Source organism: Akebia trifoliata, chromosome 11 (genome assembly GCF_017979445.1).
Source record: "Akebia trifoliata isolate Shusen 1 chromosome 11, ASM1797944v1, whole genome shotgun sequence".
In the NCBI taxonomy this organism is placed as follows: Eukaryota; Viridiplantae; Streptophyta; class Magnoliopsida; order Ranunculales; family Lardizabalaceae; genus Akebia; species Akebia trifoliata.
The window spans coordinates 2,828,644-2,971,951 of record NC_141385.1 but is presented as its reverse complement, the minus strand read 5'-3'; the positions used below and the strand labels follow the sequence as shown (position 1 = coordinate 2,971,951).

Sequence of the window (143,308 nt, the reverse complement as noted above, 5' to 3'; positions counted from 1 at the left end):
CGAGATCTCATCCTTCACCATTTTCCCATTCAGGGGGTCAAAGTCAGTCAAATCAATGTCTGTCAAGGTGAGAAATCAAAAAAATCAAAGACTAGTCATTGATCAAAAAACTTCACACATCTTAAAAAATTGTAAGCCCTAAAAAGCATCCACATTTTCTATTTGTCTTTTTGGAAATCCAAGTAAAACAAGAATAAGGGGTTTATCATCAATTTGAAAGCACAAGGTATCTCAAATATTCACGAAAAGGTGAAGGGGTATATAATTATCAAAAACAAAAATTCAAGACTCCATTCGACAGAAATTTTTATATAGACAAAGGGTCAACAGAAATTTTTATATAAACAAAGGGGTATTTACGGTAGTTTCGCAATCTAACGAAGTCAAAAGCCGTCTCGTGCACCTCAAGACCTCATCCTCTCACAGAGACGAAGCTCATTAAACGCCACCTCTCTCTCTCTCGCGCTCTCGCTCTCGCTCTGTGATTCGGAGACTAACAGAGAAGGAACTCAGTAAACTCTACAGCTAGAGAAATATACTGAAGAAGAGACTTAACGAGTTGAAAATGGCGACTCAGTTTCCTGATGATTTCAAGTGTCCGATTTCATTAGAGATAATGTCAGACCCGGTCATCTTATCCTCCGGTCACACCTTCGACCGTTCTTCAATCCAACGGTGGCTCGACTCCGGCAATCGTACCTGTCCAATTACCAAGCTACCCCTCTCTCAGTACCCATCTCTCATCCCTAATCTCGCTCTCAGAAGCCTCATCTCCCATTTCACATCCGATTTTCCTCCAAAACCCCCGTCTCATACAGACCCCAAAACCCTAATCTCCACTCTCACCTCTCCATCTTCTCCAATTCAATCCAAACTCTACTCTCTCGACCAACTCAATCTCCTCTCTAAACGGAACCCCGTTTTCCGTCAACGATTAACGGAGTCTGGTGCCGTTTCCGCCGTTCTCAACTGTGTTAACTCAGATGATCCTAGTCTCCAAGAATCGGCACTTTTACTTCTGTTAAATCTCAGTTTGGATGACCACAACAAAGTGGGTTTAGTTGCAGAAGGCGCAATTGGGCGTATTGTTGATGCTTTGCGAAGTCAGACGTCGAATTGCCGCGCTTATGGGGCGACGATGTTGACGAGTTTGGCTATGGTGGAGGTGAATAAGGGAACGATTGGATCGTACCCTTCTGTGATTCGATTGCTGGTTTCGCTTCTGCGAGATGGGAACGGGAGGGAGAAGAAAGAAGCGGCGACAGCGCTTTACGTGCTCTGTTCGTTCCCTGATAATAAGAAGAGAGTGGTGCAGTGTGGGGCGGTGCCAATTTTGATTGAAATGGCAGATTCGGGGGTCGAGAGAGCGATAGAGGTTTTGGGTTTATTGGTTAAATGTAGAGAAGGGAGAGAAGAGATGGGGAAGATTAATGGGTGTGTGAATATTTTAGTTCGGGTTTTGCAGAATGGTAGCTCAAGGAGTATAGTTTGTGTTCTTGCTGTGTTGAATTTGATTTGTTCTCATAGTGAAGAAATTGGTTTGGAGATGAGAAAAGAGGTTTTAGAGATTTGTTTGAGATTGGTGGAAGATGAGAATGAAAAAATTAGTAAAAATGCTTTTAGTTTGGTTCAAGCTTTGCAGAGGTGCCAGCCGAGGTGTTGATTTGAGGGTGAGTGTGATTCCCCTGTTTTTTAGTTCTCCTCTGTTTGATATTTCATGTAAAAAAAAAAAAAAAAAGTTTAGGTTTTGGTTGGATGGGGGTTTCTTGTCTTGTAGATTTCAAGTAAACTGATAGGAGTTCTCAGTTTTTGTTGTATATATGTGAAATCTTGAAATGGGTTCTCTGATATGTAAACAAAATGTGTCAAAATTTTCAATATTTTGATAAAGTTTAATCTTTTAAGAGTTGTTTTTATTCAATCTTGCTTATCAATTAATTAGAACTGCTTGCCATAGACACTCTTGGTGGTTTTAATTCTTTATGTGCTCATAATTGTCGTCATCTACTCATCCAAATAATGTTGCTATGATGATGCACTAATATTTCTTCTACTGTTACTAGTTTATGTTGTTTTTGCAAAGCGAGTGGATAGTCCGTAAACCATCTATTCATTCATTGTATGTGAGAAGAAATATGGGCTCATTTTCTTTCTCTTCCATGTTTTCTGACGTTTTCCCGACTTGGTTATGTCTATTCCAATGTTGGATGTCCAAGGCTCTTTATTAGAAAGAAATGATTCTATGGTCTGTTACCCCTTCACTATTTGTTGTGGGATTTGGAAAGAAAGAAACAATCGAACATGTAAAGGAAAGGAATGCTTGATTTAATAAGTGTTGATTGATATTGTGGTTCTATGTTTTTTTTATTGCGTGGTAAGATTGATAAGGTACGAAGATTAAAACGAAGAAAACAAAGAACAGAAAGAACACAAGAGATTTACGTGGTTCGGCAAAATTGCCTATGTCTTCAGGCGGCAATGATAATTCTTTATTGATGAAAACTGTGAAAATACAATACAACTTTTAGGGTTTTGAACTTGGAATATATATATCATCTTAGGGCAAAACATATATTTTTAATTACGAAAATACTTCTAGAAGTTGTACGTAAAAGCTCCCTAAACCCCTGTCGTGGGCCCGTAGGGTTACGGCCCACACCCCCCGGCTACAAGATGACCCCAAAAAACTCAAGTTAGGACCATAAACCAAAAATCAAACATTTTTGGTGTAAAGTTTTCCTTGAATTTAGGGTGCTATTTGAAGATTTTCTTTTTGGATGAGATGGTTTGTAAATCGTAAGAAGGGTTTTCACTTTAATTTTTTATTTTGATTTTTCCTGATTTTCTCTTCCATTTGTTGGTTATTTACTTGTTTGTTTTGTGGGTAGGTGTCTTGACTTCTTTGCCTTGCCTTTGTTTTTAATAAATGTTTGGCATATTTGTGGAAAGGTTCAAAATAATTAGGCAACATAAAGAAAACAAGGTCATTTTATTTATGCAAACCTTCCAATAGATTGGTCATGGTCATACAACATTTTGATTAATTTGACCTTCCTTTCGGATGATCAGTCACATTCGTTTGGTTAGAAGTGGTCAAGAATATTTTCTACCACTTTTACTATTTTCAAAAAAGGTAATGTGATTAAATTCTTCTCAATTGAGATGGATTTGATGTTTTCCTCAGTAAGGTGACACCATCATGGCCTATAACAAATAATGTTTGGGTTGGATAGATCTCATCAGTTACCATGTAAAATAGTCGTAGTTGATCAACTTTAGCTTCAAGTTGATTTAGTGATTGCTTACAACTCTTAAGATTTGTGATATTTCAGACTTCAGATCACATAGTTTGAGCCTTAGACACATAATCTTGTTGGGTACTACTCTCAACAGTTGAACTGTTCGCCAAGAAATATCCACAAGTATCATAATCTGACTTTAGACAGTTTATATATTTATATGTTTTGATTACATGACGATTTAATCACTATAATTACCTTAGTTTAGTACACATCTCTACTACATTTTTGTGATTATGTTGTACAGTAGGTCTCTTATTGGAGTAAGTAATCAAACTTGAATAACTCATGTTACATTCTTGAAATGTAATTTTTGCATGTCAACTCAAAATTCTGATAGATTTGAAGAAAATTTGTTAAGATCATCTTAGGTAGAAATGCATTGAAGTTTTTCTCTTAGTATCAATTATTGTTACGTCAAAGCCTTTTCCCGAAGAATTTGGGTGGGTTTAATTAAATCCAGTTCCTCTATTAAATTCTGTCTAAGGCCGTGTGATTTGTTAATTCAAGTGCGTTCAGCTCTCACTATTTTGATCCATATATTTTCAGTCTCGCACTATTATTTTCAAACCTTCAATTTGCATATTTTTCAATCTGGAACTGTTGATGCTCAGTGAAGTTCTTTTCAGGATCTAGAAGTCTGGTAGGGACCCCGCCTTTGATGAAAAATATTTTTTGTGGGCGTTTTGGTTACACTTTTTTCTTTTTTTTCTGGATTCGCACAAAAAACTAGAATTCACCAAGCAATAATTTAATCCTAAATATTGCTTCCAAGGGCCTAAAAGGGAAGGAATCTGCCCAAAGAAGTTGCACTATATGCTACCTTATTAGGCTATCACATTACTTCGCATAGTCTGACAATGAGAATCGTATTCATGGTGAGGTATGCAATGGGCATTTTATTCCTTTGTGGTTCTTTCGCTTTAATTATTCTTCACAGCTACTTTTTAGTCTTCTTTCCAATGTGGAGCAAATTCCTTTCTTCTTCGGTTGTCTTATATGGAACCAACTCTCATTTCTCTGTTGAGATCAAACTTCAAAGAATGTTTGAACATAAATCATTGAGATCAAGATTCAAATTGTTGGATTGATTTCATCGTTTCATAGGGGTGAAGGGGAATTAAGAAAGAAAGGTTTTACTAATTGGGTTGTTAAGACACCGCCCCAAAACTCAAGGTGCACTTAGAAACACACCCCAAACATAGCATCTAACAAGTACTTTTTCCTTGTCAAAACATTATTATTTTTTCATTAGGTGGGACCTTCTCCGACAATTGATTGTTAGAGCTATCAACAGATTTTAATCGAATCGATTTTAGGAGTATCTGGATCCATAAAATATTTCCTGATATTTGGATTTGAAATCTGAATACCTATTAAGTTGAACAAGACAGGGAGTGGTCTTTTTCTCTATTAGAGCACAACATGACATGGCTTTCACCCCACCTATTATAGACCACATCTAAAATATTTTGTTAATGAAAAATCCAAGGGACCAAGTTCCCAGTTGCACTCCAATATGAAAAATATATATATGGGAGCGGTTCAGCAGCCCCTCATAGTGCCACACATGGTGCCATGCATTTTTTGTAAATTACTTTTGATGGAGTTACAAGTTTTCGAATAGGCTGATTTTTTGTGAGGATGATCTCTACGGTGAAGAGATCGTCCTCACCAAAAATCAGCTCATTTTGAAACTTCTAACCCAAGTTTACAAGTTGAAGAATTGTGGACCATCGAATTTTTGTAAATCACTTTTGATGGGGTTAGAAGTCTTGGAATAGGCTGATTTTTGGTGAGGATGATCTCCTCATCATAGAGATCATCCTCACAAAAAATCAGCTCATTCCAAAGCTTGTAACCCATGTTTTGAAAAATGTGGGGCACCATGTGGGGCACCATAATGAGGCTGCTGTATATATATATATATATATATATGGGAAATGTTCAGCAACAAACATTTTGGCAAAACATTGTTCAAAATATGGGTTAGAGGTCTTGGAATGGGCTGATTTTTGGTGAGGATGATCTCTACGGTGAGGAGATCATCATCACCAAAAATCAGCCCATTCCAAAACTTCTAATCCCATCAAAAATGGTTTACAAAAAATGGACGGTCCACGATTTTTCAACTTGTAAACTGGGGCTAGAAGTTTTGGAATGGGCTGATTTTTGGTGAGGATGATCTCCTCACCGTAGAGATCATCCTCACCAAAAATCAGCCCATTCCAAAACCTCTAACCCAGGTTTTGAAAAATGTTTTGCCACAATGTTTGTCAAAATGTTTGTTGCTGAACGGGACCCAATATATATTATTTTTTATTTTGATGTTTGGTTTTAAAATTTTTATCTTAACCCTACTAATTGCACGTCACAAAAGGATTAATTCTTGTGATTTTCATCCTAGTTCAAATTTTCCTACTCATACTCTCTTCACATTGTGGTCGATCATTGTTCTAGGCTCCTCCTCTTGATGTTGTAATCATATATACTAAGTGCAATCTGTTGAAGAAGAAGAAAATGTTGATGTAGAAGGATCGTGCAATCTTTTATTTCTTATTGACGATGAAAAAGAAGAAGGGCACCGTCACAACAAATCATAGATTTTGGTTGGTTAAGAAGATGATGATGGTGCCAAGAGGGAATGTAACCTTTCTTCTTCTTCTTCTTTTGGAGTGCAATCATACATATGAAATGTAAGAAATGTTTTTTTAGTGATGAAGTGGAATTGGTATTAGTTTATCTTCAAGGAGGGTTTTTTTTCTTCTATTTTTTTTTAGTACAAATAATGCAAGGAAGAATTTTTGAGTGATGGAGTGAAATTGGTTTTAGTTGGTCTGCAACTAGTCGGTTCAAAAATCTAAGCCTCATTACACAACCCAAAGCACTGGGTCTTTTTAAACACTTCTATATATATGGTAGGGATTGATAATAAACCCATGATAAAGGAGCTCATACATTACACACAATCCCAACCATATAAATGAAATTATACTTATAATAATAATAATAATAATATTTTATATAAATTTAACACATTTAAATAATTTATTTATATTAAAAATACTAAAATTGATTGACTCGACTATTTAGATCTAAGATTAAAATTTTAAGGCCAAAACATGTGCAACTAATGTCCAAATTTGGTTTTGGTACACTGTTCATTTTGATTCCCAAACATGCATTTTGAGGGAATTCGTCATTTTTATAATCAATGAATTCGATGATATATCTATGAATTCGTAGATATTAAAAGTGACTTAACTCACGATTTCGTAGATTATAAAAATGACGAATGCATATTTTGAAAATTAAAATGAACATTGTACTGAACTCGGAATTTTTTCATATTCAGTGCATGAAATGGAGATTCACCTTACTGATAAAAAGAGATAGATTCCATTGCCATGCCAAATTTTGCTAACACCAACTTAATTCATATGTAAATACTAAAGAATTAGCACACATTTTGAGGTGTTGATAGTAAAAGTTGGTGTGGCAATAGAAGCTCTCTAAAAATCAATGAGTAAATTTTATTAATAGCCTGTGATTGATTATAGGTTTCTGTGAGAATATTCCATAAAAATTTGTTATGCGTGGATGAGGAGGTTCCATTGCTATAGAACCAATTTCAGTAGAATTGTTGTAAGTTTCCAATAGACATGGACATGCATTTAACATGATTAAATGTATGTCAAAGGCAAAGCATGTCAACCAATGCAATAAGATCTATGGTTGTATCTAATCCAATACTAATTATCATTGAGACATGTTAAAATAATCAAACATGATTAGGCGCTTAACCATTCGACCATGGATGGGTAAAGGAGAAATTAAGATAGGAGAGATCCATGTGATTGAATGGGGAATTGAGAAAGAAAGTTAAGAAGAGATCAAGAGAGTTTTGTATTTTGTGACTAAGAAAGAAAATCTAATAATGAAATTTATTGTCAGGAGGGATCTTTCAAGAAGATAGAGAAATAATGAGATTTTTCCTTGAAAGAGAAACAACATGAGGAGGGAGAGATGTTTGGGGAAAGTCTATGCCGTGGATAGAACATTTGAGGGAAAATGTAAGGAGATGTGGAGGAATGGGGACAGATTTGTGAAAAATAAAAAAAAAATCTTCAAAAGACAATATTTTAGGGAGGAAAGATCTTTCAATAAAGAGGAGATTAGTTATGATAGGAGAGATTTATTAAAAAAGAAAAAAGAAAACATCTAAAAAGAGATAAAACTCTTCTTAGATTTGAGAGTACGAAAATTTAATGAGTGTTTTATGAAAAACTTTTTGCTCTCAAGAAAGAATTCCAAATCAACTAACACTCTTAATTTATAAAAAATTACCCACGTTAAATTTCGTGAGATTGGTCAATTCAGATTTTGTAAAATTTTGAACTAACTTTTCCTAATAAGAAGTAAAAAATTTGTAATTGTTTTCGGCTCACAACCTAACAACTATTTGACATGTGGTGCAAATGACATAAGCATTAAGAGAGGAACTTTTGTAGGAAGTGGGCATTATTCACCATTGAAAAACCCTAATCAACTAATCATTGGCCCGTAGTATATATAGGTGTAGCTTTCTTTGAAAAGCGCACACACACACATGCAAGTAAAATCATCCTAAATGGTTTAATCTAAAATGCTCGGGACGCACTTTGTCATTTTTCATGCACCACTTACATTCATTGTATTTGTTATAATTGTTCCCTAGAATTTCTCAACCACCAAAATGTTAATTATTAGTAGAATCGTGATGATATGACTCACCAGATGACATATTCAATCGACTTCCTGATGTGGACAAGTTAGGGAATCGAAGATCTGTACGTCTCGGGATACAAAACTCCATTGGAATACGATTTTTATATGGAGAAATGCAATCGTGTATCCCGAGACATATAGATCTTCAATTCTCGAAGTTGACCACGACAGAGAGTTAATTGAATTTACCACCTGGCAAGTCATATTATCACGACTCTTATTAGTAATGTGTTGTATGATTAAGTCCCCTAATAAAAAGGATGCGACTTACCACATGTGATAGCTACTAGCTTTGGTCCAATACCATATATAGCATATCAAACTAGAAACACCATTACCCTTCTCTTGGATGAAATTGTAATCCCAACGTTAAGGAGTTAATATATTAGCATAAGCCTCATTGTGAATGTATCATATTTATTTCTCTATTAGTTTTTAACTTTGTGTTGTTTAAGGTTAATCTGTAGCAATATCCACTCGTCCCAAATCCCAATCACAAACTTTACTGGATTAGATGGTCATCAAACGGACACCTGTTGTGGACAATTTCACACCTATTACTATTGATATTTGCTCTAATAGATCAATTTTTTTGTCAAAAAAGAATAGACCATCATATTAGCTCAAATGTGGAACTCAAATCCAAACAAGTCTGATGTGCTTGCACATATATGGTCCTTATCCTACCTTAAATTTATTTGATGATACCCAAATTGAAATTTGCAATCATAATATATTTCATTATTTACTTGATTTATGTCACACAATATATTTAAAGAAAAGATTAAAGTCTAAACATGTATAATGAAATTTTTTTGGATTTCAATTTCTTAATCTTTGAGATGGTCTTTAATCGAACAATTACATCTCATTTCCTCGCTTCATAGTGGCTCAAGTCCTAGGTTAGAATAAATTAACCCCACAACCAATTCAAAAGTAGATCTCAACATGCTCTGACTTACCATTGCTACATAGAAAATAAAAAGAGGACAAAATACTTGATCTCCCACTAATAAGGGAGAAATCTTGAGTTCAAGTTTTCTTGTCGGTCACTCATATGGATTTATCCCAGCTTACTTGCTATGTATTGAGATATTGCAAGTACCCGAAGATTTGAATGAGATATGGTACTCTAAAATAAATGGAATTTAGAACCATAATCATTATATTAGTTCGATTCCAGGTTTAGTTCCAAAATAAGAATCTCCAAAAATCACGAGTACTCATCTGTTCCAATTCTCTATAATCGAATGAGAAAAAAAGTATTTTAAATCATTATAAAAAAAATTAACATATTATCAATAAAATTATTAACTTAGTTATAATTTATTATACTTAAGAAACAAATTAATTATTTTTTTCAAAAATAAAAATGTATCTTTATTAAAAGTAATAATTTTTTTAGAAGAGTAACTTATTTGAAATTTCAATCAATAATTTATATGAAAAATTGAAGAATTTTAAATAATATATTTTTATTTTTTAAATAAAAAATATTTTAAATCATCTATAATATAGAAAGAAATAACAAAATAAATCGATTCCAGATACTTATTGGATAGAGTCTAACAGTTCTTATCCCTTTGATTCTATTTTCGATAATTTGTTTCAATAAAAAGGGATTTGAAATTGAGGTATTCGATTCTGGTTTGGATTCGATTTGGGTTAAACGGGTACCATTGCATCCGTACCCTTTTGGAGGAAATGACGTTAATTTACAGTCATGCTATCGTCATTAAGACCATTTCTTATTATCTTTTAGTGGCCAAGTCTTTAATTAATAATAGAGTGTGAATTGAAGACTGAAACGTAATTCAACCCTGCCCCGATCTTTTCTGACCCGTAATTCATTGGTCAACTTTATGAGCCATCGACGGCTCTGATTTTTAAAATCATATAGAAGTAGGCGAAGGAGAAAAGTATCTTAAAAACGAAAGTATTAGAAAAGCCGTACATGATGCATTACTATTCTTTAATGATGTAATAATCCGAATTAGCAGTCAAAATAAATAATATAATATTTGTGATATTTTAAGGCGATGAGTCTGCCATGAAAGTGATGATGGCCTGACATCAAAATTACAATAACATAAAATAAAACACCAAGAATTTCTATTCACACCCCAAAATTTTTTCTTCTAAAATGCCAATTATTATTTTTATTATGCTAACTTTGTGCAGTCCAAGAATGGAGTCCAACACTTGAAATTTTGAAGGAACCCTCTTTGTTACAAGACACGTGACATTTTGAATTTATTTCACATCTCTACAGTTCCAACAAAATTTTAAATATCTTCTTGGAATCCAATGGAAAGTGTTTCTTCAAATTTTTGAGATGTATTGTCTGTTTCAAAGTTTTTTTCCCCAAGAACGTAGAGGATATTCAATGTGAATCATCCTATGTGTCTCATTTGACAAATAAGATGACTTGGGTTATATTTTGAAAATGTGTAATGATTTTCTAACAAAACTTTGAGAGAATAACTAAAAAACTCATTGACGTGACATGTGCAAGAATCATAGATTTTTCCATTTTTCCCTTAAGATACACAGTTACACACCCCCATAAACATGTACAACTGTGTATCCTGAAGGAAAAAAATCTACAATTCTTGCACATACCACATCATTGAGTTATTCTTTCACATTAAATTGTAAAGTTACCACTCTTTGAAAATAGAAAATTAAGAAAGGAGTGATGATAATCTGACACCCTCACGTGCCATACTCTCTTGATGTGAGATGTGCAAGAATCATAGATTTTCTTTCATTGGGATACACAATTGCATAGATTTATGGGGATGTATAGTTATTTATCATGAGAGCATTTTTAGTATGCCATGGGGGGAGCCAGTTTATTACAACTCTTAAGAAAGAGTTTATGTGCACTTTTAACAACTTAAGGAATGGAGTGTTATAAGAAAAAGTTGGGGTGCCAATAAAAGTTTTCTTAAATAAATATCTTTTAAGTAGATAATATGTTCTTCATCAAACATGAGGTTGAGACGGTTGGGTGTCCCTAGGCAAAAGCAATCCCAAGTAAGTTGGCCGTCATATTTAACTTAACAGTAGTAAAAGTCCAAAAAATATTTGTATAAATAGGCCCCAACTCTTTCATTTTAATCACAACGTTTGTGCTTGAAAGCAAAGAGAACGATAGATAGGAAAAAAACAGAGGAAGACTGCAAGAGTCCAGAAACACAAAGACCTTCGAAGATTACTTTAATGGCGACAAAAGTATATATCGTGTAAGCATTAGTGAAATCTCTACCATTCTCTTTGATTTCTGATCTCTGTTTCTCTCTTTGTATTTATTTATTTATTATCTCTGCAGTTCTTCAATGTTCACTTGGGCAGTTGAATGTATTTAGTTTAATTAGATTTCGATAGTTTAACCTCTCTTCGATCCATTTGTTTACTAGAATTTTTCTTTTTTTACTTAAAGGTTTCATATTTTTGGAGTTTTGAGATTGGAAGCGTGGACAAATTTTGTCAGTTGTTTTGCTTTCTCATTAAAAAAATTTCTCCAGTGCGCACCACGTCAGGCCTAGCAAGTGTAGATTGTAAATTGGGACGTCATTCAGGACACGTGGGCTCATGTGATTAGTGAATTTCGATTATGTGAAAAACATAAAAAAGAGTAATCATAATATGACTAGGCATGTGGCATACTCAATCGACTCCTTGACATGATAAGTTCAGGAATCGTAGATCGGTACGTCTCTGGGGTATACGATTGCACTTCCCCGTTAAAGGTGTATCTCGAGAGAGCCATGTATCCCGAAACTTACAGATCTACAGTTTCCAAACTTGTCCACGTTAGGGAGTGGATTGAGTGTGTCACCTGGTGAGTCATATCATCGAGACTCAGAAAAGAATAAAGCTCAAGTGATTTCAAAGATTGACCTCATTTGGCACTTTTCATGACGTGGAGTTGTGTATGAATCATAGTTGTTCTTTTAGAGTTGTGCTGGAGTGATCTCAAGCTTGTACCTCATATCACACATCTTAATGTAAAAGTGGATAGGAATCGTAGATGCTTTTCACTCGCCTCTTGAGAAAAACATTTATAATTCCCATACACTTTCACGTCAGGATGTGCTATGTGAGGTAAAGTCTTGAGGTTACTTTAGCATTATACATTTTTTATCGAGATACGGGTGAAAGGCATCTATGATTCTATGCGTACCTCCACATTAGGAAAGTGTGAAATAAGGTCCATTCTGAGGTCACTCCATCACATCACATTACGACTCAATTTTTTTTTTTTTTAGTCAATGAGGTTAATCTATATCCCTACCTTATTCAAAACATGATGAAGAAGAAGTTAATTATAACTTGAAAGCATCAAAAGTTTGATACATAATACAACACATTCTCATCTTTCTTGCTTGGAAAAATTCAATGAACGCTGTCCTGAATCCTGATTTCTTTTCAACTTTCTATTTATAAATTCTTTGAAAGAAATAGACACCAAATTAGCTGATCCTTGCTTCTATTATTGAAGTAATATGTTGAACAACAACAATTGTTTGACCAGAAGAGTAAAAAAATTCAAATTCTTTTGCAGGTATTATTCTATGTATGGACATGTAGAGAAGCTGGCAGAGGAGATCAAGAAAGGGGCTGCATCCGTGGAAGGTGTTGAAGCCAAACTATGGCAGGTGTGTGCTTCTCTAACAAATCTCAAGGTTTTGTTTGGACGTTGGATTAGCCTTGGTAAGGCCTTTTTTCGTTACTAAGTTTGTCAGGCTAGCCCTACTCTAACTCATGGTTTTTAAACTCCGTATTTCGTCTCGCTCAGCTTTGATACCGAGTTGACTCGGACGATATGTCTTATCTCGTTTGATACTGATACTATGGTTTTTAACCATTTAAAAAATCTGAAAAAAATTCAGAAATAATTCCTATAAAAAAATGAATAAAAAAAAAATGTAAAATTAAAAAAAAAAAATTGATTTGGGAGTGAAAGAATTGAGGGTTGAGGCTTTAACTCGTTTGTATCGATTAACTCGGATATGTCTCGTTTAACACGTGAGTTAAATCATTACTGCGCTGTCTCATTTGTATTGCCCGAGATAATCGAAAATATCGTTCGAGACGACTCGCTTATCTCATGATACGCGGTTGTCTCATAACACTATATGAGTTGGTCTCCGATACCGACTTAACTCAGGCAATACGACTCGGTCTTGGACGAGTTTAAAAACCATGCTCTAACTTGAAAATGAAATTTGGAAAGAATTTTCTTCCTTGTTAGTATAATGTTCCAATTGACAAACTTTTATGTTGACATCCGACACAATCTCCTTGGCCTTTGTGATCAATGGTTTTAAATTTTTAGGAAATTAAAAGATATAAAGTTGGGGAAAGTACCACACATCTTCCAACCTCATTTTTTTAATATCTTGAACCCTAGAGTGGTACAAACATATACTTGGAGACCATTGAAAGTGTGATCTTCAATTTCCTCTTTTAAGATCTTGGTTTTAAATGTTTGTGAGATATGAACTCTCTTATATTTTTATTTTGAGGTGATATGTTCAGAGGATGGTAGGGTACAATAGTAAGTAACCTCTTCAATAAGTTTAAGGATAAAACGATGCGTTGACACATACACAGTCTATAGGCGGCTGACATGGCAAGGGCACAGAACAGTAGATATTTTTCCTTGTGTATACCAAAGGAAAAGCTCTATGATTATGTGCTTTGCCGTGTCAGTCGTGCACAAACCACATACGTTTTAGTGCATGCATTTATCACAACTCCTTCAATAAAGGTAGATCAAGGTACTGTTAGAGTATATAGTGCAACATAAAATGATACATGAGATACATTGAATCATCAATAACATTAAAATTAAAAATTGTAGAAAATATGTGCAGATTTGGTGCCATAGATATGATTTTTTATAATATTATATATATATATATATATATATATATATATATAGTAATTTATCCTAATCCTAATAGAAACATGACATGGTGCATCGCAGTACATCTTATTACAATGCTTCATATCTCATCTACCATATTATTTTGCATCATACACGTAACACATGTCAAAAATTATCTCAGTTTAGAAAGACACTTAACTATTATCACCTATGAGCAGCTTCAATGGGTGAAATTACGAGCGAGTAGGCTAAAGACGATTTGAGTATGTTCAACAAAGGTCATAGAGATCATCCTCACAAAAAATCAGCTCATCCAAAATTTCTAACCCATATTTTAAAATTTTATTTACCGTCGAAAGTTTTCTTAGACGGTTTCTAGACGGCCCTTGAACCTGACCCAATATATATATATATATATATATATGGGTCACGTTCCGTATACCCCTATTACGACTCACATTGCGACACACCGTTTTGTCTTATATGGGAAAAAATGTTTGGAATGGGCTGATTTTCTGTGAGGATGATCTTTATGGTGAGGAGATCATCCTTGCCAAAAATCAGCTCATTATGAAACTTCTAGACCGTCCAATTTTTGTTGAAAAATTATAGACCGTCCAATTTTTGTAAATCAATTTTGATGGGGTTAGAAGTTTTGGAATGGGATGATTTTTTGCCAGGATGATCCCCTCATCACAGAGATCATCCTCACAAAAAATCAGCCTATTCCAAATATTTTTGCCCATATAAGACAAAACGGTGTGTCGCAATGTGAGTCGTAATAGGGGTCGTAATAACGCTGTCATATATATATATATATATATATGTTCAAACGACAACCATTTCAACACACATATAGACAACGTGTTTTGTCTTATATGGGCAAAAATGTTTGGAATGGGCTGATTTTTTGTGAGGATGATCTCTGTGGTGAGGAGATCATCCTTGCCAAAAATCAGCTCATTATGAAACTTCTAGACCGTCCAATTTTTGTTGAAAAATTATAGACCGTCCAATTTTTGTAAATCAATTTTGATGGGGTTAAAGTTTTGGAATGGGATGATTTTTTGCCAGGATGATCCTCTCATCACAGAGATCATCCTCACAAAAAATCAGCCCATTCCAAATATTTTTTCCCATATAAGACAAACACGTTGTCTATATGTGTGTCGCAATGGTTGTCGCATGAACCCGACCTTTTATATATATATATATCAAGTTGAGTGTCCTAAAAGAATGAGGGGAAGACCCAAAAGAACAATACTGGAACAGAGGAACGACATTAATTTACCTGACCCAAATCTTTGGGAATTTTTTTTTGTTACATTGTTTTCAAATATGTATCTAATTACCAGGCAACCACACCATAAAAGGTCGTTAGTAACTCAATTTTTTATATTTTTTTTTTGGTTTTGGTCATGTTTACAATTTTCTCTATGAGAGCTAATCTGCTTGAATTGACTGAACTCATGTATGGAATAATAGGTCCCTGAGATACTCTCAGAAGAGGTTCTTGGAAAGATGAGTGCACCACCAAAGAGTGATATACCGATAATTACACCCAGAGAGCTTGTTGATGCCGATGGGTTTATCTTTGGATTCCCAACTAGATTTGGTATGATGGCAGCTCAATTCAAAGCATTCATGGATGCTACAGGGAGTCTATGGACTAAACAATCGTTGGCAGGCAAGCCCGCGGGGATCTTCTATAGTACTGGTTCCCAAGGCGGCGGGCAAGAGACAACACCGTAGGTTCCTTCATTGCAAATTAATACAGAATTGAACTAACTTTAAATTCATATTAATTAAAAATCAAGAGAACTAATATTGCTTTTATGAATTTTTGATAATTAATTTTTCATATGTAGGTTGACAGCCATCACTCAGTTGGTGCACCATGGAATGATGTTTGTGCCAATTGGATACACATTTGGTGCTGGCATGTTTGAGATGGAGAAGGTGAAAGGTGGTAGCCCTTATGGTGCTGGAACTTATGCTGGGGATGGCTCGAGACAGCCATCAGAGATTGAACTGGAGCAAGCCTTCCACCAAGGGAAGTACATAGCTGGCATCACAAAGAAGCTCAAAGGCGTTGCCTGAGTTATATATATACACTACAAAACTTTACTGTTTGCCATTTTATACTAGTAGAGTACTGTTCTTTAGAATTCAATTTCATGCTTCTCTCTACTCATGAAAATAATAAGGGTAATATTGAATAAATTTGCAGTCAAGAGTTTTAATATATGTATACTTTCTTCTTTATAATGGTTTCAAATATGATTACTGTGTTGATAATATCTATCTATCTATATATATGGGTGGCCTTCCGCAGAGCCAATTTAGACCTATATGACTTAAAAGTTTTGGATTGAACTGATTTTTTGTGAGGACGATATCTAGGGTGAGGAGATGATCTTCACAAAAAATCAGCCCAATCTAAAACTTCTAAATTCATCAAAATGGTTTATAAATTATCGATAAAAAATTGATGATCCACACTTTTGATGGGGTTAGAATGTTCAGATTGGACTGATTTTTTGTGAGGATGATATCCGAATCATCCTAAAATCAACTCAATTTGAAACTTTTAAGTCATAAAAGACAAATTGTTGGTTCCTTAACATTGGCTGCCGAACTTATCCCTATATATATATGGGGGCGGTTCATGAGACAATAATTGTGATAACATCTATGAAAATAGTTTTTGTGTTATATGGGGTATGAAGTTTTGGAATTGGCTGATTTTTGGTGAGGATGATCTCTTCACCATAGAGATTATCCTCATAAAAAATCAGCTCATTCTGAAACCTAACCTCATCAAAAGTGGTTTACAAAAACATTGCCAATCCACGATTCTTCAACTTGTAAATTAGAGTAACTAGTTTTAGAATGGGATAATTTTTTTTTTGGTGAGGATGACCTCCTCACCAAAGAGATCATCCTTGCCAAAAAACAGTCCATTCTTAAACTTTTAATCCCATCAAAAGTGGTTTACAAAAAACCATTCTCATGGATGTTGTCACAATTGTTGCACACACACACACACACACACACACACACATATATATATTCGGTACCTATGCTTTACCGTGTGTTGTCTTACATGGGTTAGAAGTTTTGGAATGGGCTGATTTTTAGTGAGGATGATCTCTATGGTTAGAAGATCCTCCTCACCAAAAAATCAGCCCATTCCGAAATTTTTAGCCCCATGTTTACAAGTTGAAAAATCATGGACCGCCCATTTTTTATAAACCATTTTTGATAGGGTTAGAAGTTTTGGAAGGAGCTGATTTTTGGTGAGGATGATCTCTATGGTGAGGAGATCATCCTCACCAAAAATCATCATATTCCAAAACTTCTAACTCATGTAGGACAAAACACGTAGGGTAAAGTGTAGGGTGCCGAAATATATATATATATAGGATCCGTATAGACAGAAAGCTACTCATAAAGCTACAACGCGTTTTGTCTTATATGGACAAAAATGTTTGGAATGGGCTGATTTTTTGTGAGGATGATTTCTATGGTGAGGAGATCATCCTCATAAAAAACCAGCCCATTATGAAACTTCTAGCCGGATGTTTACAAGTTGCAAAATTTTAGACCGTCCAATTTTTGTAAACCAATTTTGATGGGGTAAGAAGTTTTGGAATCGGATGATTTTTTGTAAGGATGATTCTCTCACCATAGAGATCATCCTCACAAAAAATCAGCCGAATTTGAACCTTATTAACCATATAAGACAAAAACGTTGTAGCTTTATGAGTAATTTTATATATAAACAAATCTATTAAAGAGACTAACTAGTTGCACACCACCCATGACCAATTGCACCCAATCACTTAAAAATTTCCCTTTGTACTCCATTTGAATGATTATACCCCAAAAATAATCTTAGAAAGTGTTGTACTCCTTTAAAAGAAAAAAAAAATTCTCTTCCTCAACTATGCCCACATAAATTATTGTTGGTTCAGTAACTTTTGAAAGAAATACTTTATCATTTTGAAATTATATTTAAAGAGAACACCAGCAAAATCAATCTCAAAGCACAAGCAAAGTAGTGTACAAGCAAAGAATACAAAACTACACAATTAAAAATAAAGGTTACACCCTAAACAGTTATATGTTGGAGTGCAAGTAGTTGGTTAAAATAGAGTTTAGCGGTGTGCAACTACTCGGCCCTTTATCAAAATGGTAGAGAAATAGTGGTAATTACCAGCCATTCTTGGTTTCAAACGTCTGTTGACCCATACTGGTTGATGCTTCCTTGGATAATTTTTTGACCAATATATATTCACCCAATGGAGGCCTATCCGAAAATTTCTTTCATTGATAAGTTTGGGAACTGTAGATCTGCGCTCCTCAAGATGCACAGTTCCCTTGAGATACACATTGTATGGGGAAGTGTAGCCATGTATCCTAAGGAGCACAGATCTATGGTTTCCGAACTTGTCCTGTCAGATAGTCGAATGAGTATGCCACATGGGGTAGTCAGATTATCACAACTCTTAATTAATCTTGAATTCTGCTAGATCGAGTCTCCAAGATTGAATCATACGGGATAATATGTAATTAGCTAGGAATATTTACAAAAATGTGACCAACTTGACAAATCTACTATTCCAGCTCATTGTTCATTTTAATCACCAAAACGTGAATGGTAAAGAATTCGGAGGTTTTAACTTGACTATTTCACAGGTTTAAAGTGACTATCTAGCAGGTTTCGTTATTTTTACTGAGATAGTAGTCACTTTAAAACTATCAAATTCAGCTCATAAAATGGTAATTCACCCAATTAGCTATTGTATTTTGTTGATTGTGTGCTTGTCTGCGAAATGGTGTTGTAGATAACAAATTTCATGATTTACCTCGAGATGTCACTAACAAGATGGACAGACAAATCAAACATATTGAATGAGATTTAAAATCATATATATTTTTCTCATTTTTGAATGCGACAACCCAAACGTATCAAAAAACTCATCGGACACAATTTGATCTCATTCATATACATGAGGAGACGTCAAAAAAGAGTTTTAAAATCATGTGTGTGTCAACTCACTTTAAGGAGACATTCCAATGCAACTTTAAGGGGATAGGTTCAAGCCAACTTCCATGACTTAAAAAATAGGTGTACTCTCTTTATTAGTTAGGTAGGGCTGCTAAAGTGCCAGCCCTAGATTTCCCTTCATAGGCGAAGCATGTTTTGTGACAAGAAAACCAAACCTCCCTATTGGGGGCAAAGCATCACTTTTTTATTAACGAAAATACCCTTTAGATAATAATTCAAATTAAAAATCAAGATAAACATAAGCACTATATAATAGTGTAAACTAGCCAAAAATCATTAGAGCCCATGATCCAATAATGCACTAAGCTCCATATAAAGATATTTGGATGATTATGATATTTATTTATTATAAAAAAAGATAAGAAAAATACATTGAGAAGACCATGTCGAAACATCGACATGGTTTGGATCCCTTGGTTCACCTAAGTTTCTTAGCGACGTGGCTTTGAATTCGTTCAATTTCCAAAAATCAAAACAAATTAATAATATATATTTCATAAAAAATGTCTCCAAACTAAAACAAAAACAAAAAACAAAAAATTAATCAAGAGAGTTACTAATACCACGTCAATTCTTATATAAATCATGCAATAGCAACTCTCTTAATCAAACTTAATTATTTACCGTAAGAAACAAAGAACATATATAGGGTTACCTACCCAAGTGGGTGCATTAGCAGATTAGCCATCCCACCCAATATGTGCCACGTGTTTAACATCTGTTGGGTATCCAATCTCCATCTCACGCTCCTTAACAACTAGAAAACAAACACATTTATGTCCATCAGAGCCAAAACACAAAACCAGGAAAATAGAGAGAAATGGATCAAAAGAAAGAAGTTAAAAGTATTACCAAAGATTTGAGAGATGAATTTGAATCCTTTGTATCCCTTTGATCTTGGTTGTCATTGTAGGACACTCCAAATGTCCAATTCAATACTCCCTTTTATATAACAATAACAAAGATGATTTTACCAAATAGAATATTTTTTGTTTGGTTTTTTGGGTGGGTAATTTAGAAAAATCCTTCATCTTTTGATCAATGTTTGAAATAACTCCTTTATTTTAAAACTGATGACAAACCCTTGACTGTGATCTTCTATGAGAGACTAACAGAATATGATTGAAATATCCTCCTTTTCAACTTATTGCCAAAAGCCTAGATTTTTTTTCCCCAAAAAATACATCTTCACTATAAAAAAAAAAAAAAATGGGAATTAGAACGGTTTGAAATGGTTGAATAACTGTCTCTCATCGAGGGGGTCATTAAGCTGTTGGAGATCTCAAATTATTTGGAACGGCTAAAAACCGTTCCAAATATCATATTTTAAAAAAACAAAACACAATACTACAAAAAAAAAAAAAAAAAAAACCCCTTAGACATCGATTTAAAATCCGATGTCTTTGAGTCTAAGACTTTAGGCATCGGTTACAAACTGATATCTAAAGTTTTTTTTTTTTTTTAATTTTAATTTTTTTTTTCTACACACTTACTACCTGCAGGCAAAATAAATGCAAATAGAAAACATTGAGGTTCTTTATCACATTAATTTATACACAAAAAGAATTGCAATGATTCATAATTTATAAAATTACGGAGTACTTCACCATTAATACTCTTAAGTAACCGTGCTTACAAATAAAAACCCTATTACTAAGATGTCATAGCCCGCTTCACTTGCTCATCTTGTTCTATATCAACAATGAGTATCTATGCAATCTCTAAGTCTACCATGTTTAAGCCCATCGTGACAATCATGAACATCAAGGCCAACTTCATAAGGTTCTTCATCCATGGATGCTTTTATCTCTGCCAGCAAAAACTCAAGTTGTATAAATACACAAAGACAATTAACAAAGCATTTGAATCTTTAATGCCAATTAAATGGTCAATTCTTGTCATAAAAGATTAAACACACAATTTTGACATAAGAACGACATATTTAGTCACCCCTTATTGTTCCATCTTTTAGTTTCTGAATTGGGATTGGTTGGTGTAGCTACAGTATTACACATGTTTAGAAAAGCTAATGAAACAGAATATATCTGTCCACTAGAAATATCAGGATATAAAGGTTTGATGAAAAATACACGCAACAATGACCAAGATCAAGTCCATGACATGAAAAATGCTGATCGTTGGATATATATATATATATAAACTATTATAACACAACAAGTGGGAGGTACAGGTACAAGAAGAAAAAAGAGCTTACAGTCAATTTTAGGGTTGCATTACATCATTTCTCAACCCTCAAAATGTTAATTATTAGTAGAATCGTGATGATATGACTCACTAGGTGGCATACTCAATTGACTCCTTTATGTGGATAAGTTTGGGAACTGTAGATCTATGCGTCTCGGGATACACAACTCCACGGGGACACACTTTTTTATTGAGAAGTGCAATCGTGTATCTCGAGACATACAGATCTACGATTCCCAAACTTGGCCACGTCAGGGAGTCGATTGAGTTTGCCACCTGGCAAGTCATATTATCACGACTCTTATTAGTAATGTGTAAAATGATTAAGTCCCCTGATAAAAAGGATGCGACTTAATTACCACATGTGACAGCTACTAGCTTCAGTCCACTACCATATATAGCATATCAAACTAGAAACACCATTACCCTTCTATTGGATGAAATTGCAATCCCAACGTTAATGAGTTCATATATCAACATTAACCTCATTACAAATGTATCATATTTATTTCTCCATTAGTTTTAACTTTGTGTTGTTTAAGGTTCACCTGTAGCATTATTCACTCCTCCCAATCACAAACTTTACTGGACTAGAAGATCATCAAGCGGATACCTGATGTGGACAAGTTCACACCTCTTACTATCGATATTTGCTCCATGGATAAATAAGGATATAAGGGGAATTTGAAATATTAGCCAATTTTTTTGTCAATAAAGAACAAACCATCATATTAGCTCAAATGTGGACTCATGGCCTACAATTGCATCTTGAAACTCAAATCCAGCCAAGTCTGATGTACTTGCAGATATGTGTGATTTTCATGGTCTTTGTCCTACTTCAGATTTATTTAATATTACTTATATTGAAATTTGTAATTATAATTTCATTTTTTTACTTGCTTTATGTGACATAATATATTTAAAGAAAAGATTAAAGTCAAAACATGTATAACGAAAAAAATTTGGACTTCAATTTCTTAGTCTTTGGGATGGTATTTAATCGAACAATTACATCTCATTTCCTCACTTCATAGTTGCCCAAGACCTAGGTTAGAATAAATTAATCCCACAACCTACTCAAAGTAGATCTCAACATCCTTTGACTTACCATTACTATAAAGAAAATAAAACGAGGACAAAATACTTGATCTCCCTCTAAAAAAAGGAGATCATGAGTCCACATTTGAGTTCAAGTCCCCTTGTTGGCCACTCACATAGATTTATCCCAATTTATTTGCGATGTATTATTTAAGATATATTGCAAGTAACCGAGGATTTGAGTGAAATATGGTGCTCTAAGAGGTTGGTTGCCCCGCCCTGCTCAGGCCTACAGGTTTGGACACATTGTCATAAAGAAAAAAAAAAAGCTCAATCTTTTGAGATTTATGTGGATTAAGTTTGCAACTAATAAAAAGTGGGTGAGATTAGCTGCAAATCGCTGTTTTCCAAATTCACTCCACCACTTAAAATTTTTGTCTTACAATCCGTTTATGTGATTGCACTCCAAAAAAAAAAAGTTGCTCTCAATTTTTTTTCCATTTTCTTTTAACATGCCATAGAAAGATGCAAGTCTCTCTAGCTATTCCTTTCTTCTTTTTTTTTTTCTTTTTGGTACTATCTCATTATTAATGGATCAATCATCCATACTTTCAAAAAAAAAAACCATCAATCATCTATTAAAAAAGTTGGTAAAGCACTTTATACTAAAATGTTGATTATGCCAACTAAATACCGCTAGTAGGTTAAGACAAAGATTATTAATAAAAAAAACAATTGGGGTGCAACTGGTAACTTGTAGTTTGTAAGTGTAACTAATTGGTCCTTAAAAAATAATGGGACCGACTAGTTGCACATCACTAATGGCTGATTGCACACCAATCTTAAAAAATCCTTTAATTTTTATAACCTCTATTTTAACCTACTACTTGCACTCCATTACGTAATCTTTTAGGGTTCAACATTTATTTTAATTTGTAGCTTTGTATTCTTAGTTCGTTCTTTGTGATTGATTTTACCCGTGTTCTCTTTGGCTTCAACTCAAGGTATTGATTTTCTAATCTCTATTTAGAAAAATAATATGAACTTATAGACATAGTTGAGGAAGACGGGGAAAAAAAAAGGAGTGCAAGACTTTTTTTTATAACTATTTTTGGTGTGTAATCATCTAAATGAAGTACAAAAGGGAATTTTTACGTGATGGAGTGCAATTAGTAATGGGTGGTGTGCAATTCGTTTGTCCCAAAAATAATGCAACTTCTTTGTAAACAAAATAACACGACTCTATTTTAGGGGTGTCAATGGGTCGATTATGGTTTGATTCCTAAGGAATTTAGAACCATAATCATTATATTAGTTCAACTCCAAAATAAATGCAATCGAAAAAGGAGTGTCTAAAAATCACGGGTACCCATCAATTCAAATTCTCTATAATTGAATGAGAAAAAAAGTATTTCACGTCATTATAAAAAAAAAAAACTTGACATATTATCAATAAAATTGTTAACATAGTTATAATTTATTATTACTTAAGATATAAATTAATTATTTTTTCAAAAAGAAAAATATATTTTTAGTATAAGTAATAATTTTTTAGAAGACTAACGCATTTGAAATTTCAATCAATAATTTATATGAAAAATTGAAGAATTTTATATAACATATTTTTATTTTTTAAATAAAAAATACCTTAAATCATTTATAGTATAGAAAGAAATAACAAAATAAATTGGTTCCGATTACCCATTGGATAGAACCTAACAATTCTGGTTCCTATCGATTCGATTCCATTTTAGACCCGATTCTAATCTATTCCGATAAAAAGGGATCTGAAATTGAGGTATTCGATTCCCGTTTGGGTTCGCTTCGGTTAAATGGGTATCCATCGCACCCGCGCCCTTTTGCAGGAAATGACGTTAATTTACAATCATGTTGTCGTTATTAAGACCATTTCTTATTAGGGGTGTCAATGGGTACCCAATTACTCGGAATCAAAATCGAAAATTCCGATTTCGGTTTCCTTTTTATTGGAACCGATTAGATTCGGGTCTAATATGGAACCGAACCGATCGGAACCAGAACCATTAGGTTTATCCGATGGGTACCCATAGGTACTTGGAACCGATTTATTTTGTCATTTATTTTTACATTATACACTATTCAAGGTAATCCTATATTTTAAAATTAACATATATGATATAAAATTCTTCAAATTTCATATAAACTAAATATTTGAGTTTAAGATAAGTCATTTCTTTTTAAATTTATTACTTGTAAAGGAAATACATTTTATTATTTAAAAATAAAAATCATTAAATCATTATTTTAGTGGAAAAAATTGTTATTAAGTTGATATTTTACAAATAATATATTATTTAAATTTTATTATTATTATAATAATTTTTCTCATTCAATTATTGAGAATCGGAACCGACGGGTACCTATGATTATTAATGATTCCAATTCCAATTCCACTTATTTTAAAATTGGAATCGGAACCGATAAGAATCAAAATCGATAAAATATAAAGGTTATGATTCCAAATATCATAGGAACCGAACCGAAACCAACCCATAATTCATTGGTCAACTTTATGAGCCGTGGACGGCTCTGATTTTTAAAATCATATAGTAAGTAGGCTAAGGAGAAAATATCAGAAAAGCCGTCACCGAGTCTGCCGAAATAAAATAAAATAATATTTGTGATATTAGAGTAAGTAGGCTAAGGTATTATAAAGACGAAAATATTGGAACAGCTGTCCATGAGTCTATCATGATATAATATAATAATCCGAATAGCAATCAAAATAATATAATATAATATTTGTGATATTATAGTGAGTAGGCTAAGGTATTATTAAGACGAAATAATTAGAAAAGCCGTCCATGAGTCTGCCATGATAAAATATAATAATCCGAATAGCAATCAAAATAATATAATATAATATTTGTGATTTTTTAAGGTGATGAGTCTGCCATGAAAGTGATGATGGCCTGACATCAAAATTACAATAACATAAAATAAAACACCTACGTAGATAGAGATTAATTAAAAGAATTTCTATTCACACCCCAAAATTTTCTCTTATAAAATTTCAATTATTTATTTTATTAACCAACTTTGTGTAGTCCAACAATGGAGTCCGGCACTTGAAATTTTGAAAGATCACTCTTTGTTATAAGACATGTGTTATTTGAATTTATTTCACATCTCTACAGTTCCATCAAAATTTTAAATACCTTCTTGGAATCCAATGGAGAGGATTTCTTCAAAATTTTGAAACAGGCTTTCCGCTTCAAAGTTTTTTCTCTAAGAATATAGAGGATATTCAATGTGAATCTTCCAATGTGTCTCATTTGACAAATAAGATGACTTGGGTTATGTTTTGAAAATGTGTGATTATTTTCTAATTAAATTTGAGGAGAATAACTAAAAAACTCATTGACGTGGTATGTGTAAGAACAGGGGTGGAACTAGTAAGGAGTTGGTGAGGGCAATTGCCCCCATAGAACTTTGAGACACCCCTATATTTTCAACTAATTACATGTCCCTTTTGTCCCCACTCCCTCACCTCTCTCTCCATTTGCCCCCACACCCCTCATTTCCCTCTAATTTTTACCCCCACACCCTCATCTCCCTCCATTCAAATTCTTCAATTATACAGTTAATGATAATTTGCCCCCATTACAAGAAAATCCTGACTCCGCCCCTGTGTAAGAACCATAGATTTTTTCATTTTTCCCTTAAGATACACAGTTACACATCCTCATAAACTTGTGTAATTGTGTATCCTGAAGAAAAAATCTATAATTTTTGCACATACCACATCATTGAGTTATTCCTTCCGATTAAATTATAAAATCACCACTCTTTGAAAATAGAAAATTAAGAAAGGAGTGATGATAATCTGACACCCCCACGTGCCATACTCTCTTGATGTGAGATGTGCAAGAACCATAGATTTTCTTTCATTGGATACACAGCTGCATAAATTTATGGGGATGTATAATTATTTATCTTGAGGCATAAAGTCTATGGTTCTAGCACATACTACGTCATGAGAATATTTTGAGTATGATTACAACTCTTAAGCAAGAGGTTATGTGCACCTTTAACAACTTAAGGAATGGAGTGTTATAAGAAAAAGTTGGGGTGCCAAAAAAAGTTTTCTTAAATAAATATCTTTTTAAGTAAATAATATGTTCTTCATCAAACATCAGGACGCTTGGGTGTCCCTAGGCAAAAGCAATCCCAAGAAAGTTGGCCTTCATATTAAACCTAACAGTAGTAAAGTTCAAAATATATTTGTATAAATAGGCCTCAACTCTTTCATTTCAATCACAACGTTTGTGCTTAAAAGCAAAGAGAACGACAGAAAGGAAAATAACAGAGGAAGACTGCAAGAGTCGAGAAACACAAAGACCTTCGAAGATTGCTTTAATGGCGACAAAAGTATATATCGTGTAAGCATTACTGAAATCTCTACCATTCTCTTTGATTTCTGATCTCTGTTTCTCTCCTTATATTTATTTATTTACTGTCTCTGCAGTTCTTCAATGTTCATTTGAGCAGTTGAATGTATTTAGTTTAATTAGATTTCAATAGTTTAACTTCTCTTCGATGCATTTGTTTACTAGAATTCTTTTTTTTTTTCTTAAAGGTTTCATATTTTTGGAGTTTTGAGATCTGAAGCGTGAACAATTTTTGTCCAGTTGTTTTGTTTTCTCATTAAAAAAAATTTCTCCAGTGCGCCCACGTCAGGCCTAGCTAGTGTAGTTTGTAAATTGGGCTGTCATTCAGTACATGTGGGCTCATGTGATAAGTGGATTTTGATTCCGAGAAAAAAATAAAAAAGAATAATCGTAATATGACTCACCATGTGGCATACTCAATCGACTCTCTGACGTGACAAATTCACGAATCGTAGATTGGAATGTCTATGAGATACATGATTGCACTTCCCCATTAAAAGGTGTCTCCTAAGGGAGTCATGCATCTCGAGACGTACAGATCTACAGTCCCCAAACTTGTCCACGTTAGGGAGTCGATTGAGTATGCCACCTGGTGAGTCATATTATCAAGACTCAAAAAAGAATAATGTTGAAGTGACATCAAAGATTGACCTCATTTCACACTTTTCATGATGTGGAGTTGTGTATGAACCATAGCTGATTTTTTTAGGGTCATGCTGGAGTGATCTCAAGCTTGTACCTCATATCGCACATCTTGATGTAAAAGTGGATAAGAGCCATAAATGCTTTTTCACTTGTATATCAAGAAAAGCATCTATGATTTTCATGCACTTTCAGGATGTGCTATGTGAGGTAAAATCTTGAGCTACTGTAACATTATTCATTTTTTTTTATCGAGATACGAGTGAAAGGCATCTATGATTCTACACACGCCTCCACGTTAGGAAAGTGTGAAATAAGGTCTATTCTGAGGTCACTGCATCACATCACGATTCAATTTTTTTTTTTTTTTATGTTTTAAGTCAGTGGGGTTAGTATATATTGCTACCTCGTCCAAAACATGATGAAGAAGCAGAAGAAGTTAATTATAACTTGAAAGCATCAAAAGTTTGATACATAATGCAACATATTCTCATCTTCCTTGCTTGGAAAAATTCAATGAAAGGTGTTCTGAATCCTGATTTCTTTTCAACTTTCTATTTATAAATTCTTTGAAAGAAATAGACACCAAATTAGCTGATCCTTGATTCTATTATTGAAGTAATATGTTGAACAACAACAATTGTTTGACCAAAAGAGTAAAAAAATTCAAATCCTTTTGCAGGTATTATTCTATGTATGGACATGTAGAGAAGCTAGCAGAGGAGATCAAGAAAGGTGCTGAATCCGTGGAAGGTGTTGAAGCCAAACTATGGCAGGTGTGTTCTTCTCTAACAAATCTCGAGGTTTTGTTTTGACGTTGGATGAACCTTGGTAAGGCATTTTTTCCTTGCTAAGTTAGTCAGGCTAGCCCTACTCTATCTTGAAAATGAAATTTGGAAATAATTTTCTTCCTTGCTATTAATTATTATAATGTTTCAATTGGCAAGCTTTTATCTTGACATCCGACAAAATCTCCTTGGCCTTTGTGATCAATGGTTTTAAATTTTTAGGAAATTATTAAAAAATATAAAGTTGGGGAAAGTACCACACATCTTCCAACCTCATTTTTTTAATATCTGGAACCCTAAGGTACTACAAACATATACTTCGAAACCATTGAAAGTATGATCATTAATTTCCTCTTTTAAGATATTGATTTCAAATGTTTGTCAGATATGAACTCTCTTATATTTTTATTTTGAGGTGATATGTTCAGAGGATGGTGGGGGTACAATAGTATGTAATCTCTTCAATAAGATTAATGAAAAAACGATGCGACACATACACAGTCTATAGGCGGCTGACATGGCAAGGGCATAGAACCGTAGATCTTTTTCTTTGTGTATACCGAAGAAAAAGCACTATTATTCCGTGCTTTGCCATGTCAGTTATGTACAAACCACGTATGTTTTAGTGCATGCATTTATCATGACTCCTTCAATAAAAGTAGATCAAGTTGCTGTTAGAGTATATAGTGTAATATAATATGATACATGAGATACATTAAATCATCAATAATATTGAAATTAAAAATTATATATCATATGTGCAGATTTGGTACCATAGATCGGATTTTTTATTATATATATGTATTAAACTATCCTAATCCTAACAGTAACATGAAATGATGCATTGCAGTACACCTTATTACAATGCTCTGTATCTCACCTACTATATTATGTTGCATCATACACGTACCATATGTCAAAAACATATCTCAGTTTAGAAAGACACTAAACTATTATCACTTAAGAACAACTTCAATAGGAGAAATTACGAGTGAGTAGGCTAAGACTATTTGAGTATGTTCAACAAAGGTCGATTAAGATCAATCACAAATAAAAAATATATATACATTCAAGTTGAGTGTCCTAAAAGGACGAGAGGAAGACCCAGTACTGGAACGGAGGAACAACATTAATTTAACTGACCCAAATCTTTGGTTTTTTTTTTGTTACATTGTTTTCAAATATTTATCTAATTACCAGGCAATCACACCATAAAGGTCGTTAGTAACTCAAATAAATTTTTTTTTTTTTTTTGGTTTTGGTCACACAATGTAAAAAAAGCCCAAATTTGACGGACCAAGACGTCGAATTTTTCGTTGTAATTTTTTTTTTTTCGATGGTTAAAATTATGTCAAATTAATGAAGAATGAGAGAAATTGGACAACTCTAAACCGTCAAATCTGGGAACATCAAGAATTTCAACGGTCCTAGACCTTCAAAATTCAATTTCTAAAATTTGTTGGCCTTGGCTCTTCAATTTTTTCTGTCGAATTTTTCAATTTTCACGTAGTGTCATGTTTACAATTTTCTCTATGAGAGCTAATCTGCTTGAATTGAATGAACTCATGTATGGATTAATAGGTCCCTGAGATACTCTCAGAAGAGGTTCTTGGAAAGATGAGTGCACCACCAAAGAGTGATGTACCGATAATTAAACCCAAAGAGCTTGTTGAGGCCGATGGGTTTATCTTCGGATTCCCAACTAAATTTGGTATGATGACAGCGCAATTCAAAGCATTTATGGATGCTACAGGGAGTCTATGGAATAAACAATCGTTGGCAGGCAAGCCCGCGGGGTTCTTCTTTTGTTGTAGTTCCCAAGGCGGTGGGCAAGAGGAAACACCGTAGGTTCCTTCATCGTAAATTAATACAGAATTGAACTAACTTTAAATTCATATTAATTAAAAATCAAGAGAACTAATATTGTTTTTATGAATTTTTGATAATTAATTTTTCAAATATAGGTTGACAGCCATCACTCAGTTGGTGCACCATGGAATGATTTTTGTGCCAATTGGATACACATTTGGTGCTGGCATGTTTGAGATGGAGAAGGTGAAAGGTGGTAGCCCTTATGGTGCTGGAACTTATGATGGGGATGGCTCGAGACAGCCATCGGAGCTCGAACTGGGGCAAGCCTTCCACCAAGGGAAGTACATAGCTGGCATCACAAAGAAGCTCAAAGGCGTTGCTTGATTTATATATACACTACAAAACTTTACTGTTTGCCATTTTATACTAGTAGAGTATTGTTCTTCTTTAGAATCTCATTTCATGGTTCTCTCTACCCATGAAAATAATAAGGGTTATATTGAATAAATTTGCGGAGCTTTTATGTATGTATACTTTCTTCTTTGTATTAATGGTTTGAAATATGATTACTGTGTTGATAATATCTATCTATATGTCTATGGGGGGTGTATTGCAGCCAACCTTAAGAGAGCCAATTTAGACTTATATGACTTAAAAAGTTTAGGATTGAGCTGATTTTTTTTTTAAGGATGATCTCTTGGGTGAGGAGATAATCCTCACAAAAAATCAGCCCAATCTGAAACTTTTAAATCTATCAAAAGTGATTTATAAATTATCAATAAAAAATCGATGATCCACACTTTTGATGGGGTTAGAAGGTTCAGATTGGACTGAATTTTTTGTGAGGATGATATTCTCATCATAGAGATCATCCTAACAAAAAATCAGCTCAATTTAAAATTTTAAGCTATATAAGACAAATTGTTGGCTCCCTAACGTTGGCTGCCGAACCTGACCCTGTATATGGGGCTGTTCATTAGACAACATCGATTGCAATGGTTTTTGTCTTATATGAGTCAAAAGTTTCGAAATTGGCTGATTTTTTATGAGGATGATCTCGTCACCATAGAGATCATCCTCATAAAAAAGTCCATTCTAAAATTTCTAACCTCATCAAAAGTGGTTTACAAAAATATTGACAATCCACGATTCTTCAACTTGTAAATTAGAGTTACAAGTTTCAGAGTGGGCTAATTTTTTGGTGAGGATGATCTCCTCACCATGGAGATCATTCTCACCAAAAAGCAGTACATTCCTAAACTTCTAACCCCATCAAAAGTGGTTTACAAAAAAATGGTCTCATGGATGTTGTCACAATTGTTGTCTTATGAACTGTCCCTATATATATAAACAAAACTATTAACGAGACTGACTAGTTGGACACCACTCATGACCAATTGCACTCCACTTAAAAATTCCCCTTTGTACTCCATTTGGATGATTATACCCTAAAAATAATTTAAAAAGGTGTTGTACTCCTTTAAAAATAAAAATTCTCTTCCTCAACTATGCCCACATAAATTATTGTTGGTTCAGTAACTTTTGCAAGAAATACTTTGTCATCTCGAAACCATATTTATAAAATTACGTTCCTTTGAAATACGCAGATTTATTTTATTTCTAAACAAAGATTAAAAAAATCAGTACTTTAAGTTGGAGTCAAAGAGAACACCGTCAAAATCAATCACAAAGCACAAGTAAAGAATGTAAAACTATACAATTAAAAATAAAGGTTGTATATTGGAGTGCAAGCAGTCGGTTAAAATAGAGATTAGTGGTGTGCAATTAATCAGTCCCTTTATCAAAATGGTAGAGAAATAGTGGTAATTACCTGCCATTATTGTTTTCAAATGTCTCTTGACCCATACTGGTTGATGGTTCCTTGGATAATTTTTTACCAATATATATTCACACTATGGAGGCCTATCCAGAAATTTCTTCCCTTTATATGACTAAATAAGATATTTGCATATTTTCTTATGAGAGAGGGTATAAAAGGAAGTTACCAAAAAAAAAAAAATCTGTAGAAAAGTTACCATTTGGAAAATTAAGTTGGTAATCAAAACTGATTTTAACCATTTTGATAAATATTTAATTTGAAACCTGACTGGTGCGGTAATTTGCCAATCTTTCTTTATCATTTTGGTTTTATGCCCTGTCTAGAGAAATGAAATGTTTAACTGGAGTGAGTAGTTGGAAAAGTATAGACCCAATTGTATGAGAGCGAAACAAGTGAAGCTAAAACTGTTCATTAATTAATGAATCGTGATAATTTGACTACCCCTTGTGGCAAACTCAATCGACTGCCCTGACATGATAAGTTTGGAAACTGTAGATCTGCACTCCTCGAGATGCATGGTTCCCTTAAGATACACATTTTATGGGGTAGTGCAGCCATGTATCCCAAAGAGCGCAGATCTATGGTTTCCAAACTTATCATGTTAGGTAGTCGATTGAGTGTGCCACGTGGGGTAGTCAATTTTATCATGACTCTTAATTAATCTTGAATTCCAAGTCTCCAAGATTGAATCGTATGGGATGACATGTAATTAGCTAGGAATATTTACGAAAACGTGATCAACTTGACAAATCTACGATTCCGGCTCACTGTTCATTTTAATTACCAAAACATGAACGGAAAAGAATTGGAGGTTTTAAGTTGACTATTTCACAGGTTTAAAGTGACTATCTAGCAGGTTTCGCTATTTTTAGCGAGATAGTCACTTTATACCTACGAAATAGTCATCTTTAAAACTGTCAAATTCAGCTTACGAAATGGTAATTCACCCAATTAGCTATTGTATTTTGTTGATTGTGTGGTCGTCTGCAAAAATGGTGTTGTGGACAACAAATTTCGTGATCTACCTCGAGATATTTGAAGAAGGAGAAAACTTAGAAGAAAGATATTTAGGAGAGATCCTTTTGATTGAATGGAAAAAATGAGAAAAAATTTAAGCAAATATGAATGGAAAATAATAATAATAATAATTGCTATTGGGATTTTTTGGGAGCATATCTTTTAATCACAACAGAGATTCAAACCTTGAGTCGTGTCACATTGAGTCCATCACTAGAGATCGAAAATCCAAATTTCCGTTACATCGACGCTTCTAGAGTAGTCACTTTTTTTCATGCCTTAAACCCTAAGGTCTTTTGATAGAAACCTAGAAAACTGCCTACTTAGAGAGAAAAAAAATATTGAGAGAATCTGATATTCTGATGTTGTGTTTCACATCCCTCCTTCTTATCTATTTATAGAAATAAATATAAGAAATAAGATTGTAATCTCTTATTATCATAGGGACTTAATCTTATTAGGACTCTGATTCCAAAAAGAGTCCTAATACGTGACAATCATGGGTTGGGTCCTCATGGACGCCTAAAACAACCAATAGCTACTAAAAAGGTCAATCTAGGTTTCCATAGAAGAGTTGTGCTCGAGTGACCTCAAGCTTGCAGGACCTCACATCACACATTCTGACGTGAAAGTGGATAGGAACCATAAATGCATTTTTACTCGTATCTCAAGGAAAGCATCTATGGTTCCCATACACTTTCATGTCAGATGGTACGATGTGAGGTCCAATCTTGAGGCCACTTGAGCATTATTCTTCATAGAATCCTAGATTGACCAATCACATGAGCCCACATGTCTTGTTCGGGAAAGTTGGAGTGGTGTGAATTTTGTAACTACTATCTTGGCACATTGAATAAAGTTCCTCCCCACAAGATCAAAACCAAAGAATCTGGAGTGAAAGTAAGAGAACAAATTTGAAGGATCATCAGCACAATAGTCATATACAATAGCAATGATAACTATACATGGGAAGAAGGTAATTAATATGAGATCGATAATCAGCTCCTTCAGGGAATTTTTTCTTGAAAAACATTTTTGAAGGAATTCCTCGTCCCGTACTATGTTTAATCCAGGCGTATGTTTCTTCGAATACGATACACACACATACACATGCACACATAACTGTCCTCCAAGTGACAAACGTTACTGTTCATTGTCTATCATAGCTAATCTCACAAATGACAAAGGAACTTCATTCTGAATGTACACAAGGTTTTCTTTTTTCAAAGAACATCCCAATCACAAAAGGGATTTCACCCTTTTCTTTGCACATTAAAAGTTTCTTCCTTCGAACATTTTTGCTCCATCCCAAAGTTAATTATATTAGAGCATGTCTATGGTAATAACTCCTTGTATTTTGGTGTTATTTCCATTTTTGCATCCAGTGTAGTAGCGAGTGAAGTTTTTGATTTTGCTGCTCTCGAACTTCTTGATGATGAGGATGATGACTTGGGAGAAGAGGACGACTTGGTCTTTTTCCGTTTGTGCTTCTTAGGAGCCTTTGGAAGGTCTGTAGGTGGAGGAGCGTCTTTGAAGATCTCAGCAGTTGGTTGGTGTGCCATGGATTGTTCAAAATCTGTGGATAATTCAATTTCTAATTAACAAGTTGTAGTTATACATGGAAGGCTAGGTGTGCCAAAAAAAAGATGATTGAAATGACAACTTTTGAAGTCAAAACATGAAAATTTGAAGAGATTCTCTCGATCAAAACATGATGATCTTAGAAATCTATAATTGATAATTGGCAATAATGTTATTTGGCAGACGACAAATATTAGATTGATCTTTTTGTTACAAACAATCTTAGTGCAATAGTAATTAGACCACGGTGCATGGATCGGATACTTATGGCTCGTTAAGATGGCCTGGTGTTATAAATAGAGTTGAGTAGAAAAATAAGATTCACGTTGCCAATTCTAGTACTTGGGATTATGAATTGCAATTAGACTAATATGTTTAATTGCAGTTAAATACGAAGGAGCATTTTGGTCAATATCCAACCACGGGTCGACTGTAGGGATGTAATAATTCACACGACTCGAGTTGAGGTCCAATCCGTTCCAACACATGTTATTCGTTCCAAACCATAGGTCAATCGGGTTATGTTGCTTCGGTTTAGTCAGATCATGTAAAGTAATAGGAGCTTACATTGGTGAAGATGACTACGACTATTTTACAGATGAAGCAAATGAGGATGATATTGAATTTTGAAAATTTTTGGTTGATTGATGAATCCTAGCTTGGATTTATTTTTTATATTTCAAATATACGAACCTTGAACGTGTTAAGGACCTATGATTACATTTTGTGGATGTATGATGATATCAATATGAGATTTGTAACTAATTATTGTAGCTTAATATGGGATTTGTTGATATAATACGAGAACACCACTTGAGAATAATTACATAGTTCTAATCCTAATTTGATTTTTTTCTTTATTTATCAATTTTTCTGAATTTCCTCCTGTCAATTTATTCCCAAATCCCAACTTGGTGACTATGTTATTTGTGACCTACACCCAATGTTTCTTCATGTAATAAGGGTTTGGTTCAAAATGGGTCGGTTCACTAAGACTTCAACCAGAGTCCGACATGATGGTTAACCAATCTTTGAGTTAATTTTTTTCTCAAGCCTGGTCCAATATCAAATTAATCCTATCCAAATAGCAACCCTGCAAATCACCCTATATAATAGTGGAAGGGTCTACCACTTGACCATTCAAATTGATATTTACAAAAATACCATTAAATTAAGATAATAAAATCCTTATTTTTTTTTTTTTATTTTATTTTGTATTAATAGCTAAAATATTATCCATACATATGTACATAGTACACAATAGAGATACTCCATGTTCCTACTCTTTATATTCATGTCTGTAGTGAAATGTCCGTGCCTTAAACACACTACCCTCACAAAATTTCAATTCGTTTTGACATATTTTACTTCACTAAACCTGAATCGAAGTTTAATAATTATCATACGTGTTTGAGTGTGTGTCATGCTTTTAAATCTCGTCCGGACGAGATTAAGACGACTCATTTGGTACACCTCGGTATCATCCACCATCGAGATGGATAGACAAGTCAAACGTATCGAATGAGATTTAAAATCATGTACATTTTTCTCATTTTTGAACGAGACGACTCATCAAAAAACTCATCCGAGACGACTTGGTCTCATTCATGAATGAGACGAGACATCAAAAAGAGTTTTAAAAACGTGTGTGTGTGCGTGTGTTAGTTACAACTCACTTTTAAGGATACATTCCAATGCAACTTTAAGGGGATAGTTTCAAGCCAACCTCCACAACTAAAAATAGGTGTACTCTCTTTATTAGGTAGGTAGGACTGCTAAAGTGCCAGCCCTAGATTCCCCTGTTTCATAGGCGAAGCATGTCTTGTGACAAAGAAGAACCAAACCTCCCTGTTGGGGGCAAAGCATCTTGCACTTTTTATTTACGAAAATACCCCTTGGGTAATAATTCAAATTAGAAATCAAGATCAACATAAACACTAAATAATACTGCAAACTCGCCAAAATCATTAGAGCCCATAATCCAATAATGCACTAAGCTTCATATCAAGATATTTGGAATAAAACAGATGATTATGATATTTATTTATTATAAAAAAATAAGAAAAATACCTTGAGAAGACCATGTCGAAACATCGACATGGTTTGGATCCCTTGGTTCACCTAAGTTTCTTAGCGACGTGGCTTTGAACTCGTTCATCTAAATTTTCAAAAATCAAAACAAATTAAAGATATATATTTCATAAAAGATGTCTCCAAATTAAAAGAAAAAAAAACAAAGGATTAATCAAGAGAGTACTAATGCCACACCAATTCCTATATAAATCACGCAAAGAATTGCACACAATTAGTGTGGCAATCGCAACTCTCTTAATCAAACTTAATTATTTACCATAAGAAACAAAAAACATATGTAGGGTCACCTACCCAAGTGGGTGCATTAGCAGATTGGCCATCCCACCCAATATGTGCCACGTGTTTAACATCTGTTGGGTATCCAATCTCCATCTCACGCTCCTTAACAACTAGAAAACAAACACATTTATGTCCATCAGAGCCAAAACACAAAACCAGGAAAATAGAGAGAAATGGACCAAAAGAAAAGAAGTAAAAAGTATTACCAAAGATTTGAGAGATGAATTTGAATCCTTTGTATATCCCTTTGATCTTGGTTGCCATTGTAGACAGACACTCCAAATGTCCAATTCAATACTCCCTTTAACAACAAGAAAGATGATTGTATTAAATAGAATTTTTTTTGTTTGGTTTTTTGGTTGGGTAATTTAGAAAAATCCTTCCTCTTTTGATTAATGTTTGAAATATCTCTATATTTTAAAATTGACGACAAACCATTGACGGTGATCTTCTACGAGAGACTAACAGAATATGACTGAAGTATCCTCTTTTTCAACTTATTGCCAAAAGCCTAGATTTTTTTCCCCAAAAAATACATCTTGTTCATCCTCTTGGGAAAAAAACAAAATATTTTATAAGACCCCACTATGTCGTTCATTTGTTTGGCAAATTCATGAAAGATAATCAAATCACGAGGAGAACAAGAGGCAGTCTTTTTCATCAAAGGGTATGTCTTTCATTTTTCATTAGTCTCTCTCAAAAGATCACAGTCAAAGGGTATGTCATTGTTTTGAAAACACAAGGATAACTCAAATATTCACCAAAACATAGATGGATGTATCTAAATTACCCATTTTTTGAACTTTTGTGGATTAGAATTTAGAAAGAAAGTACAATAAATCTGGTTAAAAATCATTTATATGAAATATATATAATGCAATAAAATGATTTGGGATCTCTACAATAAATACCTTCAAAGAAAACGTTTATGTGTTGGTACAAGATGAAGAATGGAGACCTCCTCCTCTTCTCACCAATCTCCATACTCCATCTTCTTTCATCTTTCTCTGATTGGTATTAAAGAAGATAACAACAGGAACAAAAGAAAAGAATAACAACAAGACCCAAAGTGAGGAAAAAAAAATCACAGAAAATAAAAGATGGTTTTAAAAGAGGGAGAAAGAGAGGAGAGGGAGAAGAAGAGAAGAGAAGAGAGGAAGCAAAGGTTGACAACCATGAAAGCTCCCAAAAAGAGGGTGAGAGAAGGTTTTAAAGAGTTAAAAAGACATCTATTATGTGTCTCCAACAACGAATTTTGTTAGAGATTGAATATGTGGTGGTTGGTAGGTGATATGGTTTTGTTGTCTCTCTCGAAAATAACAAAGACAAATCTTAAAATGCGGGTTTTTAATAGAAAATAAAATTCGTAATAATAGAGGAGAGTTTGGGCTTTTAATGTGGACGGATTTCTAGAACGACAATCTAGACTTCTTCACAGGTGTGGCATGGTTCGCAGTACACGTCAAAGCTGACACGGCTATACTTTTTTTTATATATATTTTATTTTAAACGAGTCTTGGTGGAAAATCATATTTAGTTATGGTTACTCATTTATGAAATTTTGTATTAATAATGTAGTTAATTATTAAGAAAATGTTAAGTTATTCGAAATTTTAAATTTATTATATGTTCTTTTTTTTTAAACATGGTATCCCCATTGGTAGGGGATCAGGTCCTCGAATCACGACCTGGTCCATCAGGCAGTCCATAGGACAGGTCTAACCTAGGTTTCCCGATCATACCTGACTCAACGCATGTTGTATTTTAATCAAGAAATAGTCCTTAGTTTCGAACTCACAACCTAGAAGAGCAAACTCTAATTATTGTTCTATACTATTTTAGAACATAATAATTCAATTATTTGATAAACACATGTTTTAATATCCTTGTATTTTTGGTTTGTACATGGGAAGTGACTTCAATTGTTCTCTTGAGTTCATGTTCAAACAAATTTTATTCATGGTACACATCTCATCTGTGCGTGAACAATATTGAACAACATTTGAAGTTGTATCAACAAATAGGAGAAATACATTGACCCAATATTTATTAGAGGGCTTGGTCTATCTATGAATGAATTCGAAGATGAAATTATGGTGAATTTGAGAATAGAGACAAAAATTAATGAAACTTAAGTAGATTACCAAGTTTTCTAAATATGTTGATGAAAATCATGAAGAATTTGATTATTTTTATTAACAATTTCTTGTATTTATCAAAATACAAAGATTCCTCTCTCTCTCTCTCTCTCTCTCTCTCTCTCTCTCTCTCTCTTTCACTTGTTTGCTTATCAAGGTTATCCTCACAACATTAAAAAATCCCATATTTAACAGTCCATGGCCATTAAATTTCATAAAATTTGACAAATCAAGACGTTGAATTTTTCATTATAAAATTTTAATTTTTGACAAGTCGAAACTATCAAATTAATGGAAGATAGGAGAAATTCGACAATTCTAAGTTGTCGATTTGGAAAAAAATAAAAAATTTCAACTACCTTAAATCGTTAAAATTCGATTTTAAAATTCATGAGCCATGACCTATTGAATTTACTATTTTTCACGTAGTACCTCACCCTTCAAGTGAGACTAATCCCATGGTGATCACATGCACCACCCCCTTGGAAAGTACTAGCTACATGGAACTAGTTGAGTCAAGGTTCAATAAAATCCTAGAGGGAGGCGAATAACCCCAAGAAATTCATTGTTTCATGGGGTTTCGAATCCTGACCTACCCTTCTTGGAGAGCTTATCAAGGCTCAGCTTACCACTAAGGCTAACTCTTTTAGATTAAATTCAAAGGTTCCTTAGAAAATTGTTCCCTCAAATCAACATTAGTATATTAATAAAAGTTCATGTATTTCAGCTCAAGTATTTTTCAAAAATTATTTTTGAAAACCTTAAAGGGCTTGTATGGAAGGAGTCGGCAATAAAAAGAAAATTCTAACAAATCTCGAAGACCATCCAATGGGATTGAGTGTAGGACAATAACCAGAGATGATAATAAAGGGTTGTTTTTGTCTATTTTGCTGAAGCTCATTTGCTTCCCTGGCAGATACGTGTCACATAGAAATCTAAAGTGATTCTCTAGTAAATAAACATGCAACTTGATCTTATATAAAAAAAAGAAAATAATTATGTGGAGCACTCTTTTATTGGTCGGTGTCACGTTTGATGTGGTTGGTTCAATGGTTCTTGACAAGAGGTACATCTCACTAGCTGACCTTTTTTAGGGAACAACGCTACTAACTTTAGGAAGAGATCTTAGGAATTTTTATATACTGTTATTAGAACATATAAGGTTGTCTAATATGAAAGAGAATGTTTTCTTCAGAAAATTAATTTTCTATAAAAATATTCTTGAAAAAAATAATTGCTAGACGTTTGATTTCATCTGGGAAAATGACAAAAAGAGAGTTAACACTGAGAGAATAACATTAGGATTTTTCTTTCTTGACAAGAAAATCATTTTCCTTAGGAGTCATTTCAGGGCAAGAATATTTTTATTAGGATTGAAAAGTTTGTTTTCTCAAAAAAGATTATTCCCCATAAAAAAAAATTTAAAAAAAAAAAAAAAAATTCAATTTTCTATAATCTGCACATACAAAACCTAAATCTCTGTTAGGCCTTATCTAAAAGTTTAGGGGAAAAAAAAATCCTAAAATATATTTCTTAAAAATAAAAATTTTAAATTCCAAACCACTAATAATTAAAAATTATTATAGGTTGATTATAAATATTTAATGTTTGACATATTTAAGAAGCGATGTGACGGTTGAACTATTGAAACTAAAAATTAGTCATTTTGATCAAGGTCAAGGGTATACTATATATGTTAACATTATAACCAATTAACTAAAAAAAAATTGCAATTCGAAAGTTGTTATTAATTAGTGATAATGTCAGTTGAATAATTGGGTCATTTACATATAGTATGATTTGCTCATCATCCCATTAGAATGATTAGTGAAGTTGGAATAAAATTTTAATATGGTTCTAGTTTTGGGTGTCAATGGGTACCCATTTAATCAAAAACCAAATCGAAATCAGAATTGAAAACTCCTATTCTGATTCCCTTTTTATTGGAATCGATTAGAGGCGAGTCTAAGATAAAATCGAACTGATAAGAATTAAAATCATTAGATTCTATTTTACGGGTGCCAAAACTGATTTATTTTATCATTTCTTTTTATATTACAAATGATTTAAAGTACTCTTTTATTTCAAAAATAATGTACGTTAGATAAAGTTCTTCTATTTTTCATTTAAACTATGAATTGGAGCTTAAAAGGAGCAATCTCTTCAAAAAATTAATAACTTTAAAAGAATATTACTTTTTATTTTTGAAAAAATCATTAACTTATATTTTTAATATAACAAATTATAACTAAGTTAATACTTTTGTATATATGTTAATTTCTTGAAAGGAAAAATATTTTATATTTATTAGAAATATTATTTTCTCCTTCGATTCTTGAGAATCGAAATTGATGGGTACTCGTGCTTTTTTGGGGGGTTCTAGTTCTATTTATTTTAAATCTGGAACCAGAATCGAAAAAAATATAATGGTTATGATTCTAAGTGACTTAGAAACCAAATTAGAACTGACCCATTTGAGAACATCAATACTAGAACGATAGGAAATAATCCATGAATAAGAATAATTTGGATTCATATCAAAGAACTGATTCAAGACTGCGTGATAAGTATCTCTAAAATGTGTATTATCAAGATACGTATAAATCCCAACCATTGGATTTTTTGTTTGAATGGTTGGGATTGCGGGTTCTTTTCATGAGTCGTCACTGGAACCTTACCCAATAATTAATTTTTTTTCATTTTCATTACTCATTTACCAAAAATTATATGGTTTACTAGAATATTAACTATTCCATTCCAATAATAACAATAATAAGATTTAAAACTATACATCAAATCAGATGTAAAAGAATGTGAAAAATCAATTTTAACAATGAATTAACATCTGAAACACCTGATCATCGAGAATTCAAATCGCAACTAGAATTGATCTCAGATTGATATTTCCATTTTAATAAAATTATTTATCTCTCTCCTTTAATGCATAAACGGAATCAACCTAAGTGTAGAACAATCCATTGCATTTGAAACTTCTATAAAGGAAACAGATATAGGTTGATTGGTGCATGATCTTGAAGGATTGATAGGTTTATTCATGAATTATCATCACAATTTCTTGAGAAAATAAATGTTGAATCAAGTCAAGTATTATAGTGTTTGATAGAAACATAAAAGTCATCAAACCTATTAACAGTGGAGGATGGAGGACCGTGAAAGCAAATCAAGAACACTAATAATGGCTACAAGATGACCGATGAAGTTATGAATACCATTGGACTGCAAGATTTTTACATAGCATTTATTTAATTAATTCAGTACCTGAATTATGTGTTAGACTTCATTAGTTAGCAAAAAGAAATTTTGCAAATTGCTGAATCGAACACTTGAATAGAAATTTTTTGTAATTATTCATTCACTCGATAATTTACCATGACTTTTAGATGTAAGCAGCTAAATAACCCTTTCCCGCATGTTTTAAAATTTGTTTTGACATCTCATCTTGTCCATGAACGAGACCAAGCCATCTTGGACGAGATATCCAATTTATATGAATCATCTCAGACGAGATTTAAAGAAATGTCTTAAAATTAGAACAAACCATGTCTTTGAGACGACTTGTCAACTTGTCTCGTTGGTGGATGATACCGAGACAACTCAAACGAGATTTAAAATCATGTTTCTCAGGCCAACTATGCTGAGTTTTGTCTCATATCATATACAAATTACCTTGTCTCTCTCCTTATAAGCTCCTGGGCTACTTCATTCATTGCTAATTGGTTTTGAGTTGAACCCCTAAATTTATCAATGATGGAAGGCAGTGCGGAGAACACTTTAATGGATCAGATCCATAATACATGAGTGCAACCTAACATTATACGTTTGCCTAATTGATAAATTTATTGAATTTGAAGCAAAGAAAATAAAATCTATAAATTTTCCAATTAAGTAATAATTAATAAATGATAAAAGATTTAAATGACATTGATTCTTTCTTTTTCTTGGTGGGGTTAGTGATTAACAAGTAGCATTTTAGTATAAGAAGGGGTTCAAGGGGTTTGAACCTGAGACCTTGGTAACAACCTCCAAAAGTCTTAGTACTTAGTTAGTCGTCCTTAAATAACACTGAGTCTACTACTGCATAGAGAAGATCGTTCAGATTGAGGTTAATCAAGATGCGACCCTTATAGGATCTTGATTTCTGGGTCCATACCTAACCTATTATCATTGTTGCAAGATGGATTTCAAACTATTCAATTAAATTGATTAGTTTTGACCTAACTCTACATTTTAGTGAGTATTTGAGATGCCTCCTATGTTTTCAAACTGACAAATAGGACTGCAACCTGGGTTGGTTGGGTGGTTTGAAGGGTTGACCCAGAGCCCTCAACTTGAGCTTGAGCTTCTGAATTTGGGTTGATCTCGGGTTAGTCCAAGTGGGCTTGCTGAACATTGTATTGCCTTATGTTAGGGTTGAGCTAGCTTAAACAAGAAATAATTAAAAGACACTTTAAAACTATGTAATTAATTTTAAAATATTTATATATTTTTTATTGCCTCTAGTTCGGTTTGAGCTGTCTTGATACTTGAATTAAGATCATATTGAGTTAATCTAATCTAGGCTCAGCTCATGTTCTATATAACTTGGCCTAGGTAGGCTCGCTCATCAATCGACTTGAACTCGAGCAAGAACGCCTAGTTTGAGAAGCAACCTTTGCCTTCTTTGAGATATCAATGTAAATGACTAAAATGCCCCCTTTTTCAACCTCTAGCAAAAAAACTCTTGATATTTCCCCTCAAATTGTTTCGACCCAAGAACAAAAGATTCTATATCCTTCGACCTTCAAAACTCAAGAAGAATATAGCATTTTTAGGAAACCAGTAGATGATGAAGGATTTTGTGTAGAAAAATCAATGGTTCTCTAAAAAATGGTGGATGAAGGACAATAAAAAGAATCGTGTTGGAGTGACCTCAAGATTGGACCTCATATCCCACATCCTAAAGTGAAAGTGGATAGGAACTATAGATAGTACTTTTTCACTCGTATATCAAGAAAAAACATCTATGGTTCACGAACAGTTTCTCGTGAGAGTGTGCGATGTGAGATCCAATAATAAGGTCACTTCAACATCAGTCCAATGAAAATTCAAAGGTTAGGTGGAAGATTAGTACATGTAAGTCATTTTCTATGAATATTGACCATCAATTTGAAAAGATAAAGGGGTATCTCAATTATTCTCCAAAACATGAGAGGGTCATACATTTCTACCCATTAAATTTCGATATCATCCTCCAACTCCTTTTTTCTTACTCCAACCAATATCTCATTTATTTTCTTTCCAAGAAAATAAGATTATGTAATTAAGACTAACGCGTATACTCTTCTAACAAGATTCCAATTAAAACCACAATATAAATGCTTCCACATCACAATCTCCTCAAATTACCATATATGGAAAATATAAATCATTTTAAGATTTCTCAAAGTTTTTATTTCTAATACGGCATAGCTGTCATGATCCACATTCCAAAAAGGCCACTTCGTTCGTTCCCACTGATCCCATGAACTTAAGGTGTACCATTTACTATATCTAAAACACAAGAAAACACAAGGATCAGTGATTTCTAGCCGTTGGATTTGATCATCCTCCATCCTAGACTTCAACACATGGGACGAACTTTAGGACTTAAAACCAATAATAAGAAACTGAGTCAAACCCAACAGTTAGAAATCATTAATCATTCTGACCCACTGAATGGGTCAGTGTGTAAGATTCCGACGTGGCGTTTTGTGTCTTCTCTAACAATCAGAAGAGGTTAGACCCCTCTTCCTGCTAATGCATCAAGAGCTTAAAAATCTCAATTTTTTATAAGAAAAAAAAATCACAAACTTTAACCAACTAAACCAAAACAATTGTAAAAAATACAAAGTAGAAGTACATGAATCCTTAAATTTTATTATTACTGTTCAAAAGCAAATTCAAACTTTTGGTCTCCAGCAAGAATCTTCTTAGGCATCTCCTCTATGAGAAAACTTCCATCCAAATTCAAGAATTTCAAATTCCCAAGATTGCCAACTTCACTTCTTAACCTTCTAGAGAACGAATTACCACTCAAATCAAGGTGTCGTAAATTTTTGAGTCTAAACAAATGAGAAGGAATTGTGCCACTGAAATTATTATAGCTCATGTCAAGGTAAACTAATTGGCTTAAATTAGTGACCATGTTTAATGGAATTTCACCTTGTAAGAAATTCTTCGACAAATCGAGCTTCTTCAGACTTCTAATGTTGAAAACTGGAATCAGAATTACGAAGGTCTCGATATACAATTTGGAGAGATCGAGTTCGACGATATTTGAATGTGGAGTTGAACTATAATCACAGATAATTCGATCCCATTGGCAACAATCTGAATTTGAATCCCAAGATGCTAAGTCGAAGATTATTTCATCGTTGGATGAGGAGTTTTGGATTAGGGAGAGCTTGAATTGAAGGAGGATTTGTTTGTGAGATTCTAAGCAACATAGAGAAAGGTTGAAGATTGAAGAGAAGAGGGAGAGGTAGAGCACCATTACCATTATATTGGACATGTTTCTCTTACTTGAACGTTTGGTCTTATATCCATATTTATACACAGATATAGAGATGACTCGCCTCCCCCTTTTTTTTATTCCTTTTTTTTTTTCAATTGTGCCCTCGCTCTATCAGGGAAATTACACTTGTAATCATGTATAATTTTAGGTATATAGAAAGGGTAAAATAGTCCTTTGATATCTTTTATTAGAAATAAAGATAAAATCAGTGCGTCCTCTTTTTTAACAAGTTTTAAAAGCTATAATAAGAAAGTAATTTATTATAGGTACCCCTCAAGGAGAAAATTAGAAATTTAACCACCCCCCCCCCTTCAAAAAAATAAAAATAAAAATTAATGCCCAAACCCATCATATTTAGTTATTAACCCCTATGAAAAAAAAAAATTAACACCATTTTCAACCTCAAGATTTTCTCATTCAACTTTCAAAGATAAGAATAAGATGATAGAATTTTAGATGGAAAAATCAATGAAACTGGTGACTCATTATTTTGCTAAACATTTCTTCAAACAGAAGAAGATTATGTAAATACTTACTTGAAATTTCACTTATCAAATTTCATTGTGGAAGAATGTCCATAATTTTTAAATTTTTTTTTTACTGTTACTTAATATCGACAACATGTTTGAAAAAGTATCTAATAGGGTTAAATTTAGATATTTACAACTTATGAAGTAAGGAATCATAGCATATATGTTTGGAACACATTTCAATTTGAGAGATTTGAAAAGACATTAATTCATTAAAAGGTTCTACATTTAGTTATTAACCCCCTATATATATATAAAATAAAATAAAAATAGTCCCATCCTCAACCTCAAGATTTTCTCATTCAACTTTCAAAGATAAGAACAGGGGTGGGGTATTTTAGATGGAAAAATCAAGGATTTGTGGCAAATAAGTACAGGTTGACTAGGTCAAAAGAAATATGTTCTATGAACTTGCCAAGGGCTTTTGGGCAAAAGTCATGGTCTCATGGATTGCCGTAGACGAGGGTTTTTATTTATTTATTTATCAAACTCACCAACCCCAGTCTTTTGTTTTTTCCTTGTTAATCTCCTAGGGAAGACAGAAGTCAAGGGTACATGTCACGAATTTGAAAACCCATGTCAATTGAAAACGAAGACTCACTTCTTTCATTTTCCAGCCAGACATTAGGATATTATTATTAAAGTAGGGGAAAAATTCACTGTTTTATAAAACAAAACTTTTTTTTAGGTACATTTTGGATGATGGATGATTTACAAAAACATGCAATAATTGTTCATTTTAATTCCGAATTTAACATTTTCAAAACCAAAATATTATTATTAAAGTAGGGGAAAAATTCACTGTTTTATAAAACAATAACTTTTTTTTTATTTTTATATTTACTGTTTTATAGAATAGGAAAAAAAAAAATTCAACTTTAATGAAAACATTTTAATTCAAAAAAGATTAATAAAAAGTGTTCTTGTTTTGGAATTTTACAATTTTTGTCTACCTTCTTGGGAATTTTCCCACAAAGTACCACTTGTCTCAATTGGAAGAAGAATTTAGAGTCTCCACAACATTCCCAAAATATTCAGTGTTTAGGTCAATATTCCAAAGGATCTAATCGACATATCTTGGAAAACAACATTTAAAAATGGCACAAAACTTTAAACCACATTGTAGTTTGAGCTAGAATGTCACAAGCAAAGATGATGGAAATAAGATCGACTGTACCAAAAAATTTTAGCAGTTTTCAACCAAACTTTTCAGAATTGCTCCATCAAAGAGAGAATCTAACTGTTAAATCTTAATGTCAGTGATGAATATAACTAGGCTTTTGTCAATTCAAATCATTCTTTCGAGGTCCATAATAATACCCAAAACAGAAATGAAATCAAGAAACAACAAAACTATAATCCCATATCGAAACCCAAATCATTCAAATCTGTACATACATCAACTAATTGGATGACAAGTTATATGCAAATAAATATCATGGAAGTTGTGGAATATTGAATACTAAGTTGGATACTATATCGGAAAAGAAAGACACCTTTAGAAGTAGAAAACAATGTTTATAGTTGCATGCTTCGAGAGCTATGAGAACAGATGTAAGAAGTTCTTGTTGTAATGATGGAATTGTTCTTTGTTACAAGTAACAAGACAGGATTAAGCAAATTTACATCAGTCAAGAGCCGACAAAGAGAAGATAATAATGTCTGATTTGCATCAAACATTGCTTTGCTTGTACAACTTGGTGTCGATTACTTGCTTACCGCACATTGCGCAGACTCCTACACATACAAAAACAATTCAGAAACTTCTCCCAAAGTAATGAATGTGATTAAAACTCACAATTTAGTAAACACAGGTCATTTTAAGGCGTTCAATTTCATTACCTTTGGTATAAGCACAGGTGTGACAATATTTGCCATCTTGGTGGACTTGTTGCTTGCAAATGATGCACTTCGTTGTTCCATATGGAGTCCATCTGCGAGGAAAAAAATAATAATAATCAGAACAAATACACCCATCAAAGTGAGAAGTCAAATGGAAGATGAAATCACAATGAAAAACTCTGTACAAAAAATATGTTTAATATTAACACAAGGAAAACTAGTAATCCAGGATTTACAGTGGCACATTTGAGGATTTGGTCTTCCCTCCTCAACTTTCTAATTGATTCATAGACATCTATAATACTATTGGGTCATTAGAGGCATGTAGTGAGTCAGAAAAGCTGACGATAATAAAACAATTTATTATTATTAAAGTATTAAAATGAAGGGATTTTATATGAAAAGTGTACATAAATGAATAAGTGGACAGATTATTTAATCATCATCATCTTGGTAGCCTTATCCAGCTAAACAAATTTCGTTCCTCCATTCAATTTTGTCCAGAACCATGTCTTATCTTATTGAAAGTGTGTTCATACCCACTTGCACCGTATCAATCCACATTCTTTTAGTTCTTCCTCTATCCCTTCCAGCACCTTCTAATGGGGATGTAAGCAGCCTTCGTTGAACATGCCCAAACCATCTCAATCGACTTTCTACAACTCAAAGTACTCACAAATATCTGAGTGGTAAATTAAGATCCTGTTCGGGCATTACCATCAGTCCTTTCTAAATGAACATTGGAATGATTAAAATTTTAAAACTGGGACAATAATCACTACAAGAGATATTCATTAAAATCTACTTGATTAGTTCTGGAATTCACATGATTAGTAATTAAACAAGTGGAATTATTCTTCTAATCAAAATTCAAGTACTTCATTACAAATAGGATAGGGTTTCTCTTTTTAAGCATAAGCTATGTGACAAGGAGACACCATCACCTAAGAATTTTCCATGTCAGGCATAGTATTGTACCCATGTGTAACTACATGCCAGCACATTTGTCGAAGAAATCGATAAGATGCTTTTTCTCAGCTTTGCAGAATCCCTCTCAACCTAGTTACCATTTTTCAGCCTTGATCATTTGGGGCTCAAAGGTGTCTTTTTTTCATTTGGTTAGCTTCTCAAGACAAATTCCTAACAATCAACCATCTCATTTAAACAGACGTCTTGATGCCTAACTTTTGCTTCCTTTGCAAGTCTAATGGAGAATCGGTGGATCACATCTTGTTGCACTGCCCTCTCACCTCATCTCTTTGGTCCCATTTCCTAGCCCTCTTCAACCTCAGTTGGGCAGTTCCAAAATCAGTCTTGTCTCTCTTTCAATGTTTGGGATCAATCTTTGTTCTTTGGAAGAAAAAAAATACTTTAGAGTCTTCTTCCATTTGCACTGTGCTAGGGGACTTGGTTGGAGAGGAACAAGAGAGTTTTCCATAGAAAAGAATCCTCAACTCGGGAGCTTATTATTAATATTTTAGGGTTGCTTTTATTTTGGTGTAAGTTGTTCATAGATTTTAAAGGAGTTTTTTTTTTTTTCCATAAGAGCTTGTATTTAGGTGGGACTTTGTGTGTTCAAGTTAGCTTTTTGTTCTTTGTTGCAAGGCTGGTCATCTCGACTGCCTTTTATACATATTTGTTCTTATTCAATAAAGTTATACTTATAAAAAATTTAATTTATTGAAATATTTTTTTTTGAACTATTACTTTTGTATCGTTAATATGATTTACTAAATCATAGTAGTTTATCTATATACAATCTTAATACACTTCTTAATAAAAGTGTTGTTATCATATTGTGCGCTTAATACAAAACAAAAGCAATCCACAAATATGGCCCTGAACATAAAACAAAAAATATCACTGCACAGAGGTATCAGAGCATAGGGGTTTTGCAGGTCCCTATGTATGTAAGCTCTGTAAAAAGTGTGATGAGTCGGTTGATCACATCCTTATCCATTGTGGTTTTGATTAAGAGATTTGCTAGCACTTCTTGTCTCTCTTCGGAATGTTCGGGTGCTTCCCTAAGTGGGTCAACTCCTCACTCCTCTCTTGGTTGTGGTAGTCTAGTTTTTCTTCTTCTAAAAAGATTTTATGGAATCTTATTTGAAGCAAATTTGTTGGGGATTTCGAAAGGAAAGGTATAGTAGGTATTTTGAAAACACGGTGCATTTGGACCATGACACTGTTTTATCTATTTTGGGGTTGCTATTTGTTTGGGTGTAAGGCATTTAAGGAGTTTAGGGGAGTGTTCTTTGCTGATTTTATTGGGAGGTGGGAGTCGGTCTGTAATCTCTCTCTAATGTAGTATGTGTTGGTTGAAAGTTGCTTCACTTTGGGTTGGTCACCTTGACCGTCCTCCTTTTTAAATATATCTTCCCTTTTATCTATCAACAAAAATAAAAAAAAAAAAGAGTAAAGGGTCAGTGGAGGTCATTCAATTTTATACTTCGTACCCATATCAGACGCCAACACACGTGCATAAGCCATTTGTTCAACGTCCTCTGACTCCAATGAAATTCTTCCCTCTCAGTCCTGTAGTGAGTGCATGCTAGCAACTAGCAAGGACTCATTAATGTGGTGCACTTCAAATCTCGTATAGTAATGTCAACAAATCCTACCATATCTGATGTCCCATTTTGTGTTTTCTACGGATACTTGCGCTATTTCAATTTGTGGAAGACAGAAGAATTTTGAAATTATGAAATGAGTAGGCATGTAGTTCACTGAATACAGAAGGTATTATAATAAGAACACTAAAGATGGTGCTCCACCCAAAGAGACCTCCACTTATAAACAACGTTAATAAATGGTTTTATAGTTTAAACATATCCAACACACCCTTCTGATAACCAACTACAAAAATCAACCCTGCTGGAAACCAGCCCTTTGATGTGCTTGTCCGTGATCAAATCCCATCTGAATATTAATTGCTCAAAAAATATTCCCAGGAGTTCTGGGAAGAGATTGGCCCATTAGAATATATAGTCCTTAACAGCCAGTATAATGTCCAGTGGGTGGCTTAAATACCCTCAAAGGTCCTTTTGTTTCTTCTCTATCCAAACATTCCAACATATTGCAAATGGAAGCATTCTCCAAAGGATCCCCGCTTCTAGCATTAAACAAACTATTCTACCATGATTGAAAAGTGATAGTACCAACTGGGAGTCTTGCACATAAAGAATATCTAGAAGAAATAGGACCAAATCTTCCTAGCCAAGGAGATCCATGAGTCAATGAATCAATAGGTAACTAAGCCGTTCACTGTAAATCATATAGAAGTCAATAGTAATTTGTCTCTAGAGTAGCAAACCAAAGAAATGCCACTCTAGACGAAATGTGTGAATCCCAAATTAATGGACCCAGAAAAGACAATACTGATATCTCTCATTTGAGAACAAGAACAGGTTAGAGAACTGGAACTTTATGGGACGAGAACAGGTTGGAGTTTGTTTTTATTTTTTGGGAATTGCTACCCATTTATGGGATGGTACTGGAGACACTCTAAATGGGTAGCAATTTCAAAAAATAGAATGAACTCCAATGAATGTCCTTCAACATGAATGCCAAATGGACTCTCTTAGGAGTAAGATATTTTTCGATCTCACTAAGTAATGTTTGTATAATTCCTCCCTACAATCCCAAAAGAACTTTTCCAAGGTCGTTTCAATGAATTTCTCAACATTCCTTCTATAAATATAAGTTACTCTCTAGATTCATTTTTTGAAGCTCCAAAAACAGTTTCTTTTGAGACAACGTTGGAGGTGTTCTAAAGTGCAAAAAATGTCACATTTGACATACTGCACTGCAATGTTTCATTTTTTAAAAAAAGTAATTGAGTATCATTTACATAAATAAATATTCATCTCAGTGCCGTTGGTGGCATTTTAATAAATTAAAATTTATAAAAGTTTGACTTCTTCAAATTTTAATATATTGGATGAGATTTTGATAAATAAGAACTCCCACATCATCCACCCTAACAAATTTTGAGATATACTAGAATCAATTCCTAACCTAGAATCGATTTTAGTATATTCCAAATTTGAGAGCCTATTTGAGACTTGCACGTTGGAGTGCACTTATTGGAGTTCGTTCCTTATTTGGAATTGCTACCAATTTAGAGCATCTCCAACGTCGTCTCATAAATGGAAAATTTAGCATTGCTATTGGAGTTGCTCTAACATTCTTCCTAAGGCTTGAACTCTTTAATCCGTAACCATTCCTAGGAGAGCCCTATTTATAACACTTAAACTTCTAATCTCAACCCTCCTTTCCTTTTAGGAGTAAGATATTTTTCGATCTACTAAGCAAAAAAAAATGATATTTTCCAATCTCACTTAGTAAAATTTCCTCCCTATCACCTCAAAAGAACTTTTCCAAGTTAACATGGGTGGGGCAAAAAAATCACAGTTAACACTGCCATTGGGGGGTAATATGGGCAAAGAGGATCTAAATTTGAAGGTCAAGAGAAGAGATTATCAAAAATAGCAAGATTGCACATTTTGCATATATCATCTAAGATAAAAGAGGATTCTAGGGCAAATTATAGGTAGAGATCAGTTTTCTACCCTAATCTTTATCCCCCTTTCCTCACAAGGGGACCCTCTGTTCCCTTCCCTTCCCTCCAACTAAAGAAACCCTAATTTTTTTTTACCGATAAAAAAAAAAAGACCTTATCTTCATTCACAATTACATTCTTAAGATTTTGCTAAATTTGTGATGGTCTAATGTTTTTTTCCCAATCAAAATCCCGCAATTTTCTTCAAAAGTATGGATTTTTTTTTTCTTCAAGTTTTTATTGGAAAGAAAAATTTGTATCGTAAAACCCTAAATTACAAAATCAAAATCTAATGTGAAAAAAAGGCGAATTAGAACCTGTTTTTCTTGGAGAGAAGCTTGTTCTCGTTGATCTTACGGCCACCGCCTTCTGTGGTGTTGCTTGCTCCTTCTTTCCACTTGTCTGGTACTATCACCTTCGTTAGCTTCTTCTCACCTATAACATCAAAATCTCAAACAATCAATCAATCAATCGATCGATCAATTCAAGCCTAATTGCTAAAATAGAGAACGGGTGCGCAGGATAAGTAGAGAAGAAACTTACACTTCTCGCACACCATTGTTGTCTGGATTTACTGTTTCAGAGTTCTTCCGAGAAAACTATAGAGCTCAGCCCACAACCAATATCGCTATTTGTACACGCTTACACGGAGTTGTTATTCAATTATTTGTGTCTCTCAATCTCGTTTCTCGACTTCTCGTACCCGGTTTTAAGTTTTACGAAAAATTACTTAAAGACCCTGCCGTAGGAATTTCTTTCTAATTAATCCTTAAGTTTTAGGACTTCTCTTAGTAGTCCATTTGGTAGAACTTTTCTTTCTAATCAGTCCCTGCACCTCCCTCGCCACATTTTACAAATCCAAATGTGCTCTAACCGTTTGAATTCACCATTTTCATCTTTAAAAAAAAATTTGATTCTTAACATCCCAATCATGTTTGGAGACTTCATTATGATATAAAGGATTTGAAAAAAAATAAATAAATAAATCATTTTCAAGCATATCGAAGACGTACGAAAAAAATTAGTATTTTTTCAAATTTTCTATTTTATTTTCAAGCATATTGAAGACGAATGATTTAGAATGAGATAAATCCCAATCCCCGTGAATAAGATAAGGTGGTGACATGTTGAGCAAGGAGATTAAAGAAAGATGAGAACCTATATATAAATAGGAGGAAAGATCTCAAAAGAAAGGATTTTTAAAGATTTTTTTAGGAAAAAAACTTTAAAAGGCAAGTTCTTAAGCTAAACTCTCAGATAATGAAAACTTTTCTATTATTCTCTACAATTGACGTTTTTACTTGTATTTGAAATTGTTTGGCAGGTACCATATTGGTGCCCCGATGTGATCATGAAGAAGAAAGACCATCGTCAAGAAAATTTGAGCTGTTCAAGCCAAATCAACAAAAAAGCCTCAACCTTGATTTTTTTATTTAATTTTCTCTCTCTCTCTTTCTCTCTCTCTCTCTCATATATATATATATATATATGGGTAGTGTTCAATGACTAACTTTTTAATAAAACATTTTTCAAAATATGAGTTGGAAGTTTTGGAATGGGCTGATTTTTGGTGAGGATGATCTCTACGGTGAGGAGATCATCCTCACCAAAAATCAGCCCATTCCAAAACTTCTAACCCATGTTTACAAGTTGAAAAATCGTGGACTGTCCATTTTTTGTAAATTATTTTTTATGGGATTAGAAGTTTGGAATGGGCTGATTTTTGCTGATGATAATCTCCTCACCGTAGAGATCATCCTCACCAAAAATCAGCCCATTCCAAAACTTCTAACTCTTGTTTTGAAAAATGTTTTGCCAAAAAATTAGCCATTGAACGGGACCCTATATATATATATATATATATATATATATATATATATCAGGTTCAAAGGACAACCATTTCAACACACATATAGACAACGTGTTTTGTCTTATATGGGCAAAAATATTTGGAATGGACTGATTTTTTGTGAGGATGATCTCTGTGATGAGGGGATCATCCTGGCAAAAAATCATCCCATTCCAAAACTTGTAACCCCATCAAAATTGATTTACAAAAATTGGACGGTCTATAACTTTTCAACAAAAATTGGACGGTCTAGAAGTTTCATAATGAGCTGATTTTTGGCAAGGATGATCTCCTCATCACAGAGATCATCCTCACAAAAAATCAGTCCATTCTAAACATTTTTGCCCATATAAGACAAAACACGTTGTCTATATGTGTGTTGAAATGGTTGTCCTTTGAACCTGACCCATATATATATATATATATATATATATAACCAAAACAAAAGAAGGTGAATTATAAAAGGAATGCTTACTTCTCAAAAAGAAATTGATTTGAGTTTTTAAAACTCTATGAGGGAGATTGATTTGAGTTTTTAAAGGAGTGCAAGTGTAATTATCCTCAAGGAGTCTAAAGATAGATTTTTAAGTAATAGAATTGTTAGTGCTAAGGTGATTTTTCACTAGTTAGTCTCGAAATATCAAAGTCTCAATCTATTGAGATTTTCAAAGTAAAAAAAACTCTAGCATGACTATGTTCATCAAGCAGCTAGCTCTATTCTTTAGTTCACGTTTCCTTGGGATCCCTTTTGTACCATCACAGACTATTGTCATAGACAAGCTGAGGAAGTCCCATCTTTTGGGTCATTTTGCAGGACATGAAGCATAAATGTATATAGATTTTGCATTGCAATCCGAATTTCTTTGCAAGATACTATCGCATGTTCAAAATCATTAATAGTACCATTTTATACTTATTCTATCCACCTACGTGAAGTTCAATTGTTATTGACATAAGTAGGAGGATTTTTTAAAATTATTTAGGATTTTAAAGGGTTTGACTGTTGGTTTATGATCCTAACTAGAGTTATTAATTTTTTGATTTATCTTAAGTCGGAGGGGGGGCCTTGCACCTGTCGAGGGTTTCACCCTTGCACACTATATATATATATATATTGTATTGTATTATATTTTCACAGTTTTCATCAATAAAGAATTATCATCGTTGCCAGTGGAAGTAGGCAATCTAATCGATCCATGTAAATCTCTTGTGTTTTGTATTCTTTGATTCTGAATCTTCGTAGTTTATCAATCATGGTCAATCTAAGGGAGGTTTTATGCAACATTGACTTGTCCAAAAACCATGATAGAACTTCTACCACTTTGAAAATTGCTAATAATACATAAATAAAACAAATAACTACCCACTTAATTATTCAATATAAAATAATAATTCAAAATTTCATTTATTAACTACAAAAAGAAAAGAGAGAAAAAAGAAAAAAAAGAATGAATGATAATAATTTGCATTTTTGTTCTTGATTAATGATCAATCAATCCCATGGACTTAATGAACACTCGACAGGTAAATCAGGATACCTCTCTGTATCCTTGCAATAATCATAAATAACCAGATTTCTCTCAACCCAAGCAAAATCCTCCTTTTGAGTATCAGAGAGATGCCAAGCATCATATTGGTCCCACCAGTTGTTAGTGGTGGTAGAGACACAAGCAGGATATGGGTCTTCCCATTGACAACCATCAGCATTAAAGTCCTTGTAAGAGGAAACAAAAGGTGATTTTTTCCAATCAGTCTTCTCTAGTCCTCCTCTTGTAGCCCACTCATCAGCATTCCAAATACTAGAGAAAAGGTACATGGGCTTCTCGTTGGGGAAGAAATCGTTGGCTTTGTCTGTGTTCTTGAACACTCTAACTGGAACATGATCCACAAAAAACCTGTACCAAAATCATGATAATGTATAAGCTCACCATTGTTCAAATATCATGTAAATCTTTTGGGTTCTTTCTTTTCTCTATTTTAATTGTCGTAGTTTATCAATCTTGATTGATTGTTGGGAGTTTTTCCGCAACAAAATCAAACAATCACATGAACCCATGTGTATAGAGGGCATCCCTATTGACTTTTCTATGAAATCTTAGATTGACTTTTTAATGAGCAAAAATCTCTCAGGTTTACTTATCTAAACTTGATAACCAATATATGCCTCTATAGTAAAAAAGTAGTAGATTTCAAGACTTCTATTGTAACACCAACTTTTACTTATTAAGATAAAATTACATATCACACCACAAATCTTCTTTTAGGGTTTCTAAGAAAATCCAAGAGAAAGAAAGGGAGAGGTAGCGGCAGTGAAAAAAGGAATGGTTATCTCACCTCTCAAAACACCTAATAAATTATCTTGTCGATGTCTTGTAAGGACAGAAATTGATGTTGCACTAGAAGTACTCCAGAGTAATTTTAAAAAAAATGCTGAAGTGATCTCACATCGCACACCTTAACGTGAAAGTGTATGTACGGGAACCATAGATGCTTTTCCTCGAGATACAAGTGAAAAAGCATCTATGATTCCTATTCACGTTAAGATGTGCGATATGAGGTCCAATCTTGAGGTCACTCCAGCATGATTCTTATTTTTTTTTTTTTCGAACATATGTTCAGATGGCTGGTCTAGGAATTTGTTTATCACAAATATTAACCGTTTGATTAGAAGACTTACAAGATCTGATGGTTGTTCCAAAGAATGGAATATGAGTGAAACTCTTCAGTTGGATCAAACCAAAGCATGTGCCTCATCTCACGTCCCCCAACCCCATTCTTGTAAACATTTGTTTGTATCGTGTACGGCTCGCCCGTTCTATTTCCCAAGAACTCGAAATCTAACTCGTCTCTCTCAGGTCCCGCCCCTGTATCCGAGCACATCTGCAAATTTTTGCAAAATTTATTAAAATGATCAAAATATTCTTGAATATCTTTTTCTTAATTTCTAGCATGAATATCTTTTTCTCAATTTGAAGATCCAAGATTTGAATTAAGGTCGTGACATTGATTTCTGCTTCATTCATTATTCCCAAAGGATTTCATTTCAATCGGAATTTAATTATCAATAATGTTGAAGTGACTTCAAGATTGTATCTCATATTGCACATCCTAACAGGGGTGGAGCTAGTAAGGAGACATTGGGGGCAATTGCCCCCACGCAACTTTTTTAGGCATTTTAGATACCCTTGAATTTATGCTTAAATTTGAGATACCCCTACATTTTGAACTACTGACATGCCCCATTTGACCCTGTTGCCCCCACTCCCTCATCTTCCTCCAATTTTTGCCCCCTCCCCCTCCAATTAACTATAAGTTTGCCCCCACTAGAAGAAAATCCTGGCTCCACCCCAGCGTCTTGACATGAAAGTGTATAGGAACCATAGATGCTTTTCATCGAGATAAATGGGAAAAAGGATCTATGGTACCTATACACTTTCATGTCAGGACGTGCGACATGAGGTACAATCTTGAGGTCACTCCAGTATGACTCTTTAATTATTTATGAAGTACAACATGCTTTCATATCTCGGTTTGGCATCTTGCCTTGCTCATGGAAGAGACCAAGTTATACCATTTAACTCAATCTACAATTATTTATTAAAATATATTTACAAATTTCTTTTTATAAATAAGGTAGTCTATAAGATCACTAGTCACGAGATCATTTTTATTTAAATAATAAATATTTAGATCATAAAAGAATAATTATTTTAATCAAAATATAAAATTCCAGTTGACTCAGCCAAGTTTGTATTGAGGTTTTCAAAATATTGCCCGAGTCATCTCATTTGTCTCGTGAGATTGTGTGAAGCCTAAGACACTTTGTAAATCCGTTTTGTTAGTGAAAAATACCGAGATGACTCGGGTGATTAATCTTGATCTCAGACGAGATTTGAAACCATAACATATGTGAATCGGTATTCACATTGATTCATTCAAGATCTGATATGACTCGTTTCATAAAAATAAGGGAAACCCAATTTTTATATTTTTATTAAAAAAAATTATTTCTTATTAATTTATTTAAATATTTCCTACAGAAAGACTAAGCATATCTTTAAATCCACCTTATTTTATAATAATTATAAAATAACTGAAATATGTTTAACTTCTAAAATCATGATCTCTAAGTAAGTTTTTGGGAAAGAGTAGAGGGTAAATCCGTAATTTAAAACAAAACTCACATAATAAGCCGTGACAACACCGGCAGAATCGCCTCCAACTAACTTAAGCTTCATGCTGAACCACCCAAATCTGTATCTTTGCTTCGTTTGGAATCCACAACCTATTTTTCTCAAATTTAAACAAGAAAATTGAAGAAATCAGAAATAAAATCAAGAACATGAACCCAATTATGAAATCGATAAAAAGATTTGTAGAAAAAATTAATGTTTTTGGTTGAGTGTTGTTCTTACCAGTTTCTTTGTCGAGGGAGAGATACCAAATTTGGCCATCTGCAGATGTTTTGAAGTGGTCCTCAGACCACATTATATCGAAATTATCTTCGAATGAAAAAGCGCTTTTCGACTCCTCTGCTTCTGATAAAGAAGAAGCCATTAGAGCTGCAATGGTGAGAAGAATGGTTAATGGAAATAAGGCCCTTATTTCCATTTTTGCCCCTGACTTGGAAGGAGGCTCGTGGTAGAGGAAGAGGTTTCTCAGTTGGATCTCTGAGAGGAGGAAGTGTTATTATAAAAGTGGTCATGGGCTCGATAATCCTTGAAAAAAGCTCTGCTTTTTACATAGAAGGGTAGAATTGGGAATTAACTTTGTTCTTAAATTTAAGTTGATTTTTTCTATAGAACTTGACAAAGTTTACCCCTGGAAGCCGCCACAAATATCGAAAATGTTTGAAATCTAGAGTATTGTCACACCGACCTTTTGTTATGACACCGTGAGTAATAAAATTATGAAACTGTTATGACACACCAACTTTTACTAATGCCACACCAATCTCTATATAAAAAATCACACACAATTGGTGTGGCGTTAGTAAAAGTTGGTGAGGCAATAGTAACCCTCTAAAATTATATGTCGCACAACAATTAAGGATAATTGGTATACCCTAGTCATTGTGATATATTAATAAAGAATAATGTTGAAGTGACCTCAAGTTGGAATCTCATATTGCACTTCTTAAGGTAAAAATGTATGAGAACTATATATGCCTTTTATCGAGATTTGAGTGAAACACATCTATGATTCCTATCCACTTTCACTTCTAAAAGTTCGATATGAGCTTCTAGCTTGTGGCCACTCCAACCTGACTCATTAAAAAAAGGGTTTAAATAACAAATTCCGATGATGAAGTATGATACTGTTGTTGTCCATGATATAGATGTATAGTTTAGCAAGAAGAGTGGAGTGTAGTGATATGAAAAATAAAGATGATTACCCCACCCTAAACATCCATGTAAGGGTGAATCTTCTTTTTGTACGATGAATGCTAAGAAATTTCGAGTTCGGTACATTGTTCATTTTAATTCCCAAAACATGCATTTGTCATTTCTATAAACTACAAACTTGTGATTTCGTCACTTTTGATATCTACAAATTCGTAGATATACCTATAAGAGAATATGATGCATGAGATACATTGTATCATTATCAATGTATCTCATCACAAAAGGAAGGGAGTAATGGAAAATAATTAATGTAGCAATATCAATTAATATTAAATTTTTTTTTTTCAATAACAATATTGCTTGTCTGTATGTTTCGACAAACCTCCTTACTTAATAAGTTAATGCCTCACAATCTCGATTTTCATTTTATCTAAAATCATTTCAGTGAGAGTTTTGTATTTAAACTGCGCGATCCTTATTTGTATACTTATGGGAGAGATCATAATAGACTTGATCTAGTGGGCCATTGGCTCTAACGAACTAAAAAATGAGTGGGATACGACAGTGATACACTTCACAAGCAGGCGATGACCACCATTAAGTATTTCATGAGATCAAAATGAATTATTCAATTAAACCTATTGCATACTTTTTTTTCAAAAGACAATGCAATTGCGGGAGAGTGTAAGAGAATATGATGCATGGGATACATTGCATCATTATCAATGTATCTCACCACAAAAGAAAAGTAGTGATGAGAAATAGTTAATGTAGCAATATCAATTAGGATATTCTACATTAGGAATATTTATATATTATGCTAGTTTTCATATCTTGGTTGATGTAATATCTATAAATACCTTATTAGGGTTCATGTAATATTCATCCAAGAATTTAAAAAAAGAAATTTAGAATTTCACAATGCCAATGAATTCATTAATAATAAAAGTGACAAATTCACTTGAAATGAATATTTTGGGAATTAAAATAAACAGTCTACTGGAATTGGAATTTGGACATAAGTTGCGCATGTTTTGGGAAAAATTCCTCCATGTAATTTATGATTAGAGTTTTTTAAAAGAAAATCGGTGTGGTGGTATAATCTTTCAAATTTATTGTCCATGACTCATTAGTCAATATAACTTGAGTAAGCAAGCTTTTGAGTATAACTTGAGTAAGCAAGCTTTTGAGCTTACACTATTTGACTTTGTGTGGAAAAATGGATGGTTTTTTTACTCATAATATATAGTTACCTTGAGAAATGTATTACATGAATTGCATGTTGGGTTGGATTTATTATTCCTAAGTTAAAATTTTAAAGACATGTATGAGAATTTCTTATCCAAGTAGATTCACACAATTACCAAGTAGAGAATCAATGCCCTTCTAGTTTAAGACTAGCAAGAAAATGGATTAAAAATTTTACGAATTTACGAAGATCGATATTTCATAGTCCTAGAAGAGTTTTACCTAAATATTAAGGTAAAATTAGTGAAAACATTCCAATCATGAAATTTATTAATGAGTTTATATGATTTCTAATTTTTTTTTTTTTATTACTTTTGATTCTTATAATTTATTACTTGTTGGTTGAGAGTGGGAAGCATTTGAATAGTACCATAAAAAAAAAATTAGGAAAATGAGAAAGGTTAATTTTATATCGATTGAAGGCATAGATCTTGAGGTGAAAATAAAAATTCTCTCCCACAGATCCTATACTCTTGTTTAGTGCTTATTGTTTATACAAAGTAAGAAAGTTAGGAATCCATCAAGGGCAGTTTTGGAATATTAAAAAACAAATAAATCAGAGGGCATTTTCTTGGAGTTGTTTGTTATATATTCTAGATTCTGTTTCAAGATTTTGCGTTTAGGAGAAGAAACAAAAACTCAGAGTTTGAAAAGCTACTTCCAAGAAAATCTTGTTTGTTACAGACGTTAATGAAAAAATAGTATAGAGAAGTCAAATTAATTATATTGTCTAATCGATGAGTTAAGAAGAATGAGGTGTAAAATCATCATTTCATCCTCGTACACTCTTCAATGTTGACTTCTCATAGTGGTTAGAGCGTGAAAGGTGCCCCAGTAAGTCTACTCGCAAAAGTTAGTGAAGCAGAATTCATTACTAGCAAATATGCTTCTCCAATTTTTTCTCCTCAAAATCAAAAAAATTATAACAAACAAGCCCTTAACCCCCACCCCCTCAAAAAATAAAAAATCAATAAAAGTACAAGGTGAAACATCCAAATCCAGGCTGCCCTTAATTTGGCTTTAGCGTGTTAGTGTGGACCACTTGAAGGAGAGTTGATTTTGATTTGTCATAAATATAATAGAAAGAACTTCCTGGATTTGACAACTGGATTCTCAACTAGAAATCACTTTTAATTACAATTTGATATTTAGATAAATTACCAATAATAGTAATAATTTCCTCTCTTTTTTTTTTTTTTTAATTATTAAAATACCACTTAGTGTTTATTATTAAACATCACACTTTGAGAAGGTTATTTTTATAATTTATCTTATTTTCCGAAAATGATAATAATGCATTGGAATGAGAATTTCATAATTTTCAGTGAATGTTTTGATAAATTGACTTTTTTTAAAAGAAATGAGATTTTGATTTTAGATTCTGAAATTAAAATTTAAAAATAATATTCTAAAAAATAATTTCTATAATCCAATTCTGACAATGTAAAATTAGCGAGTGGGATGAACGATCATCTTCAAATACTCCACTAATTCACTCTTCTCCAAAGTTATACCCATTATTATTGTGAGTCATTCTTTTAGTACTTTGAGTTTGTAGTTTTATTTGGGATATAATCAGAAATCGGTTTTGGTTACAAAATATTAAATTATTTCAATCGATTTTCTCTTAATTTATCTTTTATTAATTAAGATTATTTATTTATTATTGAATTAAGAAATGGTTGATCCAACTTATGACAATATCTTGAGGTTTGATCACACTATAAGATTCCAAAATCTTGATTGAGATTCCAATTGTATCCCCCAACATTTATTTATTTTTTTTTTTGAATTTTTTAATACAAGAGGTTTTATTATAATGTTTTTTTAAAAGGAGGGTATTTCAGAACACAAGGATTGAATTATTGAATTTGGTGATGTTTCTGTCTATCACATGTAGTACAGACATGGATCACGTGCTGGAGTGTCGGTGGGGATGCCATGTTGGATCTCGTTCTCGTTTGGCTCAAATAGATAGAATGTTAATATAATACATGTTCGCAACTCCGATAAGGTAACTCGCGAGCTACCATAATACGGTATCTAGTGGCTTTTACATCGTTAGATCTCTCTCAAGTGGTGGTGTTCTAAGTTATATTATCGTTAATAATAATGACAAAACCTTATCTGAAAGATTTGGGGTCGACTAAACAAATTTTGTTCCTCTGTTTTACTTTGTAGTAAGTCAAATATTTTTATAATTGAGAGTGAGTTTATATGTATTTTTTCATTTTCATTTCCATTTTGTTTTTGAATTAGAGTACTGAAAATTGTCAGATTTTCGATTTGAGATGGACTATTTACCTTGTGGAGCGGTCAAATTAGTCATATTTAGATTGGATCATGGTGAATCTAATGAAGTGAAACTGATTCGAATGGGGATCCGAGTTTTCAAGAATCTTTGGTAGGTCTTGTTTTGATGATGGATGAGTTTTATTAAGATTTTATTATTATTATTATTTTTTATTTAGTCACCCAAGCTATTAATCAGTTTACATTGGAAAATAATCAAGTATTTTTATATTTATTTAGTGTTATTTCACACAAACAGGACAGTTTGGCCGAGTGGTCTAAGGCGCCAGATTTAGGCTCTGGTCCGAAAGGGCGTGGGTTCAAATCCCACAGCTGTCATAGTTTTCTTATTTTTATCCAAATATTTTCAACTAGGAATTAGTAAGGTTTTTATAAAATTTATCAATTATTTTTTAGAAATAATTTCTAACTCTTATTCCCTGTGAAATAGGAATTGCATTTTTTTATTATAAAATTTATCCCACTAAGGCAAAGCACTTCTTTATGGAAATGCAATTTGCGATCAGAAATTCTTTAAACATGTACCTGATTGGATCCGATCGGATTAATGAATATGTGAATTAAATCCAATCTGTTTCATTTCATCCTTAACTTGAAATTGATTCAAATAAATGCCTTATTTTTAAATTATCAATGTTTAAAAAATTTAAAATCATATAAAATTTTAAGAAATCCACTTTTCCACTACAAATATAGAGGGAAACCAAAAAGACTAAAACTTGTTATATCTATATATTTATATGAAATTAAGAATAAAAAATATTAAAATATATTTGGATTGGATTTTTTTCGATACGGATTGGGGCACATTCGAATCTGATCGGAAATTGTATTGGATCTAATATTTCAATCTAAATCCAATCCAAAAATCCAATTTTTCATGTTTTTTGGGATCGGATTGGTTTGAACATCGGGTATATTTAGGATCATTGTCGGTCCTATTGCAAACCATAAATTCTGCTGATGTTAGAAAATCAATTTTATAAGAAAATAATAAATCTATTATCTAGTGATAGAATAGTTCGATCCCAATCTTAAAGAAAATATTTTTTCTTCATCTCTTGATACTAATCTCTCATGATTACACCTACCTCCACAACTAAAAAATCAACTCTCTTTCTAAGATTTTCCTAGATGTAAGCAAACACTGCTTATATGGGTTTTTCAGAAAATCTATCTAATTATTATGATTATTTCGTGACTAATTCATTTTTCCTTGAACAAGTTTTCTTTGCCATCGTTCTCATCCTTAATAATTTTTCATTTTATCCAAGACCACCTCTCTATTTATCACTACAAATCTATTAAATTCATTTATTAAAGATTTACTCATTGAGTTGAGTAAATTTTTTAAAACTGAATTATTAGAGCAAATTCATCCAAGTCTGTAGCAACAAAGGAATAATCACAATCATTGCTATTGTTAGAATAAAATAGGAGTTAAGCATTTGAAGTTGTGGGTTGGAACTTGGAGCTGTGCTACCCAATTCAGTGCTACTAGTCCAAACCACGAACAGGTACAAAGCGGACCTTTGTGGTGTGATTCAACCACTAAATTTTAATTGGATTTGGGGAACCAAATCAATTTGTTATATATTATTTTGTCATTGTTTATATTTAAAATTTAGATTATTTTATCCATTTAACATCATTATAATTATTATAATTGAATTATACAGATACACAAATGAACCAAGCTAGCAAACCCATCTAGGAAACCCAAGCGAATCAAGAAACAAATTGTCTCTATCTATCCCTTCGGATTCATTCTAGGGTGATGAACCATGAAACATGATCCCAAATTATAACCAATCAAGCCAGGTAACAAAGAGTAGGAGTAATACTTATCCACCCAAAAAAGTAATAACAAACATTTTTATTTATTTAACTTATAGTAATTAGGAGGTGAAGGTGGGTTTTGAATACAGCTTATGAAAAGATGTTGTCGAAGATACTACATATTAAATATCTTCATCTTATCTTCTTCTAGGTTTTCCAGTGAAAAATTTATGAGAATTTCAAAAGGATAAAGATACCCTATATCTTTATCTACTCTTCTTTTAGGATTGAATAAATATGTGCAGTTGTGTACGTCGAGAAGGAAAATCAATGGTTCTTTCACATGCCACGTTGGGAGAGTAGAGGGGGAGTAAATATTCACGACTTGGTGGGATTTCAAACTCTAGAAGAACTCGGTAAAAACGATTATTTAAAGAGATTCATCATAAAGCAACTAGATCATGAGATGTAGAGGTGCAACTTGGTCTGGTTCCGAACCAATAGCTTTGGGGTGATTTGGAATAAGTTGCGGTTCAATTTCAGGTTTGAGGTTACGAAAATGGAAAATCAATAATTTTGATTCGATTCTCGAATCAAACTTGTATAGAACCAAACCCTTATGCAATAAATAAACATATATGTATATAATAATTATTACGAATTATTTTATGAGTTAAGACATTGATTGATGATCACAGATAAATTAATGACTTTTTATGGATAAATTAATGATTATTTGTATGAAATTTTATGTTTATTACATATTTATTTTTTATTAAAAAATGTTACTTACAAATTATAGAATATTGGCAATCCATAATATCAAACCGAACCATTGATTTGATTCCAATTTGACCTCAAAGCGAACCGAACCGAACTGAACCAAACCGAGTTGCACCCCTAAGTAATTGAGAGGTACCCTTAATTTTTTTCCCTTTAAGCTATGCAATCTACATGTCTCTTTCCCACGATGCGCACCCTTATGCATGTGCTCATGTTCATGGAAGATGCTAGCTGTGAGGTCATCTCTCAAGTCTCAACTAGAAACATATATAACATTGATAAGTGGATTTATAATTTCCCATCTCACTTACATTCTGGTCTTCGGACTGAAACTAGAATTTTCTGAAACTTTCTTAAAAAAACAGAACTTTGAATCATTAGTAGATGTGCTTCGTTTTATCGTTACATAGTCTTTCTCATTAAATGTCAGTTTTCTTTAATTGCAAAAAAATATTTCAGAGGAAATGTAATACAGTACACTTCAATAAAATTAACTACCTTCTACGCTTCGATTCTTTTCGCAACTCCTCCAGATAGCTCTCCATGTTGGATTTCTCCCATAAACGTCTTTGAACAAGATCATCTTTCCTCGATTCATCTAATAAAGCCAAACCCAGCACAAGGTAAATATGTGAAGACCAAAGAAAGAAAAGAAATCATGGACATGCACAAGAATCAAATAGATTAGGTTAAGTCACACCCATCGAAAATGGCATTATACGATGCTAATTTATAGCAAACTTTTGATAGATATATGCACCGGTTTAGATCATCTATTGGGCGATTTCTGGGCCTAAAATGTATTTAGGTGGGACATCCTTGATTGATTGGTCCAAGTTCAAAATCTCATCACAAGGCAATGTTTAGTTAAGGAGAAAACTGAGACTGCCTAAACCAAAACATTTCGAGGCAATCTGAAAATTCCAGAAACATTGAATGTTTCTGAGTCAATATGCCGTTCCAGTCTCACTTGAAACATTCTGAGATGATACCAAACTTTTTAACCCATGAGTCCAACAAAAGAACCGACTGAAAAATTGATGTTGCAAGGATTAGGTTAGTGAGTTTACCAATGTTCCTCCATGCATCAAGAGGCACTCTAAGGCAGCTTCGCGTCAAGTAACATGCATCGTCCCAGGAATATGGAGCTCTTTTTACTCGGTATCTCCAGAACCAACACAGACTCCAAAATAATAGCTGGATGGATAAACAAGGATCACTGTTAGTGCTACAAGAGAAATAAGGGTCTATATGATTGCAGTCAATTCATTTTCAATGGAAAATGTATTCGTTGAGAAAATGGACATGGGAAAATGTCAAAAGGAGAGTTCGCTTTTAATTTAGGGCATGGGGGTAATTGCGAGAGTAATATTAGTAGGAGGGAAAATCATTTTCCTAGGGGTTTGGGTGGGAAAACATTTTCCCTCCAAAGGTTAAAAATAGTGTTGGCCGGGAAATTGAATTTCAGGGAAAATGCCCAATCAAACACCTGAAAATTGCACGCCCATTTTACCATGTACAATATACAGACCCTAAACCTCCAATACAAACATGTATTTCAGAAGATAAGCATAGAGAAAAGAAAATTATATGATATCTAAAGTTTTTGTGATTATTGATTCATGAAATAAGTATTCCAACCTTGCCGAGGGTGTAGGGTAGGACCAAAAACCGCACAGCAAGAAGTCCCCACATAGAGGGTTTTTCAGCTCCCTGTATCTGCAGTTCAAGTTCTTTGCCAAACTCCTCCTCTGCTTTCCTGCAATACGCAAAGGGAAGGTTTAAACTACACTTTAAGTAATAAAACCAAAGGAGCAAACGACCCGCAGCGTAGCAACCAAGACGTAATGGAAATTTAATATTAGTTTAACATGAATTCTTTGATAATATCAAGCTTATATTCTCATCTTGTAATCTCTTTCTGGAGAACTAAAGATTTAAACTTCCTTCTGGATAAAGATTATGGTGAAACCATACTTGTCTATCTGCTTGTGACCCTTTTTCTTGTTCGTTGTTCCTCCACTGCGTTCAAGTTCCAGTGCCCGTAGTTTATTCTTATAAGCAGGTGTTTTCTTAACCATACTGATAGCCTGCAACAAGTAAGAGAGAACAAAATATCTTATAATAGAATGCCCAAAAATTGCGATCAACTTCGTATAATTGAACATATTGTTAAGTTCATGAGCATACATTCTCAAGAAAAATAAGTACCAATCATAACTTTGAGAAAGAAGAATAAACTACATATTTGTCAAACAAAAGTTCTATATGGCTAATTTGATTGAGAATGGTGACCAGACTTTCGCAATGGTCCAGCAAGGGAGACCATTGCCAACACTGGTTCACATACATATGACGGAAGCATTTCTGGGTGTCCATACATAATGATGAAGTAAGGGTTTCGGCAAGGAAATAGTTAGGAAAAATCCAGCAAGAGTCAGCAAATTAAGTATGTTATTAATTATGGAAAACACAATTGCAAGAGTTTCAAAATAATAGCGACTTTCAAAGAATCAGAAATTTTTTTTGAGAAGTAATTGATCAAAGAATCAGAAATTTTGTCACTAGATCTGGAAGTAACAATACGATCTGAGAACGAATTAGACATTAGTCTACCCATTTGACACAAAGCAGAATGAAAGTAAAAAGAATGGCACCAACAGCTAATGATATCAGGTCAGACATATTAGATGTATCTTGGTACCTGTGTATACCTTGTCCACTGATTTAGATATTGAAATGCTGAGAGAACCAAAAGTAGGCCCACTAAGACAGCACGAGGATCCTGCAAGTACAAATAGAAGAATTGAATAACAGATCTGGCCGAAAGAAAGTATTATCGATCTCCTACCTGAAATTGTTTTCCAGTTACAAGAAAGAACGTATATAAATTAGAAAGAAAAAAAAAAATGTAAAGGCTCTCACCGTCTTGTGCCCATAATACGCCTGATAATAACGAGCTGTATTGTAGAATACCTGAAACAGAGGATGACATGCTTATTATATTGTCAATAACAACCCAACAAATCTAAAAAGAATTATTTCAAAACTAAGGTTCTCTGACAATAAATTGCTAAATTTTCATGTTACCCAATGATAATATAGCAATAAATGGTACATGTTCCTAAGGTCTATCTGAGACATCTATCAGATTCATTTTAGTATTACCTTGATGCCCAAGAGTGGTTTAAGGAAATTTCTAAATTTCAACCATATAAACGTGATTGATTCCATGCACAAGGGAAAAATACTCATAATATAATTCATCTGCTGATGTCCTTATCTAACATCCATCCATATCATGGTTTTAAATCTTGTCCGAGACTGAAATGACTCATCTGATATGTCTCGGTATCGTCCACCAACAAGACGGATAGACAAGTTAAACTTATCAGGCGAGATTTAAAACCATGGTTCAGTTTTCTCATTGTTGAACGAGACGACTCAAACGTATTGGAAAACTCGTCCAAAACGACTCAGTCTCTTTCATGGACGAGATGCGACGTCATAATGAGTTTTAAAACCATGATCCATATTCAAAATCTGTTATGTGCTCATTCTAGTATGCAGTTTGTATATAGTATCCTTTCAATGAATCACACTGAACTGGTCCTTATCAATCAAAGAATCATATAACTTCCTAGCATTGCAGAGGAATTTCTAAGTCTATACTATCCTTTCAATTTCAGATTTACTAGTGATGTAGGATTTTCAAGATATTCAATTGAAGGTCAACATGTAAATGACAGTTATTTAATGATAAGAAATTGATTTTAATGAAGGCATTCAATGGAAGCAAAGGCAGCAATTTATTTACAAATTTTTCATGAAATAGAAATTTCATTAGAATACACAATATATTTATACCTCCTCTGGATGCTCAATTGCATAATCATACTGCCCTCGTGTGGCTTCGTCCTTCAGAATCTGCAATACAAGAGAATATTGATGCTTAAAAACTAGCAAAAAATGGAAATAAATTAAATCCTTAAAACAGAAGAACTTCTGCAACGTAAAAAATCCGGTTTGTCAATGCTCATTATTCATCCAAACATCATTTCCACATAAAGCCTAAAAAGAAAAATATTGATGCTCTTTAATTAAATAAGATAATTCTTCACTTATAATCAAACCAGCAAGTTAAAAATTAAATTAATCTGACTACATGCTTGCTTGAATAAACCTAGAATAGCTCCCAAATCCATATAACTGAGTACATCCAATAAATGGATGAAAAAGGTACAAGGAGCAGATGTTCTTCAAAACCTAATTATTCCGCAATAAATCAGTAAACCTCCTATGAATTTCCGCCAAAAATTTCATACACCCCAACAATTAAAGGCTATACTAACTGATTTCCAAACAATTTTTTTTTCACATCACCTTTTTGGATCAAAGATGCTAATAGAATTATGATAGTCTATCACTCCTATTGTTTCTTGAAACTAAACTAGATTATTAAAAGAAAAAAAATCAAGCAAGAGTAACTCTGAAAATTAGAAGAATTTAGATTAATTCGAATTACTGAACACATCAATTTAGTACTAAACAGTAAGATCAATACCTCATAAGCATTTGCGATTTTAACGAAAATCTTTCGTGAATCCGGATCAGGATTTTTGTCAGGATGACTGAAAATTAGAAGAAAAATAAATAAATTTTAAGAAAAAAATGCATCAGAAGATTTAAAAATTTGAAAACAATATAATTATATGATGTTGAAATCTAAACTTACTATTTCAAAGAGAGCTTGTAATAAGCTTTCTTGATCTCCGAAGAATTAGCACTCTGAGAAACCCTAGAAAACCGAAGGAGAAGATATGTGACAGTTTAGGTAAATTGTAGATTAACAGAAGGGTAAAATTGAGATTAAAATAGTTTGAGAGAGATAGGTTTACCCTAGTAGATCGTAGCAATCGTCCTCGTCGCAGTAAATGGCGAAGGTCGTTGGGAGAAGAAGACATAAAAACAAAAGAGCGATTGCAGACCAGCGAATCGCTGGTGGCGCCATTGTTTCCAGTCTTCTCTCCCAAATGGAAATTAGATTCGTGTTCAAGACGTTTTTATGTAGTAGGCTAAGATAGTTAAGGAAATTACAAGAATAACCTTACATGGTTGATCTGTGATCAGATCACAACCATTGGTTTCATTGACTTTGTAAAGATCTGATCTCGTTTGTTAGATCATTTTATAAGCTTATACTTCTTCACACGTGTAGTCCACTCGTGGAGAGCTTCACACCTATAGCAGCAGTGATCGAAGAGTGGATCTGTGAGAATTTTCAGACAAAATCACATTTTAATGGCTCCTCTTGCTCCAAGATCTGGAGAGACAGTTTTCGCTAATGTCGAACGTGTGGTGAGTGAACTGAGGAACCCTAATTTTGAATTTTTGTAGAGATCTCTTTGTAATTTGATTTGTCTCTGATAATCTCTGATATTGGTTCTCTGTGATTGGTTTCAGAATGCGGAGTTGTTTACCCTCACTTATGGGGCGATCGTACGGCAGCTTCTTACGGATCTCGAGGAGGTGGAAGAAGTCAACAAACAGCTCGATCAAATGTACATTTTTTCTTTCTTTTAATTTTATTTATAATTTATTTTTTTATTGTTTATTTGCATTTGTTGATCGTAAATTATCAAATTTATCTGTATGTCGAGTTTGTACTTCTGTTATAAAGAAGTTTGATTTTCGGTTGCTCTGTGTTTTTCTCTATTATGTTTTTGAAAGCAATTTGGGATTTTTTTTTATTCCAATTCGTCTTCTTTGATTGGGAGGTTTTAGATTTTAATGCCAATTTGGGACAGTTTCACAAACACATTGTTCACTTAGTTTTTATTGATCACCATCTAAATTTTAACTTGATAATTTAACTAGAGATCCCACAACCAATGAAGTTTTGTAGAGATCATAAACAGTATGGATTTTGAAACAAACATGGAGATTTTTATAAGTATTCTAAGAGGAAAGTTCATGAAAAAACACCCATAAATGAGAAAAAAAAAAAACCGGGCACAGTAAAGTTTATATTTTGTTTAAGGGGAGAGCGGAAGTGACCCTACGATAGAAGCAGGAGTGTATCATAGTGAAGGAGGTGAGGTTTGATGAAAAATGTCTTTTTGGCGATAACATCTGAAGGTCGGCTGTGAAATTGGTTAGAGACAGGGAAGGATGGTAATGGGTACTTCATCAAATGGTGTTTGGTTAACATAGTTCCTATCCGCCGCACATGGCGCTTTGTGTGGTAACAAATTACCTTTACCAAATACCAAACTATTGGTTTTTTGTACTGCTGACTTTTCTTGTTTTGGAAAGCTTCTCGGTGCCCTTCCAAGACATCTCAATATCATGTCTGTTTGTGTGGGACCTGATAACCATAGGCGCTAATTGACAATTTCCATTCTCTAGTATTTTTTATTTTTTTTGGTTTAGATAAGTTTCAGGTAGAGCGAGTCCATTTACTTATTGCATCTTTTGCAGGGGTTATAATATAGGAATTCGACTGATTGACGAGTTTCTAGCAAAATCTCATGTCTCCAGTTGTGTTGATTTCAAGGAGACAGCTGAAGTAATTGCAAAGGTCTGTTTTTTGAACATTTTTTCGCCTCGTATATTAACATTTTCTTTAGACTCATCGAAAATACTCAGGTAACTACACTGACTGAGTTGAAGATTGGCTAAATCATGTATCTTCTATTTATAGTCAAAATTTGTAGGTGGAATATGGCTTTAAGTTCATGCCTGCCTCACTATTAATGTAAAATCAGTTGTCTTGAAGTACATCAACTGGTTCATCTATGAATTATTCCATTTTTTTTCCATTAAGGAGAAGAGAACTACTATTTTTTTCTTAATATGGTGGCAAAGATATGCAGATTTGCAATCAGTGATACTGATGCTTCGATTATAATGTCCATCTGATTTGGGTTTGCTTTCTCTTGTTCGTACTCCTTTTTTTCAAATGAGGGCCTCAATTGCTCATCTCCCATAACATGATCTCAACAAGAGTATAAAAAAGATACTTTTTTTTTTTTTTTTGATAAATATAAATTATATTAATGAAAAAGGATAAGAAGGGGAGGCTGAGATAGCCCCCTAATAACAAGAGAGAAAAAAAACAAGAAACAAAAATCGCAACTAAAAAGAAAAAAACACACCCAGCGGGGACCTACACGTCGCAAACGATATCCCAATTAAATACAAAGTCTTGGAACGACAATCCCTCAAAGTCTTTACTCAACTTTGACCAAAGAAACAAAAGACCCAAAATCTCTAAGATCACTGCGTGAGACGAGTTCTCCTTGCTATGGAATACCCTGTTGTTGCGCTCTCTCTAGAGACCCCAAGCAATAGCGCAAGGGAGGATAGCCCAAAGATGTCTCCTTCTAGAATGGAAGATGTTGAATCTCCAACCCTCTAGAAGCACACAAAAAGATAAATGAAGGACCCAATCCACCTGGAAGTGAGATAAGAAGAACACCCAAATGGCACGGGAGAAAGGGCAATGAATAAGAATGTGGTTGACAGACTCCCCATCCCTAGAACAAAGAAAACAAAAATTTGGAGTAATCCACCCCCGATAGATCAAGTTATCCAAGGTAAGAATTCTACCCAAAGAGGCAAGCCAGAGAAAGAACGACACCTTCGAAGGAACAAGAGAGGACCAAATGATAGATGTAGAGAAAGAGACCTCACCCACTGGAATCAGACAATGATAAAAGGACCTAACAGAAAACTTCTTATCCTTAGCCTTGACCCATTCCCTTCTGTCCTGTTCGTTCTCTCTGAATTGGACCAAATCAAGAAGATTTAGAAGAGATACAACCTCCGTCAATTCCCAATCATTGAAATTCCTCCTAAATCCCAGATCCCAAGAGTCCGTGTTCTCAACCCGATTCAGACACTGCCTTACTGAGTTATTCTTTTTCAAAGAGCAAGCGTACAAGGATGGATATTGAGTAGATAGAGCTGAAGTTCCACACCAAACATCCTTCCAAAATCTCACCTTGTCCCCCATCCCAACTTTGTATCTAATCTCTCTTCGAACTTATCCACACCCTTCATAATACCTCTCCACACATTACACCCATATCTCCCTCTAGCCTCTTCACTGTACCAACCAAACCTCTTCTCTCCATATTTAGCCTGCACCACTTTCCTCCACAAATTATTTCTTTCTTCCCCGAATCTCCAAAGCCACTTGTCTAGGAGTGCTTTATTAGTTAATCTGAGCCCTCTGATCCCCAAACCTCCACTCTTTTTTTGAGTGCAAACCATCTTCCAATTCACCAAATGATACTTTCTGCCACCATTCTTATCATTCCACAAAAAATTCTTCATAAGTTTTTCCATCTTAGCTTCCACTGATTGAGGTAACGAAAAAAGGGATAGAAAATAAATCGGAATACTCGTTAAAGTACTCTTAATCAGTGTAACCTTACCCCCTTTTGATAGATATTTAGCCTTCCAAGTACTCAACTTCTTTTCCATTTTCTCGATAACTCCCTCCCAGATATGTTTACTACAATATGGAGCCCCTAAAGGTAAACCTAAATAGGACGAGGGGAGCGTATCACTACTACACCCCAATGTAGCTGCTAAAATTGGAAGATTCTGAACCTCGCCAACCCCAAATAACTTGCTTTTCTGAAGATTGACATGTAAACCTGAAATCGCTTCAAAACAACATAACAAAACCCTAAGAGCTCTCACTTGTTCTCTAGAAGGATCTAAGAACACTAAGGTGTCATCAACAAATTGCAAGTGCGAAATCAAAGGACCCTCATTTGTCACTCTAAAACCCGAAAGCCTCCCTATCTCAACCCCCCTCCTGAACATTTTTCCCAAGGCCTCTGTCACTATAAGAAATAAAAAAGGGGATAATGGATCACCCTGTCTCAGACCCCTGGAACTCCTAAAATACCCTGCCGGACTACCATTAACTAAGATAGAAAAAGAAACCGATGTAATGCACTTCATAATCCACCCAATCCACCTAGAACCAAATCCCATCCTACCCAACATATACTTCAAGAAATCCCAACTCACATGGTCATAAGCCTTTTGCATGTCAATGATGAAAACGTGTGTCGATGTCTAACACGGATACAAGCTGTCTGACTGGCAACTCTCAGATGCCCAAAATGCAGATGTGTTGATGTTCGTGTATCTTTTAGATGTATGTAACGCAATTTTTTAAGATAAAAATGAGGAAATATATAAATATATATATATATATATATATAATGGTCACTGGTCAGTGGTGTGGGGAAGGGTTGTAATTACATGCCTATTTCATACTTAAGGATGGATCATATCGGTTTAGGTTTGACTTTTATATGACAAAAATGATGGTGTAACACATGGTTTGATGCTTGAGGTGTCAAATCAAGATAATATGTCAACACATGGACAAGGTTAACTGGACAACTGATAAAACCTGTTAAAATTTTCATTCATTGGCTTAAAAGGTATTTGACTATGCATCTAGAAATCAAAACCCTTTTGAGGTTTTAATGGTGAAGCATACTTTTAAGGTTTTCTAGATTGAGAAGATTAAGTATATTTCATACAATCTTTTGTTAACCCTTCAGTCATTGGATTAATGGTGAAGTACATATCCAAAAAAAGATAAAAAAGAGTAAGTTGCTTCCCATACAAATGATTTTCACTTTTTATTCTTAAATTTCTTCTCTAAAAAGTATCATATATGTTTTGATTATAGACTGATGATACTTTTAATCAGGTTGGTTTCAAAATGTTCTTAGGCGTCACTGCATCTGTGACCAACTGGGATGCTGATGGAACAAGTTGCTGTCTTGTTTTGGAGGATAACCCTCTCGTAGATTTCGTTGAGCTTCCTGATACATGCCAAGGTCTTTATTATTGCAACATCTTAAGTGGAGTTATTAGAGGAGCCCTAGAGATGGTAAGTGCCTCATGGTTTTCACTGCATTTCTGCTTAGCCGTACACTCCTCTTATGGATTTCACAACAGTAATAGATAAATCCTAGTGTTTCATATTCCTCCTACTAAAATGTATTCTGTATGGATGTGATTCAATGCTTCCTGTACTAATATGATGATTTGTGTACCATATAGATGTTCCTTTTCTAGGTGATGGATTTCAATAGATTACTTTTTCAAGATGTAAAATTGGTCCATGTTAGTCAGCTGTGTCTACACATGGCAGGTTTGGCCGAAAATGGATAGATTGGTGCATCACATCACCTAGTTTGATTATGCAAATCTTCAGTGAATGGGTCAATCATCTGCTTCTTCTCTGTGACCTTGCAAAATCAATGTATGAACCGATCTTCTATAGCAGTTTTGAAGCATATTGGATGTTGTCCTATTCGATATTGAACCATTTCAAAAGTTGGTAGATATCAGGTTTCTAGCCTATAAGTAGGATTATCTGGAGTATCTTCCCTTCATGGTTTGTTGGTGCTTATAGAAATGAACTCAACAAGAGGGTATTTGGTGGAAATGATGAAAACAGGATTGTAGTTTAAATTAGAAAATGGTGATGATAAAAATTTCTAGAGATGATACATTTCTTTTTATAAGTTTACATGTTAACATTTTCAGTGGCTGTAATCATGTTTAGGTTATGAATAATATAGTTCCTCCTGTTCTAGGTCATTTGGGTATTCTCTGGTTTTCACTCAATAGTTTAATATCTCGGCTTCTCATTGCATTGATTTGCATGGACTTATGCAGGTGTCAATGAAGACTGAGGTCTCATGGATTCGTGATATGTTGCGGGGAGATGATGCTTATGAGTTGCAAGTGAAACTTTTGAAACAAATCCCAGAAGAATACCCATACAAAGATGACGAGTAACTAACTATCGCAATATGGTAATTACATGCTTATGCAGTTTATGATTTTCGCTTCTCGACCCCAATTCTTAGAATTTCAGCAGCTTGTTATGAATTTGTTACTCTAAACAGTTATCTGAAACATTCAGAGAGTGGTTCCATCGTGTCATTCCCTACTTGATGAGCCTTTTTTATGCTTAAATTGAGGAATATTTCTTTGTGCGACTATACTGTTCATCTTTGCTTGATTTCAGATTTTTTATTTTTCAAGCAATGGTGATACTGAAACCATCTAATCAATGGAGCCTTCTATTTAACTATTTTCAAGTTTTTATAGAGATCATCAAATTGATTCCTCAATTAAAAATATTATGTGGTTTGTCGGTAGTGTGATCAATTCCATGATCAGACGGATTTATTGTTATCCACTCCCTGGATTTTTTCCATTAGCTGTTATTTTGAGTAATTATTTTCCCAAGAGCATTCGACACTCTGAGTAGCTGTCCTTATTCTGTCGTGGATGTTTGTGTCTACCCCTTGATTAGGGTTGGAGAATTTCTGAACTGAGGATTATCCCATCCTATGGTATTCTTGTCTTTATCATATTCCCTTGCTTGGGATATCTTCTCATCTCGCCCTGTGTTGATCTCAAGATAACCTTGTGTGTGAACTTTGTTCATGTTGAGCAGTTGTCTTGTATTTTTGGGGGTTTCGACTTTTAGGGGGAATTATGGAATATTTTTTTATGGGGTTTTCTATTTTTGAGGAGATAGATGCATTTAACAACTCCCGATTTTATAAATAGAGATCTCTAGGGTTGTAAAAACTCAAGGGTTTTCTTCTTCTAAGGTTTGAGAGAGAAAGGGAGAGGGGTGTACAAGGGTTTTAAGGTTTGGGTTTGGGATGAAAACCTTGGGTGCTTTTCTTGTATTGTTCTTCTTTGATTTTTTTAAAGTAAAGAACATTGTTTTGATCCATGGACATAGGCATACTGCTGAACCACGTAAATTCTTATGTATTTCGTGTATGTTTTTTGTTCTCTTTTTTGCTTCATTGTATCACAGTTCATGCATATCTTTCCCAAAACAAGGTAATATTAAGCTTTTCATTGTATCACAGTTCATAGCGACTCCAATTGACGTTTGCCTATAATTGCATGAGGATTCAGGTTCAATCCAACTTTGTTGTAACGGTTAACATTCTTAATGACAATTGAAATATTCCATGGCATGTTCATGATTTAGTCCTTTTGATTAGGAGTCTTCTTCCTAGCTTTCAGGAAGTTTCGTTCTCCCACATCTTTAGAGAGGCAAATATGTCTGTTGACTTTACTTCTTCCATGTAAGTTAATGTGGGATGCCAAGTTCTTGACTGTAATTCATTTCCTATGTTATGTTGTTTATCCTTGATCAGGATAGTAGGTGGTAAACTCTCTCTGAGGTTGTAGCTGATTTGGGTCTGTCTAACCCCGACAACTTTTTATAAATAAAAAAAAACCTAATCAACTTATGGTAAAATTGGTGTGACAATAATTTGTTCTTGAAAAATGCAATTCGCAAGTGTTAATATCGAATTTTAACTAGAAAATCATCTACAAGAGAAAATGATTCTCACATCTTAATGAGGAAATATTTTCTGATCCAAAACCTTAGGAAAAGGATTTTCTTGTCAGAACAGAAAAATCATAAAGCTATTCTCTCAAGACTCAAGAGTAACCCTACGTCCTTACCTCAATCCCCACATTTCTCACAATTGAAATGTTGAATGTGTTTTAATCTTTTGAACTCACCATTTCCATTCAAATAAATTAAATTTTCAGCATCTCAATTGAGTTTTGGAGATTCCATTCCGAGGTAAAAATATCTAAAAAGGAAGAAGAAGTAATTTTGAAGAGGACTTTCAAACATTTTGAAGATGTATCTAAAAAATTAAGTGTTTTTCAAAAAAAAATTTATAATAAAAATCGATCAAGGATGATTTTTTTAATTTGAAATTATCTAGACAAGTTGTTATGCCAAAATTTTAATATATCTTTCTATGTATTTTAGTTGGAAAAACTTGAAAAATAAAAAACAAATGATTTTACTAGCATCAAGTTCAATAATAATAAAAATGTCAAACTCAACGATAAAAAGTGGTGAGTTCGACCAGAAAATATTGACCTCGACAATAAATAAAAAGTGATGAACTCAAACAATAAAGAGAGACCATTAACAAATAAAATGTTTACTAGATAAACTACCACCCAAAATTCAAAGACTCCTATATGATCCTTTAAGTAATTTTCCCTAGAGTATTTGTTTGAAAGTTTTAATTACATAATTTTTTTTATATCTAATTTCAAAATTTTATTTTTGACCGGTAAAAAATAAAAAGAAACTCCCGCGAGTATCAGATCCTGACATGGCCAAACGGTAACAATTGGATAAGCAGACTGAACTCATTATGCCACGTGTCACTTTATGATTTGTACAAAAATATAGTTGCTTGCTTCATGATTGGGTGAGGTGGCACAGAAGCTTCTCCTTCTGCCCACCAACTCATCCACACTTATAAAACGATACAAATGTTGTTTTCGCCAACAAAATTCGTCCCTTCTCGTTATATTTCGGTTTCCATTCGATTTCAAATCCAACAGATATGCGAAAAATCTCATGAAAATGGCTTCTTCAAGTTTCAGAATTGTTCTCTCTCTCAACTCTGCACCGACAGACCAAAAATTAAACCCTGGAAAGCCCTCTTCTCTTCTCAACAATCAGACTATCCCCGAGTCTGATTCCAAGCCTGAGGTTCGGAAACTCAAGTGTAGCTCTCAACTCAACCGATGGTCCATGTCTCGTGGTTTACGAGCCGGGTGGAGAATGGACCGTCCGGTTCGTCTCACTCATACGTCTAACCTGATTTCTCCGGTTCAGAAAGGGGTTGAGGATGACTCGGTTCTCACTCTTCAAGGAGAGAGACAAAAGGGAATTGGAAGGGAAGATAACGGAGAGATGACGGAGGGGAAGGCGATCTTCATGGTTTCTGATGGCACAGGATGGACGGTGGAACACTCTGTTAATGCGGCGTTAGGGCAGTTCGAGCACTGTTTAGTTGCAGGGGCCGGTTCCGTAAATACCCACTTGTTCTCGGGGGTAAGTACGTCTTTTAAACTGTTTTATTTTGCCACGTATTTGTACTAAAACAATTCATACATGAGAGTGGATACGTGTCATGCCACGTGGAAATACACGTGGCTACATGTTCTATCTAATTTGGATGATTAGACCATCGGTTCGGTGAGACCAGTTAGGACTTAGGATTCACTACTTGGGCTTTTCAATAAATTTCCTTTTTAAAAAAAATTAAAAAATTAAATGTTTATGAATGATATGTAATAAGATTTTGCAATTGTAGTAATTTGTAATACAATCTATAACAATTTTTTTTTTTTTTTTTTTTGAAATTTAAATATTATTATCTCATTGATGTTTATTGACTCTGAAAATTGGACTAGGTGGCCAGTTTTGTATCAAATAATTTTGAGAATTTAAATGTCTTTGGTTGATAGAAAATTATTATTTTGATCTTCAAATCTGTTGATGTAATTTTTAATGAAAAAGAAATCATAAATTCTAGAATTTAAATATATGTTTGTCAATTTATGTTGAATCGATTTGGGATTGACTCAGTCGATTCAAATCGAACTTGGCGATTGCCTATCCCAAAACCAGGTTCTTGAAACCTTGGATACATTGGTCACATGTTAGTAAAGTTTGGATCATGGTTTTAAAACTCAATAAATGGATGTTTGGTTTCTGTTACAAGTTCATTCTGATTCAACTTCCACTGTAAGAGGATTTGGGCATGGTTTCTTGGAGTAGGATACAAGTCAATATCATAATTGATTCCATTTATAGAGGTGTTGCAGTAACTCTGCCAAATGACATTTTTTATTTTCATTTTGGTCTGTAAATTGGGGTTGAAAGACGAAAGACTCAAAAATGGGAAAAAGTGGTAAAATTTTCATTTAGCATGTTTTTCATTATTGGAAAACCTCTTAGAAAATCGTTTTCCCCTGTTTGATTTAATGGAAAATCAGATTCTGATGGAAAACTGACATATGACAATCATCCTCCTTATTCTAATTCTTCTTTTATACCGTTCACAATGCTTGAATATAAGAACTTTTTTTATGTTTCTTCACTTTATGGATCTTCCAAATTTTCAGTTTTCTACTTTGTAAATACAAGGGGTATGCCCTGAATTTTGTATCATCCGTACAATTTTAATATAAATCTATTGCTTGCTTAGCAAAAAAAAAAAAAGGAACCAATCTTATTACATGATTACAGGTCGATAATGTCGAGCACTTAGTGGAGATTGTAAAGAAAGCATCCAAGGAAGGAGCAATGCTTTTCTACACATTAGCCGACCCCTCTATGGCTAAATCCGCTAATCAAGCCTGCAATCTATGGGGTGTCCCATGCACCAATGTATTAAGCCCAATCACAGATGCAATTGCAACTCACCTTCAAGCCTCCCCATCAAACATCGTTGGTGGGTCTCCAATACGAAAACTTCCCCTAACTGAAGAATACTTCCGAAGAATTGAAGCTGTTGAATTCACTATTAAGCATGACGACGGGGCTTTACCTCAAAACTTGCACAAGGCTGACATTGTCCTTGCTGGAGTTTCTCGAACTGGAAAGACACCATTGTCAATTTACCTAGCACAAAAAGGGTATAAAGTGGCAAATGTTCCTATTGTGATGGGTGTTGAGTTACCCAAGACTCTATTCGAGATAGATCCAGAAAAGGTTTTCGGGTTAACCATAAACCCCATGGTCTTGCAAACAATTAGAAGGTCTAGAGCCAAGACTCTAAGATTTGCTGACGACATGAGTGGTAGTTATTCGGAGATGGTTCATGTAAGAGAGGAGCTGGAGTTTGCTGGCAATATTTTCGCGCGAAATCCTGTTTGGCCCATTATTGGTAAGCCAAAATCGAGTTAAATTTATCGTAGTAGTGAAAAATGCTGGTACTATATATTGATCTTAATCACATTGTTATTTGTTCTGATTGCAGAAGTGACGGGAAAAGCGATTGAGGAAACAGCAACAGTTCTACTAAGGCTTTACCGTGATAGGAAGCAGAAGTGTTTGATGCCTCAAATTTCAAGGCGTTACTAAGTCCCTAGCCTTTCGGAATGAGTTGCTAAGGAAGAACCATAAGTGTCGACATGTCAGGCCGAATTACAGCTTGGAAATTGATGAATAAAAGAAAAGAGTACATCTTGATGACTGTAAATTGATAAAGGAAAAAATGCAGAAAGCATTAGTGAGAACGAGTTCATTTTCCTTTTTTCTTTAGTTATTTCTTAGATGTTATGTGGGTGTTGCAGAAGCAACTATAGGTAACTCTGGAGAGTCCTTACCACTCCAAACTATTTGAGGTGATCGCTGAGGTTTGAAGAGGTCTTCTATTGGATGATCAATCAGAGGGTTATGAGTTTAAGTAAACTAATTTATGAGCTGAAGCATTCTTTTTTCTTGTATTTTATCAAATAACATAGTTGAAGTTCTCCATAGTGAATTGCGTTGCTGGTGGTGTTGTTCATGTGTATCTATTTCTATATTACTTATTTTTTCATTAATATTTATGATTTCTTGGTATTATTTCGCCTCATTCACACCCTAGATTTGAAAACAAAATTCATACCTTTACTCACATATTATCAGATCGGGTTCTTATCGAACTGAGGCATGGTCAATCCACAATCGCTTTGATAATTTATTGTATCGGATTGTTATTGGAACCCAAATCATAAATATTAATGAAAAAATAAGTAATATAGAAATAGATACACATGAACAACACCACCAGCAACACAATTCACTATGGAGAACTTCAACTATGTTATTTGATAAAATACAAGAAAAAAGAATGCTTCAGCTCATAAATTAGTTTACTTGGATTGTGGGTCAGTCTAATCCATTGACAGCCCTACCTAAAAGGTAGAACCGAATGACCTACACACGCTCGAGCGCCCAAACACACACTTTCTTACAGGTTGATTAATGCTAAGTTCCTTTGCTTAGATGAAAGACATAAGTAACAAAAAAAAAAAAAAAAAACAGATGATTTGGGATAAGTCTTCGAAAGGAAAAAAAAAAAAAGTAGAGAAAAACAAGTCCAGGTCAGAACACATCATGTGGTGAGCATTTTTTCTTTGTCACAATGCAGTATATGCTTGACTTACCTAACAAAATAATAAATGAAAGAGAAAAAGTGCAGGTTTGCTTTTGCTGTCCCTTTCCATCAAATTTTTTTTACTTTTTTTGCTTTTGGTTACTTGGTTTTCCACCATTGAAAGAACCCTTATCTGTAATGGTGTTTTCTTGAGGTAGGCATCATTTTGGAGACCAAACTGGTTGTGGTGTGGGGGCATGAGAGTTAGCCATCTTCATTGAGTTTGCTGACAGAGAAAGTGAAGTATATGAGTATTATCGTTCCGACGCTCGACCTGCCAAAGTAAAACCACTCTATTTAAATAAATATAGGAGGAGATATTAAATTTAGAGAGCTTCTATTGCCACACCATCTTTTACTAACAACAGCCCCAAGATGTGTGCTAAATCTTTAGTGATTTACATGAGAACTGGGGTGGTATAGCAATAGAATCTCTCTAAATTTATCAATATTCTCTAAAGGGATTTTTCCCAAAACGTGTGCAACTTATGTCCAAATTCCGGTTTTGTTATACTGTTCATTTTAATTCCCAAAACATGCATTTCGAGTAAATTCGTCACTTTTATAATCAATGAATTTGCTCGTATGTTCACAAATTTGTAGATTTTAAAAGTGGCGAACTCATGAGTTCGTAGGTTATAAAAAACGACGAATGCATGTTTCGGGAATTAAAATGATCAGTGTACCGAACTCGGAATTTCATCATATTCATCACACGAAATGGAGATTCACCTTTCTCTAAATCCATTATTATCTCGAAGAACATACTAGCCTCAAATGACATTTTAGGCAGTGTGTCAAACGTTCAGTTGAGATGGAACGTACTCCTAGGGACTCCTCCTTAGAGAAGACATATCCCTAGGAAACCTTCATTCTTCTTCCCATCACAGCCGTACGTTGACGATCCTTGAAAATTTGATCACCCAATTATAATCCTCCTTGAACCGCAAATATAACTACCTAAACCTGGATCCAACTTCAATAATTTTGAGAATTCAGAATCCGTTCCAAAATCTGAAATATTCTCCAATATCGAGGAGCTCCCTAGAATCCCCCATGAGCATCATATATAGCCCACTTTGAGATCTTTGTATCCATATTTGTTGTTATTATTTGATGCCTCTTAGTACATCTTCTGCTGCATTTTAGGCGTTGTATTCCAATAATCAGTATTAGAGCATGGATGCATGAATTGAGTCATGTTTAGTAACAATTGGTATCTGATTTTTTATTTTTGAATAATACAGAAGTGGACTCAAGATTGAACCTCATATCGCACACCCTGACATGAGAGTGTAATGAAACCATAAATTGTGGACTCTTACCATTACTCATTTTGTTGAATAATTTTTTAAATAAAAGTATTACTTGATTCTATATTATTATAAATATATTATTTGAAACACATTAATGAATCTATAAAAAAAAATAACTTTTATAATTAAAAATATTTAATCCGATATTTTAATCAATAATACTCATCATTCTCATTACCAATAGTATAGATGATTTTTTAATTAGTAATATAAGCAAAGAGATGCATGTGCTAACTAGCTTAGTTGGTAAAGTCTTTGGGTGATGATACCAAAGACTTGAGTTTAATTCCTGTCAACATTAAGTTACTGGCCTCATTAAAAATAGGTTTATTGAACCAAACAAAAAACATATAACCAGAGACAAAACACAAATTCTAAAAAAGCCAAGCCCCCCAAGATGCATCTTATTCGTGTCACATCAAATATGTTACTTTGTTGGAGCATCAAACGTGAATCTGAATTAATTTGTTCTAACAAAAAAAACGGTGCTAACTAATAAATCAATAGCACGACGCCGCACACACAAAATCAATGACACTTAACCACTAAACGCATATTCTCCTCCTTATTCTCTTTGCCAACCCAATAATACCATTTTATAACATACAAGTGGCATTTAATATTGATGTATCATCTTAGCTCATTTTTTAAAGAATAACTATGAATGCACGCGGTCCTCATACACGGATGACGTGGCAAGGCACAAAACCGCACATCTTCTTCCTGTGTATCCTAATGAAAATGATCTATGGTTCTGTGTCTTCGCCATGTCAGCCGTATATCATGACCGCGTGCATTCATCACAACTCTTTTTAAAATTTTAATGTCTTAAAAAATAAAACAAACAAACAAATCTCTACTTGTGGGACTTACAAGGAGGCGAAGAAGAGCAGGATCCACCATGGATCAGCCCAAATAGAACGCTGTGTGCCGTATCTTCTACTTCTTCTTCCTTCCCCAACTCCTACGTTGCATGTGATGATGTGTTGTGGGGGGACTTTGGTCTTGATGTTCTCCTCTTCTGTGCTCCCCACTACTCCCACCACATTCACATTAATCATGGAAGACTTCTCAGGCGTGCAACCCCCAATCAAATCACCAGCTGCAATTTTACTTTGTTTGATCAAAGGTTTTGAATAATGCTTTTGGTGTGCCATTACTTTATTTTGATGTTAGGCCCACTATATATATATTATAAATAAAACACATTCAAATAATGATTCAAAGGTTGCATTGCAACACATAGACAGCTAAAGTTTGGAAATTTTACCCTTAATTATCATATTTTTATCATGGCCTTTAGAGAATCAAATAATTTTAATTCTAAAATAAATATAAATAAAGATATATACCTTTAGGTGACCCATCTCCAACAACACCAAAATTAGTCTTACTTGCAGAAGTATTCTTCCTTTCAAACCGTTGAGACCCTTTTCGAGAAAGATTTCTCTGCATCCGTAATTTCAGTTAAACCCAATATTAGGGACATTCAATTATAATGACTTTGTTTGAACAATTTAAAATATAATCTAAAGGACTTTTAAACATTATGAACACATTAATGTTTAAAGTGGGAGAAAAAAACTTGGGGTTAAGGAGCTCTAATTTTTCAAATCTATCTAGTCAATTATAATATAGTATAGGGTGAATTACCATTTCTTGAGCTGAAAATGCGTTATTTACTATTTCAGCTACCTGTTCATTTTAATTACCAAAACTTGAATGATCACTTTTTTTTATTTATAAATAATTCAGAACAGAAATGAATTCAGCGGTTTTAAAGTGACTATTTTGCAGGTTTATAGTGACAATTTCCAATTAGTCACTTTGAACTTGTGAAATTGTAACTTTAAAACCTCTGAATTCGTGATCGTTTATGTTTTGGTAATTAAAATGAACAGTGAGCCAGAATCATAAATTCGTCAAAAGGTGATCACTTTTTCATAAATATAGGAAATTACAAAATCCAATTAAACATGAACTGATAGCGTAATTAGCCGAGTTAATTAGATGGAATAAAACTAAAAATAGCTATATATATGTATTGAAATAAAATAGCTTCTTAAGAACAAGAAGATGGAAGAAGCATCAGATTTGTTAATTAACAACAAATATTAAGATTTCAAAAAAAAAAAAAAAAATGGAGGGGGGAGGAGAAATTTCTTACTGTGATCCTAGAGTTAGCATTTATGTCTGTAAAGGTACCATTAGACAAGCTCTCCATGTCCACAACAAAGCTATCACACTTATCTCTTTTTTCCTCAAAATCTTCTTCTTTATGATCCCAAATTTCCATTTTTTGGCTGCCCACTTCTCCAAATTCAAATCTCAACAAGAACTCACATAACCCAAATAGAAACCTGAAGAAATTGCCCAACCATAACCCAATAAAACAGTTACAAGAAGAGATTCGAGGAAGAAAACCAACCTAGACAACTCACCAACTTTGGTTTTTCTTCCATTTTGTTCATATATACAAGACTGCAAGAGTGAAATAATTGAAGAAGAAGAAGAGATGTTCAATAGCTCTTTATTTTCTTTGGCAACATTAATGATTTTTGAAACAAAGGTTGGGTTCTACTGCGTATTGGAAAATAGAGATGTAGTGACCTGCAACTACTATGAAACGACAACCATCTTTGTCTTTCTATGAGAATAAGAAATCAATCAAAGAAAAACTAAGAATTTGTTGGAAAGAAACAAAGAAATTGACAAATAACAGCAGAGATTGAAAGGGAGAGATTCCAGTTGTATTGATGAGAAGATGGCTTCTACAACACAAGAAACACTGCTATTGGAAACAAGTTTTGGTTTCATAAGCTATTGCACGTGCCATAGCCTATAAGTCATGGTTTTAGAACTCGTTTTTGTGTCTCGTCCACCAACGAGACCGAGTCGTCCGAGACGACTCTTCCGATGCATTTGAGTCGGCTTTTCTCATTCAATAATGAGAAAAATAAACTGTGATTTTAAATCTGATACGTTTGACTTGTCTATCCTTCTCGTTGGTGGACGATATCAAGACATATCGATGAAGTTGTCTCTATATCCGATGAGATTTAATATAAGTCCAAGTTAAAGATTAGAAAAACTCTTTAAGTCAGGCTGCCACCATGGCTATATTTTCCGCACATTTTATTATTCGTTAAAAAAAAATTGAATCAATAATTAGACCTGAAACTTGTCAAATGATTTGGACCATATTGAATCAATTTAAGTTTGATTTTGAATCAATTTATTTTTATTAGAATTTAAAGAATACTTGTGAGTAGTTTACTAACCAAACAGTTAAATCTCCAATCATTTAATATTTATTTTATATCTCACTAGTGTGAAGATAATTTCTAATTTTTTAAATAATTTTCTAACTTATAAGTCATTTAAAGATTATTTTTTGGTGACAAAAGATGATTTTCTCCCATAAATTGCCTTTAGTTTCAAAACATGATAATATTAGATCTATATTATTAAAAATTCTTCCCACCAAAAAATTCATAACCTTTTACAAAAGTCATATCTTGAAAATTTTAAATTTTAAAAATTAAAATTTAAGTTAGTTCATAAAAATATATCAAAGATAGAAACTAGCCAAGTTTGGATTTCAAAAACTTGCGTGCTGATTTTGTAACTCAACCTGACAGGATAAGTCAAAATCTCACAGACGTGTCAGATGCAAGAGTCGTAGATTTTTTTCCCTCGAGATACATAACATGAGGATATGCAGTTGTGTATCCCGAGGGAAAAATCTATGATTCGTATAAGGTACACATTAGTTAAGTTTTTGAGTCACCCTGTTAGGTTGAGTTACAAAATCATTACACTTATACCTTTTGTAGATTATAGAATTCATGTATAAAAAGGAGGCCGAGAAGCCCTCAAATACAAAGAGAGAAAATATGATAGCAATTATTAAAAAAAAAAGAATATTAGAAGAAAACAAGTTACACGGAATTCATACCAGTGAAATTTCATCCAAATAGGTAATCTTCAAAAAATACTCCTTGAACTCTTTCATATCTAGGATTGTCAATCGAGGTTCAAATCGGATCAAGATCGATTTAGTATTTAATCCAATAAGGATTAGATCGGATTCGAGACTGATCTTCTAAGTATCAAATAAGGTTTTATCAAACGTCAATTTTAAGATCTAGATCCGATCCATTAATAATGGGATTGGGCCAAACACAATTTTATATACTTTTTTATATGTATAAGCATAGGGTTAGTGGTTGGAAAATGAAGTTGGATTCTAAGAGGTACGATCCTAGGATGTGGGAACAACACTCCACACATCTTATCACTTAACTAAGTTGATACTTTAATTTTATGTACTAAATCCAAATAAGCTTTCTAATATTTTAGTAGATGATCCTTATTCGATCGGGACATGATTGATCTAGATCCTACCAATAAAATATTAGATCAAAATCATACCAAATCGGATCTTTATTAGAATCCAAAACATTGATCTAGACCTGAAGTTATTGAATTAGAATTGATCGAATTTCGGGTTTGATTTGTCCATTGACAACCCTATCATATCGCTTGTGCCAAAAAAATACTACACGCAAGATTTCAATAATAATATCTTGGATGGAGTCCTCATTTTTGTCAAAGAACTTGTTGGTTCTCTCCCTCTTAGATGCTCCAAACCATGACAAAAGGTATCAAATACCATAAAATCACAAAATTTAGAAATACCAATAGACATGGAAAAGGAAAAGAATTAAAATGAGACAAAACCTCATGCATGTAATCATGATTGATTGTCTCATCATTAGCCATGCACATGCAACAAAAATTAATATTGATTTATATGGACGTACAAATTTGATCGTCACTTTTCAAAATGTCATGTGGAAGACTATTCCGGGTCCAAGTAATTCATAAATATTTTAATTAATGGAATGTACCATGCATGCAATGTTAGTGTGGTTATCCAAAACGGTGTCCCGTTCCTGCAACAATATTAGGTGTCTACGTGGCACATTTTTATTGGAGGTTCGAAAACATTGGGCTGCATGCATGACTTGGTTAAGAGCCCTAGGTGTTTCAAACTCTACCTATAATGTGCCTCGTAGACACCTTACCTTTGTTATTGGAATAGGACACCGTATTAGATTCTAAGTCGCAATGTAAATGTTTAGTAGGGAAGTCAAATGACTTAAATTAATGTCACCAACTAAGCTCATTTCTTCGTCTAGTGAGGAATGGTCCAAGCATTAATGTGTTCATAATGTGAGCATCAAACATTGTTGTTCTGGCAATCAAGGAGAGCAAATCTTTTCTTAGTTTATGCAAAATGTTTTGATCTTCCTTATTTCGTTTTAGAGACACCTCCCCCTAGAATCATAAAAATTAGAGTCAACTATCTTGACCCTTGAGCTGACAATGTATCCTAAATTGGTGAAATTAATTAAGTCATAAATTGGCAAATTTTGCAACCCAAAACTTAACCATGTAAAACTTTTACAATGAATTTTAGAAATGAAAACAAAAAATAAATAACGTGATTTATGACATCATTTTCAATCATTTATTTTGGAAATTTTCCAAAAAACTGATTGTTGGTTCTTCTCTGCATTGTAACAATAGGGTTATAATGCTCATTACTAAACTAAGAGATAAAATATAATAAAGATATATATTTTTGATAAGAGGTTGGATTGATTTTTAAAAAAAAAAAAAAACCCACCCCAAATAAAGAATACATTTTAAGGAAAAAAAATTCCATGAAAGTGAAGTAAAAATACTTCAATTCCATAGTAGATATCAAATCATGACTTAGTTGACTAAAATGAGGAACACAAAACGATTAAGAGTCGTTTTTGTCAAGATACAGAGAAAAAAGACCCTTGCTACATCAGCCGCATGGCAGAACCGCGTTCACTCATCATTATTCAAAGTTTAAAGACAGCCCAGTCTTTATTTTATTTAAGGAACAATTACCCGTATAGACTTAGTTTTTGAAATTATGTATCATAAAGTCTCTTTTGAAAAAATATGGACTCTTTAATACTCATTTTATCAAATAATAGTGAAAAAAGGATTTTTGAAAAAAAATATCATAATTACCCTTTCAACGAATTTTGACGTAGAAAGAAATGTGTTTCAATTTTTAATATTGAAGTCAATAACATCAAGGAGGCAACAAAAAAAAAATTTAGTTCAGGGAGGTATGACTAATATATGAAATTAAGAGTAGGAATTAAAACTGTAAAGAACACCCTGTACATCCCTCTCCTACTCCACCCCCTCAAACAAAAAATATTTTTGTTGTGTTTCCTTATTTTATTAGTTCTTTTAGAACAAATTAACCACTAGAGAGACAAGAGATTATGGGAAGCTCTCTTGCTTTTTCAGGATTTCAGGTTCCACTTATATTGAAAATTAAGAAATAAACAATAAGAAAAGCATCAACAAACAGGGACGAATGGCAGATAATTTAAAAAATAATTAACATATATATACCTAACTTTAATTAATTTATATTTTAAAGGGTTACAAGAAAAGAAATTAAAACATGTGGTTATGTTAGTAATTAAAACATGGAGGAGGGCATGTGAAGCTGAAAAGAAGGTGCGGCGCAAATCATGAAAGAAATTAAAACATGTGGTTATGTTGGTAATTAAAACATGGAGGACGGCATGTGAAGCTGAAAAGAAGGTGCGGCGCAAATCATGGAGACAATTGGAGAGAGGAGATCGTGCCCCCATTGTGTTTCAATTTTCTAACACAAAATTACGTGTTGGAAAAGTTAAAGCCAAGGTCTTGTGAGTTAATTCTACTTGACAAGATCACCTCAAATTAGGGTTACAACTCGGTTGAGCTTGGGCTGAGTTATGTAGAAAATAAGTTGAGTCTGGTTTAGAATATCTCAATCCGATTTCAACCCCAATCCGATGCTTATATTAATATACAAATATTTTTATAGTACTTAAATTTTTTTTTTTTTTAAACTTTTTTATTCATCTTATCATTATGGCTCATGGCTAATTGGATATTATTAATGTGAGTTTTGATTAAGTATGATTTGTTTAAATAATCGCTCATGGAGTAGGAGATTGTATGTCATTTTATTTAGTATTGATTTTGTTTTCTATGATGTATTTTATTTATTTATAAAATATAAAATTTATTTATTGATTTAACATAAATAGGGTATTTATGAGTCAACCCATCCAGCCACCCAAAATTATCTAACTCAGGCTAGGTTGAGCCTGGGTTTACCCTCCAACCCACCCAGGTTGCAGCCCTACCTCAAATTGAAATCCGATTTATATAGAGAGCTGCTATTGGCACCCCAATTAACACACCATTCCAACATTACAAAAGTTTGGTTCCTTATCACATCAACATTATAAAGCATTATAACATATTCAAACAATCGATAATAAAAAAAAACATATTCAAACAACTTGAACAGGTTTTTACCATTAGGATCAGGCTTATATAAAATCCTAAATCTAACAAATAGAAATCTAAGAGAAAAAGAGATTTCTCAATCATTTATTTTTATTTTAATAGTGGTGTAACAAGTAAAAGTCAGGTGCCAATATCAGCTCTCAGTTTATATATATATGGAAGAATTTGCTTTAAGAATATTTTCTAACCACAATCTTTCTGTACTTTTTACAAGTTTTCAGATTCTAATGAGTCCAAATGAATCATTAAAGTAAACTCTTTAAAATATTTTCTTAGAAAATATCCTTAGAAATTCCTTATTTAAATGGATCTCTAGAAGAAGAAAAAAAATGTACTGATCCTTAATAAATCTTATATCTTTCATTTTCAGTTGGAGGTTGATGCAGTCCTTACTAATTTGGCTCATTCAAGTAGATTTCGTGAGTCAGAGAATTTTCTGTTTAAACACAAGACTTGAGAATTGGTTGCACATGGTCTCTATGTGGCATGGTTGGGTCGTGGGATGTTTGGCTCAAATAAGATGAGATCCCAAAAGATATCTCCAAATCCCTTAAAAAATTAGTAGAAAAGTCAAGCATCTATCCTACTATTTGGCTAGAAATCTTTAATAATGGTCTACAATCCAAATCCACTGGTGCACATGTAGTGTGAGTGACAATCACTGTTTGACGAGGCCCACCTAAGATTCTTGTTTTCTATTTGAACATTGTAACACTTTTTCATCCACCATTAAATTCTTTATGATTTTTGAGAAATTAAATGGGTTGGTTGAAGAAACCGTGATTATTGGTGGAGAAGATTTTCTTCCAACTTAATTCAATCTCCTTAGTTGATAAATGTTGCATTTCAGCTCTTGATCTTAAGTTTTGTTAACCTTATGGTCCCAACAATTAAATTAATAGAAATTTTGATAGAATAATAAGACATATTATATGAAAATTGCAGACATTTGTAACCCACCTTTATATAGTTTTTGAAAATATCGGATCTACCTACATAATTCTGATCATGGAAAATCACACGTGATTCTTTCAATACTTTGTGATGGTCCTTATAACTTGTTTATAAGAAGAATAATGATTTTCTGACTCCCCCCTCTGAAATATTCCCCTTCTACTCTCTCGATGTGGCATGTGACAGAATTGTAAATTTTCTTTCCTCATTATGCACAACTGCACATCTAGGACGGTTCTGTCACATGCCACGTCAAGAGAGTAGAGGGGAAGTCATAAAATCGTTATTCTTCTTATAAGAATCAGTAGTTCTCTCTCCCGATTCCAAGGCGATCGAGATGATCTTTTTTTGGGACCAATCAATTGTTTAGTATTTGGACTCGGATTGTCACTAAACATCATTTTTCCTTGAGAGTGATGATATCAACTTACATCGATATGATAAAATAATAATAATAATAATAAATAAATAAATAAAAGAATTTTTTTTCCCAACAAATCCACGTCTTTTAAAATGAATGGCTATTGAACTCTCAATTTTTTGATGTGTCGCTCTTTCAACCATCCAAAGGATCTGCTTCCTTTCCAAACACCCTCAAGATCCCACCATTTGTTTTTCTAAGTGATTTTTTGCTCAAAGCCCAACAAACTTTTGACATGTAGTGCATATGATGCAGCGATAGAGAGACAATTTCTCTCTTGTCCGGACATCATCTGCCCACAAATTTTAATTTTAGATTTCAAATCTTAAAGTGGATTGTTGGGCCGACTTATATTATCACATTGGCAATCTAATACCACAGCCTTCAAATTTCATTACAAAAACACATTTAAAAAAAAAATATATATATATTCAACGATAGAGAGACAATTTCTCTCTTGTCCGGACATCATCTGCCCACAAATTTTAATTTTAGATTTCAAATCTGAAGTGGATTGTTGGGCCGACTTATATTATCACAATTGGCAATCTAATACCACAGCCTTCAAATTTCATTAAAAAACACATTTAAAAAAAAAAAAAAAAAAATTCAAGTTTATCCAAGGTGTTGAAAATGGAGCACTTAAATTTAAAATAAAAATTCTAGTGTAAAAAAATAACTTTTTTTTACAATTTTTTTCCCTAAAGTTCATAGAATTTCATCCTCTACAATCCCGCGGCATCGGATTATGTTTTTGAATGCCACAAAGTCATCTTATGAAGAAATTTCCATTTTCCATTGCCAGCAGGAGAGAAAAATTGTCTCTCTTATGGCTTACGTCATTTGTGCCACATTTCAAACAGTTGTTGGGCTGTGAGTAAAAGAATCACTCTTTTTTTCATTGTGAATATGAAGAAAAGAAAGCCCATAAAAGTACGAATCAGAAAATAAACTTAAACACATAAACATGTATCCATCAAATCAAAGAGAAATTGGCTCATGAATCTAAGAAATAAGTAATTCTTGACCAACAGAGGAAGTAGTAAACTAACAAGTCCATGCCCTTCCCGATCAAGCATCCGTTACATGTACCATAAAACCACCCAACTGAACATAGCTGACCATATCTGTAAGCCTGCCAGAATACATCCTTGTCCGTGGGTGGGGGGAGCTACGTTTGCTGATGATCAACATCGTGATTTCATTACAGGTAGTTTGTTTTCGAAATGTTGTTAAACGCATCTTCTTATATTCCCAGAATTTCTTATAAAACTCACTCCATTAGGGTCCAAAATTCATGCATTTTAAGAAACATATAGAATTGAAATTTAAACAGATCTGCATGATTCATGAAAATTTCATTTTAGTATCCATGCCTTGCTCTTCCTTCCCACAACATTAAAAACATGATAAATTTGGGGGTCCAACTCAAAACCAATTGGCAATGAGTGGGGAAGCCCAGGAACTTATAAGGAGAGAGACAAGGCAACGAATGTCCTATGTGGGACTAAACTCAACAAAACATAGGAGTAAATATGCTAGAAAAGTTAATACATTAATGGGACACTATATAAAGAAAACATGGTAAAACAACTCTTTATAAAGAAACATGATAATTCAAAGCATATATATTACTGGCATAAAAATTTACAGCATACTTCAAAGCATATAAAGATTTAAATACTTCTGCAATAAGTATACTTCAAAGCAAATATTCCACACAACGGTATGCTAGAGCAACTAATAAAGTTCTTCATATAACACAAAATACTAGAACAAGAAGCATAACAAAACTAGATAGTCTAATCTTCCCTTTCTTCCTTCTTCAACATTTCCTTACTGTTACCCTTTCACTCTGAAGGCTGATTTGGGTGAAATGAGGCTTCCGACGTGTGGAAACGCTAGAAATGAAGTAGGAGATGCACCAGCTTCGAGGTCACTCATTTTTTGAATCCCGACAACTTGAAGGAAGCTAAGATTTCTACTTTCAGCATTATTAGAAACCAAATATTTGGAATCATACAATAGTAAAATGTCACCGTTCTTCCGTAAGCAAACAGGCATATCAAATCCCGGATGCAATTGAGGCAGGGGATGTCTCCACATACTAAATTGTTTGATCCATGATTCCTTCACATTATAATTCTTCATAACCCATATATCAATTGAGTAGTCATTAGAACAATCCAGCACAGAAAGACACCCTCCTAACACCCCAAGTTGATAACAAGTTGATAAAGAGTGATGTCGACGACTCACGATCTCACGATCGTCGAGTTGAACAGACCTCAAGAAAAACCGCCGCCCACGATTCACCGCCACACGAAAATTAGGTTTTGGAATGGCTCCGAATTCTTCGACACTCAAGTCAAATGACACAATGGCCATCCTAGAGAAGGCGGAAGCCTGATTATCAGGTTGAATGGGTCCAATCATCATCCAATGAAGTGACCCATTCACGAATGTCGAAGAACAAATTTGCCCGGAAAGTGAGTTGGGGGCATTACCCAACCTTCTCCATGAATTGCTTCCAAGTGTATAAACATGAACTACAGAATCTAAACTCTGGGATGAACTAGATTCCTCATAAAACAACACTTGTAACACCTTGAATTCCTGAGTAAAGATACTGAAACCAAAAACCCAACAGAGATTTTGTGTACGCACGTGTGGGGATTGTTAATTCAGGGAGTTTCACGTGTTGTCCAATTGTGGATTAAATATGTAAATTGGGTGATTTCGATTATGGGTTGAAGACAAACATAAGAGACCATTACAGGAACCAATCACTTGAAATGGGGATTCGATGTTGAAAGGAACATCAATTCTTGTAGCCCTGAGAATGGGTTCTTCTAATTCCTCACTTTCTTCCATAAAAAACAGTTCTTTTCCATCTGTGTTGGAGTGAGGGACGAGGATGATGTTTGGGTTGGTTTGATTTGCTCGATTAAGGTGGATGTTAGCGAATTGAGGGTCAGTAATTAAAGAACACCAAGTTTTGCAAACGCACCTGCATTGAAGAACTGATCTGATGGAAAGTCTTGAAAGGATGTTGGAGATGATGTCGTTTGAGACGATATCCATCGTCCACCTTCACCTTGATAAAACTTTTGATGTCTTGGTGTGATAAAAAGGAGAGGAACAACTGCTGTTACTTGTTAGGGTTTGTGCATTTTGTGCACAAAACTCTTAAATAGTTAGTGAAACGTGTGATTAAGGACCACTGACCGTGTCTCTGGTCCCCTTGTCACTCTGTATCAATTATCTTCTCGTAGTGCCACAGTCGTGAGCGAATTTGCTCACTACGCGCACCACATCCGTTTGACACGTGGCTTAAAAAAAAAAAAAGAGAATTTCTCTTTTGCCTACAATGAAAAAAATGAAATTTTTTGATGGTATCACTTGTGGCATTTTTAAAACATGATTTGAAATTCTATGAATTTAAAAAAATTCAAAAAAAAGAGAATTTTTCTTAGTTGAATTTTAATTTTACATTTGGATGCTTGGTAGTCATTCATTTTCAACACTTTGAATTAATCGCAAAAAAAAATTGATTTTTTTTTTTAAATCAGAATTTTCTCATAAAATCTAGAAGGTTATGGTGTTAGATTGCCAATGTGGAAATTTCTTGATTGTATAATTTGTGGCATTTTTTGAACATGATTTGATGCCACAATGTTGCCCAAGACAAAATTCTATAAAATAAAAAAATAAAAAATAAAAAAAGAAGGTATTTTTCACCATTGAATTTTAATTTTACATTTGAGGTAGTCATCCATTTTCAACACCTAGAATTAATCTCGAAAAGAAAAATGATTTTATAACATACTTCAAAGCATATAAAGATTTAAAGACTTTTGTGTCTTGGTGTGAGAAAAAGGAGAGGAACAACTATTGTTAGTTGTTAGGGTTAGTGCATTTTGTGCACAAAACTCTCAAACCTTGAAATAAATAGGTTAGTTAGGCCCGTGTGAAATGCGTGATTTAAGGGCCACTAACCATGTCTCTGGTCCCCCCTTGGTCACTCTATATCAATCATCTTCTTATAGTGCCACAGTCGTGAGCAAATTTTCTCATGACACACACCACATCCTCTAGCATTTTTAAAACATGATTTGAAAGTCTATGAATTTAAAAAAATTCAAAAAAGGGAATTTTTCATAATTGAATTTTAATTTTACATTTGGATGCTCGGTAGCCATCCACTTTCAACACCTTGGATTAATCCCAAAAAAAATTTGATTTTTTTCATTTAAATCATAATTTTCTCCTAAAATCTAGAAGGTTGTGGTGTTAGATTGCCAATTTGAAAATTTCTTGATTGTATAACTTGTGGCATTTTTTTAACATGATTTGATGCCATAAAGGTTGTTCAAGACAAAATTCTATAAATTATATATTAAAGAAAAAGTATTTTTCACCATTGAATTTTAATTTTACATTTGAGGTAGTCATCCATTTTCAACACTTAGGATTAATTTGGAAAAAAAAAATTGATTTTACAACATACTTCAAAGCATATAAAGACTTAAAGACTTTTGATGTCTTGGTGTGAGAAAAAAGAGAGGAACAACTGTTGTTACTTTTTAGGGTTAGTGCATTTTGTGCACAAAACTCTCAAATCTTGAAATAAATAGGTTTGTTAGGCCTGTGTGAAACGTGTGATTTAAGGACCACTGACCGTGTCTCCGGTCCCCCCTTGGTCACTCTATATCAATCATCTTCTTATAGTACCACAGTCGTGAGCAAATTTTCTCTCGACATGCACCACATCCTTTGGCATTTTTAAAACATAGTTTGAAAGTCTATGAATTTAAAAAAATTCAAAAAAGGGAATTTTTCAGAATTGAATTTTAATTTTACATTTGGATGCTCACTAGCCATCCACTTTCAACATCTTAGATTAATCCAAAAAAAAAAAATTGATTTTTTTTTATATATTTAAATCAGAATTTTCTCATAAAATCTAAAAGGTTGTGGTGTCATATTGCCAATTTGGAAATTTTTTGATTGTATAACTTGTGGCATTTTTTGAATATGATTTGATGCCTCAAGATTGCCTAGGACAAAATTCTATAAATTATCTTTTAAAAAAAAAGGTATTTTTCACCATTGAATTTTTTTTTTTTTTTTTACATTCGAGGTAGTCATCCATTTTCAACACCTAGGATTAATCTCGAAAAAATTTTGATTTTTTTTTAATCTGAATTTTTTCATGAAACCTAGAAGGCTGTGGGGTTAGATGGTCAATGTGATGATCCATGTGAGCTTAATAACCCATTTTTAAGATTTTTCATTTAAATTTAATTTAAATTTTGGGAGAAGGATGTGTGGGTAGGAGGAAAATTTTCTCTCCCTTAATTTTGATTTTTACGCCACATGTCAAATGCACACACCCCACACACTAACTCCACAGCAAAATCTCGACCCAAATGCAAATCTAAGGACTGGTTTGATATAATTTGATAATGATACAATTGACTCATCTAAGATCCAAGTCATCTAGGCCAGGATTTTAAAAATCTCGACAAATCAATTAATTTTGATTTTTTTATATGAATAATTAATTTCTTTAGTAATTTAAGTGGTTGTGATAAATAAGATCTTGTCTTGGAGTTTTATTAAACAAGCTAATAAAATCTAAAATGCTAATTCTTAAGAATAAATTTATAAAATTTATTCAATCTTATAAAATAAAATCTATTGTAGGAAGCATTATTTAAATATGAATATTCATTAAATAATAATGAGTCATACATTCATATGGCATGCCCTGAGTGACCAGAGCGGGTGCAGGTGCAATTAGTAATGTTATACAAGTGGATTGGAATTTGACTTGAGAGGATAAAACTTGCTGAATTATATTATTATAATTTTTAATTTATTTTGATAGTTTTTCTTGTTTCTAAAGGTTATAATTCAGTTGAGTTTCTTCAATACTGGTATAAGGCTACTCCAAGAAGATAGTTTTTCCAATCTAAACATCCCAAAAAAGAACATACAGGGCCAAGGTTACCAGTAAAGCCCATGTTGGTATCAAGTAGCTATCAAATCAAAAACAGATTTTGACCTATAAGTCTAAAAAATAGTGACAATTCTTGAGGAACAAAGCATTAGTTCTTACATCCTCTGCACAAACACAAGATTAAAACACAAGATCACAGCTTTGAAGATAATGTAGTTAATTTTTTTATTTATTTCAATATAGATCAGTTTCTTCAACTTTTCCACACATATTCCATAGGTTATGAGACAATATCTAATTACAGTAGATCAAAGTAGTGTGTCTACCAAATGTTTTCAAAGCTATAAAGCAATTCTCAATAAAGTAAACATGGCATAACTATTTTGCATAAAAAAAAATACTTCAAAGCACAATTAAAATATGACACATAAGGATTTTACGACAAATATACTTCAAAGTAAATGTAACACATGATAATATGTTAGAACAGTTAATGAATCTCTTCATATAACACAATTCTAGAACAACCACCACCAACATAACAAGAAAACTAGACCGTTTAGTCTATGCTTTCTTCCTTCTTAAACATTTCCTTACTCTTATTCTTGCTCTTTCACTCCAGAGGCTTATCTGGGCAAAATGAGGCTTCCCACGTGTGGAAACGCTGTACATGTATCAGGATGTTGTTGTTCACAAGCTTTAAGGTAACTCACGTTAAGAATCAGGGGTTCTCTCTCCCGGTTCCAAGACTATCGAGGTGATCTTTTTTTTGGGACCAATCAATTGTTTAGTATTTGGACTCAGATTGTCACTGAACATCTTTTTGGCTTGACAGTGATGCTATCAACGTTGATATCATTGAAAAAAAAAAAAAAAAATTTCAACAAATCCATGTCTTTTAAAATGAATGGCTATTGAACTCTCAATTTTTCGATGTGTCGCTCTTTCAACCGTCCAAATATTGCTACGGAGGATCCGCTTCCTTTCCAAATACCCTGAAGATCCCACGATTTGTTTTTCCAAGTGATTTTTTGCTCACAGTCCAATAACCTTTTGACATGTGGTGCAAATGACGTAGCGATAGAGAGACAATTTCTTTCTCTTGCCCGGACATCCTCTGCCTACAAATTTTAATTTTAGATTTCAAATCTTAAAATGGATTGTTGGGCCCACTTGGATTATCACATTGGTAATCTAACACCACAGCCTTCAAAATTTCATTAAAAAACACATTAAAAAGAAAAAAAAAAGTTTTTCAAACTAATCCAAGGTGTTGAAAACGGACAGCTACCAAGCACTCAAATTTAAAATAAAAATTGTATGGTGAAAAATAATCTTTTTTTACAATATTATTCCTAAAGTTCATAGAATTTCGTCCTCTACAAACCCACGGTGTCGGATTATGTTTTTGAATGCAACAAAGTCATCTTATCAAGAAATTTCCAATTTTCAATGTGAAACTGCTAAAAAAAAAAGGGTCCATATAAGTAGGATCAGCAGATAAAATTAAACACATAAACATGTATCCAGCAAATCAAAGAGAGATTGGCTCATGAATCTAAGAAATAAGTAATTCTTGACGAACAGAGGAAGTAGTTAATAAATAAACTGTATGAAAGCAAGATTTGGAGACAATATCACAGCTTTAAAGATGCTGTGTAACTTTTTCCATAAGGTCACCATTGCTTTTCGATACATATTGAACAGGTTATGAGATGAAATCTCACGACTAACAAGTCCATGCCCTTCCGGATCAGGCATCCATAATGTACCATAAAACCACCAAACTGAACATAGCAGAACATATCGTGACTGTAAGCCTGCCAGAACATATCCTTGTGTGTGGGTGGGGGGAGCTACATTTGCTGATGATCAACATCGTGATTTCGTTAGAGGTAGTCTGTTTTCGAAATGTTGTTAAATGTATCTTCTTATATTCCCAGAGTTTCTTATAAAACGCAACCCATTAGGGTCCAAAATTCATGCATTTTAAGAAACATATAGAATTGAAATTTAAACAGATCTGCATGATTCATGAAAATTTCATTTTATTACCCATGCTTTGCTCTTCCTTCCCACAACATTAAAAACATGATAAATTTGGGGGTCCAACTCAAAACCAATTGGCAATGAGTGGGGAAGCCTAGGAACTTATAAGGAGAGAGACAAGGCAACGAGTGTCCAATGTGGGACTAAACTCAACAAAACATGGAGTAAATATGCTAGAAAAGTTAATACATTATTGGAACTCTATATAAAGAAAACATGGTAAAACAACTCTTTATAAAGAAACATGATAATTCAAAGCACATATATTACTGGCATAAAAATATTTTACAACATACTTCAAAGCGTATAAAGATTTAAAGACTTCTACAATAAGTATACTTCAAAGCAAATATACTACAATGGTATGCTAGAGCAACTAATAAAGTTGTTCATATAACACAAAATGCTAGAACGAGAAGCACGACAACAAAACTAGATAGTCTAGTCTTCCCTTTCTTCCTTCTTCAACATTTCCTTACTGTTACCCTTTCACTCCGAAGGCTGATTTGGGTGAAATGAGGCTTCCCGCGTGTGGGAACGCTAGAAATGAAGTAGGAGATGCACCAGCTTCAAGGTCACTCATTTTTTGAATCCCCACAACTTGAAGGAAGCGAAGATTTCTACTTTCAGCATTATTAGAAACCAAATATTTGGAATCATACAATAGTAAAATGTCACCGTTCTTCCGTAAGCAAACAGGCATATCAAATCCCTGATGCAATTGAGGCAGGGGATGTCTCCACATACTAAATTGTTTGATCCATGATTCCTTCACATTATAATTCTTCATAACCCATATATCAATTGAGTAGCGATTAGAACAATCCAGCACAGAAAGACACCCTCCTAACACCCCAAGTTGATAACAAGTTGATAAAGAGTGATGTCGACGATCGTCAAGTTGAACAGACCTCAAGAAAAACAGCCGCCCACGATTCACCGCCACACGAAAATTAGGTTTTGGAACGACTCCGAATTCTTCGACACTCAAGTCAAATGACACAATGGCCATCCTAGAGAAGACAGAAGCTTGATTATCGGGTTGAATGGGTCCGATCGTCATCCAATGAAGTGACCCATTCACGAATGTCGAAGAACAAATTTGCCCGGAAAGTGAGTTGGGGGCATTACCCAACCTTCTCCATGAATTGCTTCCAAGTGTATAAACATGAACTACAGAATCTAAACTCTGGGATGAACTAGATTCCTCATAAAACAACACTTGTAACACCTTGAATTCCTGAGTAAAGATACTGAAACCAAAACCCAACAGAGATTTTGTGTACACACGTGTGGGGATTGTTAATTCAGGGAGTTTCACGTGTTGTCCAATTGTGGGATTAAATATGTAAATTGGGTGATTTCGATTATGGGTTGAAGACAAACATAAGAGACCATTACAGGAACCAATCACTTGAAATGGGGATTCGATGTTAAAAGGAACATCAATTCTTGTAGCCCTGAGAATGGGTTCTTCTAATTCCTCACTTTCTTCCACAAAAAACAGTTCTTTTCGATCTGTGTTGGAGTGAGGGACGAGGATGATGTTTGGGTTGGTTTGACTTGCTCGATTAAGGTGGATGTTAGCGAATTGAGGATCATTAATTAACGAACACCAAGTTTTGCAAACGCACCTGCATTGAAGAACTGATCTGATGGAGAGTCTTGAAAGGATGTTGGAGATGATGTCGTGCGAGACGATGTCCATCGTTCACCTGCACCTTGATAAAACTTTTGATGTCTTCGTGTGAGAAAAAGGAGAGCAACAACTGCTGTTAGTTGTTAAGGGTTATAGTGCATTTTGTCCACAAGCTCTCCGGTCTCGTATTACCCTGTTAGTTTGTGGTTGGTAACACTTCCTTATTTTTTATTTTTCTACTTCTCCTTCCTCTTCAATTATGTTATCAAGGTCTCTTTCCTTTCTCTTATTTTTTTTTGTCGAAAATCCTATATTTTTATAAAAATCCTAAAATCTTATATTTTTAAATTAAAAAATGAATGATTGTTTATTATTTGAGTATAACTTATTGGAATATAATTTCTCAAATATGAATTCAATTTGAAAATAATACTTTTGGGGTGTTTGATTTGTTAGAAATCAAAATTAAATGTGTGGATGGTTTCATTATGCATAATGTGGACATGAAAATTTCGTTTCTTCGAAATATCGCTTCCACTTTGGGGGGTTTTTGAGTCGCCACTATTCATATTGAAAATGGGTGTGAATGGTCACCCGAGTTGCACTTTTTGGAAAATCATAATTTTTGCGTTTAGTGACTCTCGTACGGATAAGGTTTATCGGTCAAACTTTGAATTTAGGTAAGGGGGTCCATTTTATGGAATAGGGAATGTGTTAGGCATCCTATTCCATCTACCGTTAGTGGTAACCTTGGATTCGGTCGATTTTGAAAATAAAAATTGTCAACAATAAACTTCAACAGATCTACCTCGAGATTTGTAAAATATGATCATAATTGATTTTATTAATTTTGAGTAAAAATGAAGATACAGATCTCAGTGTTTCCTTTGATTAACAGTCAAGTACAAAATAGTAATGATGACGTATGTAGCTTTTATTCTCTCCGAGCTTCGCGCTTTATCGACTGAGAATGATATTTTGACATTGACTTTGCTTTGTACTTGATATTCTATAGAGGTTTCTGTAGATTTTCTTCTCTTCGGACTTCGCGTTTTATCGGTTGAGAATGTTTTCTTAATTTTTGAAGAATGACTTTATGCTTGATCTTCTCTTTAGTTGGAGTTCGGATCTCTGAAGAACCTTGTTTTGTCTCTAGAGGAGGGCTTGAGGGTTTCTTCTTCTCTAGAGGGAGAGCTTCTGTCTTATGAGAGAAAGTAATCCAGATCCCCTCTCAATAAGAGAGGCTCTTGTATTTATAGACTTAAATGTAATTTGACTTTCCAATTATACCCCAACTTAAAAAGATTTAATTGATTTGTTTAAAGGGCTAAATTTGTCCAAATCCAATTTTAAGAATTCTATGGATCATTATTGGGCCAAAACTCATTTATTTAGGTATAAGGCCCAATATTTAATATAGATTACTTGGATTTACTAGATCATAGGTTTTATCTGTAAAAACTCAAACCCAAACCATATGAGGCTTGTCCCGATTAACAGACCCCCAATTTAAATTTGTGGGCCCAATTTTGATTTGGTGGACTTTTTTTTGTTAACTTAGAAGGCTGTAGGGGCCCGTTAAAATTTTGATGTCTACAAAAATAAAATGAGAGGAATCAAAAAATCTGATATGTGCCCTCAAGTATGAGGAACTTTAATGTTGGTTCAAACCATTGAGGGCACCCTTATTGAAAAATGGGCCTTTTGATAATTCAAATAATTGTGGTGTGTGCAAAGGTGTATAGAAAGGAGGTGAATAGAAGAGGGGAAGTTAAGGGGGTGTTCTTTTGTCAAAAACCTACCTTATTCTTCTTGATCTTCTTTGACTTTCCTTGACTTGCTTGAAAAGAAGTTGAGAGAGTTGAGAGTTGAAGGTAGTGGGGTGAGTTGAAAGTAGAGGGTTGGGTATTAAGTTTTAGAGAGAGTGATTTCTTTTTTAATCTTTTGGGGGGGGGGGGGTAGACATTAGGTGAGAATTGTGTTGAGGATGAAGGGTTTTATAAAAATTTGGGGGTGTGTTTTAGGGGTAGAGTTGGGTGAAGTGATGGAAAATGATAGAATGGTTATGGGTTTGAGAGAGGGGTGTGTGTACATTGATGGTAGTGGAGGGGCATTTGTGTAAGGGGGGTTAAATGGATTATTTATAACCCAAATGACTTAGATCTTTCAACCCATTTAGGTTGCGTGTTATGTGAAATGAAATATATGGTGTTTGGTTGAAAGAATGAGGATGTAAGATGGTGGTTGAATGTTTGGTGAGTTAATGTGAGTGGATTTTAATTAAAAGAATGAGTTGTGTAAAATGATAATTGATTATGTTTTGGGAGGGCGAAGGAGATGGTGACATGCGTCAAGATGTGTGGAAGAATAGATGTTTAGATGAGTTGATGAGAGAGAGTGTTTGATTTGAGAGGAAATGTATAGGTTTGAAGTGTAAAGATGGGTTTGTAGGGAATGATGATGGTATGCTAGATGAATGTATGATAATGATAGGTTATAAGGAGATATGGGTTTGTAGGAAATTATGATGGTAGGTTATGAAGAGGATGATAGATTGATGTGATTTTTTAGAGAAAATGTGATAGAAGTGAATAGTTTGATGATGAAGGTAAGTTAAGGTGGTGACATGTGTCCCACCTTGATGATCTTGAGTAATTGGTTGTGATGTTGGGTTTGGGTAATGAGTTGAATGATTGGACTTGGGTAGATAATTGGGTAGTGAGTTGAATGATTGGGCTTGGGTAAGATAGTTGATGGGCTTAGGTGGTTTTTGATCCATGGACCACGTGGTTAGGGCCTTTGTTAGTGGGTAGAGTAATTAGGGTGGTGGGGTGAGGAGTTTTTGGTCCGTGGGCCACATAGGAAGGGCCTTAGGCTATTTATTGAAAGAAATAAAGATTTTTGAAGGTTTGGGTTTTGAGGCCTATTCCAAGTTTGATAGATTTTTGGACATTTTGCGTTGAGGGTTTGATCAAATTTGGGTGTCTACACATAACATATTATGTTTTTCGATTAATAATTTATTAGAATTACGAAAAAGGTAATATTTTCAAAATGATCATTCTATTTTAAAATTCTATTTGTAACTAGAAGCTTTTAAAAATAATAAACAAACAATTTTTCCAAAATAAGATTTCAGATTTCAGAAAACAGATTTTAGACTTCAAACTTTAGACTTTAGAAGTGTTACCAAATATACCCTTAGTCACTTCATCAATTATGGCCACGAGTGATTGTTTTTTTCTCTCACAATACCACATGCACTAGATTTGTTTGACACGTGACTAAAAAAACGAGAGAATTTCTCTTTTGCCCACAATGAAAAAAAGGAAAATTTTTATGGTATCACCTTGTGGCATTTTTTAAACATGATTTGAAATTTTATGAATTTAAAAAAAAAAATCAGAAAAGAGAATTTTTCATAGTTGAATTTTAATTTTACATTTGGGTGCTCGGTAACCATCCATTTTCAACACCCTAGATTAATCCTAAAAAAATTGATTTTTTTTTTCTTTTGAATTTGAATTTTTTCATGAAATCTAGAAGGTTGTGGTGTTAGATTGCCAATGTGGAAATTTCTTAATTGTATAACTTGTGGCATTTTTTGAACATGATGCCATAAGGTTGCATAGGACAAAATTATATGAATTAAAAAACAAAAAGGTAATTTTCACCGTAGAACTTTGATTTTACATTTGAGGTAGCCATCCATTTTTAACACCTATGATTAATCTTAAAAAAAATTGATTTTTTTTTTAATCTGAATTTTTTCATGAAATCTAGAAGGCTGTGGGTTTAGATTGTCCCAGTGGTGATCCATGTGAGCTCAAGAACCCTTTTTTAAATTTAAATTTCTAGGCGAAGGATGTGCAGGTGGAGGAAATTTTTCTCTCCATTAATTTTGATTTCTACACCACATGTCAAATGCACACACCCCACATGCTAACTCCACCGCAAAATCTCGACCCAAGCTCAAATCCAAGGACTGGTTTGATATAATTTTGATAATGATACAATTGACTCATCTAAGATCCAAGTCATCTAGGCCAGGATTTTAAAAATCTCGACTGGTCAATCGATTTTGATTTTTTTTTTATATGAAATAATTAATTTCTTTAGGAATTTAAGTGTTTGTGATCTTTAGAAAATAAGATCTTGTCTTGGAATTTTATCAAACAAGCTAATAAAATCTAAAATGATAATTCTTAAGAATATATTTATAAAATTTATTCAATCTTATAAAATAAAATCTATTGTAGGAAGCATTATTTAAATATGAATATTCATTAAATAATATTGAGTCATACATTCATATGGCATGCCCTAGGTGACCAGAGCGGGTGCAGGTGCAAGGGCAGGAGCGGGATTGCAAACCCACACAGTTAAAAAATATCTAAGAGTATAGAACTTCTACAGAATGTTATATAAATAATATACTCAAATATCAATTTTATTTTTGTATGTTTCACTTGCTTCCTTGTTCCATCATCATTTACTCTTTATTACAAAAGATACATTTTTTACAATTTAGAATTGACAAATTTAAAAAAAATAAATATAATTTATTCATTAAATTTCATATTGAAAAATACAATCATGGGTCTATTATAGTCCATAACTATTTTATTTTCACTCGCCCTGTGTTCATGGATGGTTGTATTTTTTCGTATTATTTATAATTTGCCTAGTAGCACTAATGTTACTGTGTCATTCCCCCACCCTAATTAGTTATAACAACATGATATTGATTAATATAACTATTTATTAGTAATTTAACAATAAATATGTGTTTTAATGATTGAAGTTTCTTCAACTTCAAAAGTTTTAGATTAGTTCTGTAATTACGGTAATATTTAAAAGAAGAAAAAGAAAAAATCATCCTAATTGTAATATTCACCACTATTTCATTGTAATGGATAGAATGGGAATCTTCATGAAGAGCGGATTTCCAATATCTTGGTAGATATTTTGAGAGAGGAAATTAGAGAAGGATTCACTCCCGAAGCACTTGAAGGAGGACTGAGAGAGGGAGCGACACCCCTAACAAGAGGATTGGGTCATAAAGGGCATCCCACATGGCTATCATTGCAATTCCAGAATCCATATTTATTAATTGACAATTTTGAAACACATATAAAGGTAATTGAGGCAGTATATTTAGTAACATGTAATTTTCCCAAGAAAGTTTTCGTAGGAAATGACGTTTGGCAGTTAGTAATGTTATACACGTGGATTGGAATTTGACTTGAGAAGATAAAACTTGCTGAATTCTGAGTATATTAGTATAATTTTTTATTTTTTTATTTTTAATTTATTTTAATAGTTTTTCTTGTTTACAAAGGTTATAATTCAGTTGAGCTTCTTCAATCCTGGTATAAGGCTACTCCAAGATAGTTTTTCCAATCTAAACATCCCAAGAAAGAACATACAGGATTTCTCTAACAAATCCAAAACAAATTAGCTAAGGTTACCAGCAAAGCCCATGTTGGTATCAAATTAAACCCATAAACAAGTAGCTATCAAATCAAAAACAGATTTTGATCTATAAATCTAAAAAATAGTGACAATTCTTGAGGAACAAAGCATTAGTTCTTACATCCCCTGCACACACACAAGATTAAAAGACAAGATCACAGCTTTGACGATAATGTAGTTAATTTTTTTTTTTTCAATAAAGATCAGTTTCTTCAACTTTTCCACACATATTCCATAGGTTATGAGACAATATCTAATTACAGTTGATGACCACACATCAAGATTTCATTCAAAGTAGTGTGTCTACCAAATGTTTTCGAAGCTATAATGCAATTCTCAATAAATTAAACATGGCATAACTATTTTGCATAAAAAAAATACTTCAAAGCACATATAAAATATGACACATAAGGATTTTATGACAAATATACTTCAAAGTAAATGTAACACATGATAATATGTTAGAACAGCTAATGAATCTCTTCATATAACACACAATTCTAGAACCACCACCACCAACATAACAAGAAAACTAGATAGTTTAGTCTACCTTCTTCCTTCTTAAACATTTCCTTACTTTTATTCTTGCTCTATCACTCCAGAGGCTTATTATTTGGGCAAAATGAGACTTCCCACGTGTGGAAACGCTTTACATGTATCAGGATGTTGTTGTTCACAAGCTTTAAGGCAACTCATGTTATGATTCGCCACAATGTGATGGAAGCTAAATTTTGTGGTCTCAGCATTATAAGAAACCAAAACTTTGGAATCAAACAACAGTAAAATTTCACCGTTCTTTCGTAGACACACTGGTATATCTAATCCACAAGGCAACCGTGACGACACATTTTGTGGTATACTAAACTGTTTGATCAAGGATTCCTTCACATTATATCTCTTCATAATCCATATATCAATTGTGTTGTAAGAAGAACTATCCATCACGGAAAGACAACCACCTAATACCCCAAGTTGATAATTACCTGAGAAAGAGCATTTCCAACGATTGACAACCATACAAAGTTCAGGTTCGGGCACGACTCCAAATTCTTCAATACTCAACTCGAATGACACAATGTCCATCTTGTAGAGTTGAACTGGGCCATTGGATTGAACAGGTCCGACGCTCATCCAATAAGTGACCCATTGACAAATGTTGCATAACAAACTTGTCCGGAGAGCAGGGCGGGTGCATTGCCCAAGCGTTTCCATGAATTGGTGCCTAATGCATAAACTTGAACTATAGAGTCTAAGCCCATTGAAGAACTAGATTCATTCTTGGAAAATAGCACTTGTACCACCTTGAATTCCTGCATAGAGATACCAAAACCAAATCTGAATAGACATTTTGAGTATCCGGATTGGGGGATTGTTAATTCGGGAAGTTTGATGTGTTGTCCAATTAAGGGATCAAAAATGTATAATTTAGGGCGAATTTGATTGAAAGTGGAAGACAAACATATAGGCCATTGCAGGAACCAATTACTTCGTACGGGGATTTGATAAATGGAACATCGATTCGTGTAGCTTTGAGAATGGGTTCTTGGGATTTGTGCTCCTCCTCATTATCTTCCACAAAATAGATAATGGGGCAATAGCAAAAATCCGTCGCTATTATCTGTGGAAATAGCTCATAACTCCTTATGACTATGTCAATTCTTAAATCCTCCCTTGCTTCTTCTCATCATCTTCATATTTTTTATCAGCAAACGAACCACTACCATATTCTTTTTTCTTATTCGCAACAAAGCAATGAGTTAATGTTAGTTTTTTTTTTCTTCTTGTTTCCCCCTCTTTTCTATTCTTTTTTTTGTACTTTCTATTATTGTAAAGGTAAATCACGAAGAAACGATAAAATGCTAAGGATCTAGGATTTTATTGTGAGACAAAAGTAATGTACATCAGTTGATTGTTAGAAAACAATAGGAACACACATAAATGATGTGTTAATAAAGCCAAACTATTTCATGATAATATCACTTTGATTATTTTTTAGTCTATTCCATGTCGATAGTTTAGTGTTGACATGATCCCAATTGACACAAATAATCGTTCCAGGATTTTTAGTTATGTCGAAAAGGGCCATCTAACATACCTTAAGCCACACTAACGCATAAATCCTAAAAAAATTCACAACCTTTCCATAACTTTCTTGGCTTTTGTTCATTTAAATCATTTGATGATTGAGTTATTTGAACTTATCATTCCTTTTGTATTGAGATCATTTACTTAAATGGTAAAATCATAAAAAATAAAAAAAATAAAAAATAAAGGGAGTTCTCGGGAAAAACATATCTCTTGATATAATCTGCAGAAGAAAAATCTGAATCTTGGAATGATTGGAGTGGTGAATCGAATGAAGAAATACGAATGTGAGTTGTTCATTTCGTCTTCTGTACAAGATGTGCCAACGAGATGTTAAGGCTTTTTGTTTGAAAATGGGTGCTCTTAATGAAAATTCAAAGACATCGATGCAGTTATTGTTCTTTGTTGCTGTTGTTTAAGGTGGTGCACTTACGTCAGATTGTAGGTGCAAATAGAACAGACATTCTTATATATCAATGCTGGCCTACTAGCCTACTAGTTGGGATTGGTGCATGCCTTTCTAGAGATCCATTATCTAGGGAATCACCAATTAAATCTGAATCACATTAGACATCAAAATTTGATTAATACTGAGTTTTTCCCCCATAAGGGTCACTTTCTTCTGCTTTTCTACCCATTACTAGGAGATCACACATCAAGATTTTGTTCAAAGAAGTCTTTTTGAGGCATAAATATTAAACAACCAAGGTGCTTTAAAGCACATATAACACACACAATTCTATTCTTGTATACCTAATAAAGCTTTTCATATATAAAACACACAACACTAGAACACCAACAACAACGATAAAAATAGATAATTCAGTCTACGCTTTCTTTTTTTCTTCAACATTTACTCACTGTTGGACTTTCACACCAGAGGCTGATTTGGGTGAAATGAGGCTTCCCACGAGTGGAAATGCTAGAAATGAAGTAGCATGTCTACCAGGTTCAAGGTCGCTTAATTTCTCAATCCCTGCAATTTGAAGGATACTAAGTTTCTGGCTTTCGACATTATAAGAAACCAGATCTTTCAAATCATACAGTAGTAAAATTTCACCGTTCCTTCGTAAGCATACAGGTGTGACAAAGCCATATTCCAACCAAGACAGCGAATCTCGACGTATACTAAAATGTATGATCCAGGTCTCCTTAACATTATAACTCCTCATAACCCACATATCAATTGAGAAGTCAGAAGAACAATCCACCACAGAAAGACACCCTCCTAACTCCCCAAGTCTATAACAGGTTGAGTAAGAGTGCTGTTGACGATTCACAACTGCAGGAACGTCAGGTCGATGATTGCCGATGAAACACCGAGACCAAGGTCCACGTTTCAGTGCCGGACGGAATTTGGGTATCGAAACGACTCCAAATTCTTCAACACTCAAGTCAAATGACACAATGTCCATTGTGGAGAGGACGGTGCCGCTCATCATCCAATGAAGTGATCCATTGGTGAAAGTCGAAGTATGAACATGCTTGGATAGCGTGTCGGGGGCATTACCTATCCTTCTCCATGAATTGTGGCCTATTGTATAGACTTGAACAACAGACTCTAAACGCTGGGATGAACTATATTTGTCCTTGAAAAATAGCACTTGTACCACCTTGAATTCATTAGTAGAGACACAGAAACCAAATCCCAATAAAGATTTTTCAAACACACGTGTGGGGATTGTTAATTCAGGGAGTTTCATGTGTTCTCTAGATGCAGGATTAAATATGTATATGGGGTGAATTTGATTCCCATTGTGGGTTGAAGACAAACATAAGAGACCATTGCAGGAGCCAATCACTCTGAATGAGGATTCGAGGATGAATGGAACATCAATTCTTGTAGCCCTGGCAATGGGTTCCACCTCGTTATCTTCCACAAAATACAGCTTGTTTTGACTGGTGTTGGAGCGAGAATGGAGGATTGTGATGTTGGGGTTAGTTTGAGTTGCTCGGTTAAGGTGGATGTTAGCGAATTGAGGGTCAGAAATTAAAGAACACCAAGTTTTGCAAATGCTCTTGCATTGAAGAACAGATCTGATGGGAAGCCTAGAAAGGATATTGGAGGTGATGTCGTGTGGGAGGTTGTGCATCCTTGAAGCGGGTGTTGGGTTTTGCTGTCTGTAAGAAAATCTCAAAGATATATAGCATTTGATGCCTTGGGAATGTGTTCTCTTTTTCGGATTTTTCTAACATAAGAGCTTGATTTCTCCGTCATACTCATCACCTCGTTGAGCCGACCAGCCTTACTAGAGTGAATTTTTGCTCAGAGCCCAACACCCACACATATGACAAAACCAATAAGCTTGCCGACCGTGAAAACCAAAATTTCTTGACTAGATCATCTTGTGGCATTTAAAAATATGATCCAATCCACATTGTTGTAGAGGACGAAATTCCATGAATTTAAAGAAAAAGAACACTAAAAAAAATATTTGACCGTTTTGATTTCTCGGTCACACATCACCTCATTGAGATGAGAGGTGAGATCTGCCGGCCTTCTAATAGCGACTAGAACTGGCCTAGAGTCACTGCATCTTTTAAGAGTCCACTAGCCTTACTAAGGGGAAAAAAAAAAAAAAGGGAAAGGGGGGGGGGGGGGGGGGATGCCCTACTAAGATTCATTCACCCTCAAAACATGGTTCTGTTTTGAGGACGAATGTACCTTACCAAGACTTTTTTTCCTTGCTAAGTCAGGAAAGTGTTCTTGGTTTTTTAATGTGTTTCACACTACGCTGATATGTCAGTATGCTCAGAATCATAGATGCTTTTCATCAAGATACAAGTGAAAAGCAAATATGCTTCTAAGCACACTGCCTCATCTGCGCAATGTGAAACTCAGTGAGAAAAGGAAAATGCTGATGTGACTGCCCAGTACACTCCATTAGATACTGGGCTGACGTACTAAGATTCATTCACCCTCAAAACATGGTTCTGTTTTGAGGACGAATGAACCTTACCAAGACTTTTTTTCCTTGCTAAGTCAGGAAAGTTGTTCTTGGTTTTTTAATGTGTTTCACACTACGCTGATATGTCAGTATGCTCAGAATCATAGATGCTTTTCATCAAGATACAAGTGACAAGCAAATATGCTTCTAAGCACACTGCCTCATCTGCGCAATGTGAAACTCAGTGAGAAAAGGAAAATGCTAATGTGACTGCCCAGTACACTCCATTAGATACTTGGCTGACGTAGAGGTGCATCCAGAACCATAAATGCTTCCCATTCCTATCGTCTCCTACGCAGTCACTCCAGCACAACAGCACAACACTTCCAAGGAACCGTGTTCAACACTCCATTGACGAGGTGGTGTGACCACAGATGCTTTTCACTTGTATCTCAAGTAAAAGCATCAATGTTTCTATGCACGCTTCCATGTCAGCACAATGTTGAACGCAATGTCCTAGGAAGTCACTTTAGCACTTTTCTTAAAACAAGGTAGGGCTGCCAACCGATATTAATCAGGAACATCTGAATCCCTTTTTTTTTTCTCCTAACATTCAAATTCAAATCTGATATCCGACGAATATCATTAATTAACATTCAAATTCCATTTAACTTATCGGATATCAAAAAATATCGGATGCATTAAGTAAATGGGATTTACACTAAAATTGATTAAGAGATCTGAACAAAAATCATTCCCCTTTTTAATGACTCCATATTCCATAGGTTATGAGACAATATCATATCACAGTAGATGACCATACATCAAGATTTCATTCTAAGTAGTGTGTCTACCAAATGTTTTCAAAGCTTTGATGCAATTCTCTAAAACGTAAACATGGCATAATATTTTGCATTAAAAAAAAAAAACTTTAAAGCAAATATAACACATAATAGTGTGCTAGAACAGCTAATTAATCTCTTCACATATAACACATAATAGTGTGCTAGACCAGCTAATTAATCTCTTCACATATAACACATAATGCTAGAAGTCTAGAATAACAAGAAAAACTAGATAATTTAGTCTCCACTTTCTTACTTGTTCAACATTTCCTTACTCTTGATCTCTCTTCCGAATGGAGATTTTTTGTATACGGAGTAGGTGATTGTTAATTTGGGGAGTTTGATGTGTTGTCCAATTAAGGGATTAAAAATGTATAATTTAGAGTGAATTGGACTGAAAGTGGTGGAAGACAAACATAAAGGAAAGCCATTGCAGGAAAAATTACTTTGTATGGGGATTTGATGAATGGGACATAGATTTCTGTAGCTTTGAGAATGGGTTCTTGGGATTTGTCGTCCTCCCCATTATCTTCCACAAAATAGAGTTAGGGTATGTTTGATTGCATGGAAAGTGACTTTCCATGGAATTTGAAATCCATGGAAAAATTGTGATGGAAAATAGGTAGGGTTGGAAAATCAAATTCTATTGTTTGATTTTACTTGGATAAATTCATGGGAAAATTAAATGAGAAAAAAAAAAGGAGAGGAGGAGAAAGAAATATGAGAGAAGGGAGAGAGGAAGAAGATAAGTGGCGGTAGCGGTAGTGGTGGCGGTGGCCGTAGCGGAGGTGGCAACGGTGGTGGTGGCGGCGGTGGTGGCGATAGCGGCGGTGGTGGTGGCAATAGCGGCGGTGGCGACGGTGATGGTGGTGGTGGCGATGATGACGGAGGTAAGTGAAGAAGAAGATGAGGGGAGAACATGGCGGTGGTGGTGGTGGTGGCAGAGGTGAATGATGGAGAAGGAGAAGAAGAGAGAGAGAGAGAGAGAGGAAAGGTGGTCGGAGATGGTAATGACGGTGACGGCGACAGCGACTGGCGATATTAGTGTAATGGTGGTGGTGGTGGTGGTGGTGAAGAAGAAGATATGAGTATGAAAAAATTGGAGATGGAAAATATGAGTGGATTTCATTTGGGAAAGTGAAATCCATGTTTTTGTGGACTTTTTGATTAAGGTGGAAAATGAATTTCCATTTCCATGTGCAATCAAACACTTGAAAAATATCATTTTCCATGGAATTTGATTTTCCACCCTATTTTCCATGTACAATCAAACATACCCTTAGTTTCAATTGGTTTGGGTGCGAGTGATGAAGAGTTTGAATTGCTTGAAAAAGGTGAATGATTAGGGAATTGAGGGTGGGTTAGAAATTAAAGAACACCAAGATTTGCAAACGTACCTGCATTGAAAAATAGATATGAAGGGGAGTTTTAAATGGATGTTGGAGATGATGTCATATGGGAAGTTGTCCATCGTTCACCTTCACTTTCACAGGTGTGGTGAGTGTTGGTTTAAGAAAAGTTTTAAGATACAGCTCTTTTGATGTGTTGGGAACGAGAGTGTCCATCAGAGAAGAAGGATGGAACAATTGTTTTGGGGTTAAGGTTTGTGTTTTTATTTTTGGAAAATTACTTAATAGGTCCTTACGCTAACTTTTCTTTACATTTAATCCTTGACTTTTGTGGGTTATCAAAATAGTCCATTTAGTAAATCCCTCTTTTCAAAGCAATGGGTCCGGTAAGTCCTCTACCGACTCCATACCGAATTGAAACTCACACACTTATCTCCTACCTGAATTTTAGGGTAATACCCAAATCCTAAATTTTACCCAAGTTTTAGGTGGATAGCCATACCTGACTCATAGGTCACCCAAATTTTTACCATCTCGCTTGAATTTTTTTTTTTTTTTCACTTTAATAAAAAGAATTATATAATAAAAATCCTAATCATTTACGTATATTTATATATAGAATATGAAATTATAACTTTTCCCTCAGAAAAACGGATAAACAGATAGGATATGATGTATATTCATACCCGACCCTACAAAACTTTTGGGTAAATGGGTATCAGGTAATAGTACCCGAATTCTTAATCGAGTAGAAAATCGTTGCCCATATCTAATTTATTTGGGTTAGATGAGTTGGGTAAATTGGTATTATTCGACCCATTGCTACTACTACTGAAACTCACTCTAGACATTTCTTATGATTGATATGTTGATATTGCCCAAGCCATTCAATCTCACCAATTTTTGTCTAAAAAATCAGGATTTAGGCATCCTTGTCGTGGTTTAGAGACTCCATCTTGATGAAAATGATTTGAGAATAAAGAAGAAATCATTTTTTTAAAAGCATTTTGAAGTTCTATGTAAAAAAACTAGGGGTGTTTCAATTGTTTTGCTTCTTTTTTAAATGAAAATCGATCACGGATGAATTTTTTGGTTTGAAATCATCTACATAAGTCGTTATGTCAAGTTCTAAGTCGATCTTTCCATGTATTTTTGTTAGAAAAACTTGAAAAAACAAAATCAAAGACAAAATCAGTCACACGGTGTTGCGTTCTTTCAATTCTCAACACTTAATCAGTCACAACGTGTGACAGAGCCACCATTTATAGAAACTCGAGAACCTTGACTTATTCTGAATTATAGGTAGAATAATAATTCTTTCTAGAATTTTGGAGCACATCAGGAAGTTGACAATTTGAATCACATAAAAGTGTAAATTAGGCGATCTGTACCACGCAATTTCCTCCAAGCAGTTTTTGAGGATTGAATCTGAAATGAGACAACAAAATTTGATGATATGAATGTTGATTTTTTGTCACTTATTTTGATAGTTTTCATTTTTCGATCTTTTACAACTCATTTTTTTTGTCCATTGTTATGTTCCCAAAAAAGGGAAAAAAATCAAGATTTCTTTGGCACTCATTGAGAGTACTGTATGGACACGTCGTAGACTAGTATTCAAATAAATTAGCTGAGGTTACCTGTAAAAGCTCACATTAATAGGTTCTGAAGATCAAATTATATCTCATAAATAAGTAACAACATCAAAAACAGAATTTGGCCCATTAAGCTAAGAAATAGTGATAATTCTTGAGGAACATAGGAAGTAGTTAATAAATCCAGTACACGAAAGCAAGATTAGGAAGACAAGATCACAACTTTGAAGATGACATTGTGATTTTCTTCCCCCAAGAAGGCCACTTTCTTCAGCTTTTCTACACATATTGCACAGGTTATGAGAAAAATCACACACCAAGATTTCATGCAAAGTAGTCTGTTTGACATAAAGATTTTACAACCAAATACTTCAGGGCATAAATAACCTATGGAAGATGCAAAGATTTCCAGTTTCAGCGTTGGTAACCCTGTGAACTCCCTATTTTATGGTATGAAGCCTTTAGAAAGTGTGGATGATGGGACATTTTTGGATCCCAAGCCATCAAGTATGAAAATATTGTGGCGTAGGATCCAAAAATGCCCATTGGTGGACAGCTTGATTTAAGCATCACATATGCTGATCTAACATTACATGGTTGCTTGGACACGTCTACATGTCATCCACACACGATGATGCATAATCTACACTCAATCGGTCACATAGCATGCCACAGACACCATAGGAACTATAGACCACCAACTTATCCTGAATTATTGGTAGAATCATAAGGTTCTGCTTTTCTACCCATTACTTGAAGAACACACATCAAGATTTTGTTCACAGTAGTCTTTTTAGGGCATAAATATTATACAACCAAGGTGCATTAAAGCACATATGACACACAATGCTATGCTTGAACACCTAATAAAGTTCTTCATGTAAAACACAATGCTAGAACACCAACACCACCGATAAAAATAGATAGTTTAGACTACACTTTCTTTCTTCTTCAACATTTACTTACTGTTGCACTTTCACACCAGAGGCTGATTTGGGTGAAATGAGGCTCCCCACGAGTGGAAATGCTAGAAATGAAGTAGCATGTCTACCAGATTCAAGGTCATCACTCAATTTCTCAATCCCTACAACTTGAAGGATACTAAGTTTTTGGCTTTCAGCGTTATAAGAAACCAAATCTTTCCAATCATACATTAGTAAAATTTCACCATTCCTTCGTAAGCATACAGGCGTGATGAATCCATATTCCAACCAAGACAGAGAATCTCGACATATACTAAAATGTATGATCCAGGAGTCCTTAACATTATAACTCCTCATAACCCACATATCAATTGAGAAGTCAGAAGAACTATCAACCACAGAAAGACACCCTCCTAACTCCCCGAGTCTATAACAGGTTGAGTAAGAGTGCTGTCGATGATTCACAACTGCAGGAATGTCAGGTCGATGATTGCCGACGAAACACCGAGACGGAGGTCCACGTTTCACTGCCGGACGGAATTTGGGTATCGGAACAACTCCAAATTCTTCAACACTCAAGTCAAATGACACAATGTCCATCATGGAGAAGACGGAGCTACTCATCATCCAATGAAGTGATCCATTGGAGAAAGTCGAAGTATGAACAGACCCGGATAGCGTGGCGGGGGCATTACCTATCCTTCTCCATGAATTGCTGCCTATTGTATAGACTTGAACAACAGACTCTAAACGCTGGGACGAACTAGATTCGTCCTTGAAAAATAGCACTTGTACCACCTTGAATTCATGAGTAGAGACACAGAAACCAAATCCCAATAAAGATTTTTCAAACACACATGTGGGGATTGTTAATTCAGGGAGTTTCATGTGTTCTCTAGTTGCAGGATTAAATATGTATATGGGGTGAATTTGATTCCCATTGTGGGTTGAAGACAAACATAAGAGACCATTGCAGGAACCAATCACTCTGAATGAGGATTCGAGGATGAATGGAACATCAATTCTTGTAGCCCTGGCAATGGGTTCTTCGAATTCCTCCTTCGCTGCCTCGTTATCTTCCACAAAATACAGCTCGTTTCGACCGGTCTTGTTGCGAGAATGGAGGATTATGATGTTGGGGTTGGGGTTAGTTTGAATTGCTTGGTTAAGGTGCATGTTAGCGAATTGAGGGGCAGAAATTAAAGAACACCAAGTTTTGCAAACACTCTTGCATTGAAGAACTGATCTGAGGGGAAGCCTTGAAAGGATATTGGAAGTGATGTCGTGTGGGAGGTTGTTCATCCTTCAGCTTCAGTGGGCGTTGGTCTTGGTATTGGGTTTTGCTTTCTGTAAGAAAATCTTAAAGATATATATAGCATTTGATGCCTTGGGAATGTGTTCTCTCTTTTGGACTTTTTTAACATAAGGGCTTGATTTCTCCGTCATAGATCACCTCATTTAGATGAGAGGAGAGATCTGCCGGCCTTCTAGTAGGGACTAGAGCCGTCCTAGGTAATACTTAGTAAGGAAAAAAAAAAGAATAATTTATCAAAATGGTAGAGTTTTTGAAATTATTTATCAAAACGGTACAGTATAGCAAATAATTCCGAAAACAGTAAATTTACCATTTTCGGAATTAATTTTTTTTACCAAAACAGTAAAAACAGTAAAATGTATTTTTTTTATACCGAAAATACCCTTTTTTTTGTTTTACATATGTATTTATAATTTTAACCTTAAAAAAATGAAAATCCAACTAAAAAGATTCACTCTCTTTCGGTAATCCAATAATCATATGTATTTACAATTTTTTTTACCGAAATCAATTTTATTTTCGTAATTTCAGTCAAAAAATAAAAATGGTATTTTCGGTAAAAAAAAAAATACATTTTACTGTTTTTACCGTTTTGGTAAAAAAAATAATTCCGAAAATGGTAAAATTACCGTTTTCGGAACAGTGTACCGTTCTGGTAAATAAACGAAAAGTTGTGCATGTTTTGGTAAATCTGCCAAAAAAAAGGCCTTACTAAGATTCATCCACCCTCAAAACAGAACCTCGAGATTTGTTACAAGTGTCAAGATTAGTTCAAGATCCGACAATTTCTGAATCCCAACCTGAAGAGAGCCAAAATTTTGACTTGTAAGCACACAGGTGTATCTAATCTATAACAGCACCAAAATCTGAATTTTTTGGTACACTAAACTGTTTGATCCAGGACTCCTTCACATTATAACTCTTCACGATCCATACATCATTTGTTCATCAGAAGAACAATCCACCACAGAAAGATACCCTCCATCACCCCAAGTTGATAATAGGCCGCAAAAGAGTGGTGTCAAGGATACACCACCACTTCAAATTTTCAGTTTTGGGAATGAATCCAAATTCTTCAACAATCAAATAGAATGACACAATGGCTATCTTGGAGAAGACAGAAAGTGGACCATCGGGTTGAATGGGACCGATGTTAAAGCAATACTTCTTTTCATTGGTAAGTTGGGGCAATAGAAGCTCTTTTTTTTTGGCCCCCCCCTTGTAAGACATACTTTCCTCATTTTTGAATACCCTGATATTAATTTCTCTCTCCAAAGACCCCAAGCAATAGCCAAACGAATGATAGTCCAAAGGTAACGTTTTCTATGAGAGAAGATATTAAAGGTCCACCCTTCTAGTAATGAGAAAAAAGTTTGAGAAAGAACCCAATCCATTCTAAAAAGGAAGAGAAAGTTTGTGAGCTAGGCGGACTAGTGCGTACTCAATCCGGGCTTAACCCGATTTAATGTTGTTTGGAGTCAAAATTGTAAACTCAACTGAACACCACAGTTCTCACTAAAAATACATTAATTCATGTCCAATCAAAAACAGATTTTGGCCCATAGCTTTGAGTGAAAAAGTAAATGTTTGTTACATCCCCTGCACAAAAAAATGATTAACAGACAACATTTTTTTTTTATTTTTTTAACATAAAGATTAGGATTCAAGATCAAAAAATTGAAGACGACTAAGTGATTTTTTTTCTATAGCATAAAGGCCACATTCTTCTACTTTTCTATACATATTACATATGTTAGGAAACAAAATTTCATTACTTGAGATGATCACACATCAAGATTTTTTTGTTTAATCTGTTTCAGAATATTTTCGAATTTATTAACAAAAAAGGCTAGAATGGTTAAAAAAATCCCCGCATAATAATTAATGCTAGAACGACGATGCTGCAACTTTTCCTTAGTGTTTCCCTTCTACCCCCTTGCGTGGAAAAGCTAGAACCATGGTAGAACAATGTCCACCAGCTTAAAGATCCAACGATTTCTGAATCCCAACTTGAAGAGAGGCAAGTTTTCCACTTGTAAGCTCACAGGCATAACTAATCTATAACTGCACCAATACGGTGAAAATCCTCGTATGCTAAACAGTTTGATCCAGGACTCCTTCCAATAATAATTCTTCATAACCCATACATCAATTGAGTTGTAAGAAGAACAATCCATCACAGAAAGATACCCTCCCTACACCCCAAGTTGATAATGGGCCACAAAACATTGAGGCCAAGTTCTCCAACCACATCAAATTCAGGTTTTGGAACAACTCCAAATTCTTCTACACTCATATCGAATGACACGATGGAGATCCTGGAGAAGATGGAAGCTAGGCCATTGGGTTGAATTGGGCCAACCGTCATCCAATGAAGTGATCCGTTGAAGAATACTGTTGAAGAACAAATTTGCCAGGAGAGTGGGTCAGGGGCATTACCTATCCTTCTCCATGAACTACTAGTGCCAACTGTATTAACTTGAACTAAAGAATCTAAACCTTGTGACCAACTTGATTCTTCCTTGTAAAATAGCACTTGTACCACTTTGAATTCCTGCTTTGAGACATTGAAACCAAATCCATACATCGAATTTGCGTAGACACATGTGGGGATTGTTAATTCAGGGAGTTTCATGTGTACTTCAGTTGTGGGATTAAATATGTAAATGGGGTGATTTCGATTGTTCGTGGGACACAAACATAAGAGGCCCTTGTAGGAATCAATCACTCCGAATGGGACATTAATTATTCTTGAAGCTCTGATAATGGGTTCTTCGAATTCCACCTCATTATCTTCCAAAGAATATAGTTCATTTTGATCGGTGCTGGAGCGAGAGAGGTAGATGATACTGGGGTTGGTTTGAATTGCTCGGTGAAGGTGCATGTTAGCGAATCGAGGATCAGAAATTATAGAACACCAAGTTTTGCAAACACACTTGCATTGAAGAACAGAAGTGCTGGGAAGCCTTGAAAGAATGTTGACTATGATCTCATCTGGGAGAACATCCATCCTCCACTGGTTCATTGATGTAGACTTTGGTCTCTTGGGTATGATATATATAGCTAAATATCATAGAAGAAGGAGAGGAACAATTGCAAGAGTTAAGGTTTTTGGCAAACATGTGCAGTGTGCAAACCGTGTTGCGACCAAGACTTTGACTGTGTGTGAACTGTATCAGCTTCTTCTTCTTTCTCTTCTTGACTCCTTGTTCAAGAAAACAAAACTTGTCTCATTCGAGTCTTGTTCGTGAACAAGACTTGATAAAAATCCCGGATTTCATACCTTAATTAAGCCAATAATTTGTAAGGACTTAGGAACTAATAAGCCCAAATGAATAATTTACGATACTAAACGAAATGAATTTACAATATGAAACGAATTGAGAAATAATTTACAAAATTACTTTAAACTTATATAGTTCACAACTTTATCCATGATCTTTGTTGTGACCTATCATGATTCATCCTCTCCCCATTGTTAGTCTGTTTTCACGTTTTGTATCTTTATCTTGAGTACAATGACATTTAGAATATGAAGGGTAAGAAAACTTTTGATCATAATAGTTCATCTTGACATGGAAAGCACCTCACTCAATCAAGAAACATCATATCTGCAATTATTAGAGGTTTTTTCTTCAATCATTGGACAGAGTGTTTTTCAAAGGTAGAAATTGGAATCATGTCTTGGGTGGTGGATTTTTTTTTTTTTCAAAGACCCGTAAGCACATCTTGCCTCCAAAAGAAAATAGGGGAAATTATAATATAAAAAAATAACACATTTTTTTTTTAATTATTAAAACGAATCCAAATCAGCACTTATAGTGCGGAATTTAAAAATAAAAAATAAAATTAAATAAAATTTTGGCACTTAAAAGTGCCGAATTTATTAATATTTTTTTTAATTCAAATTTCGGTACTTTAAGTGCCGAAGTTTGTAAGGAATTCAACCCGAAATTCTCAATCTGTGAGAAACAAGAAATAGAGAAAAAATACACACGTCGAAAAAGAAAACAATCACACACACAAGACAGTATTTACGTGATTCGACAATTTGCCTACGTCCACGGAGTTGTAGAGATTTCACTATTTCGAGAAGAATTACAAAAGTGCGGCTCAAGTCTCAAAGACGACAACCAAAACCTTAAAAAACCCTAATCACCAAAAACGGGCTTCTATATACTGCGCACAAGATACACAAGATACACAAGCCTCCACTCCATAGATTAAGCCTCAGAAAATATCCCATCAAAATACCACGCAAACATTATTCGGGTCGGGTCGGGTCGTCAACCGGATCAAAATATAACTAGGCTCCACAAAGCCCAACAAAGTTTACACTTGAAAAAAAAAATGCTAAATGTACGTTGTTTTTGGCACCCACCCTTGACTCCCTATGACGTGTTGGCTTATAACCAAAAAAACGTTTGACATGTGGTGCAATGACATCGGTAATAGAGAGAACTTCTCTCTCTTACCCGCTACCCACATGTATATATATTTTTTTTGAGATTTCAAATCTTAAAAAGGGTTGTTGGGCCCACATTGATTATCACATTGACAATCCAACATTATAACCTTTTAGATTTCATTAAAACATTCATATTAAAAAAAAAATTAAAAATTATTTTTCGAGCTTGATCCAAGGTGTTGAAAATGGATGACCACAGAACACCTAAATTTAAAAATAAAATTCAACAGTGAAAGAAAACTATTAAATTTTTTTTTTTTTTTAAGTTCATATAATTTTGTCCTCTACAAATCCATTGCATTGGATCATGTTTTTGAATGTCACAAGGTGATCAAATTAGAAAGTTTGCTTATTTCACTATGGGCAAGAAAGAGAAAGGGGCGTTGGCCAAAACCATCCTTCTATTTTGCCGAATTACTCGTCCAACCATATTTATCAAAATGGTCATACACCAATTTTTGTATCTATTTAATTTTACCATCACCCATTTCTCTTTTATGTCCATAGTGAAAAAAAAAAAAAAAACTGAAGCAAACTTTCTGATTTGATCACCTTGTGACATTAAAAAACATGATTTGATGCAATGGAGTTGTAGAGGAAAAAATTTATATGAACTTTAAAACAAAAAAAATAAAATAAAATAATAATAATTATTATTTTTCACCGTTGAATTTTATTTTTAAATTTGGGTGTTCGATAGTTGTCCATTTTCAACACTTTGGATCAAGCTTAAGAACAATATTTAAATTTTTTTTTTTTTAATATGAATATTTTCATAAAATCTAAAATATTGTGTTGTTGGATTGTTAATGTGGGCCCAACGACCCTTTTTAAATTATATTGCATACAACTAGTAAGCCAGGAACAAAGAAATAGAAGTAAAAAAAATAAAAATAAAAAAATGCTACAAAATCTTGCTTAGATAGAAAAAAAGAAAGAAATAACATATAAAGACAAGAAGAAAAAGAGTTGCATTATTTTAAAAAATAATGTGAGCTAGCTAGGTGTTAAGATGTCTATGCCTCACGTTGATGCATATACCTTTTAGGTGCTCTGTGGTTTGAGGCATAAGCCTTGCTTGCCTCTAAAAACAGCTCCAATTCACCACAATCAAGAAAAAAATGATCCTACTCGACAACATGTTATCGATTGTGAACGTTTTGAGAACATGGGAGCAATGAGTTATCATTTTGTTCTCTCTTTTTTATTTTCACAATTTCTCAAAAATATTTTACTTACAAAAAAAGTCAATCTAAGATTTAAAAAAAAATCCCAAATCAGCCAAGCACATGAGCCCCGTGTGTATTGAGGGCATTTCAAATTTACAAAACTACCCTTGTTAGATTTTGCATCCTCTCACAATTCTCTAACTACCCCCTTTAAACAGTCTTGGATTAGAATTTTTAACATTTTGCTTCTATCACTATAATATGACACCAAGCAAATTCTCTACTTATATATTTGTTACAACAATGTCGTGTACGACCTAGTCTTTCACGTGATGCCTCTCTTTCATGTGATGGTAGCTGTCAATTCGAACAACAACCTGATCTCTCAGTCAAGGACATTATGGTCAATGATTAAATTTTTTTATTATTTATCGAAATGATAGTTTGTTTATTTCAAAAACATCATAATTAAAAAGTGAGTTGAGGTCTGGGACCATTAAAAAAGAAATAGTTTACTAAATGGATGATTTGGATACCACCCAAAGCTTATGGACTATTTAGAAAGAAACCTTTCTGCTAGGATAATTGAAGTAATTTTTCCTAAAATGTTTTTGAGGGTGCAGTTTGGCAAATACCAAGGATGGGTAAATTCGTTGGTATTAATTGACAATATTGAATCACATAAATTTATATATATATATGAGAAATGTTCAATACCCTAAATTTTACCCTACACTTTAACAAACGTGTTTTGTCCTACATGGGTTAAAAGTTTTGGAATGGGCTGATTTTTGGTGAGGATGATCTTTTAGTCATAAAGATCATCCTCACCAAAAATCAGCCCATTCCGAAATTTTTAACCCCATGTTTACAAATTGAAAAATCGTGGATCATCCATTTTTTTAAAATCATTTTTATGGGGTTAGAAGTTTTGGAATGGGCTAATTTTGGTGAGGATGATCTCCTCACCATAAAGATCATCCTCACCAAAAATTAACCCATTTCAAAACTTCTAACCCATGTAGGACAAAACACATTTGTTAAAGTGTAGGGTAAAGCTTAGAATGGGGAACGGGACCCTATATATATATATATATATATATATATATATATATATATATATATATATATATATATATATATTTATTAGAACTGAATAAATCTGATAGGGACAACATTTTTCTACCCAATTAAGAAATCAGTAATATTATTTGATACTTAAAAGTTTTATAGGATCAGGTATGAATATACGTTATATCCTACCCTATTATCCATTTATACGATAACAAAAATATATTTTATATTTTATATATATAATCAGGTAAGAGTAAAAATTTGGACGACCTAAGAATCAGTTAATAAATCGGGTATGATTATCCACCTAAAACTTCAGTCAAAATTTGGGTTTGGGTATTATTCTAAAATTTGAGTAAAAAATTAGGTATAGGGGTGTATGTTTCAATTCAGGTATGGAGTCGACAGAAGTCTTACCCAACCACACTCCACCCGTTATCAGCCCTATATTGAACCACATAAAAAGATGTTAAGCTCTCTTAAGTTAATAGCATTTTAATTTATGTTTTTTCCTCGATTCAAGTTGATTGGAATATGATGTTAGCCACTAAGACATTTGATGATAAATTCCGAGTATTTGTTTCTCATTTATTTTGTCTTTAATTTTTTGTTTAACTTTGGGAAGGTTTTCTGATAGGTTCTTTAAAGCCCAAATATCTCAAAGTCGACCTCAAAATAGAAAAAAAGTGCTGGGTTTTGGTTCGAGAGCTTACGACCATCGATTGAAACACAATCAATGCAAATACGGTGAGCAAACTGGCCATTAGACAATCAAAACAGATTTATTTAATTTTAATCAAGATTGGAGTTAAAATGAACATGGACATGACGTATTTGATAAAATGCTTATGAGAGATAATTTGATCAGAATGACATGAGAGTAGAAGGACAATGCGCTATAATATCTAGGAGAGAAGTCAGGATCATGGAAGATTGCTCTGATATCAGGTAAAGATTATGAGATAATTTGAAATTCCGGATATAATTAAAAAAGGTAGTTACATATAATTAAGTAACTATCCACAGCTACCAGCATCATTTTTTTTTTCTTTCTTTTTGTTGCTTTTGACTACCAAAAAGAAGAATACATAATTATAGGTATTCTTTGAATTGCTAACTTTCATTCCCCAACTCTTTGCTTCCAAACAGGCCCTTAGGGTTATCCGTCGTCTATCATTATTAACGAATGGTAACGATACCAATTAGCTTATCAATCCTTCAAAATCATGTTGAGCCTGTTAAGACCATCGGTTGGTCCGATTTTCAACCAATCACTACTGGGGTTCAAGATTTCGTTCAAAGTAGCCTGTTTTCCGAATGTTGTTCAATGTGTCTTCTTCTATTCCCACCATTAAGTTCTTATAAAACTCAATTCATCTGATCTAAAATGCATCATAACAATGTTTTTTTTTTTTTTGGTTCTGTTCCTGTTTTGTGACAACAAGAGAAACGTGTAGGAAAAGCTACCTCTTTAATTCACTCTTTATAAAGAAAATGAAGTGTAAAGGTTTTACAACAAAGATACATCAAAGCAAAGATGACACACAATTCTAAAACAATTAATATAAGTTCAACAATAAAGGTACAGGCACATATAATTCGAACAGCCAATAAAGCTCTTCTCATAACACATAATGTTTAGAACAACAAAAACAACGACACCACCACCACCAACAACTAAGACAAGGCCTTATTCTTTCTTCCTGCGGAAACTGATTTGGCAAAAGGAGGCACCCCACATGCACAAAAACAGTATCGTGTCAACCATGCAGCATCAATATCCAAGAGTTTCTGAATCCCAACTTGAAGAGTTCCAAGTTTTGCATTCCGAAACCAAGGAGCATATAAGAGAACCAAGCTGGCGAATTTTGTGGTATAGTAAACTGTTTGATCCAAGACTCCTTCACATTATAACTCTTCATAACCCATACATCAATTGTGTGGTTAGAAGAGAAATCTGCCACAGAAAGACACCCTCCTAACACACCAAGTTGATAAGAGTCCGAGAAACATTTCGGCGGATAATTCACAACCACATGAGATTCAGGTTTTGGAACGACTCCAAATTCTTCCACACTCAAGTCAAATGACACAATGCCCATCTTGGAAAAAATGGAAACTGGGCCATCAGGTTGTTCGGAGTGAGGCGTTATCCAATGAAGTGATCCATTGATGAATGTTGAAGAACAAACTTGCTCTGCTGCGAGTGCAACAGGGGCATTACCTATCCTTCTCCATGAACTACTGCCAAGTGTATAAACTTGAACTATTGACTCTAAACAGTGGGACGAACTAAATTCATCCGTGTAAAATAACACTTGCACCACCTTTAATTCCTGTGTAGAGACACTGAAACCAAATCCAAATAGACATTTTGTGAACCCATGTGTGGGTATTGTTAATTCGGGGAGTTTCATGTGATCTCCAGTTTCGGGAATAAATACGTAAATGATTCGATTTTGATCATTGGTGGAAGACAATAAGCATGAGAGGCCATTGCAAGAACCAATCACTTCAAATGTGGTTTGGCTGATGAATGGGACATCAAATCTTGTAGCGCCAATAATGAATTCTTGTAATTCATCCTCGTCATCTTCCACATAATAAAGTTCGTTATGACCATTTCTGGAGCGAGGTAAGAAGATGATGTTGGGGTTGGTTTGAGTTCCTCGGTGAAGGAGCGTATTAGTGAATTGAGCATTAGAAATTATAGAACACCATGTTTTGCATACGCACCTGCATTGAAGAACAGATTTGATGGGAAGCCATAAAAGGATATTGGCAATGATTTCGTATGGGATGATGTCCATTGTTCACTGATAGACGAACAATAACAGAGAAGAAGGGTTAAAGTTTATTGCTTTTATAAATCAAGATTTGATTGCTAGTCAACTGTATCAATTTACTTGAAAAACATGGCAATTTTATAATTTAATATTAAGCAAAATATTAATAATTGAATTATTCATGTTTAATCTACTATTATAATGAGAGAAGTCATAAATACATATATATATATATATATATATATATATATATATATTCTCAGCATCCTTATATCCGGTCAGCTATCTTTATCTTTACTATTCTAATGTGACGAAGGAAGGGGGGGGGGGGGGGGGGGGGGGATATTTGATCAACACCAAATTTTCATATAGGTTGGTATCCGTAGACTCGGGGGAAAGGAATCTGATCGTGTGTAAGGAACTCTATGTTCGCGCATAATCCAAGCCATATAAATGCGGAGTCCAATGGTTGGGCTAAAGATATATCCTGATAATACATTACATATCTCTAAGATAAATCTTGACTAGTAAATTTATTATTTTAACAATTAGGATTGTGTGTGAACATGTAAGTTCATTTCCATGAGTATGGATCCCAACCCATAATTAATCTTATTATTATCATTGTCTTTTTCATTATGTCTTTTCCTTCGACAGATACAACCCTTTTATAGAAATTAGAAATGCAAATATGGTAGGTTTCTTAACCTTATAAATCTGTAACTGACGAGCCTTACATACGTTCCAACAAGGGATTCTAATCCTCTCCAATGGCTAGAATCAACTTGTATCACATGGTGCCCCCTGGCATGGATACATCATGACATATTGTTGATAGTTCACAAGTTAGTTGATCTTCTTCATTCCTGGTAGAAGGCTAATCCATCTTTCTACGGGGCCATTTTATTGTACTTAGCAAACAAAAATGACATGCAATTGCAAACTGATGTACTTCATGGTTTCTAGTTTGATCATGTCAACCCAATGGTCTGAATCTTTTATTCAATTTCCAAAATTGTCGCTATCATCATTAGGGGGGTGGTTGTATTTGACTCTTTCCCTCCAATAAGAAACTTGAATCAATATAAGGCTTTGTTCACTAAAGATGGAAAAGCAGAAAAATTGGCAAAGTGGGGGCCGCAAAGCTGGACTCATAAGATTTTTTTTTTTTTTTTTTCTTGAAAAGTATAATATATTGAAAAAAGAAGGGAACAAAGAACAACTCATAAGATTACCAGTCCCCAGGTTTTCGGCATTACCAGACCTCAGGTTTTCAGCATTTCCAAGCCACCTATATGGTTCTAAGCACACTGCCTCATCTGTGCAATGTGAAACTCAGCCAGAAAAGGAAAATGCGGATGTGACTGCCTAGTACACTCCATTAGACACTGGGCTGACGTTGCGGTGTGCCCAGAACCATAAATGCTTCTCATTCCTATAGTCTCCTATGCAGTCACTCCAGCATGACACTTCCAAGGAACCCTGTTCAACACTCCATTGATGAGGTGGCGTGACCATAGATGCTTTTCACTCGTATCTCAAGTAAAAGGCATCAATGTTTCTATGTACACCTCCACGTCAGCACAATGTTGAACGCAATGTCCTAGGAAGTCACTTTAGCACTTTTTTTTTCTGATATTCAAATTCAAATCTGATATACGGCGGATATCATTAATTAACATCCAAATTCCATTTAACTTATTGGATATCAAAAAATATCCGATGCAAATTCCATTTAGCATGCAATTTCCTCCAAGCAGTTTTTGAGGATTCAATCTGAAATGAGACAACAAAATTTGATGATATGAATGTTGATTTTTTGTCACTTGTTTTGATAGTTTTCATTTTTTGATCTGTTACAACTCATTTTTTTTTGTCCATTGTTATGTTCCCCAAAAAAGGGAAACAAATCAAGATTTCTTTGGCACTCATTAAGAGTACTGTATGGGCACGACGTAGACTAGTATTCAAATAAATTAGCTGAGGTTACCTGTAAAAGCTCACATTAATAGGTTCTGAAGATCAAATTATATCCCATAAATAAGTAACAACATCAAAAACAGAATTTGGCCCATGAAGCTCAGAAATAGTGATAAATCTTGAGGAACATAGTAAGTAGTTAATAAATCCAGTACACGAAAGCAAGATTAGGAAGACAAGATCACAACTTTGAAGATGACATTGTGATTTTCTTCCCCCAAGAAGGCCACTTTCTTCAGCTTTTCTACACATATTGCACAGGTTTTGAGAAAAATCACACACCAAGATTTCATGCAAAGTAGTCTGTTTGTCATAAAGATTTTACAACCAAATACTTCAAGGCATAAATAACCTATGGAAGATGCAAAGATTTCCAGTTTCAGCATGGACAATCCTGTGAACTACCTATTTTATGGTATGAAGACTTTAGAAACTGTGGATGATGGCACATTTTTGGATCCCGAGCCATATAGTATGAAAATATTGTGGGGCAGGATCCAAAAATGCCCATTGGTGGACAGCTTGATTTAAACGTCACATATGCTGATCTAACATTACATGGTTGCTTAGACACGTCTACATGTCATCCACACACGATGATGCATAATCTACACTCAATCGGTCACATAGAATGCCACAGACAACATAGGAACTCTCGACCACCAACTTATCTCGAATTATTGGTAGAATCATAAGGTTCTGCTTTTCTACACATTCCTTGAAGAACACACATCAAGATTTTGTCCAAAGTAGTCCTGTTAGGGCATAAATATTATACAACCAAGGTGCCTTAAAGCACATATAACACAATGCTATGCTTGAACACCTAATAAAGTTCTTCATATAACACACAATGCTAGAACACCAACACCACCGATAAAAATAGATAGTTTAGTCTACGCTTTCTTTCTTCTTCAATATTTACTTACTGTTGCACTTTTCCCCACGAGTGGAAATGCTAGAAATGAAGTATCATGTCTACCAGATTCAAGGTCATCACTCAATTTCTCAATCCCCACAACTTGAAGGATACTAAGTTTTTGGCTTTCAGCGTTATAAGAAACCAAATCTTTCCAATCATACATTAGTAAAGTTTCACCGTTCCATCGTAAGCATACAGGCGTGATGAATCCATATTCCAACCAAGACAGAGAATCTCGACATATACTAAAATGTATGATCCAGGTCTCCTTAACATTATAACTCCTCATAACCCACATATCAATTGAGAAGTCAGAAGAACTATCAACCACAGAAAGACACCCTCCTAACTCCCCGAGTCTATAACAGTTGAATAAGAGTGCTGTCGATGATTCACAACTGCAGGAATGTCAGGTCGATGATTGCTGACGAAACACCGAGACCGAGGTCCACGTTTCACTGCCGGACGGAATTTGGGTACCGGAACAACTCCGAAATCTTCAACACTCAAGTCAAATGACACAATGTCCATCATGGAGAAGACGGAGCTACTCATCATCCAATGAAGTGATCCATTGGAGAAAGTTGAAGTATGAACATACCCCGATAGCGTGTCGGGGGCATTACCTATCCTTCTCCATGAATTGCTGCCTATTGTATAGACTTGAACAACAGACTCTAAACGCTGGGACGAACTAGATTCGTCCTTGAAAAATAGCACTTGTACCACCTTGAATTCATGAGTAGAGACACAGAAACCAAATCCCAATAAAGATTTTTCAAACACACATGTGGGGATTGTTAATTCAGGGAGTTTCATGTGTTCTCTAGTTGCAGGATTAAATATGTATATGGGGTGAATTTGATTCCCATTGTGGGTTGAAGACAAACATAAGAGACCATTGCAGGAACCAATCACTCTGAATGAGGATTCGAGGATGAATGGAACATCAATTCTTGTAGCCCTGGCAATGGGTTCTTCGAATTCCTCCTTTGCTGCCTCGTTATCTTCCACAAAATACAGCTCGTTTCGACCGGTCTTGTTGCGAGAGTGGAGGATTATGATGTTGGGGTTGGGGTTAGTTTGAATTGCTCGGTTAAGGTGCATGTTAGCGAATTGAGGGACAGAAATTAAAGAACACCAAGTTTTGCAAACACTTTTGCATTGAAGAACAGATCTGAGGGGAAGCCTTGAAAGGATATTAGAAGTGATGTCATGTGGTAGGTTGTTCATCCTTCAGCTTCAGTGGGTGTTGGTCTTGGTATTGGGTTTTGCTGTCTGTAAGAAAATCTTAAAGATATATATAGCATTTGATGCCTTGGGAATGTGTTCTTTCTTTTGGACTTTTCTAGCGTAAGGGCTTGATTACTCCGTCATAGATCACCTCATTTAGATGAGAGGAGAAATCTGCCGGCCTTCTAATAGGGACTAGAGCCGTCCTAGAGTGACTACTTAGTAAGGGAAAAAAAAAGGCCTTACTAAGATTCATCCACCCTCAAAACAGAACCTCGAGATTTATTACAGTGTCGAGATTAGTTCAAGATCCAACAATTTCTGAATCCCGACCTGAAGAGAGCCAAAATTTTGACTAGTAAGCACACAGGTGTATCTAATCTATAACAGCACCAAAATCTGAATTTTTTGGTACACTAAACTGTTTGATCCAGGACTCCTTCACATTATAACTCTTCACGATCCAAACATCATTTGTCTCATCAGAAGAACGATCCACCACAGAAAGATACCCTCCCATCACCCCAAGTTGATAATAGGCCGCAAAAGAGTGGTGTCAAGGATACATCACCACTTCAAATTTTCAGGTTTGGGAATGAATCCAAATTCTTCAACAATCAAATAGAATGACACAATGGCTATCTTGGAGAAGACAGAAAGTGGACCATCGGGTTGAATGGGACCGATGTTAAAGCAATACTTCTTTTCATTGGTAAGTTGGGGCAATGGAAGCTCTTTTTTTTTTTCCCCTTTGCAAGACGTACTTTCCTTGTCTTGGAATACCCTGATATTTCTCTTTCTCCAAAGACCCCAAGCAATAGCCAAACGAAGGATAGTCCAAATGTAACGTTTTCTACGAGAGAAGATATTAAAGGTCCACCCTTCTAGTAATGAGAAAAAAGTTTGAGGAAGAACCCAATCCATTTGTAAAAGGAAGAGAAAGTTTGTGACCTAGGTGGTCTTGCCCGTACTTAATCCAGGCTTAACCTGATTTAATGTTGTTTGGAGTCAAATTGTAAACTCAAATGAACACCACAGTTCTCACTAAAAATACATTAATTAATGTCCAATCAAAAACAGATTTTGGCCCATAGCTTTTAGTGAAAGAGTAAATGTTTCATACATCCCCTGCACAAAAAAATGATTAACAGACACGAATTTTTTTTAAACATATAGATTAGGATTCAAGATTAAAAAATTGAAGATGACTAAGTGATTTTTTTTTATAGCATAAAGGCCACTTTCTTCTACTTTTCTATACATATTACATATGTTAGGAAACAAAATCTCATTACTTGAGATGATCACACATCAAGATTTTTTTGTTTAATCTTTTTTCAGAATATTTTCGAATTTATTAACAAAAAATGCTAGAATGGTTAAAAAAATCCCTGCATAATAATTAATGCTAGAATGACGATGCTGCAACTTTTCCTTAAGTGTTTCCTTTTTACCCCCTCATGTGGAAAAGCTAGAACCATAGTAGAACAATGTCCACCAGCTTAAAGATCCAACGATTTCTGAATCCCAACTTGAAGAGAGGCAAGTTTTCCACTTGTAAGCTCACGGGCATAACTAATCTATAACTGCACCAATATGGCGAATATCCTCGAATGCTAAACTGTTTGATCTAGGACTCCTTCACATTATAATTCTTCATAACCCATACATCAATTGAGTCATTAGAAGAACAATCCGTCACAGAAAGACACCCTCCCAACACCCCAAGTTGATAATGGGCCACGAAACATTGAGGCCAAGTTCTCACAACCACATCAAATACAGGTTTTGGAACAAGTCCAAATTCTTCTACACTCATATCGAATGACACAATGGAGATCCTGGCAAAGATGGAAGCTAGGCCATCGGGTTGAATTGGGCCAACTGTCATCCAATGAACTGATCCGCTGAAGAATACTGTTGAAGAACAAATTTGCCAGGAGAGTGGGTCAGGGGCATTACCTATCCTTCTCCATGAACTACTAGCGCCAACTGTATTAACTTGAACTAAAGACTCTAAACGTTGTGACCAACTTGATGCTTCCTTGTAAAATAGCACTTGTATCACTTTGAATTCCTGCTTTGAGACATTGAAACCAAATCCATACATCGAATTTGCGTAGACACATGTCGGGATTGTTAATTCAGGAAGTTTCATGTGTACTTCAGTCGTGGGATTAAATATGTAAATGGGGTGATCTTGATTGTCAGTGGGATACAAACATAAGAGGCCATTGTAGGAATCAATCACTTCGAATGGGTAGTCAACGAATGGGACATTAATTATTCTTGAAGCTCTGATAATGGGTTCTTCGAATTCCACCTCATTATCTTCCAAAGAATATAGTTCGTTTCGATCGGTGCTGGAGCGAGAGAGGTAGATCATGTTGTGGTTGGTTTGAATTGCTCGGTGAAGGTGCATGTTTGTGAATTGAGGATCAGAAATTATAGAACACCAAGTTTTGTAAACACACTTGCATTGAAGAACAGATGTGCTGGGAAGCCTTGAAAGAATGTTGACTATGATCTCATCTGGGAGAACGTCCATCGTCCACTGGTTCATTGATGTTGTAAGAAAACCTTAAAAATGGAGACTTTGGTCTCTTGGGTATGATATATATAGCTATATATCAGAGAAGAAGGAGAGGAACAATTGCAAGAGTTAAGGTTTTTGGCAAACATGTGCAGTGTGCAAACCCGTGTCGCGACCAAGACTTTGACTGCGTGTGAACTGTATCAGTTTCTTCTTCTTTCTCTTCTTGACTCTTTGTTCAAGAAAACAAAACTTGTCTCATTCGAGTCTTGTTCGTGAACAAGACTTGATAAAAATCCCGGATTTCATACCTTAATTAGGCCAATAATTTGTAAGGACTTAGGAACTAATAAGCCCAAATGAATAATTTACGATACTAAACGAAATGAATTTACAATACGAAACGAATTGAGAAATAATTTATAAAATTACTTTAAATTTACATAGTTCACAACTTTATCCATGATCGTTGTTGTGACCTTCCATGATTCATCCTCCCCATTGTTAGTATGTTTTCACGTTTTGTATCTTTATCTTGAATACAATGACATATAGAATATGAAGGGTAAGAAAACTTTTGATCATAATAGTTCATCTTGACATGGAAAGCACCTCACTCAATCAAGAAACATCATATCTGCAATTATTAGAGGTTTTTTCTCCAATTATTGGACAGGGTGTTTTTCAAAGGTCGAAATTGGAATCGTGTCTTGGGTGGAGGAATATTTTTCTTTTTTTAAAGACACCAAAGCACATCTCGACTCCAAAAGACAATAGGGAAAATTATGATATAAAAAAATAACACATTTTTTTTAAAGTGCCGAATTTTTTTTAAAATAAAATTTTGGCATTTAAAAGTGCTGAATTTATTAATATTTTTTTTAATTCAAATTTCGATACTTTAAGTGCCAAAGTTTACGCTTAAAAAAAATGCTAAATGGACGTTGTTTTTGGCGCACACCCTTGACACCCTATGACGTGTTGGCTTACAACCCAAAAAACTTTTGACTTGTGGTGCAATGACATTAGCAATAGAGAGAATTTCTCTCTCTTGCCTGCTGCCTACATATTTGTTTTTTTAAGATTTCAAATCTTAAAAAAGGTTGTTGGGCCGACATTGATTATTATATTGACAATTCAACAATATAGCCTTTTAGATTTCTTTAAAACATTCATATTAAAAACATTAAAATTAAAAATTATTTTTCAAGTTTGATTAAAGGTGTTGAAAATGGACAACCACCGGACACCCAAATTTAAAAATAAAATTTAGCAGTGAAAGAAAATTATTTTTTGTAATTTTTTTTTTTTTTTAAAGTTCATATAATTTTGTCCACTACAACTCTGTTACATCGGATCATATTTTTGAATGTCACAAGGTGATCAAATCAGAAGTTCACTTTTTTCACTATAGAGAGAAAAGAGAAAGGGGCATTGGCCAAAAACATCCGTCTATTTTGCCGAATAACTCATCCAACCATATTTATCAAAAGGGTTATACATCAATTTTTGTATCTATTTAATTTTACCAACACCCATTTCTCTTTCATGTCCATAGTGAAAAAAAGAAGTAGCAAACTTTTTGATTTGATCACCTTGTGACATTCAAAAACATAATCTGATGCAATAGAGTTGTAAAGGAAAAAATTATATGAACTTTAAAACAATAACAACAATAACAACAACAACAACAACAATAATAATAATAATAGTTATTTTTTACCGTTAAATTTTATTTTTAAATTTGGGTGCTCCGTGACTGTCCATTTTCAGCACCTTGGATCAAGCTTGAAAAACTATATATATGTATGTGGGTCCCATTCAGCACCAAACATTTTGGCTAACATTTAGCCAACCATTTTTGTCCTACATGGGTTAGAAGTTTTGGAATGGGCTGATTTTTGGTGAGGATGATCTCTACGGTGAGGAGATCATCCTCCCAAAATCAGCCCATTCCAAAACTTCTAGCCCCACGTTACAAGTTGAAAAATCGTGCCGTCCATTTTTTGAAATCATTTTTGATGGGGTTAAAAGTTTTGGAATGGGCTGATTTTTGGTGATGATCTCCTCCTCCTATAGAGATCATCCTCACCAAAAATTAGCCAATTCCAAAACTTCTAACCCATGTTTTGAAAAATGTTTTGTCAAATATTTGCCAAAATGTTTGGTGCCGAACATTTTTCCTATATATTATATATATATATATATATATAATATAATATGAACAGCGTTCCTAAACTCATATTGGGACTCACATTGGCGACACAACCGTTTTGTCTTATATGGGCAAAATGTGTTGGAATGAGCTGATTTTTTGTGAGGATGATCTCTATGGTGAGGAGATCATCCTTGCCAAAAATCAGCTCATTATGAAACTTCTAGACCGTCCAATTTTTGTTGAAAAATTATAGACCGTCCAATTTTTGTAAATCAATTTTGATGGGGTTAGAAGTTTTGGAATTGGATGATTTTTTTCCAGGATGATCCCCTCATCACAGAGATCATCCTCACAAAAAATCAGCTTATTCCAAACATTTTTGCCATATAAGACAAAATGGTGTGTCGCAATGTGAGTCTCAATATAGTCTTAGGAACGTGACCCTATATATATATATATATATAGAACAGCGTTCCTAAGACTCATATTGGGACTCACATTGCGACAACACCGTTTTGTCTTATATGGGCAAAAATATTTTGGAATGGGCTGATTTTTTGTGAGGATGATCTCTATGGTGAGGAGATCATCCTTGCCAAAAAATCAGCTCATTATGAAACTTCTAGACCGTCCAATTTTTGTGAAAAATTATAGACCGTCCAATTTTTTGTAAATCAATTTTGATGGGGTTAGAAGTTTTGGAATGGGATGATTTTTTGCCAAGATGATCCCCTCATCACAGAGATCATCCTCACAAAAAATCAGCTCATTCCAAACATTTTTGCCCATATAAGACAAAACGGTGTGTCGCAATGTGAGTCTCAATATGAGTCTTAGGAACGTGACCCATATATAATATATATATATATATATATATATATATATATGTGGGGCGGTTCAAGGGCCATGTGTAAAAACATATGAAAAAACAATGGTTTTTCAAAATATGGGTTAGTGGTATTGGATTGAGCTGATTTTTTGCGAGGATGGTCACCATTATGAGAAGATCATCCTCCCAAAAAATCAGTTGAATCTGAAACTTCTAAATGTATCAAAAGTGATTTTCAAATTATTGATAAAAAATCGACGGTCCACATTCTAAATCACTTTTAATGGGGTTAGAAGTTTCAGATTAGACTGATTTTTTTTTTCGAATGATCTTCCCATTATAGAGATCATCCTCACAAAAATTCAGCTCAATCTGAAATTTCTAACCCATATTTTAAAATTTTATTAATGTTACATTGTTTTTACATGTTTTTCTCATGTCCCTTGAACCTGACCCATATATATATGGGGGGCGTTCAATGGCCAACTTTTAGCAAACTTTTTGGCAAAACATTTTTCAAAACATGAGTTAGAGGTTTTGGAATGGGCTGATTTTTTGGTGAGGATGATCTCTACAGTGAGGAGATCATCATCACCAAAAAATCAGCCCATTCCAAAACTTCTAACCCATCAAAAACAGTTTACAAAAAATGGACGGTCCACGATTTTTCAACTGGTAAACATGGGTTAGAAGTTTTGGAATGGGCTGATTTTTTGGTGAGGATGATCTACTCCCATAGAGATCATCCTCACCAAAAATCAGCCCATTCCAAAACCTCTAACCCATGTTTTGAAAATGTTTTTTGCCAAAAGTTTGCTAAAAAGTTTTGCCCTTGAACGCTACCCTATATATATATATATATATATATAGGGAAATGTTCCAGCAACAAACATTTTGAAAAAACATTTTTCAAAACATAGGTTAGAGGTTTTGGAATGGGCTGATTTTTGCTGAGGATGATCTCTACGGTGAGGAGATCATCATCACGAAAAATCAGCTCATTCCAAAACTTCTAACCCCATCGAAAATGATTTACAAAAAATGGACGATCCACGATTTTTCAACTTGTAAACTGGGACTAGAAGTTTTGGAATGGGCTGAATTTTGGTAAGGATGATCTCCTCACCGTAGAGATCATCATCACCAAAAATCAGCCCATTCCAAAACCTCTAACCCATGTTTTGAAAAATGTTTTGCCAAAATGTTTTGTTGTTAAACGGGACCCATATATATATATATATAAATATATATATATATAATAGGTCGCGTTCAATGGCAAACTTTTTGGCAAAACATTTTTCAAAACATGAGTTAGAAGTTTTGAAATGGGCTAATTTTTGGTGAGGATGATCTCTACGGTGAGGAGATCATCATCACCAAAAATCAGCCAATTCCAAAACTTCTAACCCCATCAAAAACAGTTTACAAAAAATGGACGGTCCATGATTTTTCAACTTGTAAACATGGGTTAGAAGTTTTGGAATGGGCTGATTTTTGGTGAGGATAATCTCCTCACCGTAGAGATCGTCCTCACCAAAAATCAGCCCATTCCAAAACTTCTAACTCATGTTTTGAAAAATGTTTTGCCAAAAAGTTAGCCATTGAACGCTACCCTATATATATAATATATATATATATGGATTAGGATCCGTATACACATAAAGCTACAACGTGTTTTGTCTTATAAGGGCAAAAATGTTTGGAATGGGCTGATTTTTTGTGAGGATGATCTCTATGGTGAAGAGATCATCTTGTCAAAAATCAGCTTATTATAATATTTCTAGCCCCATGTTTACAAGTTGAAAAATTTTTAGACCATCTAATTTTTGTAAATCACTTTTGATGGGCTTAGAAGTTTTGGAATGGGATGATTTTTTGCAATGATGATCCCTTCACCATAGAGATCATCCTCACAAAAAATCAGCCTATTCCGAATCTTTGTTATCATATAAGACAAAAACGTTGTAGTTTTATGAGTAGCTTTATGTGTCTACAGAACCCGACCCTATACGAATCTGTCCCGTTCGCCACCCTAAGCTTTACCCTACACTTTAAAAAACGTGTTTTGTCCTACATGGGTTAGAAGTTTTGGAATAAGCTGATTTTTAGTGAGGATTATCTCTATTGTGAGGAGATTATCCTCATTAAAAATCAGCCAATTCCAAAACTTCTAACCCCATAAAATATTGTTTACAAAAAATGGATGGTCCACGATTTTTCAACTTGTAAACATGGGGCTAACAATTTCGGAATGAACTGATTTTTTGTGAGGATGATCTTCTAATCATGGAGATCATCCACACCAAAAATCAGCCCATTCCAAAACTTCTAACCCATGTAGGACAAAACACGTTTGTTAAAGTGTAGGGTAAAGCTTAGGGTGTAGAACATTTCCATATATATATATATTTGCATGAAATCTAAATGGTTGTGTTGTTGGATTGTCAATGTGATAATCAATGTGGGTCCAACGACCCTTTTTAAGATTTGAAATCTAAAAAAATAAATATGTGGGTAGCACGCAAGAGAGAGAAATTGTCTTTATTGCTAGTGTCATTGTGCCACATGTCAAACGTTTGTTGAGTTGTGAGCCAACACATCACAGGGCCTCAAGGATTGTGTGCAAAAAACAGCGTCCATGTAACACATATTTTTTTAATCGAAATTTGAATTTTTTTTATATATATAAAATAAAATTGTGCTTGAAATGCCAATTTGAATTTGTTTTGATAATTAAAAAAAATGTATTTATTTTTTTAATAATTTTTTTAAAATAATTTTCCCAAGAAAATATCCAATAGTGGGCCAAATTCAAAAGCTGCTCAAAACAAGTTTTTGGATTGCTACATTTGCTAGAAGTAAATGTCGAACGTGTTTTACGTTGAAGCATGAGACAAGGTGCTTCGTTTGCTATTGCCACGAGACGTAAGCCTCACATGCATGATATTTTTAAATAAATTAGTAACATAAAATTTAAAATATTTAATATTAAAAAGTTAAATATCATAATAATCATGGCATATTTCTAAATTCCAAATGAACAAAATCGAATTTCAAATTTTGAACCACTACAATAAATAATAATATAATTATTATAATTTATATTTTAAAAAAATATAAATAATTTGCATTTGAATAATTGAAAGTCTCTACAAAAAATAATATCTTATATTTATAGCAAAAATGCAACTAAATATATTTTTTTCAATAATTTTATCTACATATAAAATCAAATATACAAAAAAAATCAGGGGCTTAGACCCATAACTTAATTGGTTTTACACATTGCAAAGCAACTTTGAGGTCATGGGTTTCAAGTCCAACTTACCCATAAAAAAATGTAACAAAAAATTATAATAAATCAACTCAAATCAAATATTTTCTTTGTATACATTACAATTTTGTATTTGAATTTATTTCTTAGCATTTAAATTATATTGCATACAAGTAGCAAATCAGGAGCAAAGAAATAGAAGTAACATAATAAAAATAATAAAAAAAAAGCTACAAAATCTTGCTTAGAAAGCAAGAAAGAAAGAAGTGACATAGAAAGAGAAGAAGAAGAAGAATTGCATTATTTTAAAAAATAATGTGAGCTAGGCGTTAAAATGTGTATGCCTCATGTTGATGGATATACCTTTTAGGTGCTTCATGGTTTGAGGCATATGCCTTACTTGCCTCTAAAAACAGCTCCAATTCACCACAATCAAGGAAAAAATGATCCTACTCGACTACATGTTATCGTTTGTGAATGAGTTCGGTAAGAAACTATCAAATGGACCCATTGGGCATCTTTTTTTTAAGAATGGGTTCGTTTTGAGAACATGGGGCAATGAGTTATCATTTTGTTCTCTTTTCTATTTTCACAATTTCTCAAAAATATTTTACTTTCAGAAAAGTCAATCTAAAATTTCAAAAAAAATCCCAAATCAGCCAAGGACCCCAATTTACAAAACTACCCTTGTTAGATTTCGTGTTGTTGGTCCTCTCTCACAATTCTCTAACTACCCCTTTAAACGGTCTTGGATTAGAATTTTTACCATTTTGCTTCTATCTCTATAATATGACACCAAGCAAATTCTCTACTTATATATTTGTGACAACAACGTCGTGTATGACCCAGTCTTTCACGTGATGCCTCTCTTTCATGTGATGGTAGCATGTCAATTCGAACAACAACATGGTCTCTCAGTCAAGGACATTATGGTCAATGATTAGAAAATTTATTATTTATCAAAAGGGTAGTTTGTTTATTTCAAAAACATTATAATTATAAAGTGAGTTGAGGTCTAGGACCATTAAAAAACGAAATAGTTTACTAAATGAACAATTTAGATACCATTCAAAGCTTAGGGACTATTTAAAAAGAAACCCTTCTGTCAGGATACTTAAGGTAATTTTTCCTAAAATGTTTTTGGGGGGGTGTAGTTTGGCAAATACCAAGGATGGGTAAAGTCGTTGGTATTAATTGACAATATTGAATCACATAGATTTATATATATATATATATCTATGGGTGGCGTTCAAGGGCCAATTTTTTGGCAAAACATTTTTCAAAACATGAGTTAGAAGTTTTGGAATGGGCTGATTTTTGGTGATGATGATCTCTACGATGAGGAGATCATCCTCACCAAAAATCAGCCCATTCCAAAATTTCTAACCCCATCGAAAATAGTTTACAAAAAATGGACGGTCCACGATTTTTCAACTTGTAAACATGGGTTAGAGGTTTTGGAATGGGCTGATTTTTGGTGAGGATGATCTCCTCACCGTAGAGATCATCCTTACTAAAAATCAGCCCATTCCAAAACTTCTAACTCATGTTTTGAAAAATGTTTTGCCAAAAAATTGGCCCTGGAACGTGACCCTATATATATACATTGAGCTAGGGAGGGCAATGCGTCCAATGGTACCTGATTACTTGACTCCTCTCCGACTTGAATAAATCGGATATGGACAACGTTTTTTCTACCCAATTAAAAAATCAGGTAATATTATTTGATACCTAAAAGTTTCATAGGATTGGGTATGAATATACGCTATATCCTACCCTATTACCCATGTATACGACAACAAAAATATATTTTATCTATAAATCTATTTAAATAATTAATTTTTTATTATATAATTTTTGTTATTAAAATATAAAAAA

At 34.1% G+C, this 143,308-nt stretch overlaps 17 protein-coding genes and 1 non-coding gene across 22 annotated transcripts; 6 read left to right on the top strand and 12 right to left on the bottom strand.

The window, feature by feature from the left end:
• The first annotated feature begins 390 nt into the window (after positions 1-390).
• Positions 391-1,921, top strand: LOC147390342 (U-box domain-containing protein 8-like). The gene has a single exon (XM_086459993.1). It carries the CDS (start codon positions 566-568, stop codon positions 1,661-1,663), a length of 1,098 nt encoding a protein of 365 aa, XP_086316119.1. The 5' UTR covers positions 391-565; the 3' UTR covers positions 1,664-1,921.
• A 9,168-nt stretch (positions 1,922-11,089) lies between these two features.
• LOC147390341 (NAD(P)H dehydrogenase (quinone) FQR1-like) lies at positions 11,090-16,265 on the top strand. The gene is made up of 4 exons (XM_086460121.1): positions 11,090-11,314; positions 12,637-12,730; positions 15,451-15,713; positions 15,834-16,265. Exons 1-4 carry the CDS (start codon positions 11,292-11,294, stop codon positions 16,063-16,065), a joined length of 612 nt encoding a protein of 203 aa, XP_086316247.1. The 5' UTR covers positions 11,090-11,291; the 3' UTR covers positions 16,066-16,265.
• A 10,282-nt stretch (positions 16,266-26,547) lies between these two features.
• On the top strand, positions 26,548-30,461 carry LOC147390340 (putative NAD(P)H dehydrogenase (quinone) FQR1-like 1). The gene is made up of 4 exons (XM_086458866.1): positions 26,548-26,703; positions 28,037-28,130; positions 29,724-29,986; positions 30,107-30,461. The coding sequence occupies exons 1-4, from the start codon at positions 26,681-26,683 to the stop codon at positions 30,336-30,338; spliced, it is 612 nt and encodes a 203-aa protein (XP_086314992.1). The 5' UTR covers positions 26,548-26,680; the 3' UTR covers positions 30,339-30,461.
• Positions 30,462-33,706: 3,245 nt separating this feature from the next.
• Positions 33,707-37,079, bottom strand: LOC147390339 (PAK-box/P21-Rho-binding family protein). Its single transcript, XM_086459372.1, has 4 exons — positions 36,972-37,079; positions 36,778-36,875; positions 36,463-36,550; positions 33,707-34,387 (listed from the first exon to the last, which is right to left on the bottom strand). The coding sequence occupies exons 1-4, from the start codon at positions 37,027-37,029 to the stop codon at positions 34,146-34,148; spliced, it is 486 nt and encodes a 161-aa protein (XP_086315498.1). The 5' UTR covers positions 37,030-37,079; the 3' UTR covers positions 33,707-34,145.
• Positions 37,080-47,465: 10,386 nt separating this feature from the next.
• LOC147390338 (postsynaptic protein-like protein) lies at positions 47,466-53,089 on the bottom strand. Its single transcript, XM_086459863.1, has 4 exons — positions 52,933-53,089; positions 52,707-52,824; positions 47,829-47,920; positions 47,466-47,723 (listed from the first exon to the last, which is right to left on the bottom strand). The coding sequence occupies exons 1-4, from the start codon at positions 52,946-52,948 to the stop codon at positions 47,659-47,661; spliced, it is 291 nt and encodes a 96-aa protein (XP_086315989.1). The 5' UTR covers positions 52,949-53,089; the 3' UTR covers positions 47,466-47,658.
• A 2,496-nt stretch (positions 53,090-55,585) lies between these two features.
• XTH8 (xyloglucan endotransglucosylase/hydrolase 8) lies at positions 55,586-58,932 on the bottom strand. Its single transcript, XM_086417114.1, has 4 exons — positions 58,654-58,932; positions 58,423-58,523; positions 56,916-57,118; positions 55,586-56,133 (listed from the first exon to the last, which is right to left on the bottom strand). Exons 1-4 carry the CDS (start codon positions 58,847-58,849, stop codon positions 55,731-55,733), a joined length of 903 nt encoding a protein of 300 aa, XP_086273240.1. The 5' UTR covers positions 58,850-58,932; the 3' UTR covers positions 55,586-55,730.
• A 4,450-nt stretch (positions 58,933-63,382) lies between these two features.
• Positions 63,383-63,462, top strand: TRNAL-UAG (transfer RNA leucine (anticodon UAG)). The gene has a single exon. It is a non-coding gene; the product is annotated as a tRNA-Leu (tRNA).
• A 2,593-nt stretch (positions 63,463-66,055) lies between these two features.
• LOC147390335 (Chaperone DnaJ-domain superfamily protein) lies at positions 66,056-70,738 on the bottom strand. The gene is made up of 10 exons (XM_086417163.1): positions 70,605-70,738; positions 70,442-70,504; positions 70,271-70,337; positions 69,574-69,633; positions 68,632-68,682; positions 68,411-68,491; positions 67,684-67,796; positions 67,348-67,465; positions 66,777-66,903; positions 66,056-66,304 (listed from the first exon to the last, which is right to left on the bottom strand). The coding sequence occupies exons 1-10, from the start codon at positions 70,715-70,717 to the stop codon at positions 66,201-66,203; spliced, it is 897 nt and encodes a 298-aa protein (XP_086273289.1). The 5' UTR covers positions 70,718-70,738; the 3' UTR covers positions 66,056-66,200.
• Positions 70,739-70,921: 183 nt separating this feature from the next.
• LOC147390334 (uncharacterized) lies at positions 70,922-76,757 on the top strand. Its single transcript, XM_086417164.1, has 5 exons — positions 70,922-71,064; positions 71,170-71,267; positions 72,187-72,286; positions 75,452-75,634; positions 76,429-76,757. Exons 1-5 carry the CDS (start codon positions 71,008-71,010, stop codon positions 76,549-76,551), a joined length of 561 nt encoding a protein of 186 aa, XP_086273290.1. The 5' UTR covers positions 70,922-71,007; the 3' UTR covers positions 76,552-76,757.
• A 242-nt stretch (positions 76,758-76,999) lies between these two features.
• Positions 77,000-82,133, top strand: LOC147390333 (pyruvate, phosphate dikinase regulatory protein 1, chloroplastic-like). Its single transcript, XM_086417162.1, has 3 exons — positions 77,000-79,663; positions 80,864-81,503; positions 81,597-82,133. The coding sequence occupies exons 1-3, from the start codon at positions 79,184-79,186 to the stop codon at positions 81,698-81,700; spliced, it is 1,224 nt and encodes a 407-aa protein (XP_086273288.1). The 5' UTR covers positions 77,000-79,183; the 3' UTR covers positions 81,701-82,133.
• Positions 82,134-82,708: 575 nt separating this feature from the next.
• On the bottom strand, positions 82,709-86,882 carry LOC147390332 (uncharacterized). 5 transcript variants are annotated; one of them, XR_015170245.1, is made up of 5 exons: positions 86,244-86,882; positions 85,429-85,531; positions 84,950-85,178; positions 83,721-83,898; positions 82,709-83,034 (listed from the first exon to the last, which is right to left on the bottom strand). XR_015170245.1 is itself a non-coding variant. In XM_086417166.1 (4 exons), the coding sequence occupies exons 1-4, from the start codon at positions 86,370-86,372 to the stop codon at positions 82,965-82,967; spliced, it is 483 nt and encodes a 160-aa protein (XP_086273292.1). In that variant the 5' UTR covers positions 86,373-86,881; the 3' UTR covers positions 82,709-82,964. The 5 variants fall into 5 exon arrangements, 3 of the variants coding, with proteins under 3 accessions (XP_086273292.1, XP_086273291.1, XP_086273293.1); XR_015170246.1 differs by having other exon boundaries at positions 85,429-85,525; positions 86,244-86,879; XM_086417166.1 differs by lacking the exon at positions 83,721-83,898 and having other exon boundaries at positions 82,709-82,986; positions 86,244-86,881.
• A 7,836-nt stretch (positions 86,883-94,718) lies between these two features.
• Positions 94,719-95,960, bottom strand: LOC147390331 (F-box protein At3g07870-like). Its single transcript, XM_086457840.1, has 2 exons — positions 95,667-95,960; positions 94,719-95,492 (listed from the first exon to the last, which is right to left on the bottom strand). The coding sequence occupies exons 1-2, from the start codon at positions 95,958-95,960 to the stop codon at positions 94,719-94,721; spliced, it is 1,068 nt and encodes a 355-aa protein (XP_086313966.1).
• Positions 95,961-101,096: 5,136 nt separating this feature from the next.
• On the bottom strand, positions 101,097-102,742 carry LOC147390330 (F-box protein At3g07870-like). Its single transcript, XM_086417112.1, has one exon. The coding sequence runs from the start codon at positions 102,596-102,598 to the stop codon at positions 101,372-101,374; it is 1,227 nt and encodes a 408-aa protein (XP_086273238.1). The 5' UTR covers positions 102,599-102,742; the 3' UTR covers positions 101,097-101,371.
• An 8,059-nt stretch (positions 102,743-110,801) lies between these two features.
• Positions 110,802-112,605, bottom strand: LOC147390329 (F-box protein At3g07870-like). Its single transcript, XM_086459675.1, has one exon. The coding sequence runs from the start codon at positions 112,180-112,182 to the stop codon at positions 110,947-110,949; it is 1,236 nt and encodes a 411-aa protein (XP_086315801.1). The 5' UTR covers positions 112,183-112,605; the 3' UTR covers positions 110,802-110,946.
• A 4,271-nt stretch (positions 112,606-116,876) lies between these two features.
• LOC147390328 (F-box protein At3g07870-like) lies at positions 116,877-119,168 on the bottom strand. The gene has a single exon (XM_086459541.1). The coding sequence runs from the start codon at positions 118,989-118,991 to the stop codon at positions 117,729-117,731; it is 1,263 nt and encodes a 420-aa protein (XP_086315667.1). The 5' UTR covers positions 118,992-119,168; the 3' UTR covers positions 116,877-117,728.
• A 1,402-nt stretch (positions 119,169-120,570) lies between these two features.
• Positions 120,571-122,029, bottom strand: LOC147390327 (F-box protein At3g07870-like). The gene has a single exon (XM_086459776.1). It carries the CDS (start codon positions 122,027-122,029, stop codon positions 121,181-121,183), a length of 849 nt encoding a protein of 282 aa, XP_086315902.1. The 3' UTR covers positions 120,571-121,180.
• Positions 122,030-127,169: 5,140 nt separating this feature from the next.
• On the bottom strand, positions 127,170-132,751 carry LOC147390326 (uncharacterized). The gene is made up of 3 exons (XM_086457837.1): positions 131,754-132,751; positions 129,737-129,820; positions 127,170-128,530 (listed from the first exon to the last, which is right to left on the bottom strand). The coding sequence occupies exons 1-3, from the start codon at positions 132,634-132,636 to the stop codon at positions 127,476-127,478; spliced, it is 2,022 nt and encodes a 673-aa protein (XP_086313963.1). The 5' UTR covers positions 132,637-132,751; the 3' UTR covers positions 127,170-127,475.
• A 1,069-nt stretch (positions 132,752-133,820) lies between these two features.
• LOC147390325 (F-box protein At3g07870-like) lies at positions 133,821-135,465 on the bottom strand. Its single transcript, XM_086457360.1, has one exon. It carries the CDS (start codon positions 135,197-135,199, stop codon positions 134,267-134,269), a length of 933 nt encoding a protein of 310 aa, XP_086313486.1. The 5' UTR covers positions 135,200-135,465; the 3' UTR covers positions 133,821-134,266.
• Positions 135,466-143,308: the final 7,843 nt, after the last annotated feature.

Bases quoted from the DNA above. Each gene is read 5' to 3' on its own strand.
- LOC147390333 (XM_086417162.1), top strand. From the start codon at position 79,184: ATGAAAATGGCTTCTTCAAGTTTCAGAATTGTTCTCTCTCTCAACTCT. The intron at 79,664-80,863 runs GTAAGTACGTCT...ACATGATTACAG, and splicing joins ATACCCACTTGTTCTCGGGG to GTCGATAATGTCGAGCACTT. The intron at 81,504-81,596 runs GTAAGCCAAAAT...TTCTGATTGCAG, and splicing joins TCCTGTTTGGCCCATTATTG to AAGTGACGGGAAAAGCGATT.
- LOC147390327 (XM_086459776.1), bottom strand. From the start codon at position 122,029: ATGAACCAGTGGAGGATGGATGTTCTCCCAGATGAGATCATAGTCAAC.
- LOC147390325 (XM_086457360.1), bottom strand. From the start codon at position 135,199: ATGAACCAGTGGACGATGGACGTTCTCCCAGATGAGATCATAGTCAAC.
- LOC147390338 (XM_086459863.1), bottom strand. The intron at 47,921-52,706 runs GTTCTAATTCGC...TTTTCCTCGCAG, and splicing joins CTTCTCTCCAAGAAAAACAG to ATGGACTCCATATGGAACAA. The intron at 47,724-47,828 runs GTAATGAAATTG...TTGTATGTGTAG, and splicing joins CACCTGTGCTTATACCAAAG to GAGTCTGCGCAATGTGCGGT.
- LOC147390331 (XM_086457840.1), bottom strand. From the start codon at position 95,960: ATGGATATCGTCTCAAACGACATCATCTCCAACATCCTTTCAAGACTT. The intron at 95,493-95,666 runs GTGATTGGTTCC...ATCTTTACTCAG, and splicing joins ACATCGAATCCCCATTTCAA to GAATTCAAGGTGTTACAAGT.
- LOC147390332 (XM_086417165.1), bottom strand. From the start codon at position 86,372: ATGGAAATTTGGGATCATAAAGAAGAAGATTTTGAGGAAAAAAGAGAT. The intron at 85,179-85,428 runs GTATATATCTTT...GTAAAATTGCAG, and splicing joins TGGAGATGGGTCACCTAAAG to CTGGTGATTTGATTGGGGGT. The intron at 83,035-84,949 runs GTAAGTCCCACA...TTACTTTGGCAG, and splicing joins CTGCTCTTCTTCGCCTCCTT to GTCGAGCGTCGGAACGATAA.
- LOC147390339 (XM_086459372.1), bottom strand. From the start codon at position 37,029: ATGGCAACCAAGATCAAAGGGATATACAAAGGATTCAAATTCATCTCT. The intron at 36,551-36,777 runs GTAGGTGACCCT...TTGAAAATTTAG, and splicing joins CTGCTAATGCACCCACTTGG to ATGAACGAGTTCAAAGCCAC. The intron at 34,388-36,462 runs GTATTTTTCTTA...AATTATCCACAG, and splicing joins TTCGACATGGTCTTCTCAAG to ATTTTGAACAATCCATGGCA.
- XTH8 (XM_086417114.1), bottom strand. From the start codon at position 58,849: ATGGAAATAAGGGCCTTATTTCCATTAACCATTCTTCTCACCATTGCA. The intron at 58,524-58,653 runs GTAAGAACAACA...TGAGAAAAATAG, and splicing joins CTCCCTCGACAAAGAAACTG to GTTGTGGATTCCAAACGAAG. The intron at 57,119-58,422 runs GTGAGTTTTGTT...AAAAATTTGCAG, and splicing joins GTGTTGTCACGGCTTATTAT to ATGTGCTCGGATACAGGGGC.
- LOC147390328 (XM_086459541.1), bottom strand. From the start codon at position 118,991: ATGAACAACCTCCCACACGACATCACTTCCAATATCCTTTCAAGGCTT.
- LOC147390340 (XM_086458866.1), top strand. From the start codon at position 26,681: ATGGCGACAAAAGTATATATCGT. The intron at 26,704-28,036 runs GTAAGCATTACT...ATCCTTTTGCAG, and splicing joins GCGACAAAAGTATATATCGT to GTATTATTCTATGTATGGAC. The intron at 28,131-29,723 runs GTGTGTTCTTCT...ATGGATTAATAG, and splicing joins TTGAAGCCAAACTATGGCAG to GTCCCTGAGATACTCTCAGA.
- LOC147390341 (XM_086460121.1), top strand. From the start codon at position 11,292: ATGGCGACAAAAGTATATATCGT. The intron at 11,315-12,636 runs GTAAGCATTAGT...ATTCTTTTGCAG, and splicing joins GCGACAAAAGTATATATCGT to GTATTATTCTATGTATGGAC. The intron at 12,731-15,450 runs GTGTGTGCTTCT...ATGGAATAATAG, and splicing joins TTGAAGCCAAACTATGGCAG to GTCCCTGAGATACTCTCAGA.
- LOC147390330 (XM_086417112.1), bottom strand. From the start codon at position 102,598: ATGGACATCGTCTCGCACGACATCATCTCCAACATCCTTTCAAGACTC.
- LOC147390329 (XM_086459675.1), bottom strand. From the start codon at position 112,182: ATGCACAACCTCCCACACGACATCACCTCCAATATCCTTTCTAGGCTT.
- LOC147390334 (XM_086417164.1), top strand. From the start codon at position 71,008: ATGGCTCCTCTTGCTCCAAGATCTGGAGAGACAGTTTTCGCTAATGTC. The intron at 71,268-72,186 runs GTACATTTTTTC...CATCTTTTGCAG, and splicing joins AACAAACAGCTCGATCAAAT to GGGTTATAATATAGGAATTC. The intron at 75,635-76,428 runs GTAAGTGCCTCA...GGACTTATGCAG, and splicing joins TTAGAGGAGCCCTAGAGATG to GTGTCAATGAAGACTGAGGT.
- LOC147390326 (XM_086457837.1), bottom strand. From the start codon at position 132,636: ATGAACAACCTACCACATGACATCACTTCTAATATCCTTTCAAGGCTT. The intron at 129,821-131,753 runs GTTAGGAGGGTG...CACATTGCACAG, and splicing joins AACTGTTATAGACTCGGGGA to ATGAGGCAGTGTGCTTAGAA. The intron at 128,531-129,736 runs GTAATCTTATGA...TCGTCTATCAGT, and splicing joins TGCCGAAAACCTGGGGACTG to GAACAATGGACATCATCCCA.
- LOC147390342 (XM_086459993.1), top strand. From the start codon at position 566: ATGGCGACTCAGTTTCCTGATGATTTCAAGTGTCCGATTTCATTAGAG.
- LOC147390335 (XM_086417163.1), bottom strand. From the start codon at position 70,717: ATGGCGCCACCAGCGATTCGCTGGTCTGCAATCGCTCTTTTGTTTTTA. The intron at 67,466-67,683 runs GTATGGTTTCAC...TGCGTATTGCAG, and splicing joins GGTCACAAGCAGATAGACAA to GAAAGCAGAGGAGGAGTTTG. The intron at 66,904-67,347 runs GTTGGAATACTT...TTATCCATCCAG, and splicing joins TACCCTACACCCTCGGCAAG to CTATTATTTTGGAGTCTGTG.